The sequence below is a fragment of the Tenebrio molitor genome, chromosome 8 (assembly GCF_963966145.1).
Source record: "Tenebrio molitor chromosome 8, icTenMoli1.1, whole genome shotgun sequence".
Taxonomy (NCBI): Eukaryota; Metazoa; Arthropoda; class Insecta; order Coleoptera; family Tenebrionidae; genus Tenebrio; species Tenebrio molitor.
The window spans coordinates 9,064,483-9,208,661 of record NC_091053.1 but is presented as its reverse complement, the minus strand read 5'-3'; the positions used below and the strand labels follow the sequence as shown (position 1 = coordinate 9,208,661).

Here is a 144,179-nt window from a genome sequence, read left to right as displayed (position 1 = left end):
CATTCTGACATTTACAAAACATGTGTGTATTTAAAAATGGAAATAAATGGAATGCATGAATTGCACAGAAACAACTTGGAGGTCGTTAAGACAAATTTGAATTTGTTGAATTTAAGGTGAATAATTTCCGCGATGGTAATAAAATAAAATGTATAAATACCGCGTTCATCACAGTACTGTTACGTTATTGTTTTCTTTACCACAACAGGTGAAAACTTAAATGTCCCAACTACACCGGGGAAAATTTAAATAACGATTTACGTGACTGATTGTCTCCAGGTCCGGCACATACCCACACTAACGTATCGAGAGCAAGACTGTAGAAAAGTATAAATGATGCTTTACAAACACGGTGTTATACCAGGTGTTGGACAGAAACACAGATGTTATTAATAGTTATGTTTAATCCTCGTTTCCTAGCTATACAGTGAGACAAATTAACAAATTAAATCCAACCTAGATGCCACTGCGGGCGATACACTGTAGTCTATGAAAGGAGATACTAGGATATAACTCAAATGTTGCTCCGGAAACCAAGCTAAAGCATGGACTCTTACGACAAAAAAATTAAACAAGATTAACAATTCAAAGTGTAATGTTAAGAAGTGAATAGAAGGTAAATGAAGTGATCCAAAATGATACGCTGAAGGCGCTTAAACACTAGTAAAATTTTCAAAAAGTGCCGGTACTACCAGGCTATATTCAAGGTTTACCAATTCAGTGAAATTAAAATGAAACTTCCCTTACACCGGGTCCGAGGCTTGGAATCCAATGAGAGTCCCGGGAAGAGTGAGCTGGAGGAAGGTCCTCCGAGTCCCTCTTCCGCCGCTGGTCTATCACGCCGTCCATATCCTCGGAAAGTCCTCAGGGTCCTGCCTCCCCTCGACCCTTCCTAGGAATAAGCGTAAGTAAGTCAGAGTTAGCCTCGGTGTAAAAAAAGGATAATGAAATGTGATAAAGATGAAAACCTCCGAGAGCCAGCTGGCGCGTCGTTTCTGGCGAGGTCACTTCAGGTCTGATAACGCGATACTACGTAAAAGAAATGAGCCAAAATGGCGGACTGAAAAAGAAAGACGCTGAAGGACCTTGCCAGATAAGAGTTGCTCCTGGACTCGGGTTCCTCGGCCAGGGACAGTCCGGTGTGAGGTCCTGCTCTCTGGTGGGATCCTGGGGGATGACGCCGGCCCAACAGGGTGGCGAAAATGATCCGCTGACGCGTAGGGTCGATGACCGTCGTGAAGGAAGCCTATATCCGCCGCAACGTACGGTTGGAGTTCCTCTTGGACGATTTCCAAGCCGCTTCGGTCCTCCTCCACGGGTTCGCCAGCACCTGTTGCACTGAGAAAACACCCCCTAATCTCCCCCTTTGAACACAACACTCACACACGGATCGGTCGTCAACCTCTCACGAGTACTAGTTGAGAACCTGTTCGAGAACCTCCAACATGGCGTCTGTTCCACCTTTATATCTTCTCCCCTCCTCACAAATTTGTCGCGCCTGGCACCGGAAGTCGGGGTCCGAGAGCCCGTTCTGGAACGTTCTCGAACCTTCTCGCATTTACGATTTACCGCGAAATTTAAATCGTAACAGTACTCAAACAAAGTGGTGGTCGGGGGTTGACCCAGATAAAGTTTTAAATTTCCTAGTTACGAAATTAAAATTAATTTTTTCTACAACTGTCAAAAAAGATGACATTTATGCATCGTTATCAAGTCGCAAAGTTTCTCTTTTTTTCACGTGTGAAAAAAAGGATTTTTTTTTTCACATGTGAAAAAGTGTAGTCTTCATTTGAGCGTTTCCCAAGTTACAATGACGTGTCACAATACTTGATACTTTGATTTTCTTCATCTAATTTGCCTTCAAATAGTTATTTTTGTATTAAGTGCGCAAAGTGATTGTTTTTTGTTGGGGCATGAGAATGAGTTTTTGGTCGAGACCGTCAGGTCGAGACTTCAAACTCATTCGAATGCGCCAACAAAACAATCATCTTGCGCACGAAATACAAACACTATTTTTTCTACAACAGCATTTTAAAATTTTTGAATTTTTTAATTTTTGTAAAATTTTCCTTGGATTCTAAAATATTCGTCAAAAAGTTTCCTTGGGTGCTAAAATATAACTATTTTAGCATCCAAGGAAACTTTTTGACAAATATTTTTTCACTATCAAAAATGACATACTTTGCGACTTGATAACGATGCATAAATGTCACGTTTTTTTGACAGTTGTAGAAAAATAACTTTTTTTTGGGTACTAAATTCGTTTGGGGTACTAAATGACACTGAAAAGTACTAGATTTAGTACAATCGCGGCCATCCAAAAGTGAACGATAGCTTGCCAAAATTTTCGTATTTTTCGTTAGATTAATTCAGGCTGTATTCATTGGCGTTCGTGCAGCAGTCGTTACTATTTTAATAATAAAAAGTTGTAATAAATATTTTTTTTTAAATGAGGCTTAAAAGTAATTCATACATTATTAAAGTGAAAGTAAACTTTAGTAAAGAAACCTTTCCAACACGTATTCGTATTGGCGTCTCAAGCCTGTTTTCTTGCCAAAGCCTCTTTATATTGAAGATGCGAGTCTTACTGCAATCTATCTAATTCTCTCGCCACAGCAGCCAACGACCAATTTTCTTCTAACTTTGCAATAGCCCTAGCTGTCTGAATCGGAGTGAGATGTGGCATTTAAAAAAAATAGTTTCAATAATTTTTTAACGCTAGTGTCAAACTTTGACATTTTAGGACGCCTATGATTTAAAGTAAAAATCAAACTATTAAAAAAAAACGTTCACTTTTGGATGGCCGCGATAGTACCAAAGCACTAAAAACAACATTTCTCTCAGTTATAACGTAATGCTTTCCTATGCTTTCCTTACTGAGTGAGCTCTGAGCTTCCACCAGTGACGTAAGCAATCGCCGCAACCACCGCGCTCTCCCTTTCCCTAAGTGCTGCGATGTGCAAGTCAAGCATACCTACAGGTCGACCAGAACAGCTTGGCGAGTGACGCAGTGGACTGAAATCTCTCTCCTACTAGCTAATAAAGTTGCCTAACCTACGTTTCTTAAAGCTAACACTCGACCATCCTGATTACAAGATGCGTCCCGCATCGACAAACTCACATTCTCTCCTTAAATCTAGTTTCCTAACATTACATTTCTACATCTAAGTCCCTAACATTAACTCAATAAACTAATTTCCTAACACTAACTCACTTCACTAAACTAATTCCCTAGCCTAGTCGGTCACACAGTCTGCTAACTTGGCCGAAGGTCTCCGAACGCGCTGAGGTCTTCCGGTGGCCTCTGGTGCTTGTGTGGGTACCGCATCACTCGCACTCGGGTACTCTGCTTTGTTTCGCACTCCCGCACTATCACTGTCACTCTCTTCTTCTTCTGAACTGAGAACATCGTCCGCCTCTTCCGGCTCCGACTCCACGGGGTTGTAATAGCCCTTCATCTGAGAGACGTGAGCGGTGGTGGTTCGTCCCTGTTCTGCCGGTTGGGCTCCCAATTTCTCGATTCGATAGGTGTCCGCTGGAAGTTGTTCCACCACCACGTACGGCCCTTTGTACTTGAGTTGTAGTTTGGTACTTTGGCCCGTTGGTTCGGCCGCCGCCTTCACCACGACCACTTCGCCCACCTCGTAGTGAACCCCTACGAACTTCTTTCTGTCATGCTGCGCCTTATACTTCTGTTGCTCCGTCAGTATCCTTGCTCGCACGGGTGGCTGCCACTGGCTGGTGGTTACTGCGGCTGTCACCTGGGCGTGATCTTAACTTCTTCAAACACAGGTCCCACGTACTCTCTCCCCGTGCCTCCGTTTGGATGATTGGGATTATCGTGCGGTTGACTCTCTCCACCATGCCGTTTCCTCGTGGGTGGCGAGGGGAGTTGAATGTTACCTTGATGCCTCTTGCCTGGCACTCGCCCTTGAACTTCCTAGACGTGAAGCACGTCCCACTATCTGCAATTATCTGGTCCGGGACGCCAAAGTGTAGGATCACGTCTTGCAGGCATCGAACCCTGGCATTGGCTTGGCAGCTTTTTATTGGGTACACGCTGACGTGTCTGGAGAATGAATCTAGGAATAGGCATATGTGGGTATTACCTCTGGTCGTCTTCACAAATGGGCTCAGGTTATCAACGTGCAATCGCTGGAAGGGTCTTGTTGTAAGCAGAATGGGATGTAGCTCTCCGGCTTGTTTTTCTCCAGGTGTCTTCGTGTAGAGGCAAGCGGGCCACCCAGCAATGTGTCGCCGGACATAGCGACGCATGCCCCTGAACCAGCACTGCCTCTTGATTCGGCCCACGGTACGATCTACACTCCCATGTCCCACTAGGTCGTGGTTGTGCACCACCACACTCTTGCGCATTGAGTTTGGCACCACGTAGAGTTTCGCAATGTCACCATTCACTTTCTCACTCACATACAGCTTGTTGTTGATGAGCTCGTAATTTTTGACTGACTCGCGTTCGATCTTGTTCAGTTCCACTTTGGGTTGGCGTAGTAGGTCTATTATGGTACGGAGTCGTTCATCAGCCCACTGGACCATGGCCATATGGTCGCCCGTAAGCGTCCGGATCATCAGTACTGAACATCTTCTGTCGAAGATGAAATCTTCTGCATCTTCGGCTTGCTCCACAGGTCCCCTGCTCAGCGAGTCGACATGAGCCATCCTATCTCCCTTTCGGTACTCCACTGTGTAGTCGTATTCCTGGAGTGTGGCAAACCATCGGACCACTTGGGGGTTGATTGATCTCTTCCTATTCAGGTACACTTTGGCCTGGCAATCCGTGACTACCTTGAATGGAATACCGATGAGAAGACTCCGCAGTCTCTCCACGCTCCAGACGACAGCCAGAAGTTCCAGTCGTGCCGAGTGGTAACGGGTCTCCGCCTCAGTCGTTTTCTTTGACACGCAATAAGTACACCAGTCGCAGGTTATTGCCCTGATCACGTTGTAGCAGGATACCTGCAATTCCTACTGCACTAGCATCTGTGTGTAGCTCTGTTGGAGCAAGGGAGTTGAACAGTTGTAGCACTGGTGCCTGCATTAGTGCCTCCTTGAGAGTGTTGAACGCTCTGACGCATTCGTCACAGAATACAAAGCGTTTATCCTTTTGCAGCGTGTCTGATAGTGGCCGGGCTATAACTGCATAGTCTTTAATGAACCTCCGGAAGAAGCCCGTTAGTCCAAGAAGTCTGCGTACCCCGGTGGGGTTTCTGGACGCTGGAAACTGGAAACCTTCAGTTTCTCGGGTCCCGGCTTTAGCCCTTCAGATGTAATCTGTAGCCCGAGGTAGTACACTTGCGACACCCCAAATTGACATTTTTGGATGTTCAGTGTTAGCTTTGCCCACCTCACCGCCTCGAAAACTAAAACTAACCTAGCAATTAGCTCGTCGATGTCACTCGCGGGGAGTATGATGTCGTCGAGGTAGCAGCAACAAGTTTAGTTCCGCAATGGCCCTAAAACAACGTTCATAAGACGCACAAATTCGAAGGGCGCTCCTGCCAACGTAAACACCATCCGGTTAAATTCCTCTGTCGTGTCTGGTGTGATGAACGCTGTCTTCGCCTTTGAGGTTAGGGGCACCTGCATGTAGCCGTTCGCCAAATCGAGGGTCGCGAACATCTTGACACCGCACAAATGTTTGAATTATTCATCTACTTCCGGCATTGGATAATTTATGTGGACCGTTTGTTGGTTTAGCTTGCGGTAGTCCACCACTAACCTCGGATCACCGTTCTTTTTTCGCACAAGAAGCACTGGCGACGCGTAAGGACTGTTCGTTTCCGACACTATACCGCACCTTTTTAGGTACGCCACGGTCTCTGCGATTGTCTGTCGATCCTTCGCCGAACACTTGTACGGTAACGATCTCACTGGCACATCAGTATCTGTTATGTCCATCTGCACCATGTCGGTACATCTCAGCTCTTCCAGACGTAACGCGAAACAGTCTCTAAAGGTGTCCACTAGTTGGTATATCCTTGTTCGCTGCTCTGGGGGTATTTCCGACCCACACTGAATGGACATCTCTGGGATCTTGTCTACTGGAGACAAAGCTCCTCCTTCGTCGTAGTTGCTTCCACGGGCTGGTCTGGTTCACAGGTGATCGGTTGGTTGCAAGCATTGTGGATACGCATCACTTTCTTCTGACCGTAGTTGGATGTTGTTGTAGTTTCCATCACTGACAGCGGAGGCATAATCTTCAAAAAGAAACAATACTATAAAGTACATAAATCGTAAGAAGTTCTAAGGTTCACATAAATTCACATAAGTCTTAAAAGGTTTCCATAAATTCTTAAACATAAGTCATAATCGGGTTTCATAAAAGCAAAAAGCATAATTGGGTTTCATAAACGTAAGTCATAAGTCAGAAAATAAAATGTTCAATTTCCATTGTCATAAAAGTGAATGAAGTTAATGAAGCCAAAGCTTCATGTTCTCATATAAAATATACCAAGGGACAGATATATTGCCGGAAATTTTTTCGAGCAGTCCTCACACACGAGTGTTTGTAGCAAGAAAATTTAATTTTGAGCGACAAACACGAGTGTTGGACTGCAAGAAAAAATTTCTGGCGATATATACACTATCGGACAAAAGTAGAGCAACAAAATTGTTGTTTCAATTGTAACTAAAAAAAGCTTTAGAATTTGGTGATTTTTTTAACTAATTTTAATGAATTACCACCTCTTACGTTGAGTAATGCATCAGAAAAAAATTGTACAATTTCTGCATAGTTTGGCTTCAAAAATGTTAATATTAAAAATTAATGAAAAAACCATTGCGACAAAAGTAGAGCAACACTTCTATACAAAACGATTTTATTTAACTTATCGAAAACAACAATTAAAAAGAATATTAAAAAATAACAATTATCTATAGTACTACTCTAATAATTAATGGAATATCCATTATTATTTATAATCGCTCTACAGCGCCGTGGCATTGAGGAAATCAAATTTTGAATGGTATTGTCTGGAAGGTTTGCCCAAACTTCATTAATTTTTTCAAGCAATGCCTGTGTATTAGGAAACCGAGTTGTGCGAATTCGACGTTCTACCTCGTCCCATAAGTTTTCGATCGGGTTGAGATCTGGAGACTGTGCTGGCCACTGCAAAATCTCAACATTGTTATTCTGAAACCATTCCTGAACAAGTCGCGCCGTGTGTTTAGGGTCGTTATCATGTTGAAACACGAAACGCAAAGGCATTTCCCATTCTGCATATGGTAAATCTGTCCATGATTCCCTCAATACGGTGCAAGGGACCTACTCCATTCCACGAAAAACAGCCCCATAAGAAAACACTCCCCCTCCGTGTTTAATTGTAGGCGTAACGTACTTGGGATTGAATCTGGTGTTAACTGGTCGTCTTACACGTTTCATTCCGTCAGAATTGTACATTTTATAGCGAGTTTCATCGCTAAATAAGACTTTTTTCCAATCGTGTATGGTCCAGTTAATATGCTCTCATGCAAATTCAAGTCTAGCTAATCTGTTTCTTCTAGAAACAAGGGACTTTTTCGCTGAACGTCGACTAAACAATTTTGCTTGTACTAATCTTCGTTGAATTGTTCTTGGACTAACCAGAATTTCCGGAATTTCTGCAATAATTCGTGGTGCAGATAACCATGGATCATTTTGAGACATTCTTTTAATCCGTCTATCCATTAAAATAGTAGTTTTTCTGGGTCTTCCTGATTTTGGAATTTTGTCTAAGTGTCCTCGTCTGTTGTACGTAGAAATTATTTTTGACACGCTGTATTTCGGCAAAAGAAACTGTTTCGAAATAGCAGACTGTTTCTTTCTTTCTAAATGGGCATTTATTACCATCTGCTTTAATTCTTTGCAGATAGGGATGCCTCGTGGCATGACTAAAATTATGTGGAAATAACTAACAATAATAAATTGGAATATTTTAGTTCTTACTTCAAGGAAAGACTTTTATTTTACGAAAAATTCAAAGTGTTGCTTTACTTTTGTCGCATAAACGGCGTGCACTTTCGACGATAAAATTTCTTAAATTGCTTTGTGTTAATATTATAAACGATTAGTTGTCACAGGCGACAGCCGCCTACTTGGGATTAAAAAAGTAATTAGAATTTGTTTGTATTTCTGCCATTTAAATATAAAATATTGAATTTTTTCCTTTTCTTTTTTGAAGTTGCTTTACTTTTGTCGGATAGTGTATCTGTCCCGAGGTATATTCGGAAGAGAATCGCCCGAAAATTTTTTTCCCTAGGTCAATTATATCGGAAATTTTCCCTAGGGAAAATTTCCGCTTAATTAAATTGTGATTGGTTGCTATTCAAACAATTCGGAGTTGTGATTTGTCAATATAAATCATGTGACATTTGAGGGCGATTCTCAGGACAACATACTCCCTCATAAGGAATTTGACTAACTTGAAAATTCTCAACATTAGATATCAAATATCTGTCATTGCCTAAAACTTTCTTGATTTCATAAGGACCTCTGAACTTTGGTAATAGCTTTTTGTTCACATTAGGAGTAACATCAACATTCTTTACCATGACATAATCTCCTAATTCATAACATGTTGGTGCTTTATGTTTCCTATCATAATTCGTCTTATTGTAATTTTGAACCTTAATATTTTGCTGTTCCGCGTCCGATCGTAACAATTCTAAGTCTCTTTCCTGTTGTCCGTTTCTAAAAGATAGTTTCGTAAACTATCATTGTGATCACGTTGATCTTCACCAAAAAGTAATTTTGACGCACTACTTTTTGTTGACCTACTAAATGAATTGTTCATCGCGAATTCAACTTTCGTTAACGCCGTATGCCACTTGTTTTTCAACTTACTTAATTTGGCTAACATCGGCGTTAAATCGCGATTAACCCTCTCAATCTGTCCATTAGGCTTCGGTGAAGCAGTTGCAATCTTAACATGCTTCTTAATAAAATCATCAAACTCATATGACGTAAAACAACTACCTCGATCTGACACAATTCTTACAGGTACACTGTAATGACTAAAATAATCTTCCAACTTATTGATACTTTCCTTAGTTCGTGTTGAACTAACATCATAAAATTTCACAAATTTGGTAAAGTTATCAATAATTTCGAAAACATATTTTTTCCCATTCGGAGTTTTTCCCAATGGTCCTTAATGATCAATGTGTAAAGTAACGAACGGAATGTGACCTTTCGGAACGATATGCCAAACACTTTCCGTTTTACCTGAATGTGGCGAATACGTAATACAATCGACACAATTCTGAATATACCTCTTAACTTTAGAAGTCATATCCGGAAACCAACAACTGCGTAAAATGTATTCGATCGATTTTATTTTTCACTTGTCTGTAATTGGTTGTTAATATTTGTGATACCCGATTTATAACTCCATTCATTTCGCCCTAGGGCATAATAAGCGGGCGTTATGATAGCGCCCGCCATTACAGCCCTTTCACAATGGCGTTAACGTTACGTCGATGTTAACGTTAGATCTAATTACATGTATTTCAGTACTTTTTATAAATTAATTCCGTTGGCTAATGTTAGAATGTAACGTTAAGAATCCAGAACATTTCTAGAACTAACGTTAACGCTAACAATATCATGCAACATTAATTTTCATCATAACGTCATTGTGAACGGTCCACAATGAAATACATGTAATTTTGAATTTCTAGATCTAACGTTAACATTAACGTTTTAACATCGACGTAACGTTAACGCCATTGTGTATGGGCCTTTAACGCCCGCCATTATTAAGGCTAATAAGTAAAAAAATACAACAATCTGTAATAGCTATTAACATACCTAGCGATGTTATGACTATCATAACTACCGCAGATGTCGGTTTGAAATCCGAGCTCGTAGAGCGAGGATTTTAAGACATCTAAGGTTGTTATGATTCATAACATCCGCGGTTTGTTCAATAGTTTACCGGTTTCAGAACAAGCCGAAGAGAATTTAAAACAATTAAATCCCAACACTCGTCTAAAAATAGATTGAGTTGATCGCGTATGCATGATATGTTCGAGTGTCATAGTTACATTTGGTGGTTTATACAAACAGACATTTCGCAAAATGAGTTTGAATGATAGTGTTTTACCGGAAAACGTCTTAAATGAAGAAGAACAAGCTTTAAATAGCTTAATACCGGAAAAATCGAAAGGCAGGAGGTACTTATCTGAAATCGTAGAGACACTCAAACAAGGGCAGGATCTAAATAAGGTTACAAGTTTAAATGAGAGTGATGTTGGCGTATTTTCATGAACTGGTAAGTGCTCATAGTGTTAGTTCCGTGGCGTATTTATCTTTTTGTTTATAGAGTCGAAGAAATATAGCCCCTCTGCCCCTCATCATTATGGACGTAGGTACTACCCGATGCCCCATGCTATGAAGTGCAGTTCATTTTTACTATGGCAGAGTTCCGTCTATTTAAGTAATTATTGTTTTTAGTTCCGTCTGTTTGAATTAATAAATGAATAAAGTTAGATATTGTCTTCATTTGTTGATTGTTGTTGACATGTCACTATGGCAATATTACCCTACAGCATAACAGTACTAGTACAGTTATGACTCACCTACCATCCAACTTTTGTGAATGTAAACCAAGGCTTACTATATTGAAACCGGTAAAATATATTTAATGCAAAATTAATATGTACATTTTGGACGGCCAGTTTTCGTGTCTTGAACTTTTATCAGCACAACTGGTCCTCTATCATCTACGTCATCTACCGTTAACTTTACAAGCTCGTCTCTTCTTAATCCTCCAAAAACGCCCATCACCAGAACAACCTGTTTCAAACGTAATTAAATATAAACAAACACCGAGTAGCCTATGAATACCTTTTCCAGAAGATAGGTGTCATTTGAAGCATTCTTGAAAAATTTTAAGATGTCTTGGCGTGTTAAAATCTTTGCTTTTTTCGGGAGATAACCTTTTGAATTTTGTTTCAGAAAAGTCTCCAGCCGGTTGTACTTTGTCTATGTCTATTTTCTTATCGACTAACAATGTTGACTTCAACATGGAATACTTCGACCACAATGAACGGGCTGAATACTTCAGACTATAAAACAAACACGAAACCATCAATACATAATCTTCGTAATAAAATATTCAAAAAATGCAAGAAACTGACGATGAAAGTAGCATTATTAACCCTAGGTTAGGCGCATCCTTATTTGTGACATGGTTAAGCGCGCGGGCTACGATTGTAGACCAGTTTAGATTTATTATAGAAGATCAAGTTATGTTTTTTTAGGATTCTTTCATTATCAGGACATTCAATATGATATACTACATCATAAAAATATGAATTCCTTACTTGCTTATTCAAATCTATTGTGGGAGATGCATGAAATGGTAATTATGAATTTTCAATGTTTATTTTGGCAGCATCTTGTTTACAATAACTTACACCAACAAATTATTCAATTTTAGGAATAAAACTTGACATTTTCAAAGTAAAACAAACCTAACTGTGGAACAACACAAAAAACCAAAAAGAACAATAAGAAATGGCCCAGTTCTGAGATCCCAAACATTGCATATTTTTATGTCATTTTTATTCTGTCAAACATGCTGTGCAAGTATCCGCGATATGTTCTTTGCATGCAAATCGTCCACATCGCAAGCAACTTTTACGTGTAGATTTGTCACGTCTTTTGGGACAAATATGGCATCTCCCGACAGAGTTTTGCGGTCTCTTGGGCAGGGGAGGTGGTACCTCCGGACCATTTAGGAGAACTCGTGCCCGTCGTCTTATTTCGACTGGAAGTGATGGAATTGTTGATCGGAATTCAATCAAGGGTCAGATCAAATCCCATGCGCAGTTTTGAAGAAAGTCGGAACGTGCAAGTTTTTCTTCTGGGTGATTTGCCTTGTAAACGCACAAAGCGTTTATACCGGATATGTTTATTAGGTCGTAAAATATCACCATGGGCCAACGGCGTGTATTCCTTGCAACATTGTAATGTTGACACAACTGGTCTACCAGATCAACTCCAATTTTCGTATGGTTATAATCAGTTATGATCACTGGTTTGTTGTTATCGCCTGTTTCATCATCGATTGCGTTGTCATGGTGCATAGACGACAACAAAATCACAGATCTATTTTTTTTGGGGCAGTAGGATACCATGCTACAATCCTCTTGAAAACCAAACACAGACGACTTTTTCTCGCGGTTCTTGTTCGGCAAGAATTGTGGAGAGATTTTCCTCTTATTTTTTTGCAGAATCCCGATGTAGGTGAGTTTCTTTTCTCGCAACAATTTGTTCACCAAGGACAAGCTGGTAAACCAGTTATCCCCCGTGATATTGCGATTTGTACCCGCGACAGGATGCACTAATCTGAGTACAATGTCTTCGCTTCAGTTACTCAGTCTATACGGACCCCCCTCTGGTTGTGTTCCAACGTAGGGTTCCAAGTTGAACGTGTATGATGTTTTCGCATCGACCAAGGCAAAGACCTTGATGCCATATTTGGCCGGTTTCGATGGAATATATTGTTTAAATGCACAACGGCCTCTAAAAGCCAGCAATTGCTCATCCACTGTGAGGTACTCACTTGCAATGAAATGGTTTTGAAAATTTGCTAAGAAGTTTTCAAAAAGTTCTCGAATGGGCGCCAACTTCTCCAGTTCTCTCCTTTCAGCTCTCGTCCTCACGTCGTCAAACCTCAAACATCTTATCAGAAATCTAAATCTGTTTTCACTCATTGCGATTTCTTTTTTATTAGTTTGTCTGGCGTCTCGGCATCTTTCAAATTTGTGTCTAATTTGATCAATATATATGTTGGTTGAAACAGTAATGATTCCTAGGACCGTATCATTTATAAATAGTTTCAAGCACTCAATTTCACTTCTTACATTACGTGCCTCACCTTTTGTTCCAGGCAACAACTTTATAATATTTAGAGATCGGGTGCGTACTTGATTATTAGGTCTGTCCTTTTTCCATTTCGTCCGCTTCTTCTCCCAAATAGAACTCTCTATGTTCTTCTTCTCTTTCGGATTCATGTTGATCTATCTCTGATTCTGCTTGCTCAGAATCTGTGTCGTGATCGCTATTTTCCACAGCCACATTCTCTTCTCCTTCATTCGACTCTTCCTCGTCGATTGGGCTCTCCTCCCCGCTTGATATTTCATTGAACCACTTCAACCAAACTTCGGGATCCCTACTTTGCTCTAGACGCCGTCTTTTCGGGTCTGCTATTAAGTGACGACGCTTTCCGATTGAGTAAAAGTCTTATGAAACCTTTTGGGCAACGTTCTTCAACTGAGCAGAAAGTGTTTAATTACACTAGTCTACAAATTTTGACTTTAAAAAAGTATTCTTCGCGTAAAGTACTTCTTTTTATTAATCTTCATATGCTGAATACAATAGTAGTTTATTTGACGAGTTTGTGCGTAAATTGGGCCTTTTTTGGCACGCGTGGGCCATTTTAAAACGCGAGTGAAACGAGTTCATGATTGAATTGGGATCTTAAATTAGCAATTTTCTTTTTAACCTCATCTGAGGAAATCTCAATTTTAAATTCTTCAATAAGTTTTTCACTTATCATTGTTAGAGCATTAACCCTTGCATGTTTATTGCTATAAAATTTGTTCCTAGGGTCATAGAGACAGGGCCTTTCTTCTAACAGCTCAATTAGGCGTAAAGTAATCGTTTTGGTCCATTCACTCTACAAACATCGTTTTGTTTTAATTATATAATTTTCACAACATATGTATTATGTGTATGCAAAATTATTGCTTCTTTATTTTTTTTTATTAAAATCTAATTACCTACACTTTAATTACCTAAAATTTGTTACACAGTCTAGGACTGGTTTACAAATCTATGAGGGGCATGATGACCAACTCAATAGACCGGGACCAATGGCTTAACGTGACTTCCGAATCACGACATTGTTTATTTTATTTTGTACTTGTCTGTCACCTGCCACAGCACAATTGTTTTGAGGTTACAATTACCGCGAAATTTCAAAATATCAGATGAAAAGTCTTGGCCAATTAGGTACGGTACGGTATGATTGGAAAAAATCATATTATTTTGCTGTGACTGACCTATGAGTTAGGTTATTATTTTCGTCATAGCAAAAATCATATAGTCTAAACACAAACATATTGGTCATGTGTTCAGTCATATGATAAAACACATAGTCTAAACAGGCTTTTAAACGGTAATTGATGATTCTTATTGTAATAAATGAGATGTATTCCTTCGGTCTGCTAGTATTTTTTACTATTTCTCAATGTTTCATCTTTATCAGGTAGTCCCTTGCAGGGACGCTTGGACATGAATATTACTAATTATTTAGAGCAATTTGGGTATTTAGAGAGTAATGGATCATCATTAACAGAAACCAATGAAGCATTAATAAGGTTTCAAGAATTCTATAATTTACCAACTGATGGAACATTAAATCACTTGCTTTAATCAGTAAACCTAGATGTGGTGTTTGATAATCCTACTGCTTATAGAGTTCATACTAACAAATGGTCTAAAACAAATCTTAAATGGTATTTTTCATTAGCTACAAACGAAATGAAAGAATTAGCACAAAAAGCCTTTGATCGATGGGAATCTGTTTCAAATTTAGAGTTTTATTATAATAGTGTTAAACCGGAGATACTTATTTCATTTTCTAATACGCTGTTTCAACATAATCATAATTCACGGTGTCAAAAAGGAATATGTTCTAGCAGTTTTGATGAAAAACGTAATGTTTTAGCACATGGCTTCTTTCCAAATAATGATGAATGTCTAGGAAAAATTGGTATTTTGGTGAATCAAGCAATACACCTGATGGTCAAACTAATTTTTATACAGTATTATTACACGAGATCGGACACACATTAGGTATTGAACATTCTGTAAATAATTAATAATTCAATTATGTACGCCTGTTATAAAGGTGATATTGATAAATTAACTCAAGACGATATGTGGGCAATTCAATATTTATATTTAGCAACAACTGTTAAACCTACTGTAAGCAAAGTCTGGCAAAGCGTCCCTGAAGGAGACTACGGCTCCGCAGGCCAGCCCAGAGGCGAAGTCGAAGATACAGTTGGTAATTTATGTGATTTTAATAAAGAAATTGATACATTTTTAATTGCAAATCATCATATGTACACTCCGCGACAACTGATTATTAGCCTCACCCACAAAATACAGATTTTTTCAAAATGTTGATGCTAATTGATATTATTGCTAGTCATTTAATGCACCAAGGTAGGCAACGATTGGTTTGGAAGACAATTTGTCACTTCTGACAAGTTAGAATTAACTGCAGAATTTTTTCTCCAAAAGAAATATTTTAATGGCGACAACTGATTAGCCTCACTAATTATAATTAAGTTTAAAGTAAGTAAAATTAAAAAAATAATAATAAATAGGTTATTTACATTAAACTTTGAAGTTCTTAAAATAAAATGGGTCGCGGAAAAAGACATTGGCAGTATTAAATGTTTAAGAGACTCCAATCGAGAAATTGCTCTAAGAATCCATCGTAGTGCCAAGGTCGTGAATAACTTTGTTCAAGATATTGAAAATTATGGAAAAAATTATAGAGGTGGCATTCAAACTGCTAACAACAGCGAGGGAAAGAAGAACTATTTTACGCGAAGCCTCCAATTCCACTATAACTCCCAGAAAAATTAACGAAGCAATAGAATCTGCAGCAAGTTTAAGAACCGTACAGAGGCTGATTAAAAAGGGTGCACACTTAAGTCGACGTCACTTGAAAAAAAAACCGTTTTGACTCAAAGGCATAGAGAAAATCGCTTCCATTTTGCAAGAAACCATATGGCGAGGCAAGAGCAATGGAATAGTGTAATTTTTACCGATGAAAAAAGATTTTGCCTTGACGGTCCAGATGGATATTTATTATTTTCATGACTTAAGAAAAGAAGAAGAATTTGCCGCTCGTCACCACAGACGGGAAGCCGGGGTAATGGTGTGGGGCGCAATTTCGTCTAAAGGTGCATTTAGAAATTTTAAATGGAATTCAAAATGCTCAGAATTATAGGGATCTTTTGATACGGGTCAAACCTATAATAGATGGCTTACCATGGGTTTTCCAACATGACAATGCTGCAGTCCATAGTGCACGCTTGGTCAGAAGTTGGTTAGAGGAAGAAAATATTAATGTGCTCGAGTGGCCTAGTGTGTCACCCGCTCTAAACATTTTATAAAATGTTTGGGTTTGGTTTTTCAGACAATTCTATGGTAATGGTCAGCAATACCCCAACGTAGGGCAACTTACCAATGCCATACAGGCTGCCTGGAATACCATAACCCAGGGATACCTGGATTCTTTATTTAATGCTAATCCAAATAGAATCTTTGAAGTCATTCGCAAAGGAGGATCTCACACACTATTAATGTTAATTTTTTAGTAGTTTTGTTTTGTTTATTATTTTATTTGTTATTGTTTTTTGTTCCTGTTTTACAATTAAATTGATTTAACTTAACGAATATTTTGCTTTTGTACTTAGGTTGTTGTAGTGAGGCTAATCAGATGTCGCGATGAGATTATCATATACAGGGTGGAACAAAAGTATCAAATATTGACTGTAACTTTTTAATTTGACAATTTATGAAAAAATGTTTAATATAAAAATTGATTGGTGTATTATCCTGCATCATCTGGTCTTTCTAGCTTGTTCCTATCTTCTTTTGTTTCGCTGCTATGGCAACCAACTTTGGTTTTTTAAATAGCGCCCATACATTTTTTGTGTAATTTTCAAACAAGCGTATCTTTCTGTATTCATAAATACAGTTTTGCCATTATGGGGAAAAAGAATGAAATTTAAAAAAAAAATGAAAACAAAGATGATTAACTTACTAAGTAATAAAACGCAATATCAAGAATGTTGACAATTTTTGTTGAACGTCATGCATGATAATAAACCAAACAATTTTTATATGAAACATTTTTTCATAATTTTTCAAATGAAAAAGTTACAGCGCTTATTTGATACTTTCCACTCGGTATAATATACCAAGGGACAGATATATTGCCGGAAATTTTTTCGAGCAGTCCTGACACATGAGTGTTTGTAGCAAGAAAATTACACGAGGGCACCAGCCCGAGGGTAATTTTCAGCGACAAACAGGAGTGTTGGACTGCAAGAAAAAATTTCTGGCGATATATATCTGTCCCGAGGTATATTCGGAAGAGAATCGCCCGAAAAAACTTTTCCCTAGGTAAATTATATCGGAAATTTTGCCGCTCACTGTATAAAAGAATCATACCTTTTGACAAAAATAAGATTTGCTGAATATGCTTTAAGTTCTGTCAAAGTTTTCAATTCAGAAATTGTTGAATCGGAAGAAGTGGTTTTCATAGTTTTCAAGCATGTTGCACATTTAATGTTTTTCAGTTTAATGTATTGATGAACAGTTCGGCCCGAAAGATAATATAAGCTTTGTTGTTCATCCATTTCCAGTTCATCTACATCATCTAAATCAATTTCATGCTCTAAGGATTCATACGTTTCGTTTTCTATGTATGAAACATTTGAATTTTGGAAAAAATCTATTATTTGCCGTAAAAAACTGTGTAACACAAATCAATCGTAAAGCCATTTTTAGATATTTAGGACTTGGCACAGGATTAATACAGGGTTATTCTAAATGATTGTAGTCGAAGTAGGCCATGCCCATGTTATTACATTTTTGCCGCTTTCATGTGAACTGTCAGTTTTGTCGCTGTCACTGTCATTTGTTAGGTGAAAAGTGCGATGATGAGGTTTTTATTTATTGTGTACTCACTTATTCACATAATTTTGATGTTTTTTTTATGTGGAGCGGCAACCATAAATTTTACATTGAGTTTTCACGCCTACTTCGACTACAATAATTTAGAATAACCCTGTAGATCTCACCATTGAAAATAAATTCTCTAAGGCATCTTGTGTAAATCTGCCCAAACAAACATAGTGAAATCCTTTGTGTCTTATATAGTATTCAGACAGTTGCACAGCATTGGTTGAAGCTAATATTAATCCAATTTGTACAGGTTTCCATGCATTCTTTGGTGCAACTTTCAAGACATAAAATAATTCTATTATTTCCTGAAGAAGCTTTTGATTTTTTTCGAAATTGCTGCATTCCTTAGTTATGGCAGTCGTTCTTGATCTACTTGTCACAACCTTAAACCATTCGTGCACTTTCTCAAAAAACCAAGCTGTGGCAAGTGCTTCTTTTGGAAGTTTATTCTGCATAACACAATACTTAAGAGATGCAGCCGTGTCATGGTTGATGAAACAAAGTGCAAGTCCTACACTCATCTTTTCAAAGTGTGTAGGTTTAAGGCAAGATTCTTTTAAATAAGGAGCCAACTTTAAGTCTAGTTCGTTATCTATATCTAATAATTTTCTTACATATGAAATACTAACGGAAGCGTTTGGCAATCTAAGATTTGTCAACATTACTTTGGGAATAGAAATTTCATAACCGTTGGTCAAAATATCACGTAAATTTTTGAAGATATGTGGTGGATCTGGATGAAAATATAAATTTCTTGAAATGTCATATGGATGTGGACAATAATTTTTAACTTTTGAACATCTTCCAGCATGGATATTAAATAAACGCCAAATGGCCTGATTTTGACCCCACATGTCGCTAATTACAGCATCTACTTTAAGGCCCATGGTTTCTGCCTCATAGATTAAATGAATTGTGTCTGTTTTGACATAATTAGCATCAAAAGAATTGCCAGTTGGCTGATACCCTACTATTTGTTTCCAGCTATCATATAAACCAAACCATGAGTACCTAGCCAGTTCTTCAAATTGACCGCTACTGGAAGGAATAGTCGGTTTTCCAAGGACTAGGCCTGTACTAGGGTCATAATCATATTTTGGGGTAATTACTATTTCGACTTATAAAATGGCACAATGTTTCTCTTCGTCTTTTATCGTCTCAACCTTAATTTTTAATTGAATTAATATTTCATTAAGTAAACCGGGTGCAAATTTCAAATGCTCAATTTCACGTTGGAGAGTACGTTGGGAGGGTAAAGGTTGACCCATTTCCCTAAGAACATCGTATCCAGTACTACCACATGTTAGTCTAATCTTGTAGACTTTAATTAAGGTATCTGTAGAACCATTTTTTAAACACATAATTTGATCCTGATTTAGCAATTTTTGAAGCCCATTTGTAATGTTTGTATTAATTTCTTTAAGTCGAGCGTTTTCTTTTTTGAGTAAATTAATTTGGCGCTTAAATTTATCAATTTCTTGTCTTTTTTTTTAATAAATCTTGTTCATTACTGACTTCATCAATTTGGAAATGAGTTTACACCTGGACATTCTTTTTGTTTGAATAACATTTTGACCACAATTAATATTTCCCAGAAGATTCGTAACAGGGTAGTTTTGGTTGAAGGGAGTTTCGGGATTAGGGTTTAGTTGGGGAACAAATTCAGTTGCAAGATGATCTACAGCAACTAAAATCAAGGAAAAAAAGTTTAGGTATTGAAACAGTACATAATTATTGTTAATATGTAATAGTTATTTACACAATTAGTGAGATAAAAGCAATATTACAGGATGCGAGTGTGAAGATTGCAGATGACGAGGGCGTTGGCCCGAGTTCATCTGTAATCACACGAGTTTCCTGTAATATGCTTTAGCCCACGTGTTATGTACAAAATTTTATCTAAGACCGCCCCGAATTAAAAAAAAAAGGTAAATCTTATTTATTTCCGGCAGTTTCATTACACCACTCAGTGGAATAATGACTTACTTATCCCACTGAGTGGAGTAATGAAATGCGTCCGGTAATGAAGTTCCTTATTCCACTCAAATGAGTGGGATAAGTGTCATTTATCCCACGGGATTAGATAAAATATATTAATAATGTAACTATTATAATAAAAAAAGTTATATAGGTAGCTGTTTAAACTATCAGACACGAAAATACCTATAATAAATATACCTATGTCCAGTGCTGGTTTTACCACTAGGCAATTGCCTAGGGGCGCCAGGAGAAAAGGGGCTCCCGGCCGATCGTGCTTTAAAAAAAATATAAATTATATAAATAATTTGCTACGGAAAGCGACAACAACGCGTCAGCAAGAGAAAAGTGCCAGATGGGTTGGATATCATAAAATAAATTAGGGTAGATTTATGACCGACAATGGTCATCCTCGTCGGTTTCGGCACAACTTCGAAAAGGGAATGTTTTGGATGTTTTTTTTTTAGTGCAATATTTTCGGCTCTAGAATGTAGATACATACAAGGTCGATAAAAAGTATGAACACAGTTAAATATTTTCAGAATGGTTTAGGAGAACTCGTTGAATTTGGCACATAATTAGAAATGTTTAAATTCTATCATCTGAAATTTTGATTTTTTTAAATGGGATGGGGGTCAAATTTAATATCTTTAAAAATAGTATTTTTTTTGTGCATTTAGTGATGTAACACATGGGTATCTTATTTTAATCAAAACATTATAAAAAATTATGGAATTAAAAAATTTGAAAAAATGTAAAATTTAGTTAGCCTTGGAAATGTGGTCTTTAGCTATAGTCAGTTCTTTGCCGCCTATATTTTGACCAAAAAATAAATAAAAGTCAATAAGTGTAAAAATAAGACATTTAACTGAAACAGAATACATTTTAATAAAAAAAAAAGTTTAAACGCCATAATAGGTACAGCCGCCCGCAAAAGAATCGAGCCGACCCTCTGCAAGGAAATAATCACCAATCCATATTTCGACAAAGGGACCTGACCACTGTCGTAAACTCATAAATCTAATCTGCAACATTTTCAGGCATTTCGATATACGAGGACAGTACCATTAGTTTTTGTCCTTTATTTAAACGGTGTTGACTGACAAATGAAAAACTGTAGAGTTTTTATTGTGCATTTCAACGTTTAATGACGAATATAATTCGGTTGCATTTTTTTAAAATTGTTATACAATGACGTTTATTGGTTAAAAAATCGTATGATTACGAATAACAATTAAACAAAAATTAATACGCTAAAAAGATTTTCACTTATAATCTCCCAAGTGAGTAGATTTATTATCGAAAAAAAAATCCAGTTATTAATCTACTCACAAGGGTTGATTCGATAAAAAAATCGCACGACACAAAGAAAAATTTAAACAAAAACCATATAATTTTCCTTATATCAAAATCCCAAATTTTCTATAGTCGTCTTTGGAATGTGTTCTGTCAACCGCATAAATAATAAATTATAAAATGTGTCATTCAGGTTTTGGAGAAATACAGTGTTTAAAAATTATCGGGTGTTCATTTAAATTTCCCATCAAAGTTGGCGTGAAGAATTGATTGTGAACGCACCATTGGTATAAAAACACAAATAACGGTAAGATTTAAACAACTGATTTGTGATCCGTAATCCGTAGTGCGTTCACAATCGACTCTTCTACGACAAATTTGACAGGAAATTTAAATGAAGATAGATGAAATTCAAACAAAAAATACAAAACGAAGCAAGGCCAATGTGTGGTGCCAGTTTCAACTTTCAACAGTTCTTAAAAGAGCGCAACGTCAAGTTGGATAGTTCCTTGATTCTACTATGCTGTTGAAGGGGTGGACTGGAAACATGAAACGCAAAAATGGGGACAATTATGAAGAAGCTGTTATAAAACTAATGTGGAAATCCACACCGAAACTGTTAAAAGAAAAATTATCAAAAAATTAGCGCTTATTAATTTTGCTTGGGTATGTAACATGCAAAATATCAGAAAATTTTTGAGTTGCTAGGCAGTTATTAAAAGTTCTAATTCATTCATTGGCTGATTTTGAGTGCGGTGCGATTTTCTATTGAAATTTTAAAATAAAGAAACTTTAGTTAGATTGCAAACTATGACATTAAACTTGAGTTTTTAAAGTAATAGAGAAATTTGCTATAAATAAACCTATGTACAAAAAAGTAAAAATTAAATTAGATTACCACCAAAATAAACAGTAATACATAGTAGATATTAATAGCAAACTAAACATTCTTCCTGGTGAAATCTAATACAAATATCCATTTTACCCAAGACTGTAAAATCTTGCCTGGCTGAACCGGGGATTCCCGTTAGGGACAAATAATGGTTGTCTTGTTAAAATTACCTGTATTCTGTATTCTAAAAATCTCGATTTTCAAAAATTTAATTTTTTGTTCGACACTGTCAGAATTTGAGAAATTTCTCCTGTGCGAGCGGATTTTGATAAATGTCACAACTTGTCAAAACGAAATGTCAAGCTAATTTTAAAGATTTTAAGAGATTTTGAGCCTTTAAGGGGCTCGTCGAACAAAAAAACGTTGTATTAAACTACTATTTGCATTATACCGGGTGCCCCAAAATTCACGGAACAACTTAGCAGTACGTTGTTAAGTAGTCATTAAAATACATACATATCAGGTGGAAATGTTTAAAAAAAATCAATCTTCTTTTTCCATGAAGAAATAGACCTATTCGTTAAAGTAAATGTGGCAATATTTTTTAATATGTAGTATGTAGTTTATTTAACGAGTTCGTGTGTAAATTGGGCGTTTTTGGCATGGTGGGCCCACAGTTGAAAAGTTGTTACATTTATCAAAATCCGTTCACACAGGAGAAAATAATTCTCAAACAAACAAATAATTCTATGTATCCCAATAGTCTGCAAATACATATTTCATTTATGTTGTATCCATGGCTATGAGAGAGAAAAATCAAAGCCATGTTTCCATACGTTATTTGAGGTAAAACGAACAAAAAATTACTACTTGAAAATGCTGGAAATAATAAAGAAAATAATTGTAAACCTGATTACAGTCGTTCAGAATTATTGCCACTTGCTAGTAAAACACAAATATGTAGTCGGAATCTTTTTTAATATTTAAAATAAACGATGGGATGTAACATACAGAATAGAAACCGAGAGGACTAATTCATTTCTATTTATTTTATTCGAATAACATAACAACTACACCTTTCAGCTGAAGAACAAGAAAACAAACAATATCAAAAACAAAACAGCAATAAAACAAACTAAAAAGAATCATCAGTTCATCACACAATTAAATCCATGTGATTTCAATTGAATAAATGATTTGTTATCTAACTGCATTTATATTTATTTCATTCATACATAACCAAATTTAGCAATAGCAAAGCATTGCCCGGTGCTAGTAATTTATAAAAAATACCTAGAGACCAGGCCCGCGCTAAAAGGCAAATGGATGATTTTCGGTAAGGAAAATTTTTCTGCCTGGGAATTCCATTACAAAACAACTTGTCACAGGTAGTTCGGGGAAGGGTTTAGTTACCTACATATTTACAAATTGTTTCTTGTAGTAATTTTAGCTCAGTTCAGTGTGGTTTGCTTTGTTGAATAAAATTATGTTTTAAAATCCGCTTTTGGTGCTTTTATTTTCGCTAATAAGAACACAAGTAGTGTAAGATACAAATAAGTTTCATTAAAAATTAAATGGCACAATTGTTCACTATTTCTGTTGCGTTTCTTTAATATTGATCTTAATCAACTTTGGATCGTTACACATGAATTATCATTACATGGGATAAAATACTCGTAGTTAAAAAATAAATAAGACTTAGATAAAAGCAGACATTCACTATTTTGTAATCGGTATACCAAACTTTACAACTGTGTCATAAAACCCTCGATGGTATGAAAGCAAGACTCACCGTTTACGGCACCTAACAGCTAGAACTTGTTCAAACAGTAAAAGAAACATAAGCCCTGATTAATTTATTATACCTGACGATTATTTCACGATTATTGAGATTCTTATTTACGGCTGAAAATTTTATTTAAAATATGTTTGGCCATTTTAACCTCCCCGCCCCAGTGTTGTTTTAGTTTTGTTTAATAAAGATACTTTACCTCTGCAAATTTACCCTGAATTTTCTTACCTATTGTAACGATCTATTTTATTACGTTCATTATTACAATCATTTTGATTTTAGTTACATATTTATTTTTTCTATTAAGCACACCGGTTATTTCGATTGTGTATCATTTTACTGAAGATTTAACTCATCATATTAAAATCAAAAATTTCGTTAACGTCTATCCATCACTGTAACTTTTTCTCTAAAATAAATTGGTGATTATTTTTGAAAGCAAACTCTTTATAGTAACTAATAAATACGTTTCACATTTTTTAAAATCATGCAAATTGTGTCAATTTGTTGTAAAAATGCATAAATCGGAATTGGGAATGGCATCACCTTTGCAAATCAATGCGATGTTCAAGTCAATTGTTATATCTAGGTATTACTACTTACTGATAATTATTTTATTTTATTAGCTCTATAATTCAATTTTTTTGGAGACATGGTTTCTATTATCCGTTACAAAACTAAAAAAAAACACCAATACTGGATTCTACCTAGAAAATACAACCGACAACGTTGTATGCTTACCTATAGTTGATTTTTGACATAAGGGAAATGGAAATGTTTGGTTACGGTGATGTCAATGATACCTTATGAAAACTATAAATAAAAATTCGATTTGTTGTAATCTTGTGTTATTTAAAAGATTTCATTATTTTTACGGCACTCACTTTTTGACATAATAAAGAGATCGATCAAAAGGTCTAGCTGGCATCCTAGTAATATAAAAGTTATCATTTGGACATTTAGGCCCGGTTTATTCACCTTCAAGTAAATTTATCTGGCCAGTAGTTGCTATGATTTAGAATCTGCTATTGGTAGATCCACGGTAATTATCAAATAAAGTTACTTGAAGGTGAATAAACTGGGCCTTAGTGTAATTTTAATTTTACCAACTTAATTCAACAGGTGGTAGTTTTTAAATTTTAGCAGGGCTAATACACATATTTTTATAGTTTTACTAAACGTCGGCCGTTACAAATCACATTTATTGCAATCGAATTATATTAATAATTTTTAAATATAGAGACAGACAAACTCTAGGGATATCTAAGAAAAGAAACATTTTTAATTCAGAAGCGTCTAAGTAATGACCAAAAATTAATGAAACAACCCTCATATACCAAACTGTCCGAAATAGTTGCAGGCTAGATTTACGAGTTTATGAGAGGTGATTATTCCCTTGCAGCCGGGTAGGCTCGATTCTTTTGCGGGCGGCTGTACGTAATTTTTAATGCTAAAAAGATTTTCAAAATGGCGGCGATGTGGACATGTGTTGCATTACTGTATTCACAAAAAATACTCGTTTCAAAAATATTAAATTTGACTCCCCGTGCCATTTAAAAAAATTAAGTTAGCCTTGCATCTTCAAAATAAATGTTAGAAAAGTGAAAAAAATCTCAGATGATAAAATTATACAGGGTGTTTTCGAAGTTGAGGCGTTCCTTGTAACACGAGGTACTATACATTATTCTTAAGAATTTTAGCCTAAATCTTCTTAGTAAAATGTTTGTATTAACGGAGATAATCGATTGTATATTTTTATTGTTTTCTAAAATTTTGAGTCCGGTCCTGTCTATTTCTCCGCTGTATTAGATTAATAAGTTAATAACTGACGTGGCCCAGGATGGTGTCTTTCTGGAAATCGCTCTGGGTACTCTCTGGCCGCCGCAGCTGCATTTTGATAACGTGATAACATTGCCCATACATTAGCAACATATCCAAGAGCTCATTATTTTCGTAATGATAAAGCCATTCCGACTAATTAGATAACAACTTTGACAGTATTTTTGATTAACGCCCATGCTCAATTGATTTTTTTTTTGTCAATTCTAATTTCTAACAAATCAGCACAAATTTGAGCAGGACCGGTTTCAAAAATCTTTAAAAAATTAACTTATTGTATCTTTATTGGCGTACACATTTTACTAAGGTGATTTTGGCTAAAACTCTTTAGAACAACGCATGCTATCACATGTTAAAAGGAACGCCTCAATTTCGAAAACACCCTGTATTGTATGCCAAATTTCAACGAGCTCTGCTAAATCGTTCTGAAGATATTTAGCTGTATCCATACTTTTCAGCGACCCTGTATTACATTAGGTACATATTTTGTTTAGAATTTGAATTTTATTTGTTTATTCTTGTTTTTCTTTAAAATGATAAAAAATAAAAAAGTTAAAGATGATTTTCCTTTATTTCCGTGATTCTCTTGTTTTGTTTTGAGGGGCGCACTAAAATGTTGCCTAGGGGCGAATTAATTCTAAAACCGGCACTGCCTATGTCCATAGGTTCCAGTAACAGATGAGGGAAAACTTCAGGTTTCAATCGCTGAAAATCTTCAGCCCAAAAGAAATCATCTTTACTAAAATGTTTCTGCAAATTAATAGTTATTTAATAAACTAGTTTGTTAACGAAGGCGATTAATAATAATCGAAATTGTTTAAAGCACGAACGAGTGTAGCGAGTGAGTGCCTTTAATAGTTGACTCTCCACCACCCGGCGGCACGGCAATTTTGCCGGAGTACATACACTATTACGGATAATGCTATCAAGTAATAGTGCAGTGCTTATCAACATAATTACCGGCGTCTCGCCTCCACATTTTGACTTTTTTGTGTTTTATGTTCTGTGTCAATGTTAAGGAATTTCCTCACGATGTGACATGAGTACAATAATATACTGTAGTGAGACCGTCCATTTTGATCGTGATGATGTCGTAAATTTTTTTCATTTTTAACTGTTAATCTATCTTTTAAACTCTCAATTTGATATACTAATCTATTTGGCTCGTCTAGTAACCCTTTATACTTATTATTTTCACTTACCTACGTTGTGTTTATTTTTCGTCGATAGTCACCTTTATAGTGATGATGGTGTTTTATCTTAAGGCCTATTAGGCAATACTCAGTAGTCGTAACACAAATTCGGAGACAAAGTAGTGTCAAAACGCATGGAGGAAGAGATTTAAACACAAGTTTCCCCACAATTATTTTATTACAAAATATTTCGAAGCCTTGTTTACAAAATGGATGAGTTCTGCGGGTTTGATCAAATTTTGCCCTGTGTTAAAGTTATTGTTGAGGTTATGTTTGTAATCAAATTCGTAAGAGACTTTCTTTGTAATGGTGATCGTGAATTTAAACAAATGATTGAGGCGTCAGTCTTCACCTGATGATATTTTATGTTATCCAATTTAGATTTGAAAAGTTTGATTTTGCTGTAACCCCCATTTTTATGCAACCCTATTTACGTACGGCAAATCTAACCTAACCTTCAGGTAACTTGTTCGGACTTATATCACCCAAGCAACATTTAATATCGCGTGCACTGAGTTAGACTTGTACCAGAGTCGGAAGATAACATGCTCGCGGCATTTGATAAGTGCATCGCATTTAACTATTACGCCCTACTGCCGAAATACCGCTTCCGGTAAAAGTCCGGTGCTTAAACACCAATTACAACTTCCGAATAAAACCCGGATATACAAGTCCTCGCAAATCAATCTGAATGACTGTAGTCGTCATTTCTCTCACAAATTTCGTCCACGAGCTTCGACAAAGACTTGTACAGAACTTTGTCGTACGCGACACCAGTTTATTACAGGTAACCGGGATGGTTATTTTGTCGCGTTTGTCCTCGTGGTAGCCCACACATACATAGTACATGTCGTTGGAGCGGGAATTACGACGCCCATTCTGTCCACGGTCGGAAACTACGACCTGACACCGTGTCTTAGACCTAGTAAAGTTGGAGAAGAGGGTCCCCGGGAACCACGACTCTCCTCATCGTTGATGGCCGACAAACGCGCCTATAATTTCAGGTGCAATTGGTGCAAAACAATAATTTTGCTTGGTCGCCTAAACACGACGCGGGAGAGAAATAGCCCTACTCTACCCTATATTGAATATGCAACCAATTATTCTATCTCCCTAAAGTTTATAACTAGAAATTTCGATCTGATTTGCGGGCACCAGTTGAGAAAATTCAGGAACGATTTAGTTATAAATTAGTAATTGACTGTTAAGTTTCAAAATCCCTGACTGGTGGTTACACTCAAATTTAGAGTAAAGAATTTATTATAAAAAATGTCGAATAAAAGGATCAGATAAGTTAAATTTGTAATTTAAGTAATCCGACAACCAAAGTGTTGCGGCCCCTTTCCATCGGAAATAGAATCATTTGTTGCTGGCTACCTCTAGCTTTAAACATTTACTTCAAATACCTCGAAACTTGGAAAAATTATTTTAAATTTGGATTTTGATTATTTCAAATTGTTGAATAAATTGAAATTAAATATTCCATGGTGAATGACTGATAAAATAATTTCAACGAAAAACAAGTAAATTTTGACATAGAGTTAATTAATCAAAATAATATAACCCTTTCTCGGGCTTACCTAGAAAGTTTAACACCCTGGTTGATCGTCGGCACCTGTTGTTTGAACTGGCACTAACTTATTTATTAGCACTGGGCACTCTTAACGAAGTTAAAGTGATTTAATAAAACAATTAGTTTAAATTTGGAAAATTTAAACAAAATCGCAAAGGTAGACACACGGATGTCGACTAGCTAGAAAGACAGTCAAAAACCGAATTCCTTAAGACAAATGTGCCAAAACTTTAAATAGGGGACGCTAACTCGCCTACCCCCCTTCCCTTGTTACTCATTTTCCACATGTGTGGAATTATGCAAATTTGACTCTTACGACGCATGGGCATTCGATCAAACCTCGTTTAACTCGCTTAAAAATATTATTATTTCCTAGTTAGGGTGGTTTTTCGATTCGCAATATCAACATTATTAAACATACAATTTGTTTGTCCATTGGACAATATAATACAACATAGTAACGATAGCGAATCAACCCCAATTACGCTGAAAGAGAAATTAAACTCCAAAATTGGTTGTTGTTCTGTCTGCAACTAATTGTTGAACTGAAGATGGTTAATGAATGTAACAACAAATTTTGTTTGTTTAAATTTACGGAAAGCATATGGAAGAAAGACGTAAGAAAACTGTAAATTTCGTAGTACTACCCCTTGTTAGATGTCGCCCCCAGTACTACAGCGGTACTATTTTTACATTTTCATGATTTTCTACGCTTTTCTTACAGAAATTTCTACCTACTTCCCTTGTAAAACTATGTTAGTAAATGGGCAGTAATCGTACGGTGCAAGATTTGCTTACAATAATTAGATAAGGAAAATTGGTTTGTACATCAGAATTACGATTACACCAGCTTAAATTAGGGTTAAATTGGATATCAAAATGTTCAGAAAAACACAGCGCGTCTTTCTAAAATAGTGGGTTTGTAACTTGACTTTGTTTAAACAAGAATTTATTAATTTTGCTAAATTTTCCCACAACTGACCACACGTGCAAGTGTAATCCGATATCTTACTTAAAAGGCTCGATCTGTAAAGGCGCGTACAGACTACGCGAACCGAGCATGTAATGTAACATGTAATGTAATGCTCGTCGCAAAATTGGTGCCACGAACAGCCGACGAACAGAGCGTGCAACGAACAGCTTCTATAGTCCGTTTACTGATAGATCGCACGCCTTTTCACAGACACAGAGACGACTGTCTGTGCTGCAAAAAGTCGAAAAGCGCAAATAACCTTTGTATATCATTAATACTCGAAGAATAAATAATTCAACTTCATTCAAATTCACAGGTGTAATTCTGTTAACAACATCATAGGCGTAGGAAAACTACTGGCGGGATGGAGAGTGCAATATTTTACAGTGCGTTATGTTTTGGAAGTGATTTTTTTTTAATCGTCTAAATTCAGTTCGATAGTTCCGAGGTTGCGTGTCATTACAGCTACATTATGTTTGATAACGAAAAACCGTGTGGTGATGCACTGATAATAATTAGGTATGTATGTATATGGAATCTTTTTCCTGTCGGCAAAATTCAATTTCTGGAAATGAGTCGTTTTCTTGGTATTTAATCTCTCACTTGGTGCTAAAAACAGGTATCCAACAACACGACCAGGTAGCCTAGTGCGGAAAAGACGCGCCTTTTCGATGTGCCATCTCAATTCGAGGCAGGTAAGTATTCATCCAAATATTGTTATTTCAGAAATTTGTTTAACAAATTAAAAGTACCTACAACAATGAAGATGCAATGTTTTAAATTTTAATTGAAACTCAGAATATCAAAACAGTCCATTACAAGAATAGACCGTTAAATTTGTGAGCACGTATCGAAGTATAAAAAAAAACATTAAGGTACCTAATAAAGATAATTATTTTATTCCAGAAATGAAAAAAAAATTTCTTTACCATTTTACAGGTAAACATTTGTAATGACAATTTGTCTTAAATACCCATATTGTGTTACACAAAATTACAATTTCAGTAGCAAATATTTTTTTAATTTAAAGAACGTTTTTGCACTACCGGTCATTTTCACATGTTTACCGATTTCATGAACGACATGTTTACCAATCAAAAGACGGTAGTTCAAAGAACAAATTGTTGTTTAGATGGATGCCCGTTTTGGGGCGGATTTCTAATTTTACCTGAAAAGGTAGGAGGTTACAAGGAAGGGATTCGTCGCTAAAGTGTGCTTTCAAAATAAAATTTTCATTCTCCCGCGAACCTACAACCAAGAATCTTGAATTCGTGCCGTTAAAACATGGAAAATATTTCGGATGAATGTGCAGTGCTCTTAGTAGAGAGTTATAAAAGTCTTAGTGTCTTGTGGGACCCCAAAGACAAAGACTATTTAAAAAAAAACGAAAACGAGTATCTTTTTTCGAGATTTTCGGTCCTATCATTGTTAATAATTTGTCAAAGTCTGTAGGAGACATTCTTGTGAAATTTTTATAATGTCCACTGACATGTTGAAACTTTAAATCTCGTATAAGTTCATTATCGACGCGTTTTCTGTAGAGTTCGGTTCGCCACCAACGTCGCCGCTTCTTCTCTTTCTTAATCATATTGCACATAACTATCATTGCGCCACTACAGAGAATTAAAGCTAACGCTTTTTCGTTATCGGACATTATGATACGCACTCTCGGAAATATTGAAGTGAACTGAGCTGACGATTATTAAAAAAAAAAAATAACAGCCTCATTGCTTGTATACGACAGAGGGGTGTAAACCCATCGTAAAATTAAAAAAAAGGCAAAGCCATAACTGCACATCTTCGGAGAAAGTAGGTAGAATGTTGGTTGTTTTTTAGTTTTGGTACCGAAAATAGACTCCGTGTCCTCAAAAAAAAACAAAACAAATTATACACTCACCGGCACAAAAAGCGACTCATTATGATTTCTTTAATAAATAATCTTGAAATTATATTTGTGCTTATTCTTTTATGTTAAATTGGGATATTTTCAAAGATGGGGAGTGCTATGGTCACCATGGCAACTGAATTATTTTGTTTAAATAAATTATTGAAAAGTTTGCGCTACTTCCATGTTGTGTTTTTGTCGGTTGTTTTACGTGTTAAAATTTTTAATTTGACAATACGAGATACTAATTCAAAATACTGTTCAAATTTTGACAATTTTTTATAACAAAATTTTTTTCTAAAAAATAACTTTTATCATTTTTCATTAAAATCTTATTTCCTGTGTTTAATGTTTTGTTTGTCGGATATTCTTTGGCAAAGAATAACTTAAATAGCACCTACCAATACAACATGATACCAAAAAAAAAATCTAAGACAATGAATTACTTAAAATTCAAAGTGAGTCGCGAAGTGAGTCGTTTTTTGTGCCGGTCAGTGTAGTTTTAAAAAATTAAATTATAATCGAAGGTAAAGTACCAAGACCTAATTTTTTAATCAGATTTAAAAAATTAGGTCGCGTTATTTTTGACAAGATTAATTCCAGAATACAAATATAATACTATAATAATATAATACTTACAGTTATTAAAAACAATTTGAGAATCTGACAGGCGTAACATGCAATTTTATTCGCTTTTGACAGAAGACAGACTAGGAAGACGATTTATCCGCGATAAACATTTTTGATTGGATGAAAGCAAGCGCCCTGATTGGCTGAACACGCACGTTTGATGACTTTGATGTATGTGGGAATGAATCTGTAGTAATATAACAATAATTGACTTAAACATCGGATTGATTTGCGAAGCTGATGGCATGCTCCATGTCGATTTATGCATTTTTACAACAAATTGACACAATTCGCATTATTTTAGAAAATGTGAAACTCATTTATTAGTTACTGTAAAGAGTTGCTTTCAAAAATAATAACCTATTTATTTTGTTCAGCATAAATGAAATGCATAAAAAACTACAGTGTTTCATTTGTCAATCAAGACCGTTTAAATAAGGGACAAAAACTAATGGTATAACTGAAATTGTTGGAGATTAGATTTATGAGTTTATGACTGTGGTCAGCTCCCTTTGTCGAGATGGGTTTGTGAATGGCTTTGTGTTCGTCAGAAAACCGACAGTCAGCGGAGCACTGCGAACCGTTCGCAGCGCGCATGCGCTCTTTCGAGGTTCACAGCTTCGCCGTCCAAATCAGACGAACGCTTCCTTGTAATTTATTTAAAGAGTGTAGTAAGTTATGGTATGTATTTAATAAAATGTATGGATCACCATATTTGTAAGACAGCCTAACAAATTAATGAGTAAATGTTATGATCAACAGCAACTCCGCTCCTACCTTTTCAGGTAAAATTAGAAATCGGCCCCAAAATGGGCATCCAGTTATTCTGACGGACAAGCACCCGTGATGCTTAATAATATTTTTTCACGATCGGGAGTAGAAATCAACTTTTCGGATGTCAACATCGTGACAGAAGTAGAGCAAATATTTGCTCCCTAGGGAGTTTTCATTTTTTTGACAGTTGTGACAAAAATCTAATGGGAGTTTTCATTTTTTTTGACTGTTGTGACAAAAATCTAATTGTGTTGTCAAGGCAACTACTAATTCCATTAAATTCATCGAAAGATGACAACTCATTTGTCATCATTTTTTTATTCTTAAAATTTGAGATTTTTGTGCTGTTTCTACTCCCTACCGTGAAAAAAATAGTATATATACTTCTGGAGAGAATGCTCATTTTTCCCTCGGTGCTTTGTAGCCCTCGGGCTTCGCCCTCTGGCTACAAACTGCACCATATACCGGGTGTAGAATTGGTTTACGAGACATAGGATTTTACATGTAAAAATAAAGTTTCAATTATTGGCTCCCCTAATAATTTTACGGCAAAATAGTTAAAATGAAAGTTGGAGAGAATTAAAATTAATGTCTAATTTCAGTCTTATTTTTTTCTAACATCTTGTGGTACTGAAAGAAAATCAAGAAAGGAGTTGACACAAAAACAGTAAAAAATACTACTAAGCATGAAATTGTATTTCTTCCTTTAAATGTTATTATGGAGGATCTTTTTTAAGCAACTTCCAAGCAACATTTGCTTCAGGTTTCCCAGACCGATCAATTCCTGCCACAGAAACAATTGGAAGAATTGTAGAGAAGTTTGAGCATTTAATGGAAGATACCTTTTCATTTATCCTGTAGTCCTGTACGACTTCATTTGAAGGGCAAATTAAAAGACAATTAAATAGTAGAGAAACCATCCGACAAATACATAGTATTTTAAAAGTCAAATTTCATGGCTAGTGCTACTTTTTAGTATTTTTGTGTTAACTCCTTTCTTGCCTTTCTTTCAGTACCACAAGATGTTAGAAAAAAAGTAAGCCTGAAATTAGACATTAATTTTAATTCTCTCCAACTTTCATTTTAACTATTTTGCCGTAAAATTATTAGGGGAGCCAATAATTGAAACTCTTTATTTTTACATGTAAAATCCTATGTCTCGTAGACCAATTCTACACCCGGTATAATATACTATTTTGCATCATCGGAACTATTAATAAATAGATACCATTTTCTTTTTAATTTATTAAATTGTTTGATTTTTCTAAAGAAGGCATTTTTATACTAGTTTATGGCACATTGCTCTACACGCGATGCCGAATCTAAACAATAATTTCTTATTTGATTACTAAGCGTCTTTTGATAAGTAAACATGTTCATGAAATCGGTAAACACGTGAAAATGACCGGTGGTGCAAAAACGTTTTCTACTGACAAATTGTCATTACAAAAGTTTACCTGTAAAATGGTAAAGGAAAAAATATTTCTTCATTGTTGTAGGTACTTTTAATTCGTTAAACAAATTTCTGAACTAACAATATTTGCGTTAATACTTACCTGCCTTAAATTGAGATTGCACATCGAAAACGCGTATTCTTTTTGGAGATTTTCGGGTCCTATTTTGGTTAGTAAATTCTCACCGTCTGTGGGAGACATTCTATTAAATATTTTATGCTGTCCGTTAATATGTTGGAACTTTAAATCTTTATGAAGTTCGTCGAGCCTTTTTCTCTTTTTTCATCAGATTCCACATAATTCTTATTGCATCACTACACAGAATTAAAGCTAACGGTTTTTCGTTATCACTCTTATCACATACAGGTCGCTAAAAAGTATCGATACAGCTAAATATTTTCAAAACGGTTTAGCAGAGCTCGTTGAAGTTTGGCACACAGCTAGAAGTGTTTAAATTCTATAGGCTGATATTTTTTTCAATTTTATAACATCTTTTATTTTGAAGATACAATGCCAACTTGATTTTTTTTACATGGCACGAGAGGTCAAATTTAACATCGTTAAAAAGAATATTTTTTTGTGAGTCCAGTGATGTAGCACATGCATATCTCAATTTACACGAAACTTTATAAAAAAATTATCGAATTAATAAAATTTGAAAAAATTTGACCTTTGGAATGTTTTTTTAGCCATTGTTAATTCTTTGCCGCCTCCACTTTGGCCAAAAACTTAATAAAAGTATAAGTGTAGAAGTAAGACATTTAACTGAAACAGATACATTTTAATAAAAAAGATAAAAAGTTTAAACGCGAAATACATAATTTTTAAGCAAAAAAAAATTTTCAAAATGGCGGCGATGTGGGCATGTGTTACTTCACTGAATTCACAAAAAATACTCTTTTCAAAAATATTACATTTAAATCCCCCGTGCCATTTAAAAAAAACCAAGTTAGTTTTGCATCTTCAAAATAAATGACGTTAGAAAATTGAAAAAACTATCAGATGATAAAATTTAAACACTTCTACCTGTGTGCCAAATTTCAATGCGTTCTGCTAAATCGTTCTGAAAATATTTAGCTGAATCCATACTTTTTAGCGACCCTGTATAATGTAGCTGTAATGACACGCAACCTCGGAACTATCGAACTGAACTGAGACGATTATAAAAAAAATCACTTAAAAACATAACGCACTGAAAAATACAAAACTCTCCATCCAGCCAGTAGTTATCCTATGCCTATGATGTTGTTTACAGAATTACAACTGTGACTCTAAATGAAGTTTCAGTACAGGTATTTTCAATAATTGTTATAAACTGTTGTTGGAATTATTTATTCTTCGAGTATTAATGATATAGCAAATGTTATAAAGTGTAGACACTCGTCTCTGTGTCTGTAAAAAAGCGCGCAATCTATCATCAGTGGACAGAGTATAGCTGTTCGTTGTGTGCTCGGTTCGTCGGCTGTTCGTGGCACCAATTTTGCGACGAGCATTACATTACATGTTACATTACATGCTCGGTTCGCGTAGTCTGTACGCGCCTTAATACCTACACTATATTTTAGACAAAATAATTCATTAATATTGAAATTCACAAGCGGTCAACGGAAAAATAATATTAAGTATACTATAGCCACATACCTATATCACCTAACATAAAAAAGCTAAATCTTTACTTTATTATGTAGATACTTACCTACACAGCAGATTTGTAGTTCACGGTTGGAGCACGACCTCACAGACAGTCGCAATTTTTTTAGCCACTGTTCCCTCCGTACTCTGTTTTTGACTCCTAATATTAAATTGCTTGTTACTATATATATATATATATGTAACGCGTGTCTTACCGTTTGGAACATAAAAGAATTTAAATCCATTTTTTCTAGAACTTGAACAGCCGCGAACACAACACTTGTTAACTGACCATGTTAAAGTATTAAAATAAACGCAAGTAACTGAACCAAGGTAAAAGATGTAACGAGAACAAAGAAATAAATGACAATACTTAAGCACCAACCAAAACTGTAACGAAATAATAAGTTAGATGAATCTTGAACGAGGATTATTAAATATGCAGCAGAATAATGACACTAGTTTTTGTCAAATTACGTCAAATCGTTTTTAGATTGTTTTTTTTTTGTCCCCAGTTTGAGTAGATTGTGCGACAAGGACAGACATAAAAAAATCACTGATGGCGGTACCTCTATACGTAGAGTGTTGATCTAGTTACCTTAGTTTTCAGATTCGCTGTTAACATTAAACGTCAAATAAACGTGTCAAAAATATCCGAAATCAAAGTTTATGGCAGAACATCTTAGTAAAAACAACTTTTATGAATAGTCCTGACCGTTTATTGTCTATTATTAAAGATGAAAGAATGACAAAACAATTACGACCTTAGACCTTTCTACTTGACTTTCAGAGAAAAAAAATTGCCGAAACTTTTCAACAGTGACTTAACTAATTTAGACAAAATAGTTTCAGCAATTTGTTGCTTGTGTTGAGAGCAGTCTATTACAGACTGCAGTCTTTCTGTTAACAAAAAAGTTATACATTTTAAACCACTACTTTCAGTCTTCAAGTATGGTACTATCTCTTCCACAATGTTACTTATTTGATGGATTAAAGATATGAAGTATCTGGTGGGATATCTCAAAGATCATCTGTCGTGTAAACAGACAGAGGTGTGCAAGCACTGAAACTGGTGAATTTTTCCAAACAGGACCAATCAACTTGTTCATCTAAAGTTCGGACGATATACTTACCCTGTCAGCATAGCCACAGAAGCAGATCGCAAATCGTAGCCCACCTTATCTGTTTCCTCCCCGAATTTTTTAATATTTTCAGCTATAATATAACTAGTGGTATGATTATTATCGATGATATTATGATGCAATGCAATTTTAACAACTTGTCAAATTCTTTGCTCCAGCTGACAGGTCTCACAAAGCAACTTGATTTTATTCGCTTTTTCATTAAAATGTCTCAATTATTATTTATTAAACATTTTTATTTCTTCAAAACTTTTCAAAAAACAAATAATATTTTTATACAGCAATATTTAGAAAAATAGTGACATTAAAAATAAGTAATGAAAAACATATGTCACAATTTAAAATGAGAAAGTTAGATATCACCGCACTTAAACTGCTTCTTTAAAAAATAAATATGTATTATATGGCAGTTCATAGTCCCTTAAACGCCTTTTCATTTGATATATCTTGGACTGTTGAGATCCCTGTCTTATCACAATTGTAAATATTTTTGGGGGTAAATTTATAAGTCTCCATATGTTTCTCCAAGTTCTTGTAGAAAAGTGAAACTTCTGTTTTGTTAAAGGCCGTTACTCTATTTATGCTAGTGGCTTCCTTACCGATACCCCATTTCTTTTTAAGAAGCTTTCAAGCCAATCTCGCTCCGCCATTTTACAAAAAAAAAAAAAATATATTATTAAAATTGTGTGGCAATTTTAAACTTTCTGCATATTCATAAGCCATTTTTCTTACTTGCATCGCTGTGCAACCGTAAAATATATTAGCCATTTTTTTCACCACATCATCTGTATCTTTTTCAACTTCTGCAGGAAATACAGCTTCGCGCCCCAAAGATGGGTTTTCATACAATTTCTTCTTGTGTCGAATTTGTCGCGTTGAAAATGGAATTCCAGTTTGTTCGGCGGCTTTTCTCATAGATGCTCCATTAGCCATAAGCCTTAGAGCTTTGTCCAACGTCTCCGAAGACCATGCAGCTTTCTGCGTTTTTCTGAGTCGATTTTTTGGCATCTAAAAACAAATGAATTAGATTTAGTTACAATACGACACTCATAAAAACATTGCGGGCAATGGTGATCAGTTGACCACGATTACCCGCAACGGATTTCATAGAAAAAAAAATTATAACACAAACAAATACATATTTTGATTCGAAATGAGCATTACTACATAATAATGATGAACATTCTCAAATAACAAAATAGCGTTTACGTTAAGGAATATTTCACAGCTTACCTTGTTAATTTGTTGCGATGTAAAATTACATCAAGTTGACGCGAAAACAACAAACACTCATTGACATGTTGTTCCTCCTCTGAAGCAACATTAATGGGATCTGTAGGTGTGGTCTCTCTGGGGGTCTCTCCCTCTACACTTTGCTCGGTAGGTACGCAACTCTGCTGGCAGGAAATCCTCTTCAGTAAAGACATCAGGATTATAGGGCCAAATACCTGTTTTTTCAAAACCTTTGACGCCCTTTTCTGAAGTAGAGACTCGCAAGTTCAGCTATTTCAAATTTTTTGATGAGGGCGAGATTTCAAACATTTATTACATTCGTCATTGTAAGCTGTTTTGAATTGGCCAAAAAAGGTGACGTCCAACGGCTGCAACCTGTGCGAAATGTGGGAAGGGATCGTAAGGGGAACAATTCCATTATTTTTGCAGAATTCATAGACTTCTAAAGTGCAATGAGTGGAATGGTTGTTGAATATAAGCAAAACTGGATTATCGGGGTTTTACTGTTTTGGCGAAATGGTTCAGATATGTAACAAAAAGTTCTTCAGTAATCCACCCGTTATCAGAACATTCGTCAAGTGCACCAGCAGGACCATTTCGTTGCAGTTGTGGATTCATTCGTTTTCGTGGATAAATTAACATGACCGGAACATAGTGACCTGCTGCACTGAAACTGCACACAGCAGTTACGGTTTTACCTCTCTCTGCTCTGGTTATAAAACCAACTTGCTATGCACTCTTTTGTGCTAGCACTTTGCTGGGTTTCTGAACCGTTGTTATTCCGGTTTCATCTACATTGTCTATTTCTGTAGCACTGAAGTTATATTTCTCCAACAATTATTCTAAATTGCGGAAAAATAGTTCAACTTCTTCCCGGTTGAACGCAGTGGCTCTGTTCATACTCGTAGCCTCTGGCTGTCTTAGAGAGATTGAAGGATTCCTCCTCGGAAAACCATATAACACTGTGCAACAACGGTTTTGTTTATGTATATTTTTCTGTACTAGAGGTAGTAGGCCATGCATTCAAATGATCCTATGACATTTGTTTCGCGCTGCTGTCAAAAGTTTGCTTTTTTTTTTAATTTGAATTTCTTGATTATTGGGTCATTATATTTACGCGAAAATGACTACAAGGAGCCAATGTAAATATTCAAGTGATATTTTTTGTCATGTGTACGGTTTCTTCATTGTTCTGAAACAAGTGAAACACCAAATTGTTCCTGAAACAAAATTTACTGCTGCTTATGAAGCATATTTTGGTATACCTGTTTCACATTAGAACGTTAATTGGGCTCCTTATGTTTTAGTGGTAGTTGCCGTTCACATTTAGAGGCATAGTATCGTGGATCGAGCAGAAAAATGCCATTTAGAAGTCCAAGAATATGATATGATTGCTACTTTTGCCTTATCGACCTATCATGCTATAGACAATTTGATACAGCACTTCAAAAATTTAGGGTGCAGAATGTCCATTAAAGTCCATTTCTTACACTCTCATTTGGACTTTTTTCGGGAAAATTTGGGTGCTGTAAGTGAAGAACAGGGGGAAATGTTCCATCAAGATATCCAGATGATGGAAAAATGTTATGAAGGGAAATGGAACGCGGCAATGAGAGGAGACTACATATGGGTCTTACTACGAGAGAGTAAATTACTTTGTAAGAGAAAAAATACATGCAATGTTCATTTTTAATCGGCATAATTTTAATAGTGGGTGTTTTTTAGATTTCCTTATTTGTTGAATTAAACTCTTTCATTTATCTCAATTAGTTCTAATTTTTCACCTATTTGATTTCTTGTTATAATCTGATTTAATAAAATAAAAAATTATAACGTAAGTTCCAAAAACGAAAAGCTAGCAGCCTGAAACTTATGTATAACTAATAACTGATGGTTTTAGATAGAAACATGTAAAAAAATTCCCATAAACAAACAAAAAGTTCAAATTTGTTGCACAGTGTAATCAATCAAAACCAGCAGATTTATTTTCTTCAGTGAAAGGATTTTTTATATTGTTTTGATAAGCGTATTCATAGGCGCATTTTCTTATTTCTGTTCTAGTTATTCCCAAAAAACATTTAGAGAGAAGAACTACACGTTCTGCCAATTCACGTTCAGCCCAAGGAGCAAATACTGGTGGACATTCTAGCCGCATTGGTAACGGTTTATCGATTTTTAGGCGTCGTTCTAATGTCCTTCTGGGAATGCCAAAAGTTCTTGCCGCTTCTCTTTTAGGTGTACCATTTCTTACCGCTTCAAGAGCTTGTTCAAGAGCGACACCACTCCAGCAAACTCTTTGCGATGTCCTTTGATAATAATAATTGCCTGGCATCTGAAAAAGTGTTTAGGTGATATCTTCAGCTGCAGCGGGGTTATATGGGGCGGTCCATTTTACCCTAACTATGGTAGTCCACATAACCCCAAAAACCAGCCCAAACTTACGAATAACAAATTCCATACAATTACTACATTATTCAGTACTTACAGGTTATCTTCCAAGAGCAGAAACTCTGAAGATTACAACGCAGTACATACTTTCGTTTGTCATGTAATGTCGCTGCTAGTTTTGAGACTTTTTAAAAGACAACAACAGAAAATCACATGTGCACCAACAGTAAAGAAATGCAACGCGGAAACTGCGTGAAACTTCCTGTCCTAATAAATCTACTCGTTTACAGATTACACCATTCGGAGCAATAAAAATATCCAAAAACGTCAAAATGTGGCATGACCCATATTACTTCCGAGGCCCATTTTCCCCCACACTCCCCTATCCACAATCATTTTGAATCATCCAATATATAAAACCTGTTTTACAGCTAATGTCAGTTGAATGACAACGACTGACGAAATTCCGTGGCCGTGACTGTACAATCCAGAGCTCCCACGCATCTAGGAAATTTGCTAATGTTAAAAAAACCTTGTTTAATTTTATTTGTTACTTCGTTGTTATTCGGCATATTTATGAATTCTGCTATTGCATTAATAACTTTGAGAACCGCTCGGCTTACTGTGGCTTTATCAACGCCGTTGCTGTAATCGAATGCAGGTTTCCACGGCCGTTGCTGTCTCCGATTAGTTGTCCCATTACTGCAGTTGCCAAAAATATCGAAGTGTCTGACGGTGGAAGGGCGTGATTTTTATCCATTTTTGAGGAAATTTCATCATGAATTTCTTCAATGATAAATCTTACTACTATACGTCCTTGCGTAATCTAAATTGATGTCTAAAATCGCAGTCATTCCATTTTTCAAAATTATTTGCGCGTTCCCTAAAAGTTTGCGCCAATCTTGGATTTCTAATCTAAAATGAAATGAAATTTGGAGTCGTTTTATCAATATTTCAGTGTATTATTGTCATTTACACCAAAAAAACTTCCAATATTAATCTGCAAACTGTACTTTTTAACATCTGTTGCAGATGTAGTTGTATCCGTTACCTTCAATCACCAATTAATACAAAATTCCCTAGAATTTGAAAATTTAATTTTTTTATTTAAAAATTTAAAAAAGGGTCCAAATTCTAAAAAATAACATAAAAAACTCGTTTTATAAGGGCATTGGCGCACTCGTCCCGTAGAAAACTCCCCAACGGGTCGTTTTTTACACCTGGGACTCGTTCGCCAAATCAACCCTTATAAAACTCGTTCTTTAATATACTATTAACGCAATCTCTGTGGTCTTTAATTAAATACAATTTACTTCTTCTAATGATCGAAAATTATGCAAAAATTGATGCGGCAACGTTTAAAGCTAACAATGAATTCCAGAATTGAATTATTATATTATAAAATTTGTTTCACAGTCCAGGACTGGTTTACAAAATCTATGAGGGGCATGATGACCAACTCAATATACCAGGACCAATGGCTTAACATGACTTCCGAATCACGAGATAGAATATAGCCCTTTTTTTTTAATTTTGTCCTGGGTCGAAATCGAACCCTCGACCCTCGCGTCCCTGAGCAGAAACGAGTCCAATTAAGGCATAGGAGAATAGCAAGAGAACAGAAATACATACAGAAAACATTACCGAAAGATGTCAAACGCATGTTGATGTACGTTATTATAATTTTCGCACATGGTATATAAAGAAGAATGTTTCTGAACATCAATGCGCGGAGTAGATAGGTAAAAGCATACATGGTTTCGGGAGGTCAGGCGGAGAACCAGAAAATAGAACTTGCTCAAAAGATTACTACAATCTGTACGGTAATGTATCAGATTACGAAGAAAGCTCATTGAAGCGTTCACGCGTCTAGTCTTAAGATCCTGACATTCGAAACTCTCAATGTGTTCAGATTGCGAGCGGCCCCTTTCGGGATACGTATCATCAATTCTACGAGCCAAGAACTTAAGAAAACGATGCTGGACTTTTCCAGATTTTGAATGTGTGTCTGGCAATTTGAAGACCAGATAATACTTCCATATTCGAGACGAGAACGAACAAAGGCAAAATATAACATTGATGATCTCAGATCACTGAAATTTTTAGTGCATCTCATAATGAATCCCAGAGATCGCAGTCCCCTGGAGATTATAACATTTATATGATTTGAAAATGTTAATCTTGTATCAAAAGTAACTCCCAGGTCGCATATCATGTTGTCTCTAGTAAGCAAAGAGTGATGTATGTGGTAATCAAAGAGGATTGTTGTGGATTTATTCGTGTAGGACATAGCATGACATTTTTGAACATTTAAAAACAGATTATTACATTTGCACCACTCTTGTGTCCTAATAATATCTCGCTGCAGCATTTCACAGTCATGTGTGTTAGATATTTTTCTGTGCACTTTAAGATCATCCGCATACAAGAGAATATTGGACTCGATGTTTACACTGATGTCGTTAATAAACATGATAAAAAACACAGGCCCAAGAACAGATCCCTGCGGAACTCCGGATGATACAATGATTTCCTTAGATCTAAATCCGTTACACATTACAAATTGCTTTCTGCTCCCAAGGTAAGATTCGAAGAATTGCAACAGTGATTCTGAGAGACCAAATTCCCGAAGTTTGCTTAACAGAATGCTGTGATCCAACCGGTCGAAAGCTTTAGAGAAGTCGGTAAAGGCCTCAACCTGTAGCCTGGCATCAAAACATTCAGCAACACATTGCGTAAAGGAGCACAAGTTAGTTACTGTAGAACGATCACTAACGAAGCCGTGTTGAAATTCGGAGATCGTGTTGCGAACGCCTGCAAACAAAGTGGAAAACGAACACTTTCGACCTACGACAGTGAGAACTCCAGAAATCGAAGAAGCGAGACTACAACACCTTGAAAATAATCCAACAAGCAGCATTTGTTCGAGTGCACAACTTATTAAATCATAGGCTGGCGTTTTTAATAAAAAGTGCTCGGTATCACCCTTATCATTATTCGCAAGTTCAGACATTGCAGAACGATGACTTCCCAAGGAGAGTTAATTATTGCCGTTGGTTAATAGATCAAATTCAGCAGGAACCAAATTTTACTAGACGCGTCTTGTGGACACATGAATCCACGTTTACACAGGAGGACATCTTTAACTCGCATAGTTCTGATTATTGGACTGTAGAGAACCTTAGTCCTTAACATAATTCGACAAAGACATAGTCAACATCAATTCTCCGTAAACTTGTGGGTCCCAGTTAGGGAATACAATCCCGAACGTTTTTTGGAATCCCGGGATTTCGGGATTTGTCGCAGTTAATCCCGGGATCCCGGGATTCATCTAGAAATTTCGAAGGCAGTAATACATTTTAAAGATGATTTTTATTTAACTTTTTATTAGTTTTATTTGGTATTGGGCTTTTTAAACTCTTTAATCATAAAACATTAAACATACACACATACACTTCAATTGCTTCAACAAGTATTCAGTTGTATGTTGCATGTTGTATGCAATAGTTAACAACATTCATAGTAAACAAAACGGTATAGAATTAGTTAACTTATTAAATCTTTGGCATAAAAACAGCTATATAAGCTAAGAATTAAACACAAACAAATATATTTAGAGAACAATAAAGAAACTAAACATTAAAAATGTATAAATTTTGGAATTATTTTAAATTTCTAAAATAGGAACGCAGAAATAATAATGCATTCAATGTATCATCTCCAAGTCTGGTCCGCAATTTATTCCCAATGTACGCAGCTGCAGAAAATGCACGCTCTGGTTCAATGTTAGTTGGAGGAATGGACATTAGATATTTGTACGCAAGTTCTAGGTGATATCCGCGAGTACCGGTCTCTAAAAGATTAATCTCTTTTTTAATGGTTTTCATTAAATCAGTCTTTCTATGGCTTCGTGTCTGAGGTTCTAAGTTTTGCATACTTCTCTTGATTTCAGCTTCAAGCTTTTCTTCCAATGTTAAACTGAGTTGGCCACTTTCTATTTCTTTATCTTCTTCCTCTTCTGCTTCCTCTTCTGCTTCTTCCTCTTCCTCGTCATCGTATTTGTTGGTGGTAGAAGCACTAACTCTTTGGATTAGCGATATTATTTGGCTTCGAATCATATGGTCATTAGGGTTAGAAAAAAAGTTTCTTATTTCAAGTGTAAGTCCTTCGTCATTTGTTCGAGGACTCTGCAGATAGTTCAAAACTCCAGATAACTCCATACGACGTCGTTGCTTTAAACGGTCTAATAAAGAGGTCTTCATTTTATTGGCGAGTATTAATTTTTTTTCATTCAATTGTTTAAAAAGAAATTTCAAAGCAGCGTCAGCTGTGCACAAATTGGCATCTCTACGGCCAAGTGCGTCTACCGTTAATTTGACTGGGACGAGTACATCAATTATCTCATTAATTAAATCAAAATCGGAATCTTCTAATCGTACTGGATGATTGAGATCTATTAAAGCCTTTTGAATGCTAGCCTTCAAAAGGGCAAAGCGTTCAAGCATAGTAAGAAGACTATTCCATCTTGTTTTGCAATCAAGCAGAAGAGAAAGTTCTTTCCCATGTTCTGATTTAACATATTTTTTAAATACGGTGTCATTTTTCGTCGGCGATCTTTTAAAATATAACACGACTTTGCGAACTTTTTTAATAACTTCATTAATATTCTGGTCATTTGTTAAATCTGGCACGTTTTGATCAGTTTCTATAATTAAACCCGACTCTTGACAATCTACATCTTCATCATTTTCATCAGCTTCATCATCGTCATCTAAGCTTGCAATAGCCGATTCATTTTTAGATTCATCTAAGTTCTTTTTATTATAAAGTACATCGCACACAGCTAAATGAATACCGTGGGCGAAGCAAACTTGGTGTTCCGCGGCAATTAGTTTACCTACTTTTAACATTATATTTGGTCCATCAGTTACAATAGCCACAACATCGGTTTCCAATGAAACATCAAACTGCTCAAGGCGTTCTTTTAATATGCGAATACAATTCTCAGCAGTCATTGATACATTAATGCGAATCAAGCCTAAGCTCCAAAATTTTTTCGCAACATGAATGTTAATATTCATGTATCGCTTATTAGACGTGGATGTCCATTCGTCAAAAGTTAAACTAAAACGCTCACCTGCCATTTTCAGCTGTTTTAATTCGGTTTTTACTTCATTTTTAATCTTCTGACAGTAATTCGACACACGAGTTCGTATTGTCGACGCGGATTTCGGCAAATCCGAGTATCCTTTGGCCAAGAGTAATTTTCGTAAATCATTGGAAGTAACGAACACACTGAATGGCAAACCATCCAGTGCTGTCATTCTGGCCAAAATATCATCCAGGGTATCATCAGCTTTAGTAAAATAATCTGGTAACTTTCGTTTTGCTGGAGGTTTAATGTTTTCTTCTCCGCACTCTTGACTAGTAGAAGTAGATGGTTGGTTTTGTTTTATATGATGTTTAGTTGATAAATGTGTATGTAATCCTTTGGTTGATCCTCCTAAAGTCTTCAGCACAGATGAACATCGCTTGCATTGCGCGGATTTTCCATCTTTAGCCACTAAAAAATGGCTCCACACCGAAGAGGTATTTGCGTCTTTTTTATGTTTAATAAAAACACTGTCTCGAGACGTCATTATAATCCAGTTATTTGGTTATTTGGAAGCGTGTGCAATTTCAATGTACTGTAACAATACAATCGTATGAAAAACTGACAGTGGTGGTGGTAAATGTGTACTTACTTGGGCTTGGTACAAGTCTCCTTAATCTTGAACTTGCACACAACTATCACGTCACAATGATGGTAAAGTATCCAAGAAGTCTGACTAAACTAACACAGTGTCAGTACAGTGACAAGTTGAGAGTGTTGTTCACAGAACGTGTTGTTGAGACGGACAAACTCGTTTAAACTTGTAGGTATGTGCAAGAACGCATAATGGTAGCACGGTAGCAGGTACAGTCACGAACAAAATATTTCCTTTTATCCTTCATTAGCGTTTTAAAGTGTATAGCATTATATTATATATTAAATGTACCAACACCATGTATTTGTGCCTATTTAATATCTATGCCAATCCCGAAAATCCCGGGATTAATGATCTCCAATCCCGGGATTTTTGGGACCAAATACTGGTCCGGGATCCCGGGATCCCGAAATTCGGGATCCCGGGATTGTATTCCCTAGTCCCAGTACATTGTAATGGCATGGTTAAATAACAATTATCCTCAGCGGTGGTTTGGGCGAGGGGACCCAACACCTTGCCACTCCCGTTCACCATATCTTAATTCTTTAGATTTTTTTTTCTTTGGGGTCATTTTAAATCAGTTCTTTACGCCGCTGGACCACCTGAGAGTCGCCAGGTACCTACTTCTCGCAAGAATTTTTACAGCAACAACAGGTCCAAGCGAATATTGAAAGACGTGCAAACGCTTGTCTTACTGCTAATGGTCGACATTTTGAACATTTGTTATAGATTCTATTTTTATTTTTCTCTTAGGTTACGTAATAAATTGTTCGATTTAATTATTATAAAATGACAAACTCCCAAGTTAATTGACAACTCAACAATTGATGAATGATGGCGAATTGAAAATGTTGTTGTGACGGTCACTTCCGGTGGTGACGTCACGGGGTTTGATTTGACGCCGGTCGGTCGCGGTATGCCTCGAGCGTCAGTCCCTTTTTTCGGCTGTGGTGGGACCGCCACACGGCCGGGGTAGCTCTGCGGAGTCAGGGCCTCCAGGGGTCAGCTGTCAGGGTGCGGGGAAGGGAAGTAAACAAACTGTTGTCGCAAAACCTTTATTTACAAAACTGGGAACTCCTGATGCGGCGCAATTCTCCGGTGGATGGGCGTTGTACTTACGTTTGTCAGCCCTGGAACACCACTTCACCTTGGCGGAGCCGGGGAGAGAGCGGATCGGGGTGTAACGGGGTTACGGGGTTGTAGCGGGGTTTCGGGGAAGGAGTAGGGAAGGCCTGGTTCGCTCACTAGGGGAACGAACGGGCCGGAATCGGATTTGGAAGCGTGTTCGGGAGCCGGGTCAGAGCTGGTGCTTGGAGCGGAATCGGGATGGGAATGATGCTCTGCCGCCTGTGCACGTTGCTTTTGTTAATTCGGGCGCGCGTGCTGGGGCTGCGCGCGACCGCTGACTCGCGAACTGTGGTGGTGCAAGAGCTCGGTTCGGTGCGGAGTCCGGGTATCGGTATCCAGAGGAGATACGGGTTCCGGGGCGGATGTGATGGATACGGTTGGTGCGGTCGGTTTCGCGCTAATTTTCATCCTGGCCCGAAAAAAGAACGCAATTTTTCCGCCACCAGGAGCGGTTTCCCAGTAACTTCGTTACATTGTTATAGCTACAACTATTTCAATTTTTTAAAGGTAGGTACTGGTAAGTGCACGCATTTTCCAGCTTTACCATAAAAAAAAAAACTTCATCCACGTGCAAATTTAACACCAAGAATGTTTTAAATATTTTTTCCTCATTTACCAAATGCTTCTGAACAGTGTACTATAGTTTTAGTGCGACATTTTTTAAACACTGCCACTGGCGTTGGTGGTCGTTCCTCCAAAGGGCGACGGAGTTGGGGGACCAGGACGTCGGTCGCCCTGGGCAGTTAGTACGCCGGTTAAAAGTGGTGTGTTGAGAACAGAGTTTCCCAACGAAATTGTGATTGCTCTAAAGTCTATCTATAGTTTATCTCAGTAAAAAAATAATGTGACATTTTTAAATGGAAACTCTGTTGATTTTTTCCGGCCGGTGCCGCCGATTTTTGGAGAAGTTGGGACTAAGCTGCCCTGACACTAAGAAAAAGGTGCCCGGTAACATTCTCCCACCTTCCGGAGGCCCAACTTCCGCCATCAGCGACGCCGGCTTCTGCCGTCACCTTTTTATTATCAACAACTATAAAAACAAGACAGTAACACAATAGTAACAGTAACGGTACAACAACAACAAAAGTATCAAGACAATGCTGCCCATGCCGGCCCCGAGCGCAAGTCGGTGGGAGTTGATGGTCTAGTCTCCGATTTGACCTGTCGATTCCTCATCTTCCTCGCTCGGCGATACCTCCGCTGTCAACAATTGTGCCGGCGGCAATAACGATAGCCCTTGTCGTGAGCGTCCCGGGTGGTGTCGTCGGCGGTGACCCTGAAGGACGTCTTGCGGCGGTGGCGTGCTAGGTTCCAGGGTACCCACGATGATGGGTCGTGCTTCATCTTTGTCTTCGTCTTGGTCTGGTCATTAGCCCTCTGCGGAAAGTTGATTACCCTCCGTTGCTCCTCGTGTCCTACGGGCGCCGGGCGCAAGTGGTCAATGTGTTCTCTCGTCGCATAGGCGCATCGTTCAACTCAGTAGCAGTTGCCTCGAGCGTCGGCGATAACGCGAACAGATCCTACCCATGTTGGTTCAAACCCCCTTTTCACATGGTGGCGTATTAGCACGAAATCGTTGGGCTGAAATATTGGTACAGGAGCGTCAAGGCGGATGTATCGTTCCCGGTAGTGTTGCTGGAGGCCGAGAGCTCCTTCCTGTCTCTGATCGGGCGTCGTTTTGAGAGGGACACAGTCCATCTTCCACTGCCTTTGCATCCGTAAGTAAGTCGTATCCCATAAGCAGGTGACTGGGCGACTGACCGATGGCAGCATTCCGACAGCGACGAATGTTGAACCATCCTTTCTGTAGATGACGATCCCAGGGTTGGTCCGGTAGAAGCTTCTTTATTTCTTGGTTCCGACGTTCCGTCGGGTTAGCACATGGATAGTAATTGGCCGTTGGCCAGTGCCTTATGCGCCACCGATGACAAGCACGTTTGAAACCATTGCTTTTGAACTAGGTACCGTTGTCAGTGATTACTGCCTGTGGGTAACCCCAACGGCAAAACACTTCATTCTCGAGTAGCTTCACGGTCGTCTTGGTCGTTGCCCCCTTCACTGGGAATGTTTCAACCCAGCGAGTAAAGAGATCCGTTACAACAAGTATGTTGGCTAAGGATTGAACGCAGGGTCTATTCATAACCTGGGTGACCGGCCTCCGGTACGTCGTGGAACTCATGAAATTCCCGCTTCCTAGCTGCCTCTGGTACCCACAGAAGTATCTTCTGGCCGCCTCGTTTCACGAGCTGAATGCCCTTCACTTCATTCACCAGGGTCGGGACGTCTGTGGCGCAGACACATTCCGTAGCTGCGGTGGCCCCGTTTGCCCTCTTCGGCACCAACATTCGGTTCACATCTTCCGTATCGTCCGGTACCTCAACATCTTCTAGTTGGCGGGACAACACATCTGGCAACTTTGGATATCCCTGAAGATTGGGACGACGACCATCCGAGAGAAGTTTCAGTCCAGTACCTGCCGCATCTCCCGCCGGACATCGTGCTGGGCATCGACTTCCTGCGGCGATACCCCTTTACCATCGACCTGGAAAGGGGCAGCGCCTCGCTACGTGCCCCAGCCGCCGCGAAGGCGGTGCAGCCGACACCGGCGCACCCAGCCTTGCAGGCCAGTGACAATTCGCCACCCACTCTCTCCATGGGCAAGGTGCAGCGCCTTCGGCAGTATCTCGCCGAAGGCGCCCCAGGTATACCCGGTACACCGAGGTGCGACGAGAGGTGGAAAAGAGCCCAACGGCTCACCCAGGGAAGCCGCGTGTCCCCAAGCCGGCTCGGTCTGTCGTTCTGAGAGAGTGCAACGACGCCGCGGGCTTTCGCGAAGCAAAGCAACAATGAAAACCTTCGTCACCGGGAGGAGCGTTGTCACCCGGGAGACCGCGTTCTCAACCAGGACCACTCTCTGTCGTCCGGTGCCGAGGGTTACGCGGCGAAGCGAGCCCCCAAACCCTCCGGCCCGTACACCATCCCGAAAGTCATCGCCCCCGTGGCACCCAACCCTCAATCCAGGTCCGGACCGAAGACCATCAGGGCACAAGCGAAAGACCTGAAGCCGTACCGAGTGCCCGACCCTCCATCTGAGCTTGCCAACATTTGCAGGATGCCCGGGAGCGGTTCCGAAGGGCACCACGGACCCCCAGGGATATCCGAAATGCGCCCGCCCCCTCATGGTCGAACCCGACGCCAGCGGAACCGTCTTCTGAGTCCCTCCCTGGCTTCCTTCCTCTCGTCGTCTTCGCACTCCTCGATGATGTGCTGGGCCGTGTCCTGTGAACCTGTGGAGCAGATGCGCTCACCTGTCATTTCAGACAGGTGGAACCGCCAAAGGTACCCCTTGAACGGGCCGTGACCCGTCAGGAGACAAATCGCTTTGTGGTTCCAACCTCGAAGCTTTGTGTCCACTGTCCCGATGATGCTGTGTGTCCCATTCGGTTTGCCACCTCGCTATGGATGCCTTTGTCGCTTCCTTCTTGAGCATCCTCCCCGTGATGGGGGCTCGCTCTTCCGGAGACTCCTCTGGCTTTTCTCTGGCCCTCTTCGCGATCTTGTCCGCCTCGGCGATTCCTCTGTGTTGGTCGGAAGACCACCACAGCTTCACCGTCGAACCTTCATCCTCGATCATCTTCAGCTCCTTACGGATGGCGTGCGCGGTTCCTCCTCTTCTCTTCGTCAACATTTCCAGTGCCACTCTGGAGTCCGTTGCGAAGTTGATGTCCATGCCTCGTCGGCCTGCAACAGATTTAATCGCGCTTCCCAACGCATACAGCTCCGCATATGTGTTGGGTAACCGTCCTGGAGCCGAAGCCCCCTACGTTCGACGAACATACCTGCCTCCATCCTGACGATTCCCACGGCGGTCTTCTCTTCCTTCCGCGATGCGTCGATCCAGAACCACGTCCCTGGTGTGTCGTCCTCGGCGAGTTCTTCCCACTTCCTCTCAGGTTCCGCCGGGTGCGGTCCCTCCGCGAACACGACTTTCCCTTCGAGGTCGTTAGACTTGCCGGCCTCCCACCGCGAGTGGATGGATTCTGCGTCTATGTGCAACGGAACGCATCCCATCAGCACCTCCAGGGCCAAGTTCGACGTCGTCCTGTACGCTCTCTCGATTCCCAGGAGAACGACCTCTGGGCCGTCCGCAGGTATCTCTGGATTTGAGGGTCCGTAGACCTCTCGCCCCAGACCTCCGCGCCGTAGAGCAGGACGGGTCTAATTGCCCCGTTGTAGATTTTCCTCAACGTCCTCGGACCAGTGCCCCAGGTCCTACCTGCAACCCCACGGACTTTATGCGCAGCAGCCATTACTTTCCCTGCTACATACCTGGCGTACTCAATCCAGAGGAGACCCCTGTCGATGATCACCCCAAGATACTTTATAGACTCGCTGATGTCGACGTCAACCGTGGTTAGGGCGCAGTAATCTTTCCCTCCCCAGGACCCGCTGTCCGCCTCCCTCCGTTCATCTGGGCTGAGAGGTGTTCTTCTCCCGAGTTTCCGCGTCACTATTCTGTACCCTTTGCCCCACGGGTCGTTCTCAACGGTTTCCCGCAGCCGGTCCCGTGCCCTTGTTTTCGCAGCCTGAATTTTCTGCTTCAGGCGCGTTTTCGCTTGGGCACAGTTTTGCTCCAGTTCGCGGATGGTGTTCTCCCGCTGCCACAGCGTCGCGCTTCTTCGAGCCCTTGCCAACTGTCTTCTCCCTCTCAGGTAGTCCCTTTGGCTAGAGGCCACCTCACCGGTCCACCAAAAGACCGCCCTCGTGGTGCTTCGAAGGTAGCCCCTTTTTGGGAGGACCTTGTCACACAGCTCCTCTATCCGATGCTATAATTCCACCACTAAAGGGGAGCTGAGATCGTCAAGTTCCCTCGTCAACAGCAAGACCAACTCGTCCTTCTTGCTGTCGATCCATCGCCATCCGCGCTCCGGGTGTCCGACCTCCGGTGCAATGGGGGACGCACTGATTATGAACTTAATGGGATAGTGGTCGCTGGTAGTCATCCCGGCTTCATGACACGCCATCCCTTTATACGCCTGGCGATGTCTGGCGAACAAAACGTGACATCTACAGATGACCGACCTGCTATCTCCCCTCTCAAACGTGGGCTCTCCTCGGTTCATGGCGATCAGATTCATCGCCGCGGCCAGCATGCGCCCCCTGACATCTTCCACCGCAGAACCCCTCATAAAGGCTTGACGTTAAAGTTACCTTTCCCCCATTTCCTCATTTGAGCACCCCTCAGCATGATGGCAGCGTCCTCCGAATCGTCCACCAACCATCCTGGGGTCCTTGCTTGCCTGATGTTGGGCTCGCTAATGAATAGTACCGAAGTTTCAACTTTTTTTTATTGTAATCCTCCAAATCTAGAATTATATTTAACGCCATAGAAATTTGTTAAAAGCCTGAATTTATCAGCTTTATTTGCAAATGTAATAATAAAAATTATAATTTAGTTGCTTAATTAATTTTATAATAAATAAATTATTAAAACTACCTACAGGGTGTCCCAAAAATGGCGTATTAACGTTGCACTACGGTGTAGAAGAGATTACCGTAAACGTCAGAAAAATGTTAAAAAAATTCTATTGGACTTATTTGCTGTTTTAGAGGTCTTTGAAAGTGGCACTTAACAGGTCAATTATTTTGAAATATATGTATGAAATTGTCATGGCAGCTATCTCTCATCGTACATATTATCACAAAGTACAAGATCACTCACTACCAATATCTAATCTTGCGTAATAGAGAATTTAGAAGCCTTGGAAATCGAAAAAATTATTTTAAATCCACTATGGTAACATTTCAAGGTAATGATGTACGAATATATCTTTGTTTATATTGTATTACCGTTAATAATAATAATAAAAATAATTGATTTTTGTGTCGGAAACATTTTTTTCATGTACATTTAAACATCCTCGATAAGGTAGTAAGTAGTTAGTACGCCATTTTTGGGACACCCTGTATATGCACGTATATTACAAAATTTAATTATTTTTTGGAAACATCTTCATAACTATCTGCATCGTTTGCTGTGTCCCACGCAAAATTTCTTGCGTATTCATCGCTTCTTCCGCTAATCGTTTTTCTCTGGCTAAGTCCATTTCAATTCTTCTACTTTCGTTTCTTAATTCAGCCCGATATTTTCCGCATCTGTAGTATTATTAGAAGAATCCTTTTAATTCAATAAACTATTGACAGACTTTTTGCTTATATTATTTTTTATTCAAAACTATTTATAACTTCATTTGTTTTTATAACAACTGCTCACTAATTAATATCAAATATAAATTTAATATTACAACAGCATCTAATTCAAATCGACGGTTTTCAAGTTTCATATCATGTCGTAACTTAATTGCTACGAGGTCTTCTTCTCCGGTCTTGGCGCGTTTTCTCCGTGCAGAATTTGGATCGGGTGGTGCGTCGGTGTAAATCTGCCTGAATACCACTTCTCGCTTTTGATCAGCCGCCGCTCTTTCACTTGTTCTTTTATTAGTGCTGATGACACTGGCAGTAGATACCTGACGATGATCCTTTTGGTCATCACTTCTTTCACTGGCACCGAATTCGGTGTTAATAGGTGCTTCTTCGCATTTTATCATTGCGATGATTTCTGTTAGCAGAATTCCTCTCTTTGACCGCTGCTCTTCTGTTCCCGTTTTGGCTTTTATATTTTTTTCTAAAGTCTTCACACACGTCTGCCCATTTAGCTTTACCCAGCTGGAAGGGGTTTACACCAATAGCAGATTCTAGGAGATTCATATCTCTTTCAATAGTGAACATAAATCGCTGCTGCTAAAATATCATAAATGGAAGAAATTTGTGTTTCATATTTGTTATAAAACTTTCTTTTTGGTTGCTTGAACAACTGGAACCAGCTATTTTGCAACTTTCCATTTTGTTACGAACGATGAAACATCCAAACACGAAGAACGTATGATTGTAAGGGTTTGATTATGCCCGTTAAACTTTAACGACGTCATTTAACTGCAGGTTAAAACTTACACTGAAAACGTTATACTCGCATATTTTAATGATTTGGTATAAAAGAATCGGAAATCTTTATGGTCGATTTATTCAATGCTGAGATCATGCCTAGCAATACAATTCAATATCGATATTTCTAAATTTTCAAAACTAATAGATTACTTAAAAGAAAAACAAGCAACCATAAACTCAAAAAAGCAGAGTTTTAGAAGAAAATGACCTTACTAAATTCCTGAATGAAACCCCTGACAGAGAATTTTTACTCATGAAAGTAAGTATGAGTATATGTCAAAGTATTACACTTGCACTTTGTTCTGATAATTTTGATTTAGGCTTCATTAATTATTGGAGTATCGGGTGCGTTGCGTAGAGAAGAACTCTTCAAAATTATGATTGAACATGTTCAAGTCAAAGATGATGTAATTATTATAATAATCCCGCAAACAAAAACCAACGTGAGCCGTTCTTTCGCTATTACTAACAAACCATGGGTTACATCTGTGCTCCACTAGATCCATTAGATCCAAAAATACGAAAATTCCTGATCGCTTTTTCTTAAGGTATGAGAAAGGCAGATGTTACAGCTCTCCAGTTGGGATAAACACCATTGGCAATATTCCTTCAAAAGTTGCAACCTTGATTGGACAAACCTACTGAATACACTGGCCACTGCTTTAGACGCAGCTCTGCCACTTTGCTGGCCAATCGGGGAGCGATCTCTTAACGTTAAAAGGACATGGTGGTTGGAAGTCGGAAAGTGTTGCAGAAAGCTACGTAGAAGAATCCCTCAAAAGAAAAATAGATATTGCCAACATGCTGACAGACCCTGGGCCTTCTACATCAAAAAGGCCAACAATTGAAAAATCTTCCAACCATCCTAGTCGAGTCAATGAAGGTTTTTACTTCTTAATCCTCAGAAACAGCTCCGATTTTGATGATTTTTTTTTAATGTGTGTATTTACATATATATTATTTGAAATCAGAAACATTTTGGTTGGGGCACGTAATAGTACTATGGCGAACAATAAATTTAGGCCGGTCTGTCATTGAGTTGACATCAAAATGTGAAGCTGGCATTATGTTCAACTAACCCCATTTTCGATTTTTGTCATTCTTGTCATCGTGACAGCGATAATCAAAATTAAAATTGGGAAAAGAAGCGTGCACCAGAGAGCAGTGCTACTACAAATCAGTTATACTAGTGCGTCATGATCTGTAAGTTACGAAAAAGGCGAAGGAAACGCCAAACAGCTTGAAAACCTTCAGTTTGACAAACTGACACATTAGTCATAATGACAATAAATGGTCGCTTGCATTGACTTTTTTGAAATGTCAGAAATTTGCCGGCCTAAATTTATTGTCCGCCATAGTATATTAAGTATAAAGAACGGTAATGACAATGTACGGATCGAAGACAATTGTTTGAGATCCGTACATTGTCATTAACGTTCGTCATGCTTATGAGATTTTTTGCGCGATTGAATATTTATTACAAAACATTCCTAACCAGAATGCAATGCGATACGACGCCCTTCACATCGTGTTGCCACAATGTCGATTTTTGTATCGCGTTTCTAAGGCAATCTGCAAACAACTACCGCCATTGCAGTTTTTGTGCGCAAATATCGCCAGTTGTGTTGAAAAACAAGCAGTAAAATGAGTGATATTAGTGATTCCGAAAACGAACTGGATATTGTAGAAGAAACTTTGAATGTGGGGTGCGTCACAAATAAAGAATTTTTGAAACTAACGACCTCAACGTGTAATTAAGAAAACAAGGAAAATGTGTGGTATGAAAATGTCGCGTCAAGTTCGCTAATATTATTTCATTGCAGCGGCAAGGAATGCCGACTACAAGAGCCGTGTGAGTTTCCAGAAAGTGCTAACATCTTGTCTTCAACTTCTGTCTACATAAATGAAGAATTATTTTCGAAACCAACAACCTCAATGTGTACCTAATCAAGAAGACAAGGAAAATGCGGGGTATGAAAATTTTGATAATGCCAATGTCGCGGCAAGTTTGCTAATGCTATTTCATTGCAGCGCCAAGGAAAGCCGACTACAAGAGCTTTATGAGTTTCCAGAAAGTGCCCCCACATCTTGTCTTCAACTTCTGTCTACATAAAAATTATTATAATAATTGATTAATTTTGAATAAACTTTACTTACCGTTCTAGAACACCAAAAATTACTTACCATCGAGTTTATCGTTAGCAACGAGTAAACAGAGCTTACCATCTTGGAAACAGACGTGGTAAACAACCAAGTAGAGTACAATCGCGCAAAAATATTTATATTGTTTGAACAATAATAATTTGCTATTTGTGGAAAAAAATCCGTTTTCCACGATATTTATTTCTTTTATTGCAGAATTCTTTGAGGAAAACTTCGAGAGCAAGGAAAATGATACACAGATTCTCAAAAACGTTAACCGTCACATTTATTTATGTAAACAACTAAACAAAACTACATTCTCTCTATGGCTACTCAGTATTAGAATCTAGACTACTAAATTGTCTCCCTGTAACACGCGCAAAACAATTATTTTAACACTCTCACCGTTTCAGCGTGTTAAGTAGGGTATTCGATTACATTCATACTAGAACATAAACGCTTGAATTTTTCTTTTGTCAAGGCTTTCGTAAAAATGTCAGCCTTTTGTAGTTCTGAAGGAACGTACTCGACTTTGATTTGTTTAGCGTTGACTTTTTCACGAATATAGTGATAACGAACATCAATGTGTTTTGTACGCTTGTGAAATTCAGGATTTTTGACTAGTTTTATGGCACTTTGATTATCAACGAATATCACAGTTGCTTTTTCACATTGAGGTCTGATATCTTTCAGCAACTTTCGTAACCATATTGCTTCCCGAGACGCAACCGACGCTGCAACATATTCTGACTCTGTTGTGCTCAGTGTTACAAGCTTTTGCCTTTGAGAGCACCATGTGACAGGACCATTTACGAGCTCGAACAAATACCCGGTTGTTGACCTTCTTGTTTCGATATCATTCGCGTAATCCGCGTCGGAATAACCAATTAACTCACATGCTTTTTCGCTACAGAAGTATTCGATTCCATACTCGATCGTTCCTGACACATATGAGATAATGCGTTTTACTGCGCGCCAATGCTCGTCATTGTGATTGTTCAAAAACTTGCTTACTGTATTTACTGCGAAAGCTATGTCTGGACGCGAAACTACGGCCAAAAACATTAAGGATCCGACTGCTTCACGATAAGGCACATTTTCAGCCTTTTTGTCGTTCTCGAGCACAGGATAAAGAACAACATTAGGATCAATCGGAACACTAGCTTTCTTTGCTTCACTCATTTTGAATTTTGAGACAATTCTTTTTGCATATGCACTTTGGTGAATGAACAGTTTTTGTTTCGCTCGATCGCACTTGATCTGCATACCTACAAACATGCTAGTATCACCGATTGTGATTTTGAAAGTCTCACTCAAACGCCCGAGCATGATATCAAGCGTATCAAGAGATTTTGCTGCAATCAAACCATCATCAACAAACAATGCTAAATACACGGACTCATTTCCGACATTTCCTACAAAAATACATTGGTCTGCTTCAGTTTCTTTAAAACAAAATTCGTGCAAGAATGCACTAAACTTTTTATTCCAGCACCTTGGTGCTTGCTTCAATCCATATAGGGACTTGTTCAGCTTACACACGGCACTTTTTCGCGCACTTTTGCTCTGCTTTTCACCACTTAGACCTTCAGGCACTTCCATGTAGATCTCCTCCTCGAGCTGCCCATGAAGGAATGCTGTCTGTAAGTATGTCGAATTGCGCCAACTCAAGATCCTCTGCTGCCACGAGTGCAAGAAGCACTCTTATTGAGTCGTAGCGTACAACTGGAACAAACGTTTCATTGTAGTCAACACCTCTCTGCTGCAAGAAACCACGAGCACACAGTCGTGCTTTGTACCTGTACACATCGCCCTCGGGATTCCTCATCAGTTTGAAAACCCATTTAGAGTCGATAGTTTTGACTCCGGGATTTCGTTCGACCAGGGACCAGGTACCATTTTCCTGGTGAGCTTTGAGCTCACTGTTGATCGCGTCGATCCACTGAGGTGCGTCTGCACTTTGTGTAGCTTCTGAATACGTCAGGGGCACGTTATACTCTGCAACGTTAGACTCATACCGCGTTGGAGCTCGCAGATTCGCTCGATCTCGCAGGGTTCGTTGTGATGTTTCTTGTTGAAGCTCCTGTACCTCCATATCTGCAACTTCTTCGGTAGCTTCTTGAAATTCATCCTCTTCTTCTCGTTCATCTGCGTCTTCTGTTCGCTCATCGACTTCTTCGACATTTGGAAATATTATTTCCTCGTCATCTTCATTTCTTACGACACTTTTTGTGCTGCCAACAGTTTCATTGAAGACAACATCACGCGAAACAGGTACTTTCTTCGACACAGGGTCAAACACTCGGTAATTTGACGATTCTCCATCGTAACCTACAAATAGCATCTTCTTTGAACGTGGCTCTAGCTTCGTGGTCATCTGCTTCGGGATGTGAACAAAAGCTGTGGAGCCAAACACCCGCAAGTGTTTTAAGTTTGGCTTTTGTCCGATCCAAAGTTCATACGGTGTCTTTTCTTCTGGAGTACTCGATGATCCACTTCTATTCATCAGATACACTGCCGTGTTTACAGCTTCTGCCCATAAACGGAGTGGTAGGCTTTTCGCGTGTATCATCGTTCGTGCTTTCTGGACGATGGTCTTGTTGTCGCGTTCTGCTCTGCCATTTTGCTCCGGCGTATACGGGGCAGTATTTTCTCTCTGAATTCCTCGAGATTTCAGGTAGTGATCCAGAGATTTGTTCTGGTATTCTCTGCCATTGTCGGACCTCAGCACTTGAATTCTTCGTCCGCACTTGTTTTCAACCATTTTGTCCAGCATCTTCAGTTTCTCGACTACGTCGCTCTTATGTCGAAGGAAGTAAACAAAGCGAAAACTTGTGGCATCGTCCTTAAACAAAACATAATAACGTGCTCCACCAAGAGATTCTACGAACATCGGTCCGCACACATCCGTGTGAAAAACTTCGCCAGGTTTCGTCGCAGCCCGTTCGCGCACTTTGTTGAAGACTTTACGCTGCGATTTTCCTATTTGACATGGTTCACAAAATACGTCGTGCTTTTTTGATAGCTGCACGCCATTGACGAGATTTTTGTTTACCATTTCGCGTAACGTACGAAAATTTAAATGTCCCAGTCTTTCGTGTCAGACACGTAGGTCACTTGTCGACGCGTTTGCTTCAATATTACTACGCGCATTTTTAACTCTAAAAACCATGCGATAAATTTCGTTTTCTTGTTTTACACCGAACGCTAGCAACTCGTTGTCACCGTGTATGTTTACATAGTCACCTTTGAACAGAACCTCGAGACCGCGCGTGGTACACATACCTACCGAAAAAAGATTCTTTTTCATCTCGGGTACGTAGAGAACATTTTCTATTCGCGCGTTTCGCCACTCATCGTTGACGCACTTTTCAATGAGCACTGTGCCTTCGCCCACAATTTTGCACTCCTTGTTGTCACCTAAAGAGATAGTACCACCATTAGTGAGTACTCTGTACTCGGAAAACCAATCGCGTCTTCGTGTGATGTGTCTTGAAGCTCCAATGTCGGTAATCCAGACATCTTCGTTACGGTCATTGCGAACTTCGTTGATGGCACTGTCTAGCAACTTAGTTTTGCTCTTGTCACACATCTTCGACTGTTGTCGGTGTTTCTCTGCTACGAACGCGCAATCTCTTGTATCTTTACCTGCGCCACCATTTTGATTTTCGTTTTTCTTGCTTCTGCACTCGCGAGCAAAATGGCCTCTCTTCTTGCATTTGTAGCACTCGACGTCCTTACGCCAGTCCGACTTTTGTGATTTCCCTGTTGCGTTCTTCGCGTCGTTCTTCTCGGCTGCGTTTTTCTTGTACGCAGAAAACGCGCCAGGTCTCTCGTCCTCAGCAGTTAGACGAGCTTCTTCACGGATGAGACGCTCTTGAAGATTATTCAGCGTTTGCTGCTCTCGTGATACACTGTCCCATGCCGTCTGAAAAGCTGCATATTTCGACGATAAACTTGCGAGTATTTTGGCCATTATCGTCAAATCCGACACTGGTTCTCCCACGTCCAGTAATTGAGCAGCCATGTTTTGTACTTTCGCAACGTGCTGTATGATACTGTCTCCCGGAGACATTCTGTACTCGTACAGCCTCGTCGTGAGCAGCAGTTTGTTCGAAGCGGACTTCTGCTCGTGCACGCTCGTTAGTTTTTCCCACATTTCTTTGGCCGTTACACAGACCAAAAGCGGTTCAAGCTGCTCGCTCTCAATCGTCGTTGAAATCAGGAACATAGCTTTTGCATTGTCCTTGATCCACCTCGCGATATCCTGACCGACACCTTCCGGTTTCACTCGCGATCCGTCGACAATGTCTCGAATACCGTGCGCGACAAATAACGCATTCACTTGGAATTTCCAACTTTGAAAATTCGTCCCGTTGAATTTCGAAACGTTTCGCGCCGAGATCTCGTCAGACATTTTCGGATTACTCGCGAGCACTTAACTCTTGTCGAGAACGATTAACTCACTAGCCGTATGGCTACAGCGTGCGCGACTCGTTTTTGAGACGCTCACAAAGTTTTTCCTCTAAGTGTTTTCATCTCAGTTAACGATATCTGGGCCCATAACCTTTTATTGCAGAATTCTTTGAGGAAAACTTCGAGAGCAAGGAAAATGATACACAGATTCTCAAAAACGTTAACCGTCACATTTATTTATGTAAACAACTAAACAAAACTACATTCTCTCTATGGCTACTCAGTATTAGAATCTAGACTACTAAATTGTCTCCCTGTAACACGCGCAAAACAATTATTTTAACAATTTCAAAGATTTTTTTTTATATGGAATCTGAAGTATAAAGAGTAGTTGTTAAGTTAAAATTTCTAGTAAAAAAACAATTTTTACAACAAAAAACATAATAAAAATGCAACATAAAACCAAATGCAGAGAACATTTTTTACCCATTCGTGTCTTTCTATTATGGAACATTGGAACAGCTTAAACAATGACATAGTTGAATCAAACAGTGTAGTTGTTTTTAAAAATAAATTACAAAAATATCCTCTGGAAATTCATTGCCATAATCCGCGACTCGAACAGAGCAAACAGTGAAATACATCTGTTGGAAATCCTACATTAAAGCTTGCTAAGTTAATTTCTGGGAATAAAACAGGCTAATGCCTCTATTCCTCCAATTAATAATAATAATCATGGCTTAAGAAATTAAATATTCACATGGCTTAAGAAATCAAATATTCATCCTGAGACGGAGGGTTTTATATTTGCAATACAAGATCGTGTTATAAATACAAGAAATTATAAAAAACACATATGCGGTTTGCAATCGATCATTGATAAATGTAGGATTTGCGGAACTGAAAGGGAAACAATGGAACACATCATTTCTTCTTGCACCGTTTTGGCTCAAAGCGAATATAAGAAACGTCATGATATATTCGCTAAAATTATACACGTGAATTTAGCTGTTAAATTCGATTTATTAAAGAATACACAACCACATTATAGTTATACACCAGAAAGTTGTTTGGAAAATGATAATTACAAATTATATTTTGATTGAGCAGTTTTAACTGACATTCATATTGAGCATAACAGACCAGACATTATTATTTTAAGTAAACAACAAAAGCAAGCATATCTTTTAGATATAGCTGTTCCAAATTCACATAATATAACACAAAAATTAATAGATATTTAGAGCTCTCTGTTGCTACGGTGTTTAGAAAAAATTTCGATTTTACCACTTATAATTTCAGCAACGGGAATAGTACCGCAATCTCTTTTTAAAAATTCTGGATTTAGGTAACACATTGGTAGTTGAAATTCAAAAAAGTATATTATTATACTCATGTCACATCGTAAGGAAGTTCCTTAACATTGACACAGAACATAATAAAACACAACAAAGTCAAAATGTGGAGGCGAGAGGCCGGTAATTATGTTGATTAGCACTGCACTATTACATACTTGATAGTACTATCCGTAATAGTGTATGTACTCCGGCAAAATTGCCGTGTCGCCGGGAGGTGGAGGGTTCAAATAATAATAATTATTATGTTGTTACACAGTCTAGGACTGGTTTACAAATCTATGAGGGGCGTGATGACCAACTCAATAGACCGGGACCAATGGCTTAACGTGACTTCCGAATCACGAGATAGAATATAGTCTTTTTTTTCCGCCCTGGGTCAGAATCGAACCCGCGACCCTCGTGTCCCTGAGCCGAAACGGACTCCCTTAGGCTATATTCTGATGATTCTGCCTATTATAATTAATATTATTAATTGGAGGAATAGAGGCATTAGCCTGTTTTATTCCCAGAAATTAACTTAGCAAGCTTTAGTGTAGGATTTCCAACAGATGTATTTCCCTGTTTACTCCGTTCGAGTCGCGGCCGGGCCGCCTATGAGCAGTACTTAATTGTAATTATGGCTATGAATTTCCAGAGGATATTTTTGTAATTTATTTTTTAAAACAACTACACTGTTTGATTCAACTATGTCATTGTTTAAGCTGTTCAGAAAGACACGAATGGGTAAAAAATGTTCTCTGCATTTGGTTTTATATTACATTTTTATTGTTGTTTTTTGTTGTAAAAATTGTTTTTATACTAGAAATTTTAACTTAACAACTACTCTTTATACTTCAGTTTCCATATAAAAAAAATCTTTGAAATAAATATCGTGGAAAACGGATTTTTTTCCATAAATAGCAAATTATTGTTTAAACAATATAAATATTTACGTGCTCCAACCAAAATGTTTCTGATTTCAAATAATATACAGGGTGTCCCAGAACTGGCTCCCCAGAGAAAACAGGCATGTGCCGACAACAAAAAAGACTCTAAATTGACTAAAATAAATTTTCTGCTAGCTCAAATTACCGAGTTACAAAGTTTTTAATTTCACCAATCCCGGAAGCTCGTCCTCAGGTATTACTAAAAAATCCGATCGGTTGCTAAACAACAACAAAAAATCTCTGATATCGCACAAATCAATAAAATGTTTGGGCAACTGGAATTTTGACGTTTTCCGATATAAAAATTCGTTGACGTTTATCTGTCATCAACATCAAGACTTGACAATTGCAAAATTCGAAATAAAACAATAAAAATGGCGATTCTAAAAAGAACCATTTATTTAAATAGGTAACAATGTTAAAGCAGATGTTCGAAATGACCACCATTCATTTATATGCACAATTGTGCTCTACGTAACAAACTTCTTGTAGTAACGTTAGTTATCATTTCTTCAGTAACTGAAACAAAGCCTCCTGAATTCAAACTCTCAGATCAGCCTCTGAATTTATGGGCCGCCCATATTTATAAATTTATAAATTTAAATTTATAAATCATTTGATTCAGATCTGGAGACCTGGCAGGCCAATGATGCGGTCCTCCTCGACCGATCCAGCGCTGTGGATATTGGTTATCAAAAATTTCCCGAACGTTTCTGCTAAAATGTTGGAACCAGTCATTTATGCGATAAGCAAGAGGTACAATTTCAAGTAAATCAGGTAGCTCCGTTCCAATGAACTGAGCATATCTTGCCCCCGTTAATCTTGCGGGGAATTCAAACGGTCCAATCTAGAGCCGGGGATTCGGAATTTTAACAAATGGAAGGATCCACCACGCTTATACTTGCCAAACGATCGCCCAATAGCCCAGTCCACAAATTAACAGAAAACCTTTGTTGAAAACCTCTGAGAAATTATTCTCTTGGATTTTCCTCTGCCCAGATATGAAGGTTGTGATAATTGGAACAACCTTACCGAAAAAACAGTATCCGTGACAAGAAGTGTGAAGCATCGTTTTGGTTTATTAACCATAGATAAAAATCTCGCCTAATTGGATAATAATCCTCTGGCAGAAGATGTTGTACTCGTGTATAGTGGTATGGATGTCTCCTATTATCAGCTAGAACTCTCTGCACCGAACTCTTGGATAAACCCATTTCACGAGAAACTGTTCGAATACTCCGGGTGCCGTCTTCCTCAAAGACATTCAGTACGGCTTCCTCGTGTTCGACAGTCCTTACATTTCTTGGAGCACCCCTAACTTCTTCTTCGAACTGGCTGCATCTGACCCGTTTCTCGACCCCGAGCGATTAATTTCAGGATTGTTTTGTCTTTGTGGAAATTGTCACGGTACAACCTTACTGCTTCACATGCATTGTTCCCACAACGCGCAAAAGTAAGAATCATATCTACGTACTCAGAGGAAGAATACATGTTAAATGATACACTTGAATTAAATATCGCAGCGAAATTCTATAACAAATGTCAAACTGACGTAAACAATCATTCTAATAAATGTAGTGGACCAAATCAAATGGACAGAATTATAGAGGTTTACGGATAAAAAGGAAACCTAGGCAACGCAAAATTGCGATTATTCCACCTTAATGATGCTCAACTCTAATTGGTCAACTTCAGAATGTCTTTTCTCGGTTATCATTTGAGATAGGACTTTTTTTCTTTAAAATACACGTTAATATATTCGCCCTAAGGCTCCCTTTTTTCTCTGGAGAGCCAGTTCTGGGACACCCTGTATAAATATACACATGTTTTAAAAAAATCATCAAAATCGGAGCTGTTTCTGAGGATTAAGAAGTTTCGGCGATTTTTCGGCTTTATTGACTCGACTATCCAGCAAGTTTCAATATAGAGATTGATCAAACCTCATCAGTTAGTCAAATACCAAGTCTTTTTTCTAATGCTGAAAATTGTTCGATTAATGTTAATGTCCATATCTATAACAATTGTACTGTAAATAAATTAAAGTGTTAATGAAGTAGTTTAAAGTTTTAATAAATGAAAGGTACTCCTGTATTAGTTACAACACTAATACAACAGATTTACAAATATTGTTGGCTTTTGTAAATAATTAATTTTAGTTCTTTTCATTTTTGTTTGGTTTTGTTCGGTTTAGTTTTAGCGCCTAGTTTAATTTAGTTTTAAAAAATACAATTCGAAAATAGTTGCACCCTCTGTCACTGGTTATTGCGCGTTAACCGATTCACAATTTCGTGCAAAATCGGGGTTGACGAAACCTCCCCTACCGGTGATGGACATTTTTGGGAAGAAAGATACTTCGACTTTGACCGTCTTTGTGAAAGCACCTAGTTTTCGTAACTTTCGTCTCGTGTCGTGAAACCCACTTAATTGAAGTGGCACCGAAGTCCAAAATTATCGTCGAATTCCACCCATGCCAATCGGTCCATGGTCTCTTCGCGGTCCGCATAAAAAGGTAAGTCAATTTTGATTTAACGAATTGTGGATCACGGAGAAAATCGAACAAAGCTCTTCGTTTAGGTAGGCTTAAGTCAACAAAAACTGACTTAAGTGCCCTGGAGACAAACAAATATTTTTTAAGTATTTTAAGTAAGTATGTACGGTTGGTGGACAAAAAAAACTGGGGCAAAAATGACAACTATTCAAATCGAAATTTGACAAATTTGCGCCGTTTAATTCAGGCTTGCGAACAATTACAACGTGATCAAGAATGACTGAGTCTGTTGGTAACAATGAAAATTTGAATGATTTTGGTACCACTGTAATCTAAACGCATTTCCGGTTGTCAGCTTTAACAGAGTTGACAGGCGAATTTGACGTTTACCATGAAAGGGTCATTTTTGTAATAGCATAAACCACGGCCTCCTAGATTCATAAGAGACTCGTCTCTTATCCGGCCTGCCGCATTCGTAGTTCTAGGCATTATTTTTGTTTTATAGGGTGCGCCACAATACGGGGCTTATGTGTTGTATTGGTTGCCTGCCTTGCAGGAAATTATTGTTTTATAGACGTGTTTTCAACATTTTCAACAGTTTTAACGCACACCTACATCTGACACCTTTTCAAAATCTCAAATTAAAAAGAATTTTTATGAACGGTAATTTTAATTTCAACAATTTTCTTTTTTATAATTTTTTTTATTTGTCTGTGAGTGCAAGTTACATAAATTGACAATGACAGGAAGTTCTAAATTTTAAATAAGTGTCTCACTCACATTTTACCATGAACAGGACAAAGAATTAGTGGATTTCCCGAAAGATTGAGGCCAAGATATTCTTCAAAACAAAATTTATATTTTCCTTTGGAATGCTTGGTAGAATTTCTACTATTATTGAAATTATTGTAAATTGTATAGTTTGCGAACGAGAAATTGGAATTTTAGCTTCTTCACTTGCAATGGGTAGATTGTAAAGATTATAATAATGAAGATTTACGATAGTGTAAGTTTATCTACCTGCTAGTTACTAAAAAGGGATGCCAAATATCGGCAAAATGCAGATTGTTTGTCCCTCCTGGAATGAACTGCTCATAGCCGTAAATCTTCATTATTATCTATAATGTTTAACCTTCCCAAAACCCATTGCAAGTGAAGAAGCTACAATTCCAATTTCTCATTCCCAAACTATACTAGACCCACAAATTGATCATTGGGGTAACTTAGCCTTCCTCTATCTTAGTAATAAATTAATTCCAGTAAAGGGATTTTCTTTTTCGAATTTGAATCTTGTAAATGTGACAAGCAATAATCACATCCATGGACTGCCTCCGTTATTTTCATAATTAAGTAGCCACATAAAAAAGCTGTTGCCGCCGTCTCAATTTGAAAATAGGTATATACTTGGCAAATAAGTAAAGGAAGACAATTTTTGTAGTTTTTCCAGAGAACTATCTTGCAAGGTGACTGAAATATTTACATTGACCCTTAAATTTTGGAATCTTGGTAACATTTTACTACTTGCATATTCTGCGGCACTCATGATATTACCAGTATGATCTCTCAGTCCTATCTTCTATGCTGCATTTAAAGTGATATCATTGGGTAGATTATGATAAGAAATGTTAACTTTATGTCGTGAACTAATACAACATTTTTTCTTTGTTTGTGGCATTTTTTAAAGTTTCGACTGCACTTAGTTTTTCAAATTGACAATTTATTATACAAAATGTCATTATTCATACGTATTTTTAGTTGCATATACTAATATATGGGTCACATTAAAGTCGCTAGATGGACATACTATACGGGGAATTTCATAGACAACACAGTAAACCTAGGTTTACTGTGTTGTCTATGGGGAATTTTCAAAAACAGACATTTATCGAATGCGACAGGCCGGATAAGAGACGAGTCTCTTATAAATCAAGGAGGCCGTGGCATAAACATACCCGACATAACCTAATTTTTTTTTTAATGTCGTGTCAAGTTAAAACATCCGGTCAGTGGCAATTACGAAACAAAAAAACACCAATATTTTTCAATTGTTTCATTGCCAACAGACTCAGTCATTGTTGATCACATGGCCTCCTAGATCGAAAGAGACAAAGTCTCTTATAAGGCCAGTCGCATCGTAGAAATGTCTGTTTTTAAATGTCTTTCATTGACATCCCTTATAGTAGCTCCCTCTATTTTTCAGTCATGTACATTACGATAGGCGGCTAATTTTGAAAAATCAAAAATATTTGTCAATTTATTTTTACAAAACGCCATACGTAAGAAAGTGCTGCATAAAATCGTGTAATTCAAGTAATCCTGATGATAATGTTTCCTTTCATTCTATGCCTGCAGACGCAAATTTAAATTTATTGTGGAAAAATATTTTACTAGAGAACACTGGTATGTAATATGAATTTAAAAGTGTTTACTTCTCTATTTCATAGACATGGACCAGATAACGGACTCTGCAGTTATTATATGTAGTCAACATTTTACTGCTGATAGTTTTGTACCAAAAATAAAACAGCGTAGACTAGGCAAGGGAGCAATTCCTTCCTTATTTAATGTTTGTTAAAAGTGAATTTTCAAAAATTAATTTAGTAATATTTTTGTAGTTTTCAGACCAAGGCTGAGCATGCAGTTCGACTAATTTTAAAGAATGGATTGATGAATAGTATGAATACATCTAATCTAAAATCTGGTCTAGAATACAGTAGTAATGCAAAATTAACAGAAATTCAAAATTTAAGTGCTCAGCCTAATGAAATTATCGTAGTATTACCCGACAACGTTATTGAAAAGTTAGAAAAATTACAAGCGTTTAGATAAACATTTAATAAAAATTATGTGGAAATAGGATCAGCAGCCACAGCTTTCCTATGTGGCTATTTAATTTTGAAATTGAAAGAAGGTGTAAATTGTGATATATGTTTGTCGACTTTATGTGATGCGTAACCTAACAAGAAAAGTCCCTTGTTAGAATTAATTTACAATCAAGACAGGGGAAATTTAAATTATCCAAACGAACGATTTATAAAATTACTAGAATTTTTGGTCCAAATTATACAGGAAATCTTGCCATATCTTACACATAAAAAAGTCGATTATATTTTGACCAAATTTTAATTTCATACCTTTATATCAACCCCATTTTTCGATGTAAAATTCATAATTACACTGTTTGCAGTATAATAATAGGTACATTAGTATCTCCGGTACTAAGTAATTATTGTAATTCGAAGACACAATTTTTTAAAAAGACACATTCTTACCAAAAAAAGAAAACTTAGGTATGAAATTAAATTAATTAAGAAAATAATTTAGAATTACATAATCATGATTATTGTTACATTATTATTGTTCAATAAATAATTTTTGATAACTGGCTTATCTATTGTAATAAAAAAAAAAATTATGATGATTTTATCGTTCTCATATCAGAATCCCAAAATTTATAGATTCTTACCAATCTAACCTTACGCTGCCAATTATTTGAGGTTATATTATTGAAGATAGGCAACCCTCCAGACCCCTTATAGTGTGTATAGTGCTGCCCTCTTAAAAACACGAAAAAGGCCTGAAACTAGCTAATGCGGCTGGCCTTATAAGATACTTTGTCTCTTTCGATCAAGGAGGCCATGGTTGATCACGCTGTAGTTTAACTATGATATGATGACATAAGACAAAAATGCCACGTGTGACACTTACAAACATCAAATCGAATTTTGGATTTCATCCGTTTTCAATTCCTTTTTTAAATCCACACAATTTATAAAAACACGTAGGTAAAGGTAAGTTGAATACTTATATATTGCATATTTGTTTAAAACAAGTTGTTAACGAACAAAAAACCTAAACCTAATACTTCGTCATTGCACCATTATTTGCAATGATCATCTGTAATCGGCGTGACATTGATGATACCAACTCCCTGGTATATTCGGGTGATATCTCGTGCCAAGTATCAACAATTTTTTGTTGCAGTTGTTCGACAGTATTTGAACGAAACTCATTTTTATACATAATTGAGATCATACGGCCCCAAATATTTTCTATCGGATTTAAGTCGGGTGACTTGGAAAACCACGGTAAAGTACGCACCCCTTGCTCATCAAAGAACTCTCTAACAACCCTGGCTCTATGGACACGACAGTTATCGTCTTGAAATATAAAATTTCGTTCACCAAACAAACACATGTGTGACTGAGGGAAGCATTATCTCCCTCAGAATTCTAACATAGACCGGTGCTCTTAGCCTTTCCTCCACAATTGCACAAACTCCTGGGCCCCTAATGCTGATGCATCCCCATACGCTGACTGCAAATCTTCCACTTCGATTGGTGGCATGAACGTATTCTTCATTATATCTTGTCCCTACAGGTCTATATACGCGGAGTCGTCCAATGTTAGAAGACTGTAATGTCTTTTCATCAGAAAAGACTACCGCATCCCATATATTATATTTTCGATTTTTGTCATTCTTGTCATCGTGACAGCGATAATCAAAATTAAAATTGGGAAAAGAAGCGTGCACCAGAGAGAAGTGCGTACTACAAATCAGTTCTGGTTAGTGTTGTAAGGTCCGGTAATTGACCTAGTCAATGACCCATTTGACCGGTCAATAATTGTCAATGATTTGACGAATTTGACCAGTCATTTTTAAAATTTAAATTTCCCGCTTATAATGTTGAAGATTATAGGATATGATGACTGTTTGACTGATGAGATGAGGTTATGTTGGAATGTCTGATTTCATTTACGTAGCTGCTGACAATGAAGAAATGGATTATGACAATAAATAAGTAAATTATGACAAAGAAACATCTAAAACTTTAATAAAGATCATTGTGGAAAACGATTATTAAGCTTTTTATCTATTAGGAAGAAGTGGTTTTTGTTTTTCAATCGTTTTTGTGTCTTCTTAACATGACATACAATATATTTTTTTCACGATCGGGAGTAGAAATCAACTTTTCGGATGTCAACATCGTGACAGAAGTAGAGCATTTTCTCCCTAGGGAGCAAATATTTGCAAATATTTGCTCCCTAGGGAGTTTTCATTTTTTTTGACAGTTGTGACAAAAATCTAATGGGAGTTTTCATTTTTTTTGACTGTTGTGACAAAAATCTAATTGTGTTGTCAAGGCAACTACTAATTCCATTAAATTCATCGAAAGATGACAACTCATTTGTCATCATTTTTTTATTCTTAAAATTTGAGATTTTTGTGCTGTTTCTACTCCCTACCGTGAAAAAAATAGTATATATACTTCTGGAGAGAATGCTCATTTTTCCCTCGGTGCTTTGTAGCCCTCGGGCTTCGCCCTCTGGCTACAAACTGCACCTTAGGAAAAATCATGCATTTCTCTCCCTCAATATATAATATACTATTTATTTTCATAAAATACTTACTACCTACTTTTTTTAATTCTAAACGAATGTTTAAGTACATATTTTAAAAGAAACTAAAAAACTGAAAATACACACACACACAGTTGTGTTGAAAGTTTTAAAGCGTTTTAAATTAACAAAAAGTTCAAATTCAAGCAAATATGTAAAGAAAAAACAATGTATAACTTCAAACAATTCAGACTTAACCTCACTTACACAATTTTAGAACAATAATTTATAGATTAATAAATCTTATAAAAAATGGAATTAAGAACCATTATTTGGTATTAAAATAATCCTTGACATTAAAAGAATCATCTTGTGATGTTTAACTAGTTCCTACTTTTTGACCAATAATGACTGGTGTTACGGGACGAAGTCGAACGTCGGGGCGGAGCCCCAGGGGGGCGAAGCACCAAGGGGGGCGAAGCACCAAGGGGGGGGCGAAGCGCCACAGACGTCGGAGTCCTCGTTGATGAAGGGGGGTGCCACCGAGTGCCGTGGGCGACTACGGTGACGGTGACGGCCGAGAGGTGGCTGGTCGATTCCGCCAGCGCAGGGACCTCTCGGTGGACGGCGGATGATGCGAGGGGTGGCTGGTCGATGTCGCCAGCGCAGGGACCCCTCGGTGGAGCGTTGATGATGGTGTGAGGGGTGTCTGGTCGATCGTGCCAGAGCAGGGACCCCTCAGGATGTGGTGAAAAGAAAAGTCTCGGTGAAGAGCAAGTCTTTAATGACTCCGTCCGTCTTTTACGACCGGTACGGGAGTAACGTTGACAAAATGTGAGCCCCTATTTATGTGCGCCCGGCTGGGGGCCGAGGCGCCAAGGACGGCTCCTGATTGGTCCGGCCGGAAACTTTGGTGGCGCAGCCGAGAGAACACCTGTGCCTATAAAGCCTGCGGAACAGCCGCGCGCGCGTACTAGGTCATCGTCATAGGTCATAACATTCAGCACGCATACAGTTATCGTCGCGAGAGTTAAAACGAAAGGTGGTTAGTGTGAAAGTGACGTTTTTTCGATTTTTTTTTTTTCGTGGAGATACGTCACGAAGGCTAGCGATGGGAAAAAAGAAGAAACCCAAGAAATCCACGGAGCAGTGGATCACAGACCTCAAAGGCATCGCACCGGAGGAACTTCGCGTCCTCGCCCAAGCGATTGAAATCACGCTTGGAAAAGGCGGGATCACCGTCTCTCAACCCCAAGCAGATATGATTGTGAGAATCACGCACACTCCCCAGAACGCGGAAGAAGAAGAAGACACCGTAATGGAGGCCCAGACCGAGGAGCAAGTACCCTCCCCCGAGCCCCCAGCGCTCGAAACCCCATCCGACGAGGAGGGATTCGCAAGAGTCCCAATCAAACGGAAGCGAAAGGACCGGTCCAGCCCGATCCCGAATTCCGATGATGACGAGCAGGTAAGTGGTGATTCCCCTGCAGGACCATCCTGGAGAGAATCATCTGAAATGCCGCAATCCCCCCAACGTCAGCCCCAAGCTGGGGCCGCCGAACCGGTAAAGAGGCCCCGAACTCCGCCGGTGATCATCCGCGACTCGGGAAGATGGACAGAAGTGTCGAAACTCCTGTCCAATTCGCGAATCCAGTTTACGAAAGCGAAACAATGCGCTGAAGGAATCCGTGTCACTTTGTCGGGAGTTGACCATTTTCGCGCCGCGACCCGCCTGCTAGAGAAGCACCGTGTGCCGTTCCACACGTTCACTTTAGAGAGCGAGAAATCAATCCGTGTTGTACTGAAACCGGTACCCAGAGAAATCTCTGTCGAGGAGATCACCGAAGATCTCCAAGCCCAGGGCTTTCACCCGATCGCCGTACACCGAATGCGTCGTCTCATCTCAAAGAAAGAGCTGCCACTCGTCCTCGTGGAGCTTCCCCCCTCGGAGAAAACAATCTTCGATCTCAAAACCGTGTGTTACCTCACCGTGAACGTCGAGAAACCACGAAGAAACGGCTGGGTGAGCCAGTGCCATAACTGTCAGTGGTTCCACCACTCGCAGAAAAACTGCTGCGCCGCGCCGCGTTGCGTGAAATGCGGCAAAGACCACGCGTCCCACTTATGTGAAAAGACGAAAGAAACCCCAGCAATTTGCGCTAATTGCGGAGGAGATCACACGGCTAGCTACCGCGGCTGCTGCAAGTTTCCAAAACCGAAGACGGTGCCATCGAGGCCCCGCCCACAAAAATCGAAAACGATTCCGGAACCAACACATAAGCTAGATTCGGAGCGGACCGAAAACAAAACCGCGACAACGAAAATCGCGCCCAGTTCATCGGCAAACAAAGCCGGCAAATCGTTCGCACAAGCCGCGACGTCCTCAAATCCCGCGTCATCCGCGACATCCGCATCAACCGGAAAATTCAACGGCCTGAGCGCCGCCCTCAACGAAACGGTCACCGCTTTAGGTACCGCAAAAAACGGGCTGGAAGCGGTCCAGCACTTTGTCAACTTCATCCCGAAGCTGATAATGATTTTGAGCTCCCTCCGATAATTCACTATAAAAAAACTAGTTAAAAATTGCCTTCCCAAAGAGGTAGCCAAAAAACACTAATCAGTGTGCCACGCACACACTCTATGTTTAAGGATACACCCCCATGCTGGCTGCGAGAGGCAATGAGTGGTAAATATATTAATAATAAGCTAGATTTAAGTTTTAGTATAGGCTTAGTGTGTATGTTATCGAACCTAGTTCCCCTGACTGCCTTGTTGAATCAGCCACGCCGGCCACTGTCAACAGGCAAAACTCCTATTGACGGTTGTAATCAGTCACGCTAGACCTTGTACAATCGTCAAACACCCATGCCCACGGTCCCCTGTAGGTAAATCTCGCAAAGCCGTGCCGATTTCTACAGTTAACGTGGGTTGACCAAATTGACATCGGTCACAACCAGTGTTTTGCCAACTATGCAACTCACCATTGTTTCCGATCAGAGTAAAAAGGTCTAGGACCTGTACACTCTTAGTCAGACAGCCTTACGGCGCGCGCGTACTATAGGACAGGTCTCCTCGTCGACAACACCTCGCCCCGGCCGGCTCACAACAGAAAAAAAGAAACCTAACTACGGGGTGATCAAATAGGACTGTTTAAGTTGGTAACACTGAATTGTATTTTAAATTGTATAACAGGAGTAACTTTCGGTTGTTGATGGCTTGTCGTTGTTAATGCTATACCTACATCAGATATTTGTCAAATAAACCAACAAAACATACCCGGTTGCAGTGTTATAAATAACCGAAATATAAAATTTTCTTAATTGTACTGCCAACTTAAACAGTCCTTTTTGATCACCCGGTATATTTACAAACTTAACCTAACTTATCTAACTTAACTAACTTAACCTACGTGTTCTTTATTTACATTTATGTACAATATTTACAAAATCGGGGCTAAATTCGCGAAGCGCGGTATCACTGGTAATTGACTGATCAAGGACCGGTCAACTTTGACCAAAAATAAATGACCGGTCATTTATCCATCACTAGTTCTGGTAGTGCGTCATTATCTGTAAGTTACGAAAAGGGCGAAGGAAACGCCAAAACACATCAGTCATAATGACAATAAATGGTCGCTTGCATTGACTTTTTTGAAATATCAGAAATTTGCCGGCCTAAATTTATTGTCCGCCATAGTACAAGCACAGTAGATCTACTCATTCAGTAGGGACACGGAGCTGTTTCGGTTATCGCCAAATTCGAATACGCATGTCCTCGCAGCGGCGGTCCTTTACAAGATGCTCGTAGCGTGGCGCTGCTGTTTTTGGCGCCTTCACGCCCTGATTTCTATATTACAACGGGTGTTTTTTTTAATTTGGCGTCGAAGTTGGCGTTGAAGAGTCGATTGTGAATGCACTATACGGATTAGGGATCAGCTGTTTAAATCTTACGCCTTTACATGAGTGGTGCGGACTCAATCGCCTCTCCAACAACTTCGACGCCAAATTAAAAAAAAAAAACACCTTTAGAGATCAGTACTGGAACCATGTATCTTGATAGAAAGAAAATTCCTTTTCGTTTCTTAAGTTTCTTTCTATTTGCCCCAAACCAACCATGTAACAACCGATGGTGAAAACGGACGCATAAAATTAGAAAAATCTCCGTAGCGCACTTTTGCCTCTTTCCAATTGTCCATCTTTGTCGTTCACCAACTAAATGCATATGGCGTTTTCTCTCAAAACTCAACTCCGGCTGAGTGCAATGAACGCGGGCTGCATCACAGATGTTAGGGGTGCCATCAAAATGTTTGTTATGCGGAATATTTTTATTATTCAAAAACACCTTTTTTGATGAAATCCTCTTGGAGTTTAACGGGACGTCAGATGTATTTTACAGCAGAAATCCGTTAGGACAGCCCTTACGGCCCAACCAGAGAGTTTGTGAGACGAGTTCGAAGAGCGTACATTAGTGTTTTTGCGTCTTTGACTTAGTGGCCACTTCAAGTTTTCTTTATTTTTTTATTTTTCATTTTTTTGTTTAAAAAAATGGATTTACCTAATCGTGGAATAAAACGAAAACGCGATAAATGTAGTAACATTTGTGCTGTGAAGTTTTGTAGATCAAACTCAAATACGGAAGATATAAGCCTCTTTAGATTTCCGAAAGATCTCGAGCGGTAAGTGATAATTGCATTAAAAAAAATTTATTATAATTATATGATTTTTAACAGGTGTAAACAATGGATTTTTTTATTGCCAATGCGAATATTTGAAAAACTTTACTTCAGATTTGTATTCGTCTATGTATAGAGTGTGCAGTAAACATTTTCATGATAGATGTTTCACAAAAGGGATTGGACAAACACCCAGGCTGAAACGAGATGCCCTTCCAACTTTAAACCTTCAACTTCAGAAATAATAGATCATTCATATAGTGTTATGTCAAATACTCCAACAGGTAACTTGTTATTGATTGTTATCTATGTGTCTCTATTAATAAAATAAAGCTATTATAGGTACTACATTGCCATTAGAATCAGTCTCCAGTAAACCATCAACTTCACAAATAATAGACCATTCATATCCTGTTATATCAAATACTCCAACAGGTAACTTGTTATTGATTGTTATCTATGTGTCACTATTAACAAAATAATGCTATTATAGGTACTGCATTGCTAGAATCAGTCTCCAGTAAACTATCTGATGAACTCGACAAACACGCTTCAGTCAGCCCACAAGCCAGCACACAAACATCAAAAGATCTAAGCGCACATACACCTCGCAAGGACAAATTAAGGCAAAAAATACGTTCCTTACAAGCAAGAAATTTATATGCTGAAAAGAGAATTAATAGTGTAAGTAGCATTGAAGAAGTAAATGTTGTGTCAACTGCAACTCTTGAAGATTTTAAATCACTGTGTGATATATATTTGCCAACTTCATGTGCGAATTTCGTTAAACTTCAAGCTGACTTACATAAAAAGACTCCTAAACAGAGAAGATATTCTAAGGAATTTCTTCAAGTGTGCCTGAAAATTTATTTTATGGGTCTTAAGGCATACAGGAATTTATCGAATTTGTTTATTCTTCCTACAAAAAGGACTCTCAACAGATTGACACAAAACTTCCAATTTCATGCTGGTTTAAACGATAACGTTTTTGAAGGCTTAAAATTTAAAGTGGACAGTCTGAAAGATATTGACAAGAATTGCTGTCTTTGTTTAGATGAAATGTCAATTAAGTCACATTTATTTTACATAATAGGGAATGATGAGGTTACTGGGTTTGAAGATCTTGGAAAAGGTAAAACGTTTAAGCCTGCTTTGAACAGTTTAGTATTAATGATTAAGGGTATCTATAGTAATTGGAAACTACCTCTAGCTTATTATTTCACACATAATTCTTGTAAAGGTAGAGAACTGCAGAATATCATTGAGGAGTGTATTCAAAAATTGAAAACTATTAACCTTTCTGTAAAGGTTGTGGTAAATGATATGGGTTCAAGTAATATCTGTGTCAGTAACATTTTAAATGTAACACCCGAGCGCCCTTTTTTTACAGTAGATGGGGAAGACGTTGTTTATATGTTTGACGTTCCTCATCTTTTAAAAGCAACAAGAAATATGTTGATGAAACATATTTTTTATTTTGATGGGAAATCTACATCGTGGTCCCATGTTGTTAATTTTTACAACAAAGATAAATCCGCACTAAACAGGTTAGCTCCTAAGTTAACTGATGCACACGTACATCCGTCAAACCCTGAAAAAATGAAAGTATTTTTGGCGGCGCATGTATTAAGTGCTAGGGTTGCAGCAGCAATTACCACCTATGTTGCTCTCGGCGAACTTCCCCCAGAAGCCACAGCAACAATTGAATGTATTGAACGGTTTGATAAACTTTTTGACATTCTTAATTCTATTAGAACCAAAGATGCAAAAGAATTCAACAGGGCATTCAAGGGACTAGATTACCAAATTAATTTTTTAAATGACATGTCACTGTTTTTAAATAATGTTAAGGTTTTTAGTAAAAAAAACATCGATGTTACAAATCGCATTAAGTGCATAAGAGGTTGGAAAATATCAATTAAGGCAGTAATTCATTTTTTGTTCGACACTGTCAGAATTTGAGAATTTTCGCCTGTGTGAACGGATTTTAATCAATTTGACAACTTGTCAAAACGAAACGTCAAGCTAATTTTAAAGATTTTTAGCGATTTGGAGCCATTAAGGGGCTCGTCGAACAAAAAAACGTTGTATTCAACTCGTTCTTGTGTAATTTGGGCTTTTTTGGTACTCGTGGACCTTTAAAACTCTCGTTTCACTCGAGTTTTAAACTGGTCCACTCATGCCAAAAAAAGCCAAAATTACACACGAACTCGTTAAATAAATAACTATTGTGGTATCAGTGCTTAAAACCTTGTGGATTTGAATTTTTACTCACCAGAAGGTTATGCCAAGATGCTTTGGAAAATTTTTTTGGATCTGTTCGCCAGCAAGCGGGAAATTCAATCAATCCCACTCCGATTCAGTTTCAACGGGCGTTCAGAAAACTTTTTAATTTAAAACTTTTTTGTTCTACCGGTTCCGAAAACTGCGCTCAAGATTTGGAAAAAATTCTTAATGTAGAAATTAACAAAGTTAATAGATATAATGATGCTACTGCTGGCGATACTTCTTCAAATATTGTTGAAATTAAAGACTGTGATTACCAGTTACACGCTGTTGAGCAAAACTCAATAAGGTACACTTGCGGATACCTCATCAGAAAATGTTTAACCGTTCATAAGTGTGATATCTGTGAAAAGTATGCCAATGAGCACCAGGATTTGGACGAAACTACTTTATATTCCCATTTTAGAGCATATCAAAATAAAAATATGGATACGTTTGGAAATTTATATATGCCAAATAATAACTTTTTTTTTTACATTTGTCATTTAGAGGACATATTCAAAAACAATTTTGAAGAAATTGTGTTGAAAAAAAATTGTTTGGATGATTTTATAAGCCATTATTCGAAGATTCTTCTTAAACATCCTTGCGAGCACTTTCCTCACACTTATTTATTAAAATTATATTCTAGAATGCGAGTATTTTATTGTTTGAAATTTGTTAATAGAAATTTTAAGGTGACCAATGAAAAAGGGGAAAAAATATGTAGAAAGATGATCATTTGGTCGCATTCGTAATTTTCATGTAAATAAATTTTCACATAAAATAAAAATTAAAAAAAAATTTTCAGAGAAAAAAATCAATTGTAAAAAAAAAATAAAAAAAAAATAAAAAAATTTGTTACACAGTCTAGGACTGGTTTACAAATCTATGAGGGGCATGGTGACCAACTCAATAGACCGGGACCAATGGCTTAACGTGACTTCCGAATCACGAGACAGAATATAGCCTTTTTTTTTTTTAATTATTTTAAATTTCGCCCTGGGTCGGAATCGAACCCGCGACCCTCACGTCCCTGAGCCGAAACGGACTCCCTTAGGCTATATTATTATTATTAACGGCAATACAATGTAAACAAAGATATACTCGTACATCATTACTAGAGAGCGGATTTCTAGTTTTTATGCTTTTTGTGGGGGTTATAAGTAGCTCAATACTTTTTGAGATGTGTAACAGACTTAAAATTTTGAGTCATTTGAGCCCTATTTTGTTATGCTTTTTTTGCTTTTTTTGCAGTTTTATGCATATTAAAATGTATATGCTTATTTACTGCCTTTTTCCTTATTTATAGGTATTTTTTCATTCTTTACTTATTAGAATTTTTATTGTTTTAACACGGAAAACATTCCGTTGCCGCAAGAAATGAAAAAAATTAATTTCTCGTTTGTCGTTGATGAAATGTGGTGGCAGCCAGGTTTATAGGAACTCATCTCTCACTTTGTTGTTGCGAAAAACCGGTTTAACACGATAACACTAGGCGAATTATTTGCTCCATATTTACCGATTCCCTCGTATTCCTTCTTAGAGTGCAGGTCATTGTTTCATTTCATTTAAAATTTAATTCAAAAATGCCAAAACCAAAATCTACGCCTGATGAGTGGATAAAAAATTTTCCAGAATTTATAATTGAAAATAATAAAATATTTTGTCGAGTTTGCGTTAAAACCGTAAGTATTTTTTGTGTAGTTACCTAATTCTCTAGTATTCAGAAAATATTATTTTAGATTCAAAGCGAAAAAAAATATAATGTTATTCAACATATGAAAAGCAACACTCATGTTGAACGAAGAAAAAAATTCGAGATTTCAAAATTTAAACAACAAACTCTACAAGAATCTGTTGCAAGCACATCACGGCAAAACGAACAATTTCAGTTTAACTTCGACTTATGTAGGATGATGGTTCAGTCCAATATACCATTCAAAAAGTTAGATAAAGGCCCATTTCAACAGTTTCTACAAACCCATTGCAATAGACACGTTCCGGCTGAGAGCACTCTTCGTAAAAATTATTTAGAGCCAGTATTTCGAGAAGTGTGTAACAAAATTAAACAACGCATCGGAAGTAACTACATGTGGTTTGCAGTCGATGAAACAACAGACAGTTGTGGAAGGTACGTGGCAAGTTTAATTCTCGGTATTTTAAAGGAAGATATTCCTACTAAAGGATATGTTGTCAGTTGCAAAGAATTGTCCAAAACAAACAGTAATTCGATTACCAGATTTGTTAATGAAAGTCTTACGTCTTTTTTTCTTCCAAATGCCGTACCAACGGACAAAATTTTGCTAATGATTTCGGATGCCGCTGCATACATGATTAAAGCTGGAACAAACTTAAAAATATTTTACGAAAAATTAATTCACTGTACATGTGTTGCGCACGGACTAAACAGAATAGCTGAAACTATACGATTAGAATTTCCTGTGGTAAATAAGTTAATTTCAAATGGTAAAAAAATTTTTGTTAAAGCCCCACTAAGAGTGCAATATTTTAAGGAAACATTTCCAACCATACCTTTACCACCAGAACCAATTTTGACCAGATGGGGAACTTGGTTAGAGGCCGCATTTTATTATAGTCAATATATTAATCAATTTGAAGAAGTAGTTACCGAATTTGTCGACGCTCCGTCGCAGTCAATAAGAAACTGCATAGATATTTTCAAAAATAAAGAGTTGCGACAGAATTTAGCTTTTCTAAAAAGTAATTATGAATTTGTATGTGAGACTATAACAAAACTAGAAAAACAAGGTGTTCCATTGGTTGACTCAGTGAATATGGTTCAAAAATTTAAAGAAGAAACTAACTCTGTGAGAGGAGCAGTTGGGCGTGTCGTATCTGAGAAACTCGACAATGTTTTAAACAAAAACACAGGTTTTGGTATTTTGTGTGACATAGCGCGAGTTTTACAAGGCGAATATGTGGAAAACTTAAACATCGATTCTACAATTATCCCCAAATTCAAATTTGCGCCAACTACAAGTGTAGATGTGGAGCGCAGTTTCTCCAACTTTAAAAATATATTGAATGATCGACGAAGAAATCTTACAATTAATCATTTAGAACAACTCCTTATCATTCATTGTTTCAAAGAAGAAGATTGAAGTTCAAGTAGTGTTTTCTAACCATAAGGAGTTGTTTTTTGTTGTATAAGCAATACAAAAATGTTATATTTTCATTTTTAGGAATTGTGTTTTATTATCTTGTTTTTATGCTTTTTAATGCTTTTTTGTTTAAAATAAAACTTTTTTATTCAGTATGTTATGCTTATTTAAGCGCTTAATTTTTATTTTTTTGTGCATATAAATCCGCTCTCTAATCATTACCTTCCAATGTTTGATTGTTTAATTTATAAATATATATGTATATAATAGCACTCATACCACAAATGAATTAGGTACTGCCTTAATAAATATTTAGAGCTCTCCGTTGCTATGAGAAATCTTTGGTGTTTAGAAAAAAAATCGATTTTACCACTTATAATTTCAGCAACGGGAATAGTACCGCAATCTCTTTTTAAAAATTTAAAAATTCTGGATTTAGGTAAACACATTGGTAGTTGAAATTCAAAAAGGTATATTACACACCGCACAACAATTATCGCATCATTTTGTTTCCTAAGTACATATATAGCAAATAGTTTGTAAACATTTCGTATACCTAAATGGGCTGAATTTAATCTTTAAGAAGATTTCAATCCTATATTGGAATGATAATTGATTTTTGCACTGCTTGTGTTAATTTTTGTTGACTGTATGCAAGACATTGCGGAACCATCTCGTTTACCACAATACTTTAGAGCGAATTAATCAATGACTGTAACTCCTTATTTTGATATGTGCAATATGGATTTTATACACAGAAAAATCAATCATCAATATAAACTGTTTGAAGCTGACTCAGATATTCCAAAAATCCGACATGAATAAACAAAATTAGAGCAATCGTACATAGATAACCTGAGGTAAACGTTCTGTGTAGTAGAAATGACAAAATAATTTTGAGTTTTGAAATTTACCACCCAAAAAATAACGTTCATAATCAAGACGGTAATCATGATGACAATAAAGTAAGGATTACAATTTTTTTTTTTTTTTGAATTGACAGACAATGACGGCCAAAATTTTTTGGCCGGCATAGTAATATATAAATTAAATATTTGTCAATTAGTTGTCTACTTGACAGTACCTATCAAATATTTTTTTAAAATGTCATTGAATTATTAATTTATAAACTAACATACCGTCAAATAATTCTAACCTATTTCTAAAAGCCATTTTCAAACTACGACAAAAATGAAAGAAAACGTACTTAACATTTTTTTGACATTTCCCGTTTTTTTAATTCAGCTGTACATATTCAAATAGTTATTTTTATACAACTGACATTAAAAGTGACGTTTTTAGTGGAAGCTTATTTGATTAAAAATTGCTCTTTATAACTTACCGCGTTAAAAGTATTTTTAACACTAGTAAAAAAAACAATTTAAACCCTAGTTATTTTTTATTTATTTATAAATGTTAAAGTGGCTCTATTTGCCACTTTTTCAATATCTGCGGGAAATATGTCGTCGATATCGGCATCGTTAACATCGTTTTCTTTGCATTCCATGTTTACGAATGCAATAATGTGGAATTGAAAGTGTTTTACAAAACGTAATGAAAACTTTTTTGACGTTTCTAATAAACAAATGTCAATACAAGACTAACTACCTGATTTTTGCCGCAGAAATTAAAATAAACATCAAAAATACGACTGCGTTTTTTAATGCAATGCAAACCAGTTGTATAAAAAATAGATGTATGATGGACGTGTTAAAAGTGATTTTATTTACACACTTAACAAAATAAAATCTCACTTTTAACACTTACATCATAAATAACTATTTTCTATAATTGATTCAAAAAAATTGAAATTCACGCATAGTTATCTGTGCCTGAAGTGGGTCATTTTCTAAGGCGTATTTTTTTTTGCATTGTTAGTAAGATCGAAACCATAGAAACCATACAAAACAGTGTGTGAAATGCAATTTCACGCATACGACTATTTCTGTTTTTCATTTCACGCACTGTTTTTTATTAGTTACCTAGCAACATGGTCACTGCATTGAAACTTCAGAGTTCCTTCAAAAATTTGAATTTTTAATTTCAATTTTTTCAATCAATTATAGAAAAAATACTGTTTATATTTCGTGCGCGAGGCTTATACTGCCTCGACCTTCCTCTCGGCGTAAAAGACCTTTTCATGCACAAAAAACACTCTCTTCGCGCACTTAATATAAAAATAACTATTTTATATTAAGTGCATGAAAAGAGTGTTTTTTTGTGGATGAAAAGGTTTGAACCAGAAAATTTTTAAGTTGCTAGGCAGTTATTAAAAATTCTAATTCATTCAAAAAAATGAATTTGACAACTGCTTGCACGAGTCGAATTCGAAAGCGCCGTTGACATGAATTTACTGTTATTTTGTTTGTTTACTAGTTTATGTGTATGTTAAATCTTGTCTTTGTCTTGTCTATGTTGTGCTTATACAGTGTGGAATAAAATGATTTACATCTAGTTAGGTACCTTTGGAATTTTTGCACATGTTTCCTGTACCGCTCTACTTTTTTTTTTTTTGAAGTGCCGAACTATTAGTTCTGTCAATAAATGTCATCAATCGAATTGACAATAATTGTTACAATTTACTAAATTGAATTAACAAACGTTGGTGGCCACTTTCAACACTAGCTGTGACTTGCTTTTGTAATTTCAATCTCTACTTTGCATTCATATCATCCCTTCGCAGTATCACATTTGGAATTTTGGAATATTTTGAGGTTAGGCTTTCTTTTTTTTGTAGAGCGGCATTTCGTATTTTTACAAGGGTAATGCAAAGGTAACTAGATGTAAATCATTTTATTCCACACTGTAGTATTTTAAAGTGATTTACTCCAGTTTTTGTTTTATTTAAATCGAGCGATAAATAACGGAGATATGGCTTGCGGCGTTTTTTAGGACGCACCTGTATATGTTGTTTAATCAGTTACCACTAGATATTAAGGGCCAGTTTATAGAAAGAGAATTAAAGATTTAATTCGAATTGAATTTTAATGCGCGATTAACCCATGAATCCGAAACTTCGATTTGTTCAATCTAGGCACATGTTCAGTTAACCTCGCATTTGATTACGATTAACTGAATTTCGTTTTTGTAAACTGGCCCTTTTAGGCATGTAATGGTTTATTAAATTTTAAACAGAAAATAAGAGTGTATATTATTGATAGCTTTTGATATGTACACCTGATATATTTTCCTTATTTTGTATAATAATTTAACTTGTACTTGTACTTGGAGCACATAGCTAATAATAAATTATTTAAGTATTTACTTTCTGATGATTTTTTTTGTACCTACTTACCAACCCATCTTATTACATACTAATTACCTATTTAATATAGCAAACTAATTTTTTAATTATTTATTTAATGCGGTCTAAATTACAATTTTGTTTACTTAAAAGAAGGTTTGTATTATCATTATATCTATCAAAATAAATGTATGTAAATATATGCCATTCACGATGTTTTGGCATAAGGGGAGGCCATGGAAAAAGTGCATTTAAGTTGGCAGTAAAGATGTCTATTGAATTAGGTTATGTTTTTCTAAGTTTGAGGTTATAAACTGCGTCATTGTCTAGTGCATTGTTGTCAGTTTTACTAGTTTGCAATATAACAATACTCACACATTTTTAATCCAATTTAACAAAACAGGAAACTGACTTGAAGAAACTACAGAATAGTAGGGACCGGGACCGAACGACGAAGTGGCTCCTGTTAATTTATGCACCACTTAGATAACCCACCTATACAGTGTCTTAACGAACCAGTTAGTAACTTCTCAATGAATTTTTCATTTTAACCAAAACATTCCTAGAACTAGATGGTATAAAATCTTGTACCTACTTATTAAGCCTTACTTTATTCGAATCTTTCTGCAAAATATTTACACACCCATCGTCTATGACAAAAAAGAACAAAACTATTCAACTTCCATAACTTCATTAGAAAATTCTGAATCATCATTACCTGCTTTAAAATCCCAATCAAATTCCGAGTCAGATTCTCCTAATGAAATTATTAAAGGAAAAACGTTTTCAAATGAAAGATTTCACATTAATTTTGCCCAATCTTCCGAAATAAGTTCTTCACAATATCTACAAAAATATTGGCAAATTTCAGGAGTACATTTCAAAATAGACTCAAGCCATAAATTCACAACTCTGTCGCGAAGTTATAATAGGTCTTACAAAACCCCCGTGCCATTTCAATTGGGTCGTTGTTTCTTCCTTCACTATCCGTGTTACATTTTTTTCTTGTACTCACCTACGATTCAATTTATACACAAAAAAAACTTGACTTCATTGTAACTTACTGAAAATATGTTCTGCAGTCTAATACAAACACCATCAATACGTCTTACAAGTCGCTTAATTATGATTACGGTAAATTCGGCAACATGTTACGTTCATTTTGATAGGTCTGCATGTCAGGCACTTTAGTGACAGCAGAGATGACAGAAATCAAACATGTATCCAACGTTAAAAAATGAAATCATAGCCTCCCCTTATGCCAAAACATCGTGAATGGTATATACGTGTTTTTGAAAAATCACCGAAATTGCCGCGAACGATGATGCTGCCATCTATGGCATTTTCTAGCAAGGACCGCCAATACCGCCATGTTCTTAAAAATTTTGACTGACGAAACATCAAAGGTGCCGACCCTAGCTGTCCCTACTGAATGAGTAAATCTACTGTGGTACAAGCACACGTATCAGGTACAGACTATAAATCAGCATTTTGAGAAAAATTTGCAACAAAAGTATAACATAAAACATCAGTAACATGACACAAAGTTCACAGCTGATATAGGGCATTTATTTTAAACGTTGGGTAAAGTTGTAAACTCAAAACACCATAAATTACGAAAGCGGCAAATTTTCATTGTATCGGTACCGTAAAGTAGGAATCCCGCTGTTCATATAAAACCACGTCGTACTTTCACCATCTTATCGATGAGCAGAAGAAAGAGACGTTAAAATATCCACAAGAAAAAAAAATTTAAAACACATTTTGTGATCAGTGACCAAAAAAATGTAAAGAGATTGTTGATTTTAAATAATGTATTTGACAAATAAGATTACTTAATAAAGAAATAAGAGTAATTGGTAAAGTATCCATTACCATGACCAACTGTATCCAAATACACTAGACGTCAGTGGCGGCTCGCCAGGGTAGGCAAGGTAGGCGCCGCCTACCCGCCGTCCGAATCAAATTAAATTTTTTTATGGGTAATTACATATATTTAAAAAATATATCAATATATATTTATTCAAGTCTTTTTACTCTATTAAGCATAGGAAAGATATGCGTCGGAATAAAAAAATCTACACCTACCATAATTATAATTCCACAATCCAGAACGAGAACCCAGGCGACATTTAATTTACGCCTGAAAAACGAGTCAACCATAGCGCATTATCTCGCTCGCTCTACCCTATCCATATAGAAAAATGTCTCGCTTCTGCGTTAAATTTCGCATATTATTCGACTCAAGCAGGCACGAGCTTCGGCTGCCTTTAGGATTTATCGGAGCGACGAATGATTTTTTCCCTATTCGCGGGGCGTGAGGTAGGGGGATTGGTGTTCAGTCCAGTGTCGCTAAGGAAATGCCCATTGTTTTGACTTCGTTGTGTAGTTAAGTGAGTGGGTGCAAGGCAGGAATTCAGGAGGCAGGAGGGTAATAGGTATTTTTTTCTATCCTTGGATAAGTTAAAGTTTTATTAGAGATGGATGTACCACACGATATTGTCTGCAGCCTTATGGAAAAACCTTTTTCGCAGCGCCGGAATGAGGAACGTTTTGAAATTGTTTCATTGGGCCGTCCCGTGCCAAACATTTCAATTTTATCTAGTGATAAAAAACATGGTCAATCATTTTCGCGGTCATTTAAATATACGTGGTATACAAGCCATAAGTGGTTATGTGCCAGCATTTTTAAAAATAAGTTATTTTGTTGGCCATGTTTACTTTTGACAAATTTGAGACAGAATATTTGGGTTTCGCGAGGATATTCAGATTTAAAAAATTTATCGGCTGCTGTAAAAAACACGAGGCATCTAAAGACCATTTGCAGAACTGTTTAAGTTTAAAACGCCTCGAAAAAAATGCTCCCACAATTGGGGATGCATTAGAAGCGCATGGTGCTTTATCTATTAAATTATATAATGAAGAGGTAAGGAAAAATCGAATTTTGTTGACATATTTGATTGACGTAACCGTTACTTTGGCAAAGCAAGAACTTGCATTTCGCGGTCGAGATGAATCCAATAATTCGTTCAACACTGGCAATTTTAAAGAAATATTCAATCTTCTAATTAAACGTGACTGAAATTCAAGCACACATTAAAAAAATTGGGGGTGTTTTCACTGGGTTATCAAAGACTATTCAGAACGATTTGATAGAATGTGTTGCTGATTTTGTTAGAATTAAAATACGCGAGGAAATAACATCTGCTATGTTTTTTGCTATTCAAGCGGATGATACAACGGATATTCTCGAAAAATCTCCATACGGTTTGTGAACAAACTAAGTCAAATAAAGGAGAGGTTTTTAGGATTTTTTGATGTCAGTGAAGACAGAACTGCCGATGCTCTATATACTCTTATTACAAATGTTTTGGCGCCATATGAATTTAAGAGCAAATTGGTGGCCCAGTGTTACAATGGGGCAAGTGTTATGGCTGGATCTTTGAACGGGTTACAAATGAAAATTAAAGGTGATGCTCCGAAAGCACTTTTTACTCATTGCTGTGCTCATCGTTTGAATTTAGTATTGCAGAACGGTTCAAAATGCATTCGAAATTGTCGTATATTTTTCGCCACCTTAACATCTATTCCTGCCTTCTTCAACCAGTCTGCTAAACGAACATTTGTTTTGGATTCAGTTATTGGAAAGAGAATTCCGAAAAGTTGTGAAACTCGGTGGGCTTCAAGGTCAAAAATAATACATATCGTTGATTCAGAGTGGAATAATTTAATAAGCGTATTTTCACGAATAATTGATGATCAAAGTTCTGGAGCAGAATCAATAAATGGTGCCCGAGGCTATTTAAAACATTTTCAAAATTTTGAATTTGCTTTTCTTACCGGTGTCTATAATGAAATTTTCAACATTACTGATGTGCTTTTTTCTATTTTACAACGTAAATGCTTAGATATAAATTATTGCCAACAAGAAATCGAAAATGCTTTAATGAAAATTAAAAAATTAAGAAATGAGGAAAATTTTATTGTTTTTTATCAAAAAGCACAGTCCAAATTATCATCAGTTATAGAACAGAACCCACCTAAAAGAATGAAAGTATCCAATAACAATATGGATCAGACCACTGTATGTAAAGCGCTATATTTTGAAATTCTTGATAATATTATAGTGCAAATAGAAGTTCGTTTCAAAGACTTGGCAGACTTAAAATATTTTGCTCTGGCTGATAGTTCCAAATTTCAAAGTTTTGCAAATAATTTTCCTCATCATTTAATAAATATTTTGTTTACACAGTACTCCTCTATATTTGACAAACAGAAATTAATTAACGAGTTAAGTGTAATTTATAACGATACACAATTTGAAAATTTAAAGGTTGTAGAGATATTGCAATCATTTACTCAAAATGAACTAATCGAAATATTTTCTGAAGCCTATAAGTTATTTGTTTTGATCGCTACGATTCCAGCTACTACAGCTAGTGTTGAGCGAAATTTTTCTTGCCTAAAGAGAATGAAAAGTTACAGCAGAAATTCCATGACGCAAAATAGACTCACTTCACTTTCTTTACTTTCAATTGAAAAAGAACTACTCTGCGAGCTTTACAAAAATGAAACTTTTTATGATGACATAATTCAAATTTTCTCTACAAGTAAAGATAGGCGCATTAACTTAATATATAAAAAATAATCTGTCGACTGACATCTTTAAACAGGAGATTTGTTATTATTTTATTTTTTATTATTTTATTTACTGTTTTTTATTCGTATAAGTATTTTGTTTAATAGAATTTTTAAATAATTTTAAGTTTTCAAGAATTTATTTTAGTTATTAAGTGAGAATAGGGCTATTGGCGAATCACTCACTAAAAAAAATGTTAACGCGCCGCGGTAATACCCCAAACTTAGGGTGGTGTGGAAATTTACCTTGCCGGAAAAATAAGTCAAAAAAGCAACGAAAGAAAATACATCTTATTCCGTTCTCTATTTATCACCAATAGATTATAAGTACTTAGTTTATACCTAGATTTTATAATATTTTGTCGCCTACCTTACTAATCAAGGCACGAGCCGCCACTGCTAGACGTGTATACATGGCCGTTTCAATTTCAAAATAAAAGTGTTCTTAGAAAGCAAACCGTGAACTACCGTAAAGTAGCGACATCTGTTGGACCCTTTCATAATCATTTTTTTTAATTTGAAATTGTCAAATTGAACGTCACTAACGTCAGATTTTGGAAGTATTTTCTTACCTTCCTGTGCTCAGTGTAAATTATAACATTTATTGTTCAGTTTATGATTGTCGTGTTTAGTTTCGTTGTGTTCATTTTAACTTATTAATTTCGAGTGACAAGCAAATTAACAGACAAACAACATACGACAACTAACCGTTACCTAACCAAGAATATAAATTTGACAAGTTGACGTAGTCGTAGATTGTAGATTGGTTAAAATTATATTCGTATGGCGTCGCTACTTTACGGGAAATTTCAATTGTTTCATCGGAATTTTTCTCTTATGGAAAAATTGCAAAATGAAACGGCCATGTATACACGTCTAGTGTATATCGATACAGTTGGCCATGCCATTACATGTATCTTTTAAAGTAAGTAAAAAATAAATAATAAAATACGTAAACAAATAAAAAATTAATCGTCATCTGAATCAAATTCACTCGTAGAGGGAATTCACTAAAAATCACTATAGATGATTCACCAGTATTGGCAACAAATGTTAATGGTTTCACTTGGTCTTCTAAAAGTTGATCTCGATCCCACCATTCTTTAATTTTGGACCCGAATATATTGAACTAGTATTGTAAATTAACATGTTAATTATGAATGATGTTAATTAACCGGTTAATTATCTTGTTATTTATGGTCAAATATGACCCGATTTGACAAAACTTATAGTTGACTCAAGTTGCAAAAAACTTGTCATTTGCAACTGCATTTTTTCAATATTTTTGAACCAAATAAAGGCACAAAGGGACCAGAAAATCATAGTTTGGATTGAATATTTTCCATAAAAGTACAGTTTTATAGTAATTTCAAATGACTAATGCCATGAAAGTGCTGTTGCAAAAGCAAACAGGTTTTTTGCAACTATGCAATAGAAATTTCGTTTGTGTGAATTTTATAGCGAATTTTTTTAATAACATTTTAGTAATTATTTATTTGAGGTTAGGTACAGCATAAATAGATTTAAATTACAGCAATGCTAGCAAAATTGATTCGTCAAAGTTATTAAACACGATGACAGCTAATGCCAACCTAATTTTTCATCCGTAGTTTTTTGCAACTTGAGTTTACTTTGAATGAATCAGGATAATTAACAGATATATCCATGGACAATTAACCAATTTTTGTTAATTAACATGGTTAATTAACACTGTTAATTAACACTTTTTCTATTATGATAATTAACCGTCAATTATGGTTAATTAACGTTAATTAACAACGGTCAATTATACCACTCCCAACACTATATTGAACACAGTTTTAGATTCACTGAGTTTCGGACAAGCGTCAAAGCATGCAAATTTTATTACAAAACCCAAAATTTAAAATGAATGCACTATAGCAGACATCTTTTTTTTTTTTGGTCAAGGTCATCTAGGGATTTCTAGGGATTTTTAATTCAGTCTAGGGATATCTAAAAATATCATCTGGCAACACTGCCAACAACAGTCACATGGTTACAACCACATTGACATACGTTTGACAGGTAGTATGTCAGTTCACAATTTTAACATTTATTGATTGTTGAGAGTATAATTTATAGGCAATTGGATATGACATTCAAGTGTGTTTTTATGTTTTAAAAGCTTATTGTTGAAAATGAGTACATACGAAATAAGTAAGTCATCTGTAAGTATTTTACTCTGTTGCTCGTTCTGTTTTAAAATAAGTATACAATTTTCAGTTGCTCAGCTTAAAAGCTGAAATTTTAAGAAAACAGCAAGAGTTGGGCAAAGCAAAATCGGAAAACGAGATAAAAATCAGGAATTTGAAGAAAAACTCGCCTTTAGATTTAAAGAATAAAGGTATAGAACAACGACAGACACAAGACCTTAGCGAGGAGGAGGAGAACTTGTTGAAGAAGTCAAGGTAAGTGCTGAATAACTTACTTTCATTGTAGTAATAATGTAACTCTATAGGGAAACGTTAGAGGCTAAGTCAAAGCTCTACGATAAACTTTCAAACGGCACTGCTAAACTAACAGAAGCACAAGCAGAATATTATCAACGATATTTGGTCAGATTTGATAGGAAGTCGCGAGTACCTGATCTACCACCGGAAGATTCTGAAGATGATGTTGACAGATATCCAGACAGTGAAGAAGAAATAAGTCACAGTAACTATGACCCACCTAAAAATCCAGATGAAGAATGGTATCAGAATTACGCCATTTGTCAAATAAAAACTAATACATTGCTTTTAGGGTAGAGTATGTCGATTGTTTGGGGCGTACACGCACTTGTCTCAGAAAAGATTTACATTACTTAAAATCAAAAGATAAGGATTTGGAACAGATTGTAGACTCGAAACGTAGAAACCGCGGCAAGAGCAGGAGCAGAAGTCCTGAACCGCCACCATCGCCAGAACCTGAACGCAAGTCGCCTGAGCCAGAATTATCGGAAGAGAATGAGTTGCTTTCGAGCGACATGCGAAGAGAAATGTTGCGACGACAGTGGGAGAAGGAAGAAGAGGAACTTCGAAATAAATCAAATATACATTACCAAGATATTTTATTCAACGGTAATGATTCACTGATTTGTGTATATTAAGCATTAAATTATTGTTTGTTATAGAGGCCCGCACGCACGGTGTCGGTTACTACGGCTTCTCCAAGGATGAGGACGTGAGAGCCAAACAACAGGAAGCTTTGAAGAAGCTTCGCCAAGAGACAACACAACAACAGAAGAAATCTCAAGAGTTGAAAGCTATGAGAGAGAAGCAACTTGCAGCGCGAGTGAGAGCTGCCCAAAACAGAAAAAGAGAACGTATGGGCTTGCCGCCTCTCGAAGACGAACCGGAAGCGCCGCCGCCTCCGGAACAACCACAAGAAAAGCCGAAAGAAGTCGATGAGGCGGAAAAGAAACTGGAGGAGAAGCGCAAGAAGCACGTGCGGCCGTGGGATGTGGGTAAAGAAGGCGTCAAAGAACACTATGAGTACTCCCAAAAGGAATGGGTGGACAAAAAGCGAAAAGAACGCCCTTCAGAATTCGCACCGCCGTCGGCGTACAAACGAGAATATAGGAGTACGAGCAAACGGGAAATCGATGAATCTGAGAGGTCACTACATTTCACTACAAAGACCACCAAAAAGGATGACAAGCCCAAAGCTAAACCTGTACCCATCGTAAACGAATTGAGCGACGAGGAAGGTGATACCCTATTGGCGGATTATCGCGTAGCGAGCGGAGGAGTAGAAGTAGCACCACCCCCAACTTACGACTATTATGGCCCCAGTGACACCAAACGTTCCAAGAAAGAGCCGCAAGTTGGCAACATGAGCGATTCAATCGAGGCAGGATTGAAGTACTTGAGGGAACAGTTGGAAAAGAAGCAGACTGGGAGACACTCAGAGGACATATTTTTATCGTGATAAAATAAAAAAAACTTTATTAATTGTTGTTTAATAAATCATCAAAACCTAATTATAAATTATTGCGGGGCTCCATCGCCCGCCGGCATGGACCTGATGATGTCTGAATCGCCTGGATCAGTGATAGACATGGCGCACACCCTGAAATACTTGCCGCAAGCTGTACCCAACTCGACATTGTTTCCAGTATAGTGGTGGACTCCAGTTTTGGCCAACATCGCGTAATATTCAATTTCGGATTTCCTCAACGGGGGGGTGTTATTGGCGATGATGATCAGTTTGGCTTTACCTTGTCTGAGAGTCTACAATATGCGAGTTATTTTTGATAATTTGGTCACACAAACGCTCACCTTTAGAGTCTGTTTGTAGCCTAAACAAAACTTGCCGGACTTCATTACCAGCGCCAAACGGCTGTTTATGCTCTCGATGGCTTTTTTCTGTTTCTTTTGGGCTACCATGATGCCTCCTGAAAATTATAGGTTAGGTAGCGAATTTTTACTTAAAGGGCACCATGACCCTCAAACATCATTCAATTTCGACAAGAATTGTTATTGATTACAACTGCAATTGATTTTCTAATTAGGCCGACAAGTTATTTACCTTTTAGTCACTTCCACGTGCGCTAACAACGGGAATAATACGAAAAAGAAAATGGCAGCCTGGTTCCGGGTTGACACGTCTCAGCGCTGCCAACCGACGATCCGTCATAAATAAATGTCCCTATTACCTCTCACGTTAACACGCGATGAACTAATGATTGCTAATGAAAAGAATGACTGACACAAAATCCGGAACTTTTAAAAAATTAGGTTGGGAAGAGTTGTCTAATGATGGAAATATGTAAAAACTAGATCTTTATTTATGCAATATTATGTACATGTAACTTTCAGAACATTCATTAAATTACCCTTATAAATAAAAACTATGGACTGTCGCAGAGATAAATAAAAAACCTATACTACAGTTTTGCAATAAAGTAAGTCCATATTGAATTACATCTGAAGGGAATAACATCATTTAATATAACAGCACAACCCAATTTCATCATTTAACCTTATGATTACAGCGGTGCTTCGAGTTTAAACAAATCAACAGATCGGCCTAATTACAAAATAATAACCGTTAAACAGGTAGTACACCTATCCGTGCTCCATTTAAAAAATAAAACAATTTATTGTCCAGCATTATATTAACCAAATACATCGACTGCAAAAATGGAGATGAAAAAGGTGCAAGGAAGTAATACACGGGTACATCTTATTTAAAACGGACTCGTCCTCATCGTGACACTGACAAACTTTTATCCCTTCTCACGTCCCCAGCGCCGCCGTGCTCGCCCAACCGATGGTGCGCCGAGATCTTGTCGAAGAACGGATGCAACATCGCCTCCTTCAACGTTATCCTCTGCGACGGTTCGTAGTCTAACATTTTGTAGACCAAGTCGAAGAGTTGATTGTGGTCGGATTCGTCGCTTTGCTTGTATCTCTGCAAAGACACGCTCAAGCACTGGACTCGCCACGCAAACTTTGACTTACCATTAACGGTTTGCAGTTGTCGCGGACGTACCGACCCGCCGAGCTCTTCTCGTCCCACTCCAGCTTGCCCCTGTAGAAATACTTCGTTTTTGTTTTCCTCGCCATTCTGGAAAGAAACTCGTTCGATAGTTTGCACCGGAGTGGTCCAGTCGCACTCACCTGATTGGAATTTCTCCGAGAATGCGCTGCATCATCGCCAAATGTTCCCGGTTGTCGTGCGTCTGGAAAAGGGTTATGCCCAGGTACAATTCGAACAGGATGCAACCGATGGACCACACGTCGCACGGCTGCGCCCATCCTAACTCTGAAAAACGAACGAGTCAAAAGTGTTCGCGGTGGACGAGAGACGGGCTCACCTAAAATCACTTCGGGCGCTCTGTAGTGACGCGTCGACACTATAGTGCTATGGTGCTCGTGGTCGAAAGTGGCACTACCGAAGTCTATTAGTCTAACGTCAGTTCTTTTAACTCTTTTTACATCTCTCCTCTGCAACACGGGTCGGGTTATTGCAGTGTGGCGAGTCGTACTCCCACTTACCTTTTTACTATTATAAATTAATTCGTAGTCTGAATCGACGAATAAGATATTCTCGGGTTTGAGATCAGTATGCGTCAGTTTGTTGTCGTGCAAGAACTTGACAGAGTAACACAACTGGTAGCCTATGTGTCTGACTTGATCCAGAGGGTAGGGCTGGTAGTTGTTGTCTTTCTGTACAGAAGCACGACAATACTTTAGTCATTTTAAAACTGCCCACTTAAAAAAAAATACTGTCGGAAAGTGGAAAATACGAAATTTAAACACCGTTCACATTGTTGTGGCATAATGCGAGGTCGTGGTTTATGTATTTTTTTTTGTTGGACACACTGTTTGATTTCCGTCACTAAAGTGCCTGACATTGCGGACTATCAAAATGTTGCTGAATTTCCCGCGATGTCTGGGTATTCTTCTATTGAAAACTGTAGTACAGTGTGGAACAAAATGATCATCATCTAGTTAGCTTTGGAATTTTTGGACATGTAAATTTTCCTGCACCACTCTACTCTTTGAAGTGGCCTTGAAGTTCTATCAATAATTTAATTAACAACGATTAAAATGTATACCATGCAAGAAAACACTTTCATTATTGAGGTATTTTTCCGATCACATCCCTTCGCAATAAATCACATTTGGAATTTTGATGTATATTTTGAGGTTGGGGTACTGCCTATAGAATGGCACTAATAGATGAAGAGTATTTTGTTCCACACTGTATAATTCAGAATAAATGACATCGTGGTAGGCGTGAAATATCTAAAGTGAGCTTTATGTTATGTCAAAAATTTTACTAAACGTGAAACCGTCATTACTTTATTTTGAGGTTATGCGTCACATTATTTTTTCGGCCTGCGTCTAGAAACACCGATTTTTCATTGGTCTAAATCATCATGTGGCATTTTTGTACAATTTTTTAAGTGTAAAATATTGATGTCGGGCAAACTCGTATCCTTTATCGCAAGCTGTACATTGTGTATAGCAGTAGGAGCCGAGGGGGGTATCAAGCGATGGGTTAGGAATAACAGAAACGACGACGGTTTTGAATATTTGAGGAATTGGTTGATTTTTGTCGTGACAGTCGCTTCTTGAATCCTTTATGTTGCCAATGGAAGAAAAATAAATTCCCTATCTGGTAATTTTCTAACAAAAATGATTATATTTTGCTTTAAATAAATTGTCGGCCGAAAATTGTTTGTGTATTACACGGCTAGAAAATGTTTTGCAAGTGCAAGCACGGTTTGTGGGGCAGAGGCGCCAGCCGAGGCTCACAAGTGCGAGCACTTGCAAAACATTTTCTAGCCTTGTGATACCTACAAATAACTATTGACTCACAGCAGAGATAACCGACAATTTGTTTTAACACTTTTTCTAAATGAAACAGAAATTCCAAATACTATAACAAGAAAATAAACAGGTTGCAAAGACACACTTGTTATTTGCAACAGCGCTTTTATGGCATTAGTCATTTGAAATTACTTTAAAACTGTACTTATATGGAAAATATTCAACCCAAACTATGGTCCCTTTGTGCCTTTATTTGGTTCAGAAATATGAAAAAAATGCTGTTGCAAATGACAAGTGTGTCTTTGCAACCTGTACCGAGTTTAAAGACAAAACGATTTCAACGATAATGTCAAAACCAAATTAACAGCGAAGGATACCAACAGTGTCGAAACTAGAGTATTATTAGCAAGGGTCTTGTTGCCAACGTAAATTTGAATTTCCATCGCCCACCACGATGCCACTTATTCTGAATTATAATATGGTAAAACTGACAACAATGCACTAGACATTGACGCTATTTATAACCTCAAACTTAGAAAAACATAACCTAATTTAACAGACAGTTTAGTACCAAATTAAATGCAAAATTTCTATGACCTTGCATTACGCCAAAACGACGTGAATGCATTTTAAGTGCACATTTGGACGATTCGTATTTTTCGCTTTCTGACTTCTTAGAAAAGAAATTTACCAAAAAATCGAACACACTAAGCCCCAGCATTTCAAAAGCTATGCACATGTGGCCGTGGTAGTCGAACCAATCTAGCATCTTCACGCATAAACTACAAAAAAAAAAAGTTACTCTAGCAAGGGAGTATGTCTCGACAGTCCACTTACTGTACACAATCCGGATCTCTGTCGGCTAACTTTTCCAGTACGTTAATTTCCAACTTAGCAGCCTCTCTGTATTTCTCGACGTTCTTTATTATCTTCAACGCCATCGAGTGATCCCTAAAACCGCCAAAAATGACGTGGCCGTTTATAAATAGCAAACACTTACATTTCAATGTCCTTCACTTTGACTACCTTGCCAAAGGTACCTTCGCCGAGAGTGCCAAGTATTTTATCTGCAATGCAACAACGTCTTCTGTTAGTATCAAAGATGCAAAGAAGGTCGGCGCGAGGCGGAACCAACACGTAAATCTACTTTTGCAACGTTGACGAAAAAGTAGGGAAACCGCCCTCGCCTCGACCTTGGGCCAAAGAAAATCATTTGTTTCTTTCTTCTTTTTTCGTAAGCATGCAATATTGTAACTAAATTTAACCAAATTGTCCAGTATTTTGCTGAACATTTTAACCCCAATTGTCATTTAGTTATAAAATGATGCTGGTGAGAACTTACTGTTTTCAAAAATTGATCGCAAGACTAGGACTGAACCAAAAAAGAAAAAACAAAAACTGAACCAAAAAAAGAAAACAGTAAGTTTGGAGGTGGTTTGAATTTAGACAGGGGGTAACGACGCCCCCCTGGAAAAGCTGAAAAGAAAGGTAATTACGAATACTGGATGGGAAACTGTGGGATTATCTTATTTATTTAAGATTTTTTGAGAGAGAATAAGACTTATCCAAAAAAACTGCTAAGTGTAACAAAGTGTAGTATTCACGAACATCGGTCTTGAAGAATGTCTCCCGATCGGTAAATGAGATGGCCTTCTTCATCGTCTTCCACTGAGGGTGCGCGTGAGCTCTGCATTCGTCAACACGTCATCATCGTCATGATCATCGTCATCATCATCATCATTGGGGGCGGACAGCCAGGGGGTAGGAACATCACCGTGTGCATGGTCATCATCGTCATCATCATCATCACCGTGACAATGTGCCGCCAATACAACGGACGAGTTGAGTGGCCACCCAATAAGCAGACAGAGGAAAGGGCAAACGGATTGCCAAATCAACAATCATTCTCTTTAACGGGTACAAAATATGCACCAGAACAAAATTATGTAACAAGATGAAGGTATATGAGGGAGAGAGGAGCATGGTACGTGTCTACGGGTACACACACATATTGTCTAATATTATACATGTTCACATTATATCATAATATTATCGTAAAGTGTTTGTATTGATAGAGCGAAAAAGAAAATAGAGAGTTTGCCACCGCCATGCCCGAATATACCTTCCTCCTCTTGCTTTTTTTTAGAAAGCCGGGACTGTGCACTGTTAAATCGAAAAACAAATCCGGTGGGGACGGGAGATGAGCACGAGGTCGAGGACAGCGGGACACAAAAAAAAACCTCGCGGTAACCGCCCCCGTGTTCGGGCGGTCGCTTCAAACACAAAATTAGTAATTTCCCAAGACTTTCCCATGGTTTTTGTGAATACTCCGATTCTAAAAATACTGCGCGCTCGAAAATTTTACGGAAAACTTTTAGTCCACGAGTATTGAAAAGCGTAAATAACCAGAAAATAAACAAGCTTGTAACCTGATCGATGGACGCAAAAGGAATACGGAATTATCGCATGCCATGATTAATTGCCAGAACACTAACTTTATACATGATAAAAATCAATACCCTTGTTGGGATTTATTTTGTAAAGAAAAGTACAAAAGTAAAAGCCTTCGACCGCTTCAACACTAAAATTACCCAAACGTGAAAAATGTTTGTTTTATTTTTAATTTACTTGAATTATGTAATGTTGTGGTGCAACAGATAATTTGAAATGGAATAGGTGAATACTAAAATGTTACAAGTCATACCTTGAACAAAAAATGTGACTTTTTTTTTAATTCTTATCGAATTTTCATCTTTTTCCATATTTATCTATTACAGACATAAAAATGGACATTGTTACCATCATTGCACGTACTTTACATTGTACCATACATATACGTAAAATAATTATTTCGTTGCACTGTCTCAAAAATGATACATGCAAATTCTCCAATTTATGCACTGGAATTCCAAAATAAACAGAGTAAAAACCAGTTTCTGATTCACCTGGTGAATTACCTTCTGTTTGATAGTTTCATATACAGTGCGCTCAGAAATGTGGTAGCAACTTTTACACAAAGTGTCACAAGATGGCACTTTCGAAAAGCCAAATTTGTTCAATCTTGCAACATTCAATTTTTGAATTTTTTTAACAGAATATGTTAAGGAGGTTTTCCAAACAATTTTTACCCCCAATTTGTGCACTAAAGTTTGTCGAGATGTTGCTCGAAGGATTCAGTTATGCATTGAGCATAATGGTGGTCTATTTGAACATTTTCAATAAAATTTAAATTTGAATGTTTTACGTTTGACAATTCTTGACATTTATTTATCTCAATTTAGATAGCGGCGTTGCCATGCATAAAAATTGTCTCTGTAAAAAAGTGTCATCTTGCGGGACCAATCGAAAAACTTGCTACCACATTTCTGGGCGCTCTGTATGAGTAAAATAACATACATAATATAATTATACTTTCTACACTAAATAAGAGATTAAAAAATTCCACAATAAACTTCATTCTGTTTTTGCAGATTTGAGAAAAAATCATTCTGATTTGTTTTAATGTCTACGTATAATACAGGGTGGTCCCGATATAACCTGCCAGAAGAAATCCAGTAGTAGGTGACGATGAGTAGAACTCATACACAAAAAAAGTTTCTAATAAAAGTCTTTTCGTTTTCGAGATAAAAATAATTGAAAATTTGGTCGAAATTTGCTGTACGCTAATGAGTTAATCGGTTTTAAAAAGGTAATTCTGGTTACTTGGCTGCAATTTCTTTAGCAACGGTACCTGCAACACCTATGACATTTGTCAAGTTTAATTTTAAATTTGCGAATCCTTCAAAAAGTTATGAAATTCACAAAACAAGAATACGCCGATTTGCATTTACTCTATGGCGAAACACGTGGTAATTCAAGACCGGCAAGGCGACCATACGGCGAGCGTTTTCCTGAAGGAGTCCTTCCGTCTCGTTGTACTTTTGTGGAGCTACATCTGCATTTATGTGAGATTGGTTCTGACTGATTCCAATACGATGGCGTCCCCCATCCTCCATTTAATCCCTCTGGATTTTAATTTTTGGGACCACACGAAAGATTTGGTATACGAAGTTGAAATAAATACAAAAAGCCAACTCCAGAAACGCGTAACAGACGCCGCAAACCAGATTCGTAAAAACCCAGAAATACCGAATTCTGTTTATAAAAATTGGTACCAGCGTACTCAAATGTGCCAACGGAAGGCACACAAAACATTTGTTATAAAATAATTTTTCTAGTCTAGTTTACCTTTCATTAGTTAGTAGATATTCTAGTTAGAGTTGAAAGTACGAATATGTAAAGTGTAAATAAATTTATTCAATACATTATTTTGGCTATTTAACCACAATTAAGACGATACTCTTATTACACACTTCTTCCACAATTTTGCACACACTACCTCTACATTTATTTACACATTGAGGAACACCACTTTATTTATTACTCATTCATCTCAGTCTACAAAATCAGCTTTTGTACCTAAATAAGCTGGTGAATTAACGCACACAGTGTACAGCGTTTTCAATAAATGTCATTAATTTGATTTAGTTTGTCAGATTTGACATTTGTCATAAACGATTCAGGTACCTATGTTGCTTAGATACTGTCATCCTTACAAACACCAACAATTAATTCCTGAGTAGGTACGTATTTTTGTGGTCAGCAGCGTCGAATGGGTGTGGATAGGGGTTAATTTATCCCCATTATTTTGGACCTAACGAAGGGGAGTTTTTTAGACTTGTTTGATCCTTCTAATGAACCAGAATTTTTTTGGCAGGTTATATCGGGACCACCCTGTATTTATATTATACATTTACCAATTTTTCCCCACATTCTCCATGGGGAAATTTTTAAGTTCTAACTCAGAGTGTAGTTATTCAAAAACTCAAAAGAAAACTCTTAAGCAGAATACATTTTGTAATATGTACTCTAGTCTTACGAACTCGTTTGTCTTAAATGTTCTTAAAAATTACCACGTTTAGTGGTGGCCACGAAGATAGCAACAACTATTCTTTCTTGCTTTACTTTTCCTACTTAAATCCAAAGAATCGTTCCTATAATACACAGATTATGAAAAAATACAGCAACAGTGTATTAATAAGAACAAAATATCAAAATTTTGTATTTGGTGACTTTGATAACAGCAGTACAATGTTTCAGCATAGACTTAAGTTATAGACGTGACATCGATTCATATTTTTCAAAGCATCCCTTATACCTACAAAGAATTGTTCAAAATGATTGTAGTAAGGCTCTGAATTAAGACATCGAATGATCCCACACGTTTTCTGTTGGGTTCAAATCAGGAGGCCAATGCTAATAACATTTATGCTTTCTTGTCTGAACCAATTTAACCGGTTCACATGTGCTTTAGATCACTATCTTACTAAAACTGATAACGTAGTGGCATACTTCATCAAATTGTTCTGCAAAATGTCTTTTATATGTATAATACATTCATTTTTGTAATGACGAACTGGAACTTTTTTTGTTAGATTTTTTTTACAATAGTTATTTATTTAACGAGTTCCTGTGTAAATTTGGCTTTTTTTGGTATGAGTGGGCCAGATTAAAACGCGAGTGAAACGAGTGTCGAACAAAAAAATAAATAAAAATTAAACAGTTGGCAAAGATTTAAATTGTCATATTATTGTCGCCGCCAGAATGAATGAATTTACAAAACGGAGTAGAGCACCAATAAGCAAGCAGACAAAGCAGCACATTTTAAAGGCCTTCAACAAAATAAAAGAAATTACTCTTGGAAATAGGAAACGTAATGAAAAAATACAAAATTGTTGAAACAGTGGCGGATATTTTTTCGGGAAATTCTGATCTAAAATAAAACTATCCCTAAGTGCTGTACAGGTTTCAGTCCCAGAATTTTAAATAAAGGACAAGGACAGGCTTATGCGAAACTTCAGCATCCATGACATATCCCCAATTATGGTTAATTTGGTTGAAGATTCCGATTCGGACTTAGAAAACAGCGACGATGACGAGGATGAATAGGAAAATGCAAAATTATTTCATTGTTTGGTTCAACTGCCTTTTCGTATTTATTTAGTGCAACTTTGCTGTTTTTTTTTAAAATATGTAATTAAATAAATTTAATTTCACTATACTTTGATTGGGACCAGTTTTGACAGAACAAATGATGTGGCCCATAACCTAACTTTTTAAAAGCCCAAATTCGCGGTAAAACGGTGTGTTCACAAGACAAAAGTTACTAAATTTAGTAACTCTAGTTCATTACAAAAATGAATTTGCTATAGATACACTGATTCGATAGAGATCAGATTCCGTGTAACGAGAAACATCCCCAATAGCAATGGCTAGTGGAAAGAGAAGCGTCTAATAAAAAAAATAAACATAAATTTGACAGGAAAATTTTTAGTTGCGAACAATCAGAACTAGTGGTAAAATAATCTAAAGATATGGCTGTCATGGAAGAATGGTTTAAATGAAATGTTTACCTCATCGTTCTGACGGTAACTATGTATACTACGTGACAAAGAAAGGTAAACACCCAGTACTTATAGTTTTATTTCAATAAGTTTTTACGGGCAAATGTGTTTTGGGTCAGATAAGAAATTATTAAATTTGCAGCCCCATCCATGCAGTATTCTGCCTTTTGTGCTGCTGGTTCGGTTATTGCAAGTGTAAGGAAATTTTGTTTACATTGAAAATTTTGACTTTTGAATTTTAGAAAACTTGTTGGAAAAGTGTTTTTGTAAAGCAAGAAATGCCGCGAGTGTGTATAGTTTGTCCAGCGATAGATTGGTTGATATAAAAATCACTAAATTCTACGCAGAGAAAGTTTATCTAGCGTGCGTAAAATTTGAAATATATCCTTCAAGCAATAACATTTTTTGTCCTGAAATTATGCTCTAATTAATGTATTATAGTGCATTTTGTAGTGTTGGGTTACAAACCTACAATTTAAAATCTCCCAATCTCTCGCTGGATGAAGTATACACTTGGTCAGATTCCTCAGCTTAGTGACTTTGAAAGAGGGCGGATTTGAGAAATTGCCTGAAGAATTGGCAGATCTGTAGGCACCATTTTAAGATGTTGTCAGGCATGGACTCCAGAGGGCCGTGAACACAGGGCTAGGGGCAGCGGACGTCGTAGGATGACAACAAGAGAATCAAGATCAATGAAAGGGTGTTTACCTTTCTGTCACGTAGTATATTTTGAGTAGCTATCATAGTAACACGGAGGATTAAAGAAAACGGTCACTTTACTGCAATAAATTAATTTTTTCCAGTCTAGCAAAAGCGTAGAGCAAAAGCAAGTTCAACAAAGCATGTTTGGTTAATTTTCACCAAGATTAGAATTTAGCGATGAATGTCAATCAAACAATTCAAGATTTAGATGGAGAAGCAAGTCTGTATTAGAGATCATTTCATCTAAGAAGTACATAATGCGCACGAACGCGTTTTCATTGGACGAGTCCATGTTCACATTTTTAGGGGAGGTTTGAGTCCAGCGGCGTGCAGACCTATCAACCACGTGGAATCCATGCGCTGGTTGTTATTTCTAATTTAACCCCGTTAGCGTTTAGAAGTGTTTTGTTTTTGTTATTCCTTTCGCTGTGTACCGTTCTATGGTATTCATTGTTCAATTACTGATTTGTTAGAATTTGAACCATATAAATTAATTGAACTATAGTGACTCCTCAGCTAATCGAATGTTTCTACGGCACTGATCATCAGCTGACTAGCGTCGTACGGTCAGATTTCGATGAGTCATCATGTACTTCTTAGATGAAATGGTCTCTACGAGTATTCAAAAAGGTAGTGACGAAACGAAAAAGAAAACTCTCTTGTCTTCCGTTTTTCCTTCTGAAACGGTTTATAAAACAACCAAAAATGGATGATGAAATCGATCACTTACTTACAACAATTTTGCACAAACATTTTTTTTATTATTCTTCTAACAAAAAAGTTATCTCATTGGGGCCCGGGAATCTAGATCGATTTTTAAAATATTTTGTCGTCCATTCCAATGTCCGCACAAAAATATTGAGATATAAATGCATCCTTTAACTTTCTCACCAGAAAAATTACTAGGCGTTGACAAATGACAACGCCCCCGATTATAACCTTAAAATGATACGCTTTTGCTGAAAAGGGGTCTATAGCCAGGGTTGCCAAACTAAAATCAGCTTTCCATAGCCGCCTAAGATGCAAATTTATAATAAATTAAGTATACTTAAGTTTTTTAGTGTTGGCGTTGAAGAGTCGATTGTGAACGCACTATTCGTCCGTGTGTAGAGTAAAAACAGAAACACGCAAAAAGTGATCCGTGATCCGTATAGTGCGTTCACAATCGACTCTTCAACGTCAACTTTGAGAATAAATTTAAATGAAGACCCGAGACAAGCGAAAAAAGAGCTCCGATTTTCAAGGGAAGATCAAATTTGCATCTCTGCAATTTATACGAATACTTTGAAATGGACTACAAAATACAGACTGATTCACATAAATTTCCGACCATAACGAAATTTAAATGCAGCAGCAATACGTTTTTCATTAATAACTTGGTCCAAAAACATGAATTATTTTAAACTTTTGTATGGTTGGACTTCCTTCACAAAAATCTCAATTATAAAAATTTAAAAATAGCAGTAATCTACAATATTTTTTTTCATTTAAGGAACTGACTCATCATATATCACATTTTAACTAATAAAAATTAATTCAGAATTATATGTATAAAAAGGAACTGTCATGTGATTGTCAATAATGCCAGAAGTGTCCAGATTTCATAGTAAATAAAGGTATCAAGTTATCGCTGAATAACGTATTACTTTAGGGTCGGAAAGTTATTGTTAATCAGTCTGTATAAAGTACCTAGATCCCGAGGGTGCAGTAAGTGAAAAACTCCAACATTAATGAATCGCAAATTTCTTCTGACTGTTCTACAGAATCCTTTTGGATAAAGCGATTCCATTATATTGTGAATTCGACAAAGCGGTCTGACAAGTCGACAGAGAAAAATAGCCCCAAACTGCAACTGTTGGTGTAGTCCTCCGAACACAGATTTGAATGTGTAGATCGTTATACACATTGGGCCATCATAATTGGATCCATAACTGAAAACTACTCGTAATTTTTCCAATCTTTCACAGTTCAAATATGTAATAATGTTCTGCAAATTGGAATTAGATTCCAAGTTCTTTATCAGGACAGCGAGCAAATACTCGTAATCCGATTTGTAGCAATTTTGTACAGTCCTCCTAGAATTCACTTCTACGGCCCCTACATTCTTTTAATTTTAGAAGAATTTTAGTAGCCAGCACAAATGTTTGTTCCTCTGATATGATACGAATTCACCTATGTGATCTTTGGTTTCTCCAAGCGCTACTTGGGTGAAAGTTCACCGGACAACCGACACCTTTATGTAATTCAGCAGAGCACACATACTCTTCGCAATCTGAATTTTCTCATTCACGAAAGTCACTTTTACACGTATAAACAGCAAAACTTGACATGTTACTATTTTCTTGACCAGACGAATAGTCACAAATATAAAAATAAGCAACCTTGTGATACAATTTATTCACTACACGAAACTAGCGAGCCAGAGCATAAAATAAAAAATCAAAATAATTGCACGCGTGAGAAAGCTGCTATCTTTATGACCACTGCTGAATTTTGCAATGTTCTAAATACAATTTCGGTGGGTGAGTGGGCTACTCAGTAATTTATTGTTAATGTTGAAGAGCGTTCATTCTTTGATGGGACATTTGCATTTCTAAAATAACCGGCTAGTGGTGGTGCAAAGCGTTACAAAACTAATCCAATATCTCGATAACTCGTCTCATTTCCGTTCGGGAGGATCGAATTAGATTTAGGTTAAACGCGAAAATAATTTTACTGCCAAGGTCGTTCGCAAGTCTCATGGGAAAATCTCGTTCGGACTGCTGCCGACAACGGAGCAACTTTTTTTTTTTTTTTGGAATCACCAGGTGCATACAATTCACACCGAGACACATCGAGACTTACACAGTAATGTTAATGGTTTCGCTTCGTTAAAAGAGTCGCAAGCGTCACTCGGTTAGTTATACTGGAAGACACCTTTAATACAGGTTTTCAAAATTTTTATGCTTTTATTTTAGAATACCATCATCACACACGACCTCTACTTACAACCGCCACCAGTCTAGCTGCCGCCGGGTAGTATTTCTTAGCGACGGCGGTGGCGGCGTTATGTTTCGGTATCACATTCGCCGTGGTAGACGAAGGCGGCGACACCGCCACCGCCCCCCCGATAACAGCACACGTACCGCGATTGTACACCTCGTCGAGGGCCGAATATTTCATTATCAGACTCTGGATCTCTTTCCTTTTCGCTTCGCGTTCCGTCAACGAATCGGGCGCGGACGGAGTCGGGGTCGGGGTGGTTTCGTCATCGACGAGGAGACGCTTCGAGTGCACGGGCACCGGACCGTCGTCGGACGTCGACGTCTCCATCGTATACAGTTTCATGTTTCTGTCGTTGACTTCGCTCTTTCCTGTCCGACTCAGCGGTTTCGAAGCTCGCCTCGGTCGCAATTCGGAATGGTTGGATCTGTGACGCACCCTGTACGCGGAGTCTTGATCGAGGTAGGTGTAGGGCGGCTCTTGGTATTGCTTGCGGTGGTGGTAGTGGTGGTGGGTCTTGGCGTCGATCCTGTACGGCGTCTTCTCCCTAGACGGGACATTGTTGGGGGCAACGTACGGGTACGACTTCTCCGACAGAAGGACGTTGGAGGTGGTGGCGCTCTTCGACAGCGCTCTCCCGACCGACGGTTCGATTGTCCTCTCCGGGTCGCGCTTCCTTCCGTAGATCTTCTCTAGAACGCTCGAGTATTTATCCTCTAGGCGCGTCCTGGTCGATCCCAAATTGGCTATCGTCGCCGTGCTCTTGCTCGTCGCCAACGGATTGAAACTGTTCGTTGGTCTTTTGGTCGCAGTCGCCGCTTCCGACGGTCCTCGCACTTTCGTGGTCAGCTTCTGCAGGAGTGTGGTGCACGACTCGCTCAACAGCTGCGCCACGCTGGTGGTCGACGAACGCGTATATCTGGTCCGGCGGACAGGCGCTTCGGGACGGGAATTCGACGCCATGACAGCGGCGTCGTCGTTGTTCCACGAACATCCCGGACCGTTGGCGGTGTACCGATCGTCCGGACGATGGTATCTATTGTACGACAAACCGGTGGTGTACATCGGGCCCTTGGGGCATACCTCGCGATATTCACGACGATGACGTGGAGACGCTGCTATCCGGGATACGACTGAACACTCGCCTGCCCCCTGGTGATGCCAAATACTGCCAAACTCTATTATTAGAACGGCGTTGACGTTGTCGATGGAGTCGGCGGCGACGACGACGACGACCACGGTATTACGTAAAATCGACACTACCCGGTGGACACCTCGCCGACAACAAACAATAACTGACCTTTAACAGAAAACGAGTGATTTTCTTCATCAAGACGACCACGTCGTCGCCTTTGTTTCGTGTCTTCATTTTCTTTCTTTCCGACACTACCATTCGACCGTGCTGATAAAACTGTTCACTGACATGTGCACATTTCGCGGCAACTTTGCTTTCTACCGACAACAATAATAATAATTGAATCAGAACACAGCTGGATAATTCTGCTTCTTATCAATTTATGATTCTCTTTTGAAATATGTAAACATTCTATAAATACACCGAAAACATTGCAACATTAGAGCTACCACCACTACGGTTTCGGTTTATTCGTGCCTAGACGAACACTAACATTGCTCCACATCGGCTTATTCTTCTCGGCCAGTTTTATTAAGTGCAAGGGAAACAGCGGCGTAGCTGTCCCCGTTCTTCCAGGGCAAACAAAACTTTGGCTTGCAGCGCACCTCTATCAAGAAGTGTTTGTACTGGCGGAAGGTAGGGTTTACCGGAAAAAGTATTGTGCTCCTACGAAGTAATTCAATAAATTCAAAATAGGCAAAATTTTCTATGATTATGGAATGAAAAAGACTGAACAAGTTCAACACGACAATCGACCATGTCAGTGTGCCTGGTGACTCTTACTTAACAAATATGTGAACCAAACGTCTCTCAGTCAAGAAAAAATCCCAAGCCTTTTGTGTTGAAATACGAGCAGTGAGTACTGTGTGTTGGATCTGTACTGACCCAGTACGGCTAGCCATACTCGTCAGTTGCCGAAGTTCTGATAACAATTTTCTTTTTTGAACTGAAAGAAACAAGCGTGAATGTGAATCCGTTTAAAATCTTCCAAAACTACTAAAAATGAAGTAACCTATTCATGTATTTGTAATAAAAAAACATAAAACGGGTCCAATCGAAAAATAGAAATTTTACGAATTCTCGTGTTACTCTTAAGTCGCAAATCTCTAACTGTCTGCCTACGCCACTGACTCAATGTGGCTCGCGTGCATCTAATAATATCCAGAAATACGCCGCCGCACCAAACTATCCACAGAAGACGCCTTTCCTTCCCTTCATTCATCAAACGTGCACGAATCGAGTTAGTGTCCCGTTGTTAGTGATAAAACTCTGTTATCAAACAAAACAAAAATTGTACACACGCAAACCATGCTCGGGCGGGCGCACCTCGCCGGTGTCGACCGACCACCGGAAAATTTCCACGTGATCGTTGCAAATAAACGTGTCCGGTTGTCTCTTCGGAGGCGGGAAGGGTAAAGCTTGTGCGAAAATTCTGGCGGCAGCAGCATGCCACTCACCCGCCATCCGATCCGTACTGTCTAAAACAAACCGTCTCTTTGGCAATCCGACAAAATGAAAATAGAACGACTTTTCTCTAGTTTTAATCGCGAACCAATTGGTGAGCGCCGATCGTGCCGTGTGACCGCCGGTCCCGCCTCGAACCGTGTCACGTGACGCCCTCGCCCGAGAGCCATTGGTTCCGGAAGGGGTGCACGCACGTCGGAGGATTCTAATTGGGGAATGGCGGTGGCGCCTCGAAGGGGTGAAAATTAGTTTAAACAATGTAAAATACTGTATGTTATTGTGTAAATTCAGGTCTTACCGTTCCGGGCCGACTACCACTGTGAACAACCGCACGGACTGATCGTGATACTGACCTGATCTGAAGAGTAAGAGCGGCGGCTGTGCTTGCGTCTGGACAACGACCTGTCGTGACGGTGTCGGTGCCTCTTCTTCGACGTCGGCGACCTGCGGTGGCTGCGTTTGTAGCGACGTTCAGCGCTCGACCCCCTCTCGTATTGGCGCGATCTGTGCGCTCTCTGACTGCTGCAATCCGAGAAACACCATCAACTCACCCGTACCCAATTATCCGCAAGTCATCTCGAGTCAGGTTAAACAACGTCAAGGAAAAATAAAACGCTCTTGTGTCAGAAGCACGGATTTATTAAAATAAAAAGAAAAATTGTTACTTAAAATTATTACTCAATGTATTTCTTTCTGATATCATCTTCCACGCACCAACAGAACTTGTTGAACATTGGACCCTCGTCGGTGCATCTCTTCCACTGGGCAAACTGCTTCAAGCGTTTCACGAGATGCGTCTTAGAAACCTCCACAGCGTACCCATTATTCTGCATATGCTGAATAAAATCGTTCACGACGACAGATTTTTTGCTCTCGTTACCCTGGATAACTTTTAAAAATGCTGGAATGAAATCTTCACGCAATTCTTTTGATTTTCGACTTGGAGTATTGACAAACAGATCTTTCCTTTTCCTGATGATAATGTGCCCGTTGGTGATGATAGCCAACGGTTTGAGATGCCTGTCGATAGCTTCATCCACATTGCTCTCATCCTTGTTGTACCAAATACATCCGATCGATCTTGGTTTTATCTTATTCGTTTTACTCTGCATGTCCTGATCGAACTCATCTTTCAGTAACTTGAGTTTGTGCTTGAGAGATTCTGGCGATAGCTTAGAAGTGATTTCGTCGTCTATCTCGTCGTCACTGAGATGACCGTGAGGAACGAAAAACTCATTATCCACTTCGTAATCTTCATTATCGACTTCATTCTCTTTCTCCTCATCGTCCGAACCGTTCAGAGACTCTCCTTGCTCCTCTTCTTCCCAATCATCATCCGAATCCACTTCATAATCGAACAAACTTTTATCTTCCGCGAACGGCCTTCTCGCCTTTATCGTCGTACTCTTCTTCCGCCACGTCCCATAATATGGCGGTCTTCGGTTCTCCTCGAACTTGAAAAATTTCACTCGCATCTTCCTCGTCTTCTGTTTGTCCTCGCAGATACTCTCCCCGAAATCTTCGTCAATTATTATGACATCTTCCTCTTCATCTTCGAAAGGCCACGTTCTCGGGCACTTACCGACCGACTTCCCCTCTTTCAGTTCTTTCAAATACGACGCGCCTTCGTCGGCTTTTTCCAAACAATCCACCAAGTACTTCTTCTCATCTTCGCTCAGACACGGGCGTCGAGCGGGAGCCAATCTCATGTCTGACTTCACTTCAAACGGCATAAACATGTTCGTCTTCGCGTCTTCGATCCTCGTTTCGTGTTTCTTCGGAACGAAATAATTCTTGAAAGCCTGCGCCGCTTTCTGCTTCTGTTCTTCCAGCTTTTGCCTCTCTTTGTTTTTTTCTTCTAGTTCCTGCTGTCTGCGCAACTTCTCTTCTTGGCGCTCTTTACGTTTCGCCTCTTCGCGTTCCTCTTTCTCCTTACGTTTCGCCTCCTTCTCCTCCTTTTCTTTACGCTTTTGCTCTTCTTTTAGTTCCCGTTCTTTCGCCTTTTCCTCGTTCTTTTTTAGCTTCAACTCCTCTTTCTCCTGCTTTTGTTTTTGTTTTTCCAACAGGGTGCGTTCTCTCTCTTCCTGTTTCTTTTTTTCTCGCTCTTCGCGCTCCAATTGTTTCTGTTGACGCTTCTTTTCCGATTCGACCTTCTTCTGCAACTGCTTCGGACTCATTGTTTTCTTAGGAGTGATCGTCAATTTCTCGACGGATTTCTGAGATACATCAGAAACATCTAACGTTACTTTTTCTTCCTCTTCTTTATTTTGGTCGATCTGTTCTTCCGTATTTTTCTTCGAACGTTTCAACTTCCCTAAAACCTCACTCCTAGTTTGTGCTCTGTTACTATCTTCCAATTCTTCCTTCTCTTCTTTATTTTGGTCGATCTGTTCTTCCGTATTTTTCTTCGAACGTTTCAACTTCCCTAAAACCTCACTCCTAGTTTGTGCTCTGTTACTATCTTCCAATTCTTCCTTCTCTTCCATTTTAGATTCTTGTAGAGCTGTTTCACGTGTCGGATTACTTTTTCCTTGTTCCGGTTCTGGAGGAGCTGACGTTTGTTTTTCCACATTTTCTTCGGATGGCACCTTTAATTCTGGATTTTCTATAGAGACTTCAGTTGCTGCAGGACTTTCAGCTTCGCAACTAGAAAAAATATACGTCTGATGAGAGAATAGAGCGTCCCTCTCTAATATCTAGACGTAGGTCGTCATCGCCATCCCAGAGACCAAAATATCGCAACCTTAAACAGACACTTACGGACTAACTGCAACAGCAACATGAACAAATAAAGAGTATCAAATCTCAACCCTAACGTACTAATCGTGTACCTACCTGAATAAGCGTATTTCGGTCTTAGGTGGTTTGTGACAACCTACTTTTTGTATTTGGGCAAAATCGTGTGAAAAACAATACATCACTGCCGCATTAATCAAAGAAAGTGGGGGGCGTCGATAAATAAACAGAATAACCGTAAATGGTACGGTCGCTGTCCACGGTCGTATTAATAAAAATGCAACAATATAAAAACAAGCGAAAAAATTAAGCAAAATCTGCAACGACACCAAAAACATACTTATGATGGTACATGTTGCATTTTGGTATCCACGAAGCCATCGCCACATACAAGACGGGTGGTTCTCGTCCCGCTTCGATTCTCATGTGGGAAAAATCCTGCAGAAGACTGTCCTGACCGCGGCCGCTCAGATCGTAATGGACGGCATAAGACATTCCTGAAGTTGCCATTATCACAAATAAAACGGAAACAAAATAGGAAACACACTACTATCACAGTTTTTCGACCACTAAAATCACTTCATCTTTGGTCTATTTTTGGTAAGTCACCACAGGTGCTAAACTCATTTCTATTGCAAAAAAAAAGAAACGATCACAATCCAAACTAAAAGTAATCCTTAAGCTCCAACCTTGCCCCGGAGAATAGACTGTCAATTTTCCCCCCGATTTGCAAACCGATATCAAATACACTGTCACGAACAGAATTAAATCCTGATCCTTGCAGGTCCGTATAAGGTATTAAAAACCGCACTCTTGAGGCGAAATTTTCAAGTTGGCGACCTTCGCGTCTCGCATTCGGGGCAAGGTTGGACTCTCCGGTGCTACACAAAATACACGCACGACAATCATTTTAAAACGTGTTTGATTCTCCGACGAATTACCATCGGCACGGGATGCGCGTGAAGCTAGTCGAAAGAGACACCGATGACCTTGAGCACACCAGGAAAAGATCCGTCATCTTCGATCGTTCCGTGGAAGATTTAATTGCGGGATAAGAATGCAATAAAAGAGGCGAACAAGCATGCAAAAAGGCAAGGTCGACACAAACACGCAATGCGCTGGTAGTCTTCTGGAGGTGTTGAAGGAGTTTCAACGGCAACAAAAACGGTCACATTACCATACAACGCGACGATGTCGGGAGTAGTCACATTTAAAAATGAAAGACTCGACTAGTTAGTGAGGAAATGAGCAAGGTAAAAAAAAAACATTGTTTGGAAGAACGTTAGATCTTCTAACGTAATAAGGACATCAACATTCTTTGGAAATGTTCATTTAATGAATAATAATTAAATTCAAGTCTAACACAGCAGTTGCTATCTCAAATGTATGATCTTGTCAAATTTAGGGTCCGCTGGAAATCAAATTAAAAAATTGACCATCGAACAAATAACCTTCAACACGATCTTTCGCCGTCTGTAAAAAACTGAGGAACGGAAAAGAGTTTTATTAAAGAAAAAATCTAGCAAATCCAAAACGGTCAAATTTATTCGAATTTAAACACGACCACGACGAGACCTCAGCACGAGCGCGAACTGCAAGTGCGATCCTCCTGATCTTGGCAAAAACACGGTCCGCGTCAATTTTTATAAACAATTCCAATTTTCTGGACGCCATCCAAGTCGGACTACTATTAGAATAAGAAAACTCGTCACACCGTTTGCCAGATTAGCACCAAACTGCCACAAGAAAATGTGTCGTTGACCACTGTCAAAATTTCAAACTGGCATCACGCACTTTACATCATCTCACAAACAGCACATTTGTATACATGCTAGATTCGAGCATGACTCGGATCGCTGCCCGAAACCGACTGTAAAACAGTACTGAAACGGGAGATCTTTCACGGCCGTCGCACCGTGGTGATGGTGGTGGTTAAAAAAACCCGAGGCAGCTCCACCAGTGAAAGTGCCGATCAGATCGAAGTCAACTGAGCCGGCACGAGGAGGCCGTGCTGCTGCACTGCACGAAACGGCAACACGTGGACGGCGCGCACCTGGAAAACGTGACGGAACATCGGAGGAAAAATAGAAAAAATTGTCGTGAAAAATCGTTACAGCTGGAGACCATTCGACAGAAAATTTTCTGATTCACCGCGATTATTCCAGACCTGTTTACTGTTGTTGATAGAATTTTGGAAAAAAAGGCCACAATGAAAACTGGATCTCACTTCGGAAAAATCACTGTTCTAATTCTACAGTTTAAACTGCGTGTTTAGGGAAAAAACTGACTAATAGCACATGTTCCCCAACAGATAACAAATTTCATAACAAATTTTCAACACTTTCGGACGGCTGGTTTACAGCATCCAGAAAACTCGTATCGAAGGTTGGGAAACACGAATTTGTTTATAAAAGTCAAACAAGAAAAGAGCGTTGTGGCAACAAAAATTATGAACAGAACCGGTTCATTTTTGAACTAGGAGCGAAAGAAACAATTGGGATAATAAAAAATCATTAGGATTACTCGTTTAAATATCACTCATTACACCATTGCTCTTGGTTATTATATATTTTTTAATTTGTTTCTTTAGAATATCTACATCCTGAAGACTTAGAAAAAAATTGACGGTAGAAAAATATTCTGAATTTTGACAAGATGAAGCAACTACCAATGCGACCAGTCTACCATGACAGCATCACCAAGAAGGAATAATTCCGTTAATAATCATTTTGCAAAATTCAATTTTCTTTCACGTATAATAAAACGACTAATGGGCCAACTTGTACGACTGAAAGTATGCACATAGTTTATTTGAAATGTTCCCAAGAATGTAAAAAAAATGTAACGATTTCTTTTCTTAGTTTTACGGTTTTTTTTAGCTTTTCTGCTTTTTTCCTTATTTATATTAACGCTACAAATTACTCGTGTGCGTCAAATCATATTATCATTTATAAAAATAATATAAAAAAGTTTTAAAAAATGTGTACACTTCAGGCTTGTGTATCTTCTCATCATATTATTAATTTATTCGAGGTAATAAGTTGCAAAGAGTATAATTTATTTATAAAATATAATTTTTTAAGCGAATACACGACACTGACAGAGTTTTGGGTTCTAAGCAAACAAAGTGAGAACTAAATGAAATTTCCAAACAAGAAACATTTTTTGTACTACCTGACATTTGCTGAACTTCTTTTTAATAAATTCGAAGGAAAAACAAAGCAGCGTGAAATCCCGTCAATTAGGACAGCCATTTACTTGAGCCAAACGCCCAAAAACATCAACTGTTTAGGTATGATTTAAAAAAAATATTCTACGCACTTGGACATTAAATCCATAATAAAGCAGTAGTGAACGAACTATAGACTCCAACTGAATCATAATTTTTCTTTAGCAATGACTACAATTTTATCTAATTTATGTAATCTCTTGTTGAATCGTACCACGGTCACATAAAAAATTGGTAAACAAAATAAAATTCTCCATTCCTTTCTGAACGGACATCCGAAAAATTCTCAAAATCAAACAATCCCTTTCATTAATGAACGAATATCATTTCGCAACAAATAATTCCGTGTTAGTGCAACGAACAATGTGTGAACTTCGCCTCCACCATACAAAAAAAAATCTCAAAATATTGCGATAACAATTACGTAAACACAAAACCGTCGAAAAATCTGAATTTCACACTGTTTAATCATCGAGAATGGCTCACTTATTACGCAGCAACGAACAGATTTATAATTTTCCAGCCTGATTATTCGTTCAGTCACCGACAACCGTGTTTAATGTCCAACATTTTTTTAAAACCGACCGCTTTTAACTGAATACCTTCGTCGACACAACAATGAGCATGAAACCGTTAAAGGTATGAATATTCATGTGTGGTACCACGTGATCCAAAGGGAGATTTGCAAAAATGATTCTGCATGCGTTCAACACGACAACGTGACCCTAATCCGATTTACATCGGAGAAACCCGCAAAAATACCAAACAATAAATACGAGCCTCGTGCGGACGATCGTCGAGAAAAAATACATTACTGCACTGGACGTATCTATAAACGTGCCGCAAGGTCGAAACGTTTGCGACAACACCGGGTGTAATGCCACCAACACGATTATAATTATTTATCTCTTTGGAGTAATGTTTTGCGAGAGGATTGACGCAATTGCTCCACTTTTTTCCTCGATTCCTGGCAATCTATTCTTGAATCGGGACGATGCGATCTAGTGTTTTTATTTTGGAAAAATAAACTCTTTTAAATGCTATAAAAACCGAGAATTCTTCGTTTATTTATTAATCGTTCCTTAAACCAAACAAACATTTTATTCTACAAGATCGAGAATCGAAATCGCATCGGAGGAAACGATAACAAGATGGGAAACACGTTTCTGTCGAATCTTGACCGTTCCAAGGAAATTATTCAAAGTGAAAATTTTGTGCGGAAAATGTTACGACGCGATTTTTCAGGAATGACAGAAATAAAGCGTGAAACATTTGCCAGGTACTATTTACGGTTGACCCGGTCGCTAAAAATTAAATTTACCACGTGACTCAGCGTAGGGGGTAGAGAATATGGGGAAAAAAGTTTGCAACGATTGGGCGGAAAAGGCGGAAGTAATATTCCGTCGATGGAGAGAAAATTTTCAGTGTCTAACGCGCCAATGACGTCCAACTGAAAATCTGTAAACATTTTCCCACAATATACCTACTTTATATTCAAAACTGTACTTCCAAATCCTTGAGTATTTATAAAAATGTTTAATTTGACGCAATAGATCAAATCTTCATTTTAAAAAAATTGATCTGAGGTAATTAATTTTTATAACAATAAAAGAGGAAACACAAAATTCTAAAGAATATTCAATCATAAATAAGTAATTGTATGTATTGTATAGTCACTATGAGTTGGTGGTAGAACTCTTTCATCGCCAAATTTCTTCTACTAAAAAGATATAGATAATAACAAAGGAGTCAGACAACAATAACGGAATAATCGAGATGACTAGAGATTTTCCTCCATGACTAACCTCCCTCTAATTAAGTGGGTGTCGGTGCATCGTCCGTGGGGCGCAACGACCCAACCGAGGCAAGGACGTTGCACAGAGACCGCGAAGACGAAAAAAAAAAACGGTACCCACCTCACTACAAACGTGGGATGTTAATCAGACTGTGGGCGAGGGGCCTGGCGGCCGATGCCATTTTCCTAAAACGGACAATACCGTCAAGTAAGGAGTTTATCGCACGATTTTGAAACAGCCGTGGGACTTTTTTCATTCCTCTGTGTTGTAAGACAAGTATTACACAAAATGTCGCCTCGCAATTTTGAAAAAGGCGTCGTTCGTCACATATATGGCGCGTTATTAATAATAAAGCGAACCGTTTTCAATTCGCGCTCTAACGGTACAAATGGTGAGGTGATAATCGTTTTGGGAAACTATTTGAAAAATCCATCGGACCGGGACACCCACTGCGTTCCTCCGAGACCGATAACCTCCGACAGATCAATCCCTGGATAAAATCCGTCTCTTTGCGTTTACGACCGTGGCAGTTAACGATTCGACCTCGTTATTTGCAACTTTTGAGCGTAATACATCACCCGAGAAAAAAAAGATGCAAGCCACTTAACACGATTTGCATAAAACAAAACCGTTAATTCCAGAAGACCTCGACAGACATGTTCGAGGTGACGGAGTCGTTAATTTAACCGAAAACAAAATTAATTTTTGCTCACCGGACCGTCGAATGTGGAACTAGCCTTGCCACTTTCTACCTTACTTTTTTTTCTACTTTTCTGTGCATCCATTAACAAGATTAACGACACGTCGACATTTTGTTTCCAAATGGAGGAGTACGTCTATTTCGTACGTTAACCTCCTTTCAATTTGGCAATAAATTATTTTTAGTTTTATTTACGTTTGCTGTTGAGCAAACATCGAGCATGAGTCAACGGACTCCGTGTTATTAAATCCCGTTTTGAGAAATTAAAATGTCCTTTTAAGGCTTTCTCCTAAATTAATGCTAAAAGTAGAGTTGTCTCTCGAACAAACGGTGTAAACATCATTTTCCAAAAAACAAAACACATTTACGACACGTGCTCCAATTTACGTAAATATCTAACCCATTTGAAGATTCAAAATTGCATCTTTATCGTAACCTTGACCACAATCAGGACTGCTGATAAGACCTCTCGTGAAAATCTTTTTTACTTAATCCCTCCCATTTGTTTTGTAAAAATTTATCACACGATGATAAATAATCAAGTGTTGTTTTGATTAACAAATGTGTCTTAATTAAAGATCGTCCAACACTCCAAGAACTCAAAAATAATTTATTCACGTTAACCACCTCTTACACTACTCAAAAAATCATCAATTGTCCAAAAGTCTCTCGACAAAACAAGAACACATCGCTCATGGGCTGCAACAGTGACCCAACCCATAAAATACGACTTTGGGGTTACTCCAAATCCTAACTTCTTTTCAACTGCAACACGAGCACATCGCCAAATCACCATTCCATGCCGTATGCTTTCATTAAAGCGGAAACTTTAAACGTATGTATTTATATCGAAGAGGTTTTTCGAATTGTGTCACCATTACAGCCCATGAGCGATATTTACTGTTTACACAAGTGATACTTCGAGTGGCGGCAAACTTTCTCTGTTAAAACACAATAATTTTTCAATCCAATAAGCTAAATATTAACCATTATCAGACCGGTAGTGAAATTGATTCAAGTGATATTTTTGTATTCCTGTTGTTTCCCTTTATATTTTTTTCTTTATGTATAACGTTGGTCTGGCTTATTGTTACATATTACGTAAATAAAAAAATATTGATGTTCCCGTAAATACTTCTATCCCCATTGTAAGAAAATTTGAAGGAACTGGCGAAATTTGGTCACATAAAACTAAACTGTAACATGTTTACGTTTCGTATTCCACATAATTGGATATTTTACAACTTAAATAAGGAATTTCTCTCAGTTGAAACTTTCAGAAAAAAAATCTGTCCACTATTTGCCAAAATCTAAGAACGCATCCCACCCAATAACCTTGCAATGCTCTAAAAATCTTTCGATTTATTAAAAACGAAAAAATGGAAGGTCGCCAAGCAGAGAAAGCGCCGACAAAAACGAAACAATAGCTGCTTAAAAAATAACACCGAGATTTCACATTTGCGCAATATTTTTGATAACGGTGTCCACTAACCCAATTCGACGTGCTAATTTCTCGCTTATCCCCACCGAACTAACCTATGACAAATCGTCCAGAAATCGACATTCTAGAGCACTTAAAAATAGAACCGATTAGAAAAATATCTTGTTCACACCTTGTAGACAATATATAGCACCTTTAGTCGATTTGTAACAGCTACACTTCCTGTTTTCTAAGATGAAGTGACAAGGACGCCGCTCAAGTTCAAACCAAGTGTAGGTATTAACATTATCCATAATTAATAGATTGTGTCAGTTTATATTTATTGAATAACCCAACGGGTAGAGTGGAATCTCTCCGCACTACAACTAGCGCCATCTAACTTACCACACGAGTTCTTCAACATTACGGTACAAAAAGACAACTAACCTGACAGACTTCTTGTGTGTGGGGCTGTCGATGCTTTCAATCTTTCTCCTCTTCGCATCGCGATCTCTGTCGTGTGAATGCGACCTGGACCTGGATCTAGACCTCGAATGATGTCTTCGCCTCGAACGTGGCATCTGAAAGCGTTCAATTACTGACTGAATCTATACACCGAACTGTGACAAACTTGATAGAACGACGGCCCGAAATTGTTGTAATTTTCTAATTGTCTGAAAAATCGAAACATTTTCGTTGTCTGTATCGCACGATTTGACTGAGAGATTTGTTTTTACGGCTAGAAATTGAGTTGAAATGATGATGAGACGAAAATATTGAATTTTTGTAACAAACGGCTTTTGTTTCTGGGACGTCATTTGACAAGCAAGCCGACTAGATTTGGGCGTTTTCCCAAATTTTCGACGATTTTCACGAAAAAATTCGGAAATTTCGTCGAGGTTCGACCATTAAATTCCCTCGCATTACTATCGGCCATGTTCTTGTGACTGGCGCCACATCCAGCTGTACGATTGCACATTTCCACGCCATTTAAATTCGATTTGAACACGACTTAATTTTACGATATTTTTAGAGAAATACTTACGATTGGGTGTCTGGTGTGGTTGAATTTGTACCACAGTAGATTAGTAAATTGTGTAACACAATTCCAAGTTCGCTGTGCAGAACCTTGAAATAACTGTGCGGCCAACGAGAAGCCAAACATCGATCCAACCTATTGGTTGGAAAGTGGTGCCGTCGACTACTCTTTTTATTTAGAAATCATGAAAGAAAAATTTCCAGAACGAGTAAAACTCGTACACGATTAACTTTAGCGCACTGTCACAAACGGTTTTCTACGAGTACTTAATAGATTTTACGCTGAAAAAGCGAGAAAATTGTCTAAAATCGCACCTACTGCAAACTGACGGTTGTTACGGGACAGTGAGGAAACTGCTTTATCGATCGCACTATCCACCACTTGTATAGGCGGCAAATTCAAATTTGCAACATCGAGAAATAATTCAACTGGGAATCAAAATGGCCACACTACATTGATTAAATTAAGCTTTAATGTAAATTAATTTTATTGTGCATAATCCTCTCTTCTTCGTACATTTTCGAACTGACAAAATAATCGCGTCCTATTTTGTACAAGACGTAATAGTTAAAAAATAATATGAAAGTTATTGAGATGATATTGTACCATACGACGCTCCGAACCAGTAATACCAGCTGTAGGAGCACCATTCCCACATGAAGGGACAGCAGAATGCTCAACGAAAAACTAGGATTTTTAAATATAAGATAAAATCTTGAATAAGTAGTATTTCCAGGTTCACTAGCGTTGCATTCTCCTTGGGCGCGATACAAATCCCTTCCATGTTTGACTAGAGCCCCATAAGGCCACAAAGTCTCTTCATTCCAATTATTGTTAACCAGTAACATATTTCTCGTCTCTAATTTGTCCCAATTTCCCAAATGAAGTGCTGACCGGTGCAGAATGTCACAATAACGCAAAGACAAGATGTGAGTGGCGCAAGCCATAAAACTGCTCAGAAAAATAAAAATGACGTGCTGAGTGGCCCAGTAGACATCATAATGTAGATGGTTCTAAAAATTCATTATAATTATTATCATTGTAGTTATAACAAAAATTATCATGTCAACCTGTGCAAAACAACATGGAATAAAACCAGTGTAATATGCATTAAGAACTGAGCTGAACAGGATTTGTTTCATTCGATTGTTGAAATTAGTTTTAAGATTTTCCACTTCTTCACGTACTTCTGAGGCGTTAGAACGACAAGCATGCAGTGGTGGAAGTGAAGATGAGTTCCAAGTGACCAGTTCAAAAAAAGAAGTAATTCTGCACCCGAATAAAATTAAGTAGACTAGAACTCTGGAATAAAAATTTTTTTTTTTGTTGTTTTCAATTTTTGTCAGCACTCACGGGTAGCACAAATACAACATGTTGACAATTGGGTGACTCTGAATTACGTAGTAAGCACACCATGATAACAGAGTCATTATGACTCCGAATAAAATAAATCTGCAAAAAATTTTTTTTAATTTTTAATATTATCTAAGAGTGCACCGTCACCTGTAGCACATGAAAGTAATGTCGATAAACTTCTCCACCACAAAGTTTTCCAAAATTCGGCACCCAATAATGTAGATGAGTCTTCTAGACAGCAGGATCAAAATAAACGCGACCAAGTTCAAATCTATCAGATAAAAATTCTTCAGAGAGCGTCAGTTGAGCCTTCGGGCGTAAACGAACTTACCATCGCCTGTCGGGTGTAAGAATGCGGTAGCCACCATACTGTGCGGTACAGGTGCAAAAACTGCAAGCCCCCCGACACTGCGGTGAATAAAAACATTAACGATTCGAAAAACAAATCGTCGTCGACTGGTGTGTTGGGGAACGGGAAGTGTTTGGGGGCTGCTGGCTGTTCCAGAACGGGGAGAGTCGGGACTGCTGCCCCCAAAGCTGTGTATCTGTTGGTAGACACGTCGCTTCCGAATCCTGACATCATCGCAGGAATTGAATTGCGTAATGTACGCGGCAGGCGTCTATTACTGCTAGGCATTGACGCTCTTTAGTAAAATTAAAATTGGGAGCACAATGAGGTTATGTTGATGTCAAACGTCAAACTTGATAAACGTCAATTTTATTTACAGAAATATTTACAAATTGAATTTTTGGAAAATTTAATCAGACTCACTGTCTGAGCCATAATCACCAACTAGTGAATTACTTAATTTTGGTTTTTTACTGGTCTCTGGTGGAGTTGATGCACAATGTGACCTTTTGACAATTCCCAAATCTTTTTTTGTAGTACAACTGCTTAAAAACTTGACTGCTTTTATTTCTTTGGCTATTGAAAAATTAGACGTTGGTAAAGAAGAGGTTGATATAATTTTTCTTCTAAGTGATTCTGTATTTTCAGTAATATCTTTAGAAGGTTTCAATTTTAAACTCAAAAGAGAGGCCATTTTCTTATCCTCTTCTGTTTCTGCCAGTAATGGTATATCTAGACTCGATTTCTTCAAAAGAACATTATCTTGACTTACAGCTTGCTTTACATCATAATTCTGCTTCTGCAATTACATCAATTAATTAAGTGGTTACTCCAGACATAAAACCTACTCTAAAAATCTGCCTTAATCTCTGATTTGCTGAATAATCATCTGACCAGTTTGATTCATTCCTGTTGAACAACTGAATCAATCTAGGCTTAGCACTTTCATAACTACTTTTATCTTCTGATCCATGTTCCAACTTGAACATGGAATCATCAAACATCCGCTTTTGTGTTTCTTTTGTTTCTGGCACAATCTGTTCATTTTGAGTAGGATCCCATCGGTTCTCTTGTCGTCTAGCACCTGATACAATCACATATTCAAGATTCTACAAAAAAACACAAATGAATAATAATACAACTAAAGACATGTTAACCAGACTTACACCCGGATCTGTCTTGATAACTATATGATTATCACACAAATGGCACTTCATTTTAAACTGGTACAAAGGTGTAGTATAGTACATCCCAATTTTTGTCTTTTCAGCATTGTATCTTACGCCCATTCCTATGTGATTATTGCATCCTTCACACCAGATATTGTAGGGCATTTCAAAACGGACGATTATAATTCCTAGGTGAATTTTACGAGCTCGTTCCCGAAGAGCGTGAGTCCCCAAGAACTTATTGAGCCCCCCGGCCTTGGGGTCATAGTCCGGGGGGTAGTATTTGTTGGTGCCTTTACGTTCACCCATTTTTCAACAACTAACACGTCGCCAACAATTTAACAGAGGTCTATGTTTATACTTTCAGAAATGTATAATTTAACATAACCTCAACTGCGCTTTTCTTGTTGCTGTCAACAACATCAGCTGCTATAATACAAATGTCCCTTAGTTTTCAGCGCATGCGAGATGCGAACAACTTTTCCACATACAGCATGTTTCTGAAATAAAATAAGTACAGTTTGCGGCCGTTGAAAACTCACACACTTTGACAACGCCAAACTTTTAGCTTTGTAAATGGTTAAATGGTATTGAAAGTGACGTTTCCCAAAATGTCACTCAAACATTATCCACATTAATTTCTGTCGCAATGGCTCTTATACTCACACCGTCCCTCAGTCAAACACATTTTTGCAAATCAGATAATTGCGGCATTTCAAAAGTTACGCGCGATTCTGATCTAATATGTCAAATACTGACACTGACTTTATAATCCTTGATGAAAATCCTTTTTACGTTAATCAAATTTCGGAATTTATACAGAGTGTTTAAATCTTCCCTGTCTGAGATTTCAACGGCCGCAACTGTACATTAACTGGTAATAGAACATCAAAAGGAACAACTTTTCTCTCTGCCATTTTGGCGAAAAACGTTGCGTAGTGGCTTAAAAAAATAGGAAAGATTTTCCTAAAACCGTTCATATCTCCAAAACTAAGCTACCTAAAAACGTGAAACAACCAGGTTCTTACGAAGGGGATTTTTTGCTATACGGGTAGATTTCTTTGAATTTCGATTTCGGCGTTAAAACACGTTTTCTGGATGAAAATGGATGTTTTTTTCATATTAGCGTAGCGCTGATCTCAATTAGCCATTGCAGTATTTAGTGGCGTAGGGTTATTTTAGTGAAAAATCTCTCCAATTTTTTTTTGGAATTAAACATCGTTTTTCGGCAAAATGGTAGATGGAAAAGTTGTTCCTTTTAACAAGTTCTATTACCAGTTAAAATTAATGTACTTATTTCTGTTACACGTTGTATAAAGGCAAATTTCGGCGGTTTAACCAAGTATAGTCGGCATCTCTTTATCTATGGTCAGCATGCGAGAATGCATTTAGTAAATTTTTTTTAGTCCATTTTTTCTTTAAATGAGCTGTCAAAGTGTTGTCAAGTTGGTATGAGCAATTGAAAGTGCATTTCACAAGGTCGAGCCGTGCAAGGTCATCGGCGCTGTCATTGCGCATAACTGTCATTTGCGTTTGCGCTGAAAAATTAACGCATAAAATTTGAAAAGGTGCCTTAGTAGTGCACAGAAAGTGAAAAAATGGTCCTGATTTGGTACTGCGAAGAGTTGAAAGGTGACAGCCCTGAATTAAGTAAAAAGGCGATTTGTGAGAAAGCTTCAAACATATTCAATGTATCGTATTAAATACTTATTTTCTAAATTCTCATTTATTTCCGTAAATACTTTCCTAAAATAGATACGTTGGACGTCTGTAATCATATGTGATGACTTTAAAACGACAAAATGTATTCAACCCCGAAAAAATTAATGTTTTCTTCATTGTTTAAACTGCAACTGTTTCATTACAAAAAATCGTTGTGTTCCAAAGTCCACTTCAATATACCTAAACGAAAGAACGAAAGTACATGCTCTACAATAGTATATTATGATACAAGTTTATAAGGAAGCCTTTAAAGCACGCGCGACGAGTTTAAGAGCACGACGCGTAGCGGAGTGCTTTTAACGTCGCAAGTTGTTGTTGTTGTTTCGTTGCTATCATAAATTTTCTATAAATGTTTATTTATCATTGTTCAAAATGTAGGTGAATTTGTTGTTACCTAAGCAACCTTTAAAGCTCGGCGTGCTTGAATCGCCTGTTTTCGCATGCTCAGGCGTGCTTAAAACGGCGATTCTGATGCAGGTATAATAAAAAATACTTTTTAAATACAAGTTTGTACCTACATAAACCTACATTTCATTGAAACCTTTTAAGGGCCGGTTGTACTAAATTACACTGAACTTCGGTTCTATTGAACCACAGTTTACCACTGAACCCGAACCGGGTTTATTTAACAGACACGTTGTCCAGTTGCGGCCGTTGAAATCTCAGACAGGAAAGATTTAAACACTCTGTATAAATTCCGAAATTTGATTAGCGTAAACAGGATTTTCATCAAGGATTATAAAGTCAGTGTCAGTATTTGACATATTAGGTCAGAATCGTGCGTAACTTTTGAAATGCCGCAATTATCTGATTTGCAAAAATGTGTTAGGCTGAGGGACGGTGTGAGTATAAGAGCCATTGCGACAGAAATTAATGTGGATAATGTTTGAGTGACATTTTGGGAAACGTCACTTTCAATACCATTTACAAAGCCAAAAGTTTGGCGTTGTCAAAGTGTCTGAGTTTTCAACGGCCGCAACTGTACATCTCTTGTTCACAGTAAGGCTAGGGCCACACTACAGACTTTTCATCGGCCGACAATTTAGTTGGTTCTTAATAAGTATGAGGACTTATGTGAGTGCGCACACTAAAGCGATTGTAGTCGGCCGACAAATTGATCGAAAAATAGTAGCAAGGACTTCCCGATTCCCTTTCAACAAGAAAGTTGGTCAACTATTGATAGAGCATGGTGTACTATGCGAGGGCGCACATTCACCGACTATCCACACATACGGGGTCATTATAAATATTTGTAACAACTAGTGGGCGTAGCGGCGCACCTAAAGCATAGCGCACAGCCACCTACGATGGGACAATCATTTATAATGACCCTGTATTATGCGTGCAGTGGCTCTCTGCAGTGCAAAAATTTTGCTTTTTAATTTATGATTATGAAAGTAATAAAATATATTGAACCAAAGGATATTTTCAACCTATGTCAAATCTCATATTTAATTAATATCGCCAACTATGGATAAGCAGTCGACCGATTAATAATCGCCTGTCTGCGCACCGACAGCCAACCAAACAGTTTAGTTTGCCTTGGTTTGCCTGGTGTGCGCGGAAGCTACCCAATCGGACTAAATTATCGGCCAATTATTTAGTCTGTAGTGTGGCCCTAGCCTTAGATCACTTGAACGACCGTTTTCGTCAAAATTAGTTATGTTGGTAGAATCAGACCCAGGTTACTCGCGTAAATTATTGTAAATTTGTCATTGCTGACAACTGGGACTTTTATCTATGAATGTGTTTTATGTGAATTTTCTCAATGAATAGTAATAAAAGGTGCACGAATATTTCTACAATTGAAGAAAAACATTACTGGGCTTAGTTTTTGAATTCAAAGATAAAGTAGAAAAAAATGATGCATGGAAAGCAATTGAACAGGAATTTAATATTGTGATTTTTATCTGTTTCTGAGGAAATTTCATCATGAATTTCCTCAATGATAAATCTTACCACGTCTTTGGATAATTTAAATCAATTTCTAAAATCGCAGTCATTCCATTTTTCAAAATTATTTGGACGTTCCCTAAAAGTGTGAGCCCATCTTGGAATTCTAATCTAAAATTTTGATAGCAAATATGTCAAAATGATACTGATCCATCCCAAGGAGTATAGAATAATAGGGAGGGGACATACGGCCGGCCGAGTGAAGCCGCCTTAATGCGCATGTCTGCTACTAGTACGCCCCAAGAAAGTAAATCAAATCACTTGCATTGTGATTTTCTAGTTTCTCATACTCTCAAATCTGAATACATTTGTGATGCAAAAAAAAAAATAAGCCTAAGCACGCTCCGCCCCTAACTGTTTAAGCGCGAATTTTAAATAAGATTGAAAATAAAAAAATAAATATGGGTAACACCACCTATTAGCTGTTCATTTTAACATTTTTGAATGTAAAACGTGTCACGAATCACGATTGATATGGTAATCATATTAACTGTGGCCTGTTTTACACTCAAAAATGTGTTTTATTTCATCCTGTGTCAAATTTCAATACTTTACGTCATCAGTTTGAATCCGGGAAAACGCAAAAAACGGCCGGACGCCGGTTAAGTGTTGCTATTGGAAACACAAAAGTAACAGTCGCAATAACAATTATTCAGGTTTAAGAAATGTTTTATTCAAAACTACATCTAAATGCAAATTAACAATTTAACTATTTCGGCCACAAAGAAGATGCACTTACTTTCTCAGACTAAAAACGTTAGTTCATAAATAAAATAATACAACCATTTAAACCAAATCTAAAAAAATAGGCCAGCCAGTATAACCTCTTCCGTAATTTTCTTCACATTATTTTCTGATTTCCATTTACAAAAATGGCTGAATTGTTTTTGATTCCTTTCTGTTGGGATTTTCTAATAAGGCCGACTGTTTTGATTTAAAAGCTAAAACTGTTTATTCAAACGTGAACGTGTTGTTTTACCATCTACAAGTTTCAAGTTAGTGTCTATGGCGTATACCAGGTTTTTCCTTAGTTACATCTACTCGTTGGTTTTAGTACCAACCTAAACAAAATAAAAGTACTGTTATTAAATAATTATAAAATGAGAAATACATCAACACTCTCCCTTATTTAATAACTTACAGATTCCCATGTCGTTACACAAATCTCTAAATCGGGTTGAAAACAATGGTTTTGTTAATATGTCCGCGAGCTGTTTTTCAGAATCTACTTTTGAAACCAGAATCTCTCCAGCAGTTACTAATTCGCGAACAAAAAAATGTCTGATACGAATATGCTTCGTTCTTCGATGGAACTCGGGATTCTGGGCAAGTCGAATAGCAGCTTCATTGTCGATTTGTAATGTAGGTGTTGCTTTCAATTGGTCCAGTTCAGTTAAAATCCTCTTGATCCAGATGATCTCCCTGGCAGCTTCGCTGGCAGCTACAACTTCAGCTTCAGTTGTGGATATGGCAACGGAAGATTGTCTTTGGCTCATCCAGGAAATAGGGGCCCCAGAGTGGAGGCACAGTACACCAGAGGTCGAGCGCCCCGTGCTAAGGTCACCACCATGATCTGCATCGCTGTAGCATTCAAAAACCCCCTTTGCTTGGTTGTTCTTGTAAAGAAGCCCACAGTTCGTTGTACCTCTCAGGTACCGCAAAATCCTCTTGACCCTAACTACGTCTCGATCTGTTGGATTCTCAAGATTTCTGGATACCACGCTGAGTGCGTACGCAATATCCGGACGTGTCCCACACATGAGGAACATCAATGCTCCCACGGCTTGTCTGTATGGAAACTCGGAGTTTCGAGAGCTTTCTTCTGTGTCGTTGTCCTTGACGATTGGAGTAGTCACTGCCTTGCAGTTACTCATGTTGAATCGTTCTAACAGTTTTTCGGTGTAGTGGGTTTGACTCACCCTCACCGAGCCGTCTTCTTCTCGATTGATTTCCAGTCCCAGGAAAAACGACGCAGGTTTAGCAGTTATTTTGAACTTTCGTCCTAAGTCATCGATAAATTGTTGAAGTTCCTGTTCGTCATTGGCTGCAATTAAACCATCATCAACATAAAGGACGAAGAACATTTTTGTGGAGCCTGTTTGCCTAACAAAAAGACAAGGATCCGCTTCGCTCCTTCGAAAACCCAATTTAATGATGTAATTGCTAAACTTCTCATTCCAGCAACGAGGGGCTTGTTTCAGCCCATACAAGCTTTTCTTTAGTCGACATACTCTCCCAGATCCATCACAGTGTCCTTCAGGTTGTTGCATGTATATGGTTTCCTTCAAGTCACCATAGAGAAAAGCCGTTGAAACGTCAATCTGTGCAAGTTTCATACCTTCATTTGCGGCAACACTGAGTAACGTTCGAATAGTAGACTTCCTGGCTACTGGACTGAAAGTTTCGTCATAGTCAATTCCTCTTTGCTGTGAATAGCCCTTGATGACCAGTCTCGCCTTGAACTTATCGATTGATCCATCGGCGTTGGTTTTCACTTTGTAGACCCATTTGTTTGAAATAGCCCTTTTTCCTTGAGGTAAGTCCACTAGCTCCCAAGTCTCGTTTTCTTGAAGAGCCTTCATTTCACGGTCCATGGCTTCTTTCCAGTAATCCTTTTGATCCGACTTCATGGCCTCGCCGTAAGTTTCTGGTTCCTCAAGTGACGTTGCAAGATGCATCACGTAGTCTTGCAGTTTCTCTGGCGCTTTCAGAGTCGATCTGTTCCGTAGACATCGTGTGGTCCTGTCGGCGTTGTGCTCGCAATCTGACTCGGAAGTTCCAGAAATTGACGTATCTTCGGTTTCCTGCTCCTCTTCATCGTCATCGGTGAGTTCATCATCGCGATCAGCTTGAATTTCCTGTTTAGACGTTGAATCATCTTCTGGAATAATCACACTTTTCGTGTGCTCAAGCGTTTTCTCTTCAAATACGACATCTCGTGATCTAATGAGTTTGCATTCCTCTTTGTCGAAGATCCTGTATCCGTCATCATGATCGTAGCCAATGAGAATACCTTTAGTGGCTTTTGGGTCCATCTTTTTTCTGGTTTGCTTCGGAACATGAACATAGCAAGTGGAGCCTATTACACGTAAGTGTTTCAGTCCCGGTTTCTTACCGTACCACAGTTCATATGGAGATGTTCCTGGCACGTTTGAAGGTCCCGTGCGATTCAAGATGTAGTTCGCTGAACGAACTATTTCAGCCCAGAGTGTCTGCGGAATGTTTCCGTGGGCATGCATAATTGCCCTTGCTGTTTCGACGACTGTGCGATTCTCTCTTTCGCTACAGCCGTTTTGTTGTGGGGTGTATGGCATCGTTAGACGTTGAATAATACCTTCCTTTTGAAGCATACTTCTAACGTCCTTGTTGTCAAACTCCTTCCCATTGTCACTCAGAAGTTCTTTGATCACATGTCCAACAGTTTTTGTTTCAGCTAAAAACTGACTCAGCTTCTCTGCAACTTCTGATTTTTCTTTCAAGAAATAAATCGTCCTGAATTTTGTGTAATCGTCCTTGAAGAGCACAAAATATTTAAATCCTGACATCGATTCCTGAAATGGTCCGCATACATCTGTGTGAACTCGCTCTCCTGCTTTTGTTGTCTTCGTTCTAGTGCCAAATGGTAGGCGATGAGCTTTTCCGTACATACAGCCTTCACACAGTTCACTGTCCATTTCCACTTTGATGTTCAGCTCCTTGCTCAGTAGCGACTTCACATGGCGCTTATTCTGATGTCCGAATCTCTCATGATATAGCTGCAAGAGATTATTTGTACCTGTGACATTGACTTCATCGAGTGAGCTGGTTTTCGTACTTCTCACGGCCAACTTATAAAGTCCTCCAAATCGATCACGAACTCCTATCAGCTGGACTAATCCGTCGACTTTGAAATTGCAAGTTTCTGTGGTTGAGATGAACTCGCTATTTTGACGTTTATCTTGTGCTGCAAGAACGGAGAACAAATTCTTCTGAATACTTGGAACGCACCAAACATCTGTCAGAGTGATTTTGTTCCATCTTCCTCCAACTGCTGCTTCAATCTCCACTGTACCTTTTCCAATGGCTTCAATTTTCTCACCATTCGCTGTGGTTACTGAATGTGTTGTTGAAAATGGTTCAAGTGTTCTGAACGAATTTTTGTCATTTGTGATATGACTTGTCGCGCCATTATCTACATACCAGTCTTTATTACTGCTTTCAGAATTCATCACAGTTGATGTAATAGAAACGAGTGTCATGTTCGTACCTGGTTCCGGATTGCTCGATTTCGGTGGCCTGCCATCAGCTATCCACTTTCTACACACTTTCACGGTGTGATTTGGCTTCTTACAATAATGACAAATCAGCTTCTTTTTCTTCTTGGAATCGACTACATTCGCTTGCTGCGATGCCTGCTTCGACGAGTTCACAACCAGAGCTTTCTGATCAGAAGATTCGTCCTCCTTGGTCCCTAAGGCTCGTTCATATGCACACAATTGATTTGTCAGATTATCGACTGTTCTGTCACTTTTTGACATTAACATCCAGCTAGACTTGAATGAAAAATAGTCATCTGGTAGTGTTCCCAGAATTTTACAGATCAGAAATAAGTCTGGTAGTTCCAGGTTCGCTTCATCTTTCATCATCTCCTGCTTCAACTCGCTCCATAGTGTTTTCAATTTTGAAATATGTGATGCGATGTCAACTTCAGGATTCCTCTTAAATCCAAAGAATTGTAAGCAGAGGTTGTAGACTTTGTCCTCAGAAACGCCGTCAAACAACTTGTGAAGTTCCAGCCATACTTCTCGCGACGTCGTGAATCGCATTATCTTCTGCAACGTTTCATCTGACATGTTCGTGGTTAAGATAATCAAGGCATTGCTGTCTGCTTTATTGAATACTTCTAATGCACTTTTGTACGTCGCTGTTTGGGCAGCGGTAGCATCTTCCTGTAGTGTATTAGGTGCCACTAACCTGCCTTGGACAACATCCATTGCTCCGGAGACTCCTCGTAGACAGACGGAAATTTTGTATTTCCACGTAGTCCAATTTGCTTTCCCTTCCAATAGTCCAACGTTAATTATTCTTGACGAATCCATTGTTTCTTCTTTGGTTCACCTCGTGAATTCCTTAACCTCAAAATTGGACTTGCGGAGATTACTTCAACCAGTACGCCAAATTATATTTTCCCGTTAGTGCACTTTCTTTTTAATACGCACTGTAGCCCATAACCTGTTGGGATTTTCTAATATGGCCGACTGTTTTGATTTAAAAGCTAAAACGTGAACGTGTTGTTTTACCATCTACAAGTTTCAAGTTAGTGTCTATGGCGTATACCAGGTTTTTCCTTAGTTACATCTACTCGTTGGTTTTAGTACCAACCTAAACAAAATAAAAGTACTGTTATTAAATAATTATAAAATGAGAAATACATCAACACTTTCACCAGACTTGGCTAGGTATTAATTCAACACAGGCTTCTGCAGATTTTCTTACAATTTCTGGAGGATTTGCTTTAGAAGTCATTTTGACGCACAAAATTATTTCAACAAAATAAACAATTGCCAAACAGCCGTTGTTCCAAAAATGTGACTGGATTTGGAACTTTTGTTGAATTATTTTGAAATTAATTTCAATGTTTCTTTCAAACGAAATTTGAGGCAGGATGAAATAAAATACATAACGACATTCGTCCGTGAACTCTTTTTACAGTACTCGTTTCGAGTTTCAAGACTCGGCTCCTTCGTCGCCTCCTTAAACGTCTAACTCGTACTGTAAACTATGACTTCCCGGACTTATAACGTTAATTACTATTTTTAAATGAACAGAGCTAATATTTCTTTATCAACAATTAAAGTTTTAATTGTTTTGCATAAAAAAATTATCATTTTTACATAAAAGATACCTAGTATCGGTATGTATGAATCAATAATGAATAATTTTAAATAAACATAAAAATTTATTGAATTATAAAAAGTAATATTAGGTAGGTACATACATAGGTACCTATTATAATGGTAGATTACATATTATACTTAGTTTAAACTATGTGTGTTGAATAGTGTTATAAAACTGATCTATTAGAAAGTATTCTTTTGGATAAATTGTGTCCATTTGATGGTTTTATATATTCCTTGTTTGTACACTTTCTTGGGCGACCACCTACGTTAGTTTTCTTGCCTGATAAGTTGGTTTTTCGTCTGTTTATTGATGTAGACTGAATACCTATATAATTACCCCGGTTTCTACGATGAATGCCTAAGTAAAAAAAAAATGAAGACAGTCATAATGCTGTACAAGTCTCTCAGAAATAAGTACATTAATTTTAACTGGTAATAGAACTCGTTAGCAGCAACAATATACATATTTAAATAAATTTTTTTACCTAAACCTTATATATAGTTACCTAACCAATTAAAATTATTGAAAGATTTTCCAGAAATTTCGTTATATGCCTATATGCATATGAATAGTTCCTTATCGCTTCGTCGGCCGCAGAGCGATAAAAACACAATGTTTTGCGTTGGTTTTAGAAAAACTGTAATGTCACGGTCACTGTCAGTGGGTTGAGTAACTAGAAGATACGAGTGCATAGACAGCTCGTTAATTTATAGGGGGGTAAAATACTGAAATAAAAATTATATTTCGGAAAAATGGTACATAACAATTTTGTTGTTCTTGACGAGATCTGTCACTGGTTAAAATTAATGTACTTATTTCTGAGACACTTGTATGTACAGAGTGTCCCAGAACTGGCGTACATCCCGTTAACTGCAAATGTAAATATTTATTCTGAAATGGATTCTGCAAGAAAAACTGTTTAAATCCATTTTGTTTTTAAGTTACAACGATTTTAATTTAACCAATCATCGTAGACAAATGTGAATTCAATCCATGCGTTTCCAAGGAAACAATAGCTCACGGTAGATTTATCTGGGATCTTTCTGTTGTGATTGGCTAACTTAAAATTGCTGTAGTTTAAAAACTATAAGGTTAAACAAAAAAAATTCTAGTGAAATCTTTCTCAGCAGAAAGAGCGGAGCACGTGGTTAACGGGATGTACGCCAGTTCTGGGACAGCCTGTTACTTACTCGATCCAAAATTAATGCAGTAGGATGCAAAAGTTGATGGATTTTTTATCTTTTGTAAAGTTTGATACATAGAATTCAAAGCAGCACCTACTTCCACAGGTGATCTATCAATAAACTGTGTAAATACGGCATTAATATTGGTTAAAACACTTTTAGCTGATGCTTTAGATGTTTCGTTGCTGCCACATGAATTTGAATAGCATTCACTGGTATTTGAGTAAAGTGACTCAAACCATTGTTTAGGACCATATCTTCTCTCAAATTCTTGTCTATACAAATGATAACAATCATCATAGGTAGGACAATATTTTCTGTCTGCCAAAATCTCTTCATAATTATCATTATTTAATTGTATATCAATCTTAAGAGACTGTAAAGCAGTACTAACAGAATGTCCATTGTGGAAAAGATTCAATAGTTTGTCCTTCACTTCTTGACTAATTTTTCTGAATCGCAAAGAATCAGCGCTCAAAGTGCTATGATTGTGAGTTGTAATAAAAGTCACCTCACATGGCATTTCACACATTAATGCATGCTTTTCTTTATCTTTTCCTTGATAACGTTTCTTTATTGCATGCAGTACCACTGTTATTTTTGAGGGACAATTTGTGTTTTTTGTACTTGTCCGACTTTTCTTTGATGGATCATACACATTTTGCGATCTTGTGCAGTGTTGACAAACTAATCGTTGTTTAAAATTCACATATTTTCCTTTTGAATCAGCAGTGGAGTAAATTGAGTAGGTTGTTTTATTCGAATCTTGCAGCTCAGCAAGCCACTTCTTAATTTCTTCCTCATTGTGAGCATTCAACAAAAATCTTAGGCTCAATTTTGGGAAATCCTGTTTATCAATAATCTTTGCTTCCAGGATATATGTCTTCCACTTAGGCAACAAATCCTGAAAAATATATGGAAACTAAATAAATATTTTAGCACTTACGTATACTGTCTACGCTGATAGATTGAACTTTTGCAAAAATTTTAATTACAGCCAAAGAGTTCTAAAGTTACTAACACAGCATAATCGACTATAATGCAATCCTGCGTAACGCTTTTATCTTTATATTTATGTATTGGCAGCGCTTAGCATTTTGTAATCCTCCGCTCTGTTGTTGAGAGCAAGAAGTATGAAGTTAGAAATAGGGTAAAAAAAAGTACAATCTATCAGCGTATACGCTATACCGTGCGTATACTGAACATAGGGAAAAAATTTATGTTAAAATATTTACTTTTTGTTACCATTAGTTTTGACATATTAACGGCCATTTAATAGATAATGATCTGATTTATTAATAAAAATAAAAATCGGTCCCAAATTTGCCCGACCCAACCATAATACGAGGTAATAATTTTACCATGTAAATCCCTATGTTCAGTTTAAAAAAAAAACCTCATGGTATGTACAATTGCGGCCACAAAAATTGAAACACCAACGTTAATCTAGTGCCCGTTTTTTTTTAAATTTCCAACATTGTAGTTACGACTTTCACGTCAGACTGACTTAAAGTAGGTATGTACCTACTGTCACAAAATCAGAGACGTTTCATAATAAGGACCGAAACCTTTGGAATTTATTTTATTTTAATCAAATAAAAATTTTATTGAAATGGACATACGTTTATGTGAATTAAAGGTAAAATATAACTGTAAACTTAACACTATAGTTTCACACCTTTGAAATTTTATTGTGACATTAATAGTTAATTTTAATTTGAGTACAACTGGGACGGTTATGATTCGATGACCGGAAAAAACTACATTTACAAAATTAAAATTAAAGGGTTTCCATTTTTGTGGCCGCAATTGTACATACAGTTGCGCAAATAAAATTTCAGGCAGTATTGTCATTTTCATAATGTAAACTCTAAAACAACCTTTACGTTAACAATCTCATTTTTTACTTTTGTCATGTTTATGTCATTTTGACTTTTTTACATTCGAAAATAGTGATATGTGGCATTTGTGTGAGTTAGTTATCAGTCCTTACTTTATTTAAATAAGTGATTCTTTGCATTCCTTTGGCTTTGTACAAGGTGATCCAATTTTTTTTTAATGCTCTAGCAACTTTATTTCCTGTCCGATTTCAATAAACGATATATCACATGAAAAGGCGTTTAAGGGACTATGAACTGCCATATAAAATTTATTTTTTAAAGAAGCGGTTTAAGTGGGGTGATATTTAACTTTCTTATTTTAAATTGTGACATATGTTTTTCATTACTTATTTTTAAAGTCACTATTTTTCTAAACATTGCTGTATAAAAATATTATTTGTTTTTTGAAAAGTTATGAAGAAATAAAAATGTTTAATAAATAATAATTGAGACATTTTAATGAAAAAGCGAATAAAATCAAGTTGCTTTCTACAGCATTTGTTACGCAAAGAATTTGACAAGTTGTTAAAATTGTATTTCCTCGTAATCGTGAGTAAAAATGAATACCTTTGAAGAAATGGCCGACATGCTACAAGCGTATTTTGAGTGTGAAAAATATGCACAGGCCGCTGAATTGTCAAATTCTTTGTGTAACAAATACTCTAGCTGACAGGTCTCACAAAGCAACTTGATTTTAATCGTTTTTTCATTAAAATGTCATTTTTATTTCTTAATTTTTTTTCAAAAAACAAATAATATTTTTGTACAGCAATGTTTAGAAAAATAGTGACTTTAAAAATAAGTAATGAAAAACAGATGTCACTATTTAAAATAAGAAAGTTAAATATCACCCCAATTAAACTGCTTCTTTAAAAAATAAATATTATATGGCAGTTCATGGTCCCTTAAACGCCTTTTCATTTGATATATCGCTTGTTAAAATCGGACAAGAAATAAAGTTGCTAGAGCATTTAAAAAAAAAATTGGATCACCCTGTATAAAATTCAAAAACTGACTGTGCGACTGACAGAAAAGTTTCATTTTTGGATGTCAGTCATGATGACAGTAAAAGGTGGTTTACAGCGATTTTTTTGAAGTGACAGAAAAATACTGCCCGAAATTTGATTTCCGCAACTGTACATACCTACCTATATACCGGGTGATTCAGTTTGGTATTCGCGGCCCTACATCTTTTTTGTTTTAAGAAAAAAGTATAGCAAACCATATATATTTGTAAATCGCTTGTGAAACTACAATAGATGATGTTGTCAAATCTTCTCTACGATGACATATGTCAAAGTTAAGACAGTCAACTTTTTTTTTAATAGTACACTATACATTTCTTAGCCTATTCTTGTAAATCTTTTTTTTCTACATTTGAATGTGTAAAAAAAGTTGACACTTACATCAGAAAAAAATCGAGAAAAATAATAAAATATGATTTAATTTATTCGAAAGTGTTATTTTCTAAAAAGAGCTAGTAAGCCAAACATTTGTAAATTCGCATTATGTTGGTTCCCTGCATGTCATTATTTACAAGACAACCACGTAGCCAAAAAATAAAATGATTTGACCTTGTTTGTCTTCAAGCCTCGGGTGCGCCTCGGCCAGAAAACTGAGACTCGAACGAAATACCAAATCCATACTGAACTTACTATGCTTAATTCGCGTTATGTTGGTTCCCTGCATCTCACTATTTTAAGAATTACATAGCCAAAAAATAAAATTATTTGACAGTGAAATACCCGATCCATCCTGAATTTACTTTATTCGAATATTAGAATTTACACTTATTCGAATTTTACATAGTCACCTATTCAAATATTCGAATAATTCGAATACGATTCCCAAGACTCATCATGTCATTCATGCACTATCAAAATGCAACTACATATTTTCATCGTGTATGCATTCAAAGCGGTATAGTCAAGAAGAAGTTAGGTTTCGAAGCCAGTGATGTTATATCATAGTTATTTATTTAAATGTAGGTTATAAGTTATAACATAATATCTATTCATTTTGATTGTGACCAGTCCCTAGTAACTTTTCAGTTGCTAGGTTATTGATAGGGAATTTTAGATAACACTAAATCCAGTCGCAGTTCGCAACTCTCGGAGGCGCCATTTTGGCAGAAACGTCACGCTCACAGAAGGCAGAACGGAGAACGACTTGCGCAAACGTTTTTCGACGTAGACTTTGTGCGCGTATCTAATAAAATTGAGTGTTGGTACGAAATTTCAGAATTCAAAAAGGAAATGCCATGTCGTCTTCTCAAAGTTAAGAACAAACGGTTAATATTGACTTGTTTCGAGACATTTTATTGAAGCCAACGGAAAACAACACACAAAGACGAATATCACCAATACAGTTAACTCTATTTGTGCTTTTTGTTGTACATTTTGGCTAGTAAGTACTGTAGTTTGATGCCTTCTGCCTTTTCATCTCCTATAAAACACTTTTCTAAACTTCATGTTTCTTTCTGTCTGATTAATTTTTATCTGACAGACGTTTTTAGTTTCTCCTACTTCAAATATTGATTTCCGTTATTAATTTTGATCACCGCCGTCTTGATGATTGACATATTTCACTATACATCTGCCTGGGCGAAGCTTTAGTGCCTGTGATCTCCACGGCGCCACTTTAGGGGGGAATGTCACTAAAAAATCATAACCTCATAAACAAATGTTATGAATTCAGTGAAGTTGTCAAAATGCAGTGTCAAAGACTCAAAGAGTGTCGCAGTTTAAAAGTAGCTTTAATAACAACAATTTTATTAATTTTGTTGATGCTAGTTCTGTGTGGTGTTTCTGGTTTTTAGCATTTTGCTGTTAGTGTTTATGAACTGGCTTTTTTATCATATTAGAACCGATATTGCGGTAAATGCAGCAACAACAAATTCCTATTTCTAGATTAATATTAAAATTATAATCTCATTCTTGGATTTGCAGTACCTACATTATTTCCTAAGCGGGCCATTTCAGATAAAGATGGGCCCACAACAAAACAATTACCTATATTTGCTTAATTAATCCGTGCCATTCTTGGTGGAAATGAGTGGAAAGGATATTTTACGTTTTGTACAGTTTTGAATATAATATCATTTTGGGCAAATTATTATTCTATGAATTTGCACTCGCCACTGACCGAGATATTTTCAAAAAACGCGGCGCCGAAACTTTGTCCCTCCCGCACAACCGAACCAGTGCGCAACATTTTGCTTTTGCCATTTAGAATATCCAAACTGTAATTACAATTAAAGTAATGGAGCTATCATTTATTACTGGACAACTATGCATGACTGCATGCATCATGCAGATACATGTGTGTGGACTGCATCTTGGACTGCATGTCAAAATTGTCACGATGCACATGATGTGATAGCATGACAGTTAGTTGCTAACAGCAACCCCCGAAATCAACCCTAAACGTCAGAATCATGAGAACATAGGATTTTTCGGTCTACGCCCAGGCCGCTATAGACACTCTGACTATCTAGCAGGTCGTGATTTTGATAAATACATTGAAATCATTGCTTTACTACCATTGTCAAGGTTTGGCAATTCTGACATTTTCACATCATGTTCACACCACACAAATATTTAGTGTAAAACGTATGCAGCACACAGCTAAACAGCGCCTACTATTTTTTTCGTTGCGGTCACAATCAAAGTGAATATAATCTATTCATTTTGATTGTGACCACTCCGTAGTAACTTTTCAGTTGCTAGGTTATTGATAGGGAATTTTAGATAACACTAAATCCAGTCGCAGTTGGCAACTCTCGGAGGCGCCATTTTGACAGAAACGTCACGCTCACAGAAGACAGAACGGAGAACGACTTGCGCAAACGTTTTTCAACGTACACTGTGCGCATATCTATAAAATTGAGTTTTGGTACAAAATTTTACAATTCAAAAAGAAAATGCCACGTCGTCTTCTCAAAGTTGGGACCAAACGGTTAATATTGACTTGTTTCGAGACATTTATTGAAGCCAACGGGAAAACAACTCACAAAAATGAACATCACCAATAAAGTTAACTCTATTTGTGCTTTTTTGTTGTACATTTTGGCTAGTAAGTGTTGTAGTTTGATATCTTCTGCCTTTTCATCCCCTGTAAATCATTTTTTTGAACTTTCTGTCTGATTAGTTTTTATCTGAAAATATTTGTATTAATCAATGCTAATTGAAAGTTCTGGTTACCTTTATACCAGGCATTTGTCGCGTTTGTCTTACTGCCAAATTACCATTTCCTTCGTTCTTCATTAATATTGAGAATTGCATGAGGTGATTTCGAAGTTTTTACGTTAAATAATCTGTACCTGGATATAACTCCACTTTTCAACAGACGTGATCACAGAATCAGACAGACGTTTTTAGTTTCTCCTACTTCAAATATTGATTTCCGTTATTAATATTGATAAATACATAAAAATCATTGCTTTACTACCATGGTCAAGTTTTGACAATTCTGACATTTTCCATCATGTTCACACCACACAAATATTTAGTGTAAAACGTATGCAGCACACAGCTAAACAGCGCCTACTATGTTTTTCGTTGTGGTCACAATCAAAGTGAATAGGTAATAGATAATATACTCAATTTCATATAAATGTGCATCTAAGCAAGCCATGAAAATCTGATTTTCAGTTGGTAGTAAAGCTAAAGCTAGTGACTTTAACTTTCAAAGTTGCTTGCTCTGCGCGAACCCGATTTGATTAATTTTTTAGTTTTTGCCCATTTTAACATTGCTGATTTCAAAAGCAATGTTACGTCTTTTTACTGATTGAATTAAAGTAATTCTTATTTGTTTTTGTCTTTGTATTTTTACCAAGTAAAGATTTATTAGACATGACCTTCATAAATGTGACTTTTGTAATGTAACTAAATTAAAGGTGCTTTTACAAATGCACAGCTCACTTGATGAACATTTATATGAAATCAATTATAGCTATTTATTTAAATTTCCGTATTTTTCCTTAGATTAAATCAGGCTGTATTCATTGGCGTTCGTGCAGCAGGCGTTACTATTTTAATAATAAAAAGTTGTAATAAATAATTTTTAATAAAAATGAGACTGACTCTCAAGCCTGTTTTCTTGCCAACGCCTCTTTATATTGAAGATGCAAGTCTTACTGCAATGTAATTCTATGGCCACAGCAGCCAAAGACCAATTTTCTTCTAGCTTTGCAATAGCCCTAGCTGTCTGAATCGGAGTGAGATGTGGCATTTAAAAAAAATTGTTTCAATACTTTTTTTATCGCTAGTGTCAAACTTTGACATTTTAGGACGCCTATGATTTAAAGTAAAAATCAAACTATAAAAAAAACGTTCACTTTTGGATGGCCGCGATAGTACGTTAATAATTGACGCTATTAATGTCAAAATTCAATTGTTTCCATGGCTAACTAGCTCTTTTTACAAAATAACACTTTCGAATAAATTAAATCATATTTTATTTTTTTTCTCGATTTTTTCCTATTGCAAGTGTCAACTTTTTTACACATTAAAATGTAGAAAAAAAAGCTTTACAAGAATAGACTAAGAAATGTATAATGTACTACATATTTAAAAAAAAAAAGTTGACTGTCTTAACTTTGACATATGTCATCGTAGAGAAGATTTGACAACGTCGTCTATTGTAGTTTCATAAGCGATTTACAAATATATGTGGTTTGCTATACTTTTTTCTTAAAATAAAAAAGATATAGGGGCGCGAATACCAATCTGAATCACCCGGTATATCTGAACCCTACACCACCCGGCGGCACGGCAATTTTGCCGGAGTAGGTACATACACTATTACGGATATTACTATCAAGTAATAGTGCAGTGCTAATCAACATAATTACCGGCGTCTCGCCTCCACATTTTGACTTTGTTGTGTTTTATTATGTTCTGTGTCAATGTTAAGGAACTTCCTCACGATGTGACATGAGTATAATGATATACCTTTTTGAATTTCAACTACCAATGTGTTACCTAAATTTTCCAAACAACTTTCTGGTGTATAACTATAATGTGGTTGTGTATTCTTTAATAAATTGAATTTAACAGCTAAATTCATGTGTATAATTTTAACGAATACATACATACAGGGTCTCCCAGAACTGGCGGACCAAAATAATACGGTGAATTCATCATCTTCTGGGAATAATAGGAAAAATGTTCAAAAAAATCTATCTTAAATAGTAGTTAGGAAAGAAGCAATTTAAACTGACCAATGCTGTTGTTGATGTTAAGTTACCTATTAATTAGTTTTCCTGCTTTATTTGTAACTATGGATACATTTCAAATGATGCATATGCATTGTTGGGTATCCGCATTGTTTGTGCAATGACGGACGTTTTTAGGTTATAGTATTTTTCAGGTTATAGTATTTCTGCTAGGATATTCCCTATTGGGAAAACGAACTGCGTACTCCTGAGGAGCAACTGTGGCACTCTCATCACACTGTCCATATAAGACAAGCATATCAAAATATTCTGAAGCGGTAAACATTACGCGTTTTTAATGACTTGTCAGAATTGTCAGAAATAATTTATTATGACATAATATTCAATTATAATGTCTTTGCAACAATCAAATTTGTTTCGATAGTTACCAATATAATTTTTTAAGGTAATTTTATATCTACACGCGATTGGTCAATTAAAAACGTTCTTATTTTAAAATCCAATGAGGATGGATTTTTTTAAATATTTTTCCTATTATTGCCAGAAGATAATGATTTCACCGTATTATTTTGGTCCGCCAGTTCTGGGAGACCCTGTATATACAGGGTGGAACAAAAGTATCAAATATTGGCTGTAACTTTTTAATTTGACAATTTATGAAAAAATGTTTAATATAAAAGTTGATTGGTGTATTATCCTGCATCATCTGGTCTTTCTAGTTTGTTCCTATCTTCTTTTGTTTCGCTGCTATGGCAACCAACTTTGGTTTTTTAAATAGCACCCATACATTTTTTGTGATTTTCAAACAAGCGTATCTTTCTGTATTCATAAATACAGTTTTGCCATTATGGGGAAAAAGAATAAAATTTAAAAAAAAAAAAAACAAAGGTGATAAAATTAACTTACTAAGTAATAAAATGCAATATCAAGAATGCCATGAAAATTTGACAATTTTTGTTGAACGTCATGCATGATAATAAACCAAACAATTTTTGTATTAAACATTTTTTCATAATTTTTCAAATTAAATATACAGAAAGATACGCTTGTTTGAAAATCACACAAAAAATGTATGGGTGCTATTTAAAAAACCAAAGTTGGTTGCCATAGCAGCGAAACAAAAGAAGATAGGAACAAACTAGAAAGACCAGATGATGCAGGATAATACACCAATCAACTTTTATACTAAACATTTTTTCATAAATTGTCAAATTAAAAAGTTACAGCCAATATTTGATACTTTTGTTCCACCCTGTATATATATGTTACGGACAAAGACGATAATTCGGCCAATAACGTTATTGGCCGGTCAATGACGATAATGGCCAGTCAAGTTGGACATTAACCATAATGACCGGCCAATAACGTTAATGTCCATGCAATTTGGGCAATGTTGATAATTCATAACATAACATAATACAAGCGCGCTGCACAAAAAAATTTGCAATTCGAAGTACCATGGATCACTCTCATGCCACAACAAAAATGAATTATTTTGACTACTCTACCTATTATTTGAAAAATTTGTATTTTTCACTTTGTTCTGGTAATTTTTTTAGTTTTTTTATTTACTTACGTTACCAAGTAAAATTTAATAAGTGTTAATAATATTTTTTCACATAGTACCTACTTCAACAAATTTGATAAACAAAAAAAAAATAAAAGAAAACAAATAGTTTCAATAATAATCATGTAACCTATATTAACATTCTCCAGCCGTTTTTGGCCATTATCATTAATGACCGGGCAATGATATTAACGTTAGAATAAAAATGACATTTTTAATAACATTGCCCACCCGCCACGGGCCATAACGTCAATATCCGGTCATTATCGATAACCGCCAGGAAAAATGGACATTCATGTCATTGTCCGGCCGTTATCGTCAATGTCCATTTATCGTCTTTGTCCGTAACATATATAATTTTAACTGGTTATAGAACTGGTCAAAAGGAACAACTTTTCTATCTACAAAAAAAAATCGGAGAGATTTTTCACTAAAATAACCGTACGCCACTAAATACTGCAATGGCTAATTGAGGTCTGCGCTAATATGAAAAAAACATCCATTTTCATCAAGAAAACGAGTCCGATTCGAGCAGTCGAAGCGAGCGGACCTGTTTTACGGCGCGCGATAAGATAAGCGGCAAGTAAAAACGAGGTAGAATGAAAAAAAGTGATAGTGAAAGCGAGAGAGACGAAGATCACAAAAGGAAAAGAGAAGAAGGACGAGAATCAGAACCCATATAATAGGAAATGAGATAAAAAAGAGGGGTAGCAAGATATATGCATTTTTTGTAGATCTGAAGGCGGCTTTTGATAATGTGGAAAGAGACTTACTGTGGGAATACTTGAGAAAGAAAGGGATAAATGAGCATCTGGTAACAAAAATAGAAGAGATATATGAAGAGACGATAAGTAGAGTGAGAGTGGATGGAAGAGTGAGTGAATGTTTCAAGACGTATAAGGGAGTAAGACAAGGTTGTCCACTAAGCCCCAGCCTGTTTGCAGCGTTTATAGAAGATATAGAGGAGATGTTCAGGAAGGGGCAGGCAGGGGGGGTCGTGGTGGGCAAAGAAAAAGTGTGGTCTTTGGCATACGCGGATGATTTGGTGGTGCTAGCGAGAGAGGAGAAAGGGATGAAAGAAATGTTGGGAAACATGGAGAAATATATGAGGAGGAAAAAGTTGACG

General features: G+C 37.4%; 5 protein-coding genes and 2 long non-coding RNA genes across 7 annotated transcripts; 2 read left to right on the top strand and 5 right to left on the bottom strand.

Moving 5' to 3' along the window:
* Positions 1-78,988: 78,988 nt before the first annotated feature.
* LOC138136353 (uncharacterized) lies at positions 78,989-81,157 on the top strand. Its single transcript, XR_011161264.1, has 2 exons — positions 78,989-79,567; positions 79,625-81,157. It is a non-coding gene; the product is annotated as an uncharacterized lncRNA (long non-coding RNA).
* A 3,131-nt stretch (positions 81,158-84,288) lies between these two features.
* LOC138136354 (uncharacterized) lies at positions 84,289-85,556 on the bottom strand. Its single transcript, XR_011161265.1, has 3 exons — positions 85,313-85,556; positions 84,967-85,263; positions 84,289-84,898 (listed from the first exon to the last, which is right to left on the bottom strand). It is a non-coding gene; the product is annotated as an uncharacterized lncRNA (long non-coding RNA).
* Positions 85,557-90,916: 5,360 nt separating this feature from the next.
* On the top strand, positions 90,917-92,868 carry LOC138136345 (coiled-coil domain-containing protein 174). The gene is made up of 5 exons (XM_069055505.1): positions 90,917-91,075; positions 91,131-91,315; positions 91,366-91,599; positions 91,650-91,966; positions 92,020-92,868. Exons 1-5 carry the CDS (start codon positions 91,046-91,048, stop codon positions 92,814-92,816), a joined length of 1,563 nt encoding a protein of 520 aa, XP_068911606.1. The 5' UTR covers positions 90,917-91,045; the 3' UTR covers positions 92,817-92,868.
* On the bottom strand, positions 92,817-93,558 carry RpL30 (ribosomal protein L30). The gene is made up of 3 exons (XM_069055513.1): positions 93,417-93,558; positions 93,167-93,282; positions 92,817-93,118 (listed from the first exon to the last, which is right to left on the bottom strand). The coding sequence occupies exons 2-3, from the start codon at positions 93,272-93,274 to the stop codon at positions 92,876-92,878; spliced, it is 351 nt and encodes a 116-aa protein (XP_068911614.1). The 5' UTR covers positions 93,275-93,282; positions 93,417-93,558; the 3' UTR covers positions 92,817-92,875.
* Positions 93,559-93,657: 99 nt separating this feature from the next.
* LOC138137023 (uncharacterized) lies at positions 93,658-120,170 on the bottom strand. Its single transcript, XM_069056326.1, has 14 exons — positions 119,822-120,170; positions 119,224-119,357; positions 109,571-111,541; positions 109,211-109,417; positions 106,303-107,596; positions 97,778-97,856; positions 97,170-97,236; positions 97,007-97,120; positions 96,861-96,951; positions 94,889-95,059; positions 94,708-94,837; positions 94,511-94,655; positions 94,352-94,457; positions 93,658-94,301 (listed from the first exon to the last, which is right to left on the bottom strand). The coding sequence occupies exons 1-14, from the start codon at positions 119,939-119,941 to the stop codon at positions 94,095-94,097; spliced, it is 4,836 nt and encodes a 1,611-aa protein (XP_068912427.1). The 5' UTR covers positions 119,942-120,170; the 3' UTR covers positions 93,658-94,094.
* A 114-nt stretch (positions 120,171-120,284) lies between these two features.
* On the bottom strand, positions 120,285-121,808 carry LOC138136346 (transmembrane protein 39A). Its single transcript, XM_069055506.1, has 5 exons — positions 121,503-121,808; positions 121,319-121,458; positions 121,169-121,267; positions 120,886-121,117; positions 120,285-120,828 (listed from the first exon to the last, which is right to left on the bottom strand). Exons 1-5 carry the CDS (start codon positions 121,806-121,808, stop codon positions 120,286-120,288), a joined length of 1,320 nt encoding a protein of 439 aa, XP_068911607.1. The 3' UTR covers position 120,285.
* A 64-nt stretch (positions 121,809-121,872) lies between these two features.
* LOC138136347 (coiled-coil domain-containing protein 130 homolog) lies at positions 121,873-123,170 on the bottom strand. The gene is made up of 3 exons (XM_069055507.1): positions 122,687-123,170; positions 122,369-122,629; positions 121,873-122,319 (listed from the first exon to the last, which is right to left on the bottom strand). The coding sequence occupies exons 1-3, from the start codon at positions 122,996-122,998 to the stop codon at positions 121,930-121,932; spliced, it is 963 nt and encodes a 320-aa protein (XP_068911608.1). The 5' UTR covers positions 122,999-123,170; the 3' UTR covers positions 121,873-121,929.
* Positions 123,171-144,179: the final 21,009 nt, after the last annotated feature.

Excerpts from the sequence above, each read along its gene's own strand:
- LOC138136345 (XM_069055505.1), top strand. The coding sequence starts at position 91,046 with ATGAGTACATACGAAATAAGTAAGTCATCT. Across the intron at positions 91,316-91,365 it reads AACTTGTTGAAGAAGTCAAG|GGAAACGTTAGAGGCTAAGT; the intron begins GTAAGTGCTGAA and ends GTAACTCTATAG. Across the intron at positions 91,600-91,649 it reads AAAAATCCAGATGAAGAATG|GGTAGAGTATGTCGATTGTT; the intron begins GTATCAGAATTA and ends CATTGCTTTTAG.
- RpL30 (XM_069055513.1), bottom strand. The coding sequence starts at position 93,274 with ATGGTAGCCCAAAAGAAACAGAAAAAAGCCATCGAGAGCATAAACAGC. Across the intron at positions 93,119-93,166 it reads GCTACAAACAGACTCTAAAG|ACTCTCAGACAAGGTAAAGC; the intron begins GTGAGCGTTTGT and ends CGCATATTGTAG.
- LOC138137023 (XM_069056326.1), bottom strand. The coding sequence starts at position 119,941 with ATGTTTGGCTTCTCGTTGGCCGCACAGTTATTTCAAGGTTCTGCACAG. Across the intron at positions 107,597-109,210 it reads CCGTGCGGTTGTTCACAGTG|GTCAGTTATTGTTTGTTGTC; the intron begins GTAGTCGGCCCG and ends TTTCTGTTAAAG. Across the intron at positions 94,838-94,888 it reads TAATTTATAATAGTAAAAAG|AGGAGAGATGTAAAAAGAGT; the intron begins GTAAGTGGGAGT and ends CCCGTGTTGCAG.
- LOC138136346 (XM_069055506.1), bottom strand. The coding sequence starts at position 121,808 with ATGCCTAGCAGTAATAGACGCCTGCCGCGTACATTACGCAATTCAATT. Across the intron at positions 121,268-121,318 it reads ATTACTTTCATGTGCTACAG|ATTTATTTTATTCGGAGTCA; the intron begins GTGACGGTGCAC and ends AATTTTTTGCAG. Across the intron at positions 120,829-120,885 it reads TTCCATGTTGTTTTGCACAG|AACCATCTACATTATGATGT; the intron begins GTTGACATGATA and ends ATGAATTTTTAG.
- LOC138136347 (XM_069055507.1), bottom strand. The coding sequence starts at position 122,998 with ATGGGTGAACGTAAAGGCACCAACAAATACTACCCCCCGGACTATGAC. Across the intron at positions 122,630-122,686 it reads TTATCAAGACAGATCCGGGT|AATCTTGAATATGTGATTGT; the intron begins GTAAGTCTGGTT and ends GTTTTTTTGTAG. Across the intron at positions 122,320-122,368 it reads GATTAAGGCAGATTTTTAGA|AAGCAGAATTATGATGTAAA; the intron begins GTAGGTTTTATG and ends ATGTAATTGCAG.